The following is a 144179-nucleotide window of genomic DNA, read 5'->3' on the forward strand; positions in this document are numbered from 1 at the left end:
TATGATGGTATTATTTAATGTTGAGGCAGTTTCCTGGTATATCATGATATTGTTATTATTTCAGCAAAAATGTCCTTTTGTTTACAGCGTCTCATTCCTCTGTCAGGAGTACATGGAATAAAATTTGACACAAATGAAAATGAGTACAAAACCAAACCATTCAGTAATCTTCTCTTATGGTTAACAAACTTTTGTTGTTACGTAATGGTATTGTAGTATAGTAGTAGTGTTAAAATACTCATTTAATATTATAATTGCAGTGTCATGGGGGTAGTAGTGTTTTTTTTCTGTGTCCCAGTCAGCTTAGTGTTATAACTGCACAGTTACAGTCTTATTAATGCAGTATTAAATTAGTATTATTGCAGTGTTACATTAGTAGTTTAGCACTGTGTTGGTACCTGCAAATATTAGCATAGTAGTACTTTAGTGCAAGTCAGATGTTAATGTAACATAAAATAAGTATTAATGTAGTATTATGGTGGCAGTATTGTTGTCATTGTAGCCCAATAAACTGAGCATGTTAACTGAAACAGTAAAATGTAATTGGACATTGGCAGAGATGCTCTTTATTTCAGGCGACGTTCAGGATAAAAATGTTGAAGGACTGATTTACACTGTCTTTGTGTCTTTGTTTAGAAGCAGAGCGACACAGATGGATCCAGTTCTCAACCCTGTCATCACTGTGGGAAAGAGTTTCGTTGTGACCTTTGTGGAAAAACTTTCAGCCATAAAAGGAACCTAAAAACACATCAGCGTAGACACACTGGAGACAAAATGAAATACTGCAAAGAATGTGGGGGAAGTTTCACCACATCAGTTGGATTAAAACGCCATGAACTTATTCACAGTGGGGTTAAAAAGCACCTCTGTGATCAGTGTGGGTCATCCTTCACCACTGTAAGTCATCTTAAAACACACAAAGGTGTCCACACGGGAGAGAAACCATACAAGTGCAGACACTGTGACAAAAGCTTCTCACGCCCAGGTCATCGTAACAAGCATGAACGTACACACATGGAAGGAAACTACAGCTGTGACCAGTGTGACAAGAGCTTCAGGAATCTCAGTTCATACTCCGTACACAAACGATCCCACGTTACTAATAAACTGTTTCACTGTTACCAATGTACCAAAACATTCACTAAATTATCTGCTCTGTGCAAACATCAGCGTGATCATTCAGGGCTGAAATCACTCCCATCACAGTGAATCTGAAGAGACAGAAAGATCCTCTTCTGGTTTCAGGGTCTGTTGGATTTAAGTCAACCCTGCTGGTCAAGGCAGAAATCGTTACTGAAAGCAACCACACAGACACTGCACATGGTGGTGACCTCTCAACTACACCTCCGGTCACTTCATTTAGGGCATGACCTTTTAAAGAACCAACATGTACAAAAGCAGAAGTGAGAAGTCCTGCTTTCTTGTGTGCAACAAAAAATTATAGCGAATAGACAGCTTCCTCCATCTTATGCATTGCACAAAGCTGCATTCTAATAAGAAAATATTTTAATCAGCACACATACAACCAATGGAAATTTTCTGAAGCTGAAAATAAATCTTCTAATCATCTAGCTCTTTCTGCAAAATGAAAACCATATTAGGACACAGAAACAATAAAAGCATGTGACTCTGCACAAATGACAATTTCAAAAGCATCAACTCTAACAAGGTCAGACTCAAAACCCTTGAGATCAGGCTCCACAGAGTTCAGATAGAATCTCCTGTAAATATTTGATGAGGCAGCTATGAATGAAAATGTTCTGTTACTTACATTTTAAGCTTTTTAAGAACACTGTTCTGCTTCAGTGTTCGTGTTGAGTGGTTTGCTTTGTTCCAGCAGTTGGATGAAGAAATCTGTTTTCATGTTATCAAGTTTTTATTTAATGTATTTTGATCCATGTGTTCTGCAGATGTTATTTTGTTCACATTGTTTGTGTTATGAAGTCTAGCAAATATAAAATAAACATTTAAAATGTCAAACCAAGAAATAGTTTTAGCCGTTGTTTCATTTCCTGTATTGAGATTGTAAATGAACAACACTGCCAACACCGGAAACATGCTCGTCATCTCCGAGCATGACGTGAGGAGAGCCTTCAAGAGAGTGAACACCAGGAAAGCAGCAGGACCAGACGGCATCCCAGGTCGTATCCTCAGAGACTGCGCATACCAGCTAGCACCTGTGTTCACTGAGATATTCAACATCTCTTTATCTCAGTCGGTGATCCCCACATGCTTCAAGGAGTCCATCATTGTTCCTGTCCCGAAGAAACCACACCCTGCTTCTCTCAATGACTATCGCCCTGTAGCCCTCACCTCAGTAGTGATGAAGTGCTTTGAACACCTGGTCAGAGACTTCATCATTTCTTCACTACCAGACACACTGGACCCACTACAGTTCGCTTACCGTCCAAATCGTTCCACAGACGATGCCATCTCTCATCTCCTCCACACATCACTCACACACATGGACACTAGAAGGGGGAATTATGTTAAAATGCTCTTCATCGACTACGGCTCTGCATTTAATACCATAATTCCCTCCACACTCACCACCAAGCTGGAGCACCTGGGACTCAGCTCATCTATGTGTCAGTGGATCTCCAACTTCCTAACTGGCAGACCACAGGCAGTAAGGATGGGTGGACATGTCTCAGCCTCCATCACTCTCAGCACTGGAGTCCCCCAGGGGTGTGTTCTGAGCCCCCTGCTGTACTCTTTGTACACATATGACTGTGTGGCCACTACCAGCTCCACCACCATCATCAAGTTTGCTGACGACACCGTCGTGGTGGGCCTGATCTCTGACAACAACGAGACGGCCTACTTGAAGGAGGTTAGGAATCTGGAGACCTGGTGCCAGAGGAACAACCTCCTTCTAAACGTCAGTAAAACAAAGGAGTTGATAGTGGACTTCAGTACTAAGCAGGAGAGGAACTACCAGACCCCCGTCATCAACGAGTGCCCAGTGGAGAGAGTGGACAGCTTCAAATACCTCGGACTTCACATCACGCAGGACCTGTCATGGTCCTGTCACATCAACACCGTGTTGAAAAAGGCCCGACAGCGTCTCTACCACCTCAGACACTTGAGAGACTTCCGACTGCCCTCCAAGGTGCTCAGGAACTTTTACTCGTGCACCATAGAGAGCATCCTGACGGGAAACATCTTAACCTGGTTCGGGAACAGCACCATGCAGGACAGATGAGCTCTACAGAGGGTTGTGCGATCAGCTGAGCGCACCATCCGCTCCGAGCTCCCTGACCTGCACTCAATCTACAGCAGGCGGTGCTGGACCAAGGCCAGGAAGATCGTGAAGGATGTAGCACCCTCAAGGATGGACGTACGCACGATGTAGTTATGGAACAGGGTTTATTCTGGTCTTGGCAACCCGTGAGAACTGCTCACGGACAAAACAATAAAAAAAACATCACATAAAAATGCGCTCTTGTACGCAGTATCAATCAATCAAAAATCCTTAATTACAGAAAATAAAACATTTAGACACACAAACCTCGTGAGCTGACATCCAGGAGGTGCTAAATAGTCCTTTATGGCCTTATTGCCTTATCCTCCATCTTCTTTCTCAATTATTTCCACTCTTTAAACGATATTTTCTCCATGTGTGGAGCTAACCGTGAGCTGCAGCATGCAGACACCATGTGCGCTAGCAAAAGCAAAAGTGGCTGGGGTGGAGACCCAAACAGCAAAGCTGTACCCTACACAGTTCACCACCAGAGGGCGCAAAAGAACAAAATCCAGACATACAACTTAACAAACATCAAATGCAACAAACATCAAATGCAACAAACATCACATGCAAAAGACCGTTACAAAGGACCTCAGCCATCCCAACAATGGACTGTTCTCTCTGTTGAGGTCAGGAAAGCGATTCCACTCCCTGAAGACCAACACAGAGAGACTGAGGAGGAGCTTCTTCCCGCAGGCGACACGGTCTCTCAATCACACCACCACATAGAACGGACCCACACATATGGTTCTTACACACACACTGGACATTCTGGACATTGTTTACACTTAATCACTTTAAGCATATTTGCACTGCACAAGACACCTACAATGTGGTTTGCACAACACTGGACATTATATTTCTTCATTTCCATTTAATATTTGTTCAGCTGCTGTTATTGTATATATATTTATATTTCTTCATACATTCTTATATATGTCCATACTGTGTATTTTGTTGTACAGTTACTTTATTTTCAACGTTAATTCATATATATTTTATCTTATTCTTTCCCAGTTAAATTTACCCTTCATTCTAATTTGTGGTGTACAGTTATTTTATTTTCAACTCTAATTCATATATATTTTATTTTATTCATTCCTAGTTAAATTTACCCTTTTTAATTTTCATATTTATTTCCTATCTTATTCCTATCTTATTCATAGCCTTTTTTTTTCTTTAGGTCACGAGCAGTTGTGTAAAGCATAATTTAAGGTTTTTACTATAGCGATTGACAGATCACGTGACTTTCGCGCATTGCATGCCGGGAACTCGAGGCAAAACAATCCAAGACATCAAATGCAAGCATTTGCAGCACCGCAAAACGTTCATTCTCCGGTTCCAATACCTTCTTGGTTTTTCTTTGCCGCACAAAAAAGGAATGTACAAAACTAAGGAGAACAATGCCGGTCCGTACAAAGACAGACTCGACGAAAAGGCAAAGAAAAGTTGCTCAGTCACCAACTCCACCACCATTTTCACCTCAACTTCAGTCGCCCTCAGTTCAGCCTCCTGTTCAGTTGCCTCTAGCTCAGTCTACACCTCCACCACAATCAGCTCTGCTACCTGTAGCTCAGTCTGATTGGGTGAATGTGGCATGTTGTATAGAGCGCTTTGAGTACTCCGAGAAAGTAGAAAAGGGCTATATAAGAATCAGTCCATTTACCATCTCAGCTGACTCTGGACCCCTGGACGCTAAGATGCCAGTTAAGGACTGCACCCGGCTGTCGCTGCCTGCAGGGTCAGTGCTCTGTGCCTGCTGGTTCTGTGACTGTTTTCACTGGGGGGGTCCGAGGAGCCCGTCCGGCCATCACCGTCGCCTGCAACGCCGTCACCTGCAGCGCCACCCTCATCCTCGCCTGCAGCAGCAGCATCAGTCTCGCCTGGTCCAGCATCTGGTGCCTCTACATCGTTGGCCACTTTCCAGGTCGCTGGCTGGACGTTATCACCATCGTGGGCGACCTCCTGAACGTCGCCGCTGCTGTCTGCTGTCCGCACGGCCGGACGCCTGAACTGTTTCATAGCTGCCACGACCCTCTGCGTGGTCGACCTCCTGAACCATTTTACTCTGGGCACCTGTGCTGGCAACCTTCAGGCCGACCACCAGAACTAAGTGAACTGTTGGGCTGTTAGCCCCCAGGCCGGCCACCTGACCTATGTTTAGGACTCTGTTTCGCAAGCCCCAATCTGTGTTTTGTGAACATTTTGTTTGAGACTCTGGGCGCTCTGTCATGATCCTGGGTCACTGACCCAGCGTTTTGTGTTCATTTTGGTATCATCTTATGTTTTGTGTTAATTCTTACTTTGTATTAGTCCTTAGGGTTTTGTTCTTGAGTTTAGTGTTTTATCAGCCCTGTTTTCTCTTTTCTCTCTTCACCACATGACTGCTGCTCCAGCCATGTCATTTCTGTTTTCAGTCTGTGCAATAAGTTACGAGATCTTTTTCTGTAATTTTGCACATTTCTTCCCACTTTGGTTCAGAGTCATGCTGACAGCAGTTTTTCATCATCATGTAGAAAAACTGTTAATTGTTTAACTTCTTTACGCTGATGGGAAGTGGAGCTTCATTATCCACAAATTCAAGCCTGTGAGACTCATTTAGACACTGATGGACAATGAGTTTGACACCCCTGCTTCACACTGTTCATAGGGAGATGCTCTCTGTTTTCACATGTTAGATATACTCATGTACTTCAAAGTTTTCTCACACTTTTCTTGTAACCTGAAGAATGTTTTGGAAACCATGAAAAATCATCAATACAAACGACAAACACAATCTTAAGATGGAATAAATACTGTGTGTAAAATGTATTTTTACCTGATTAGACCAGCCATCCAGCCAAAAGTCACTGATCCACCATGTAATTTGATCATTTAAAGTAATCTGTCTACATGTCCTTGTTGTGTAGAAACATTTCATCCAGTAACTGTATGCAAGACATACGGATCCTCTGTTATTCAGTGCTCATTAAACAATCATTGTTTCTCCTCCTCCAGTTACTACAGTCTTCACCCAGAGATCATGCTTTCTTCCAACTTTGAACAACTTGAGTTATTGCTAATATATATTTGTTTGTTGACTCACCTTTATGTCCCCAAAGATTTTATTTAAAAAAAAAGACACTCCTGCATGATTTAAGTAATAGAATCTTTCATCAGTTTATAAATTGTAACACTGCTCATGTCCTGTCATCAGAGGCATACTGGATTGATGCCCTTAAAGTCACCAGTTATCCTGATCTTAATGAGGACTGATTTAATTTTTTATAGTCAGTATCTTTGTCCGGTATTAGCGTCACTGTTTTTTAAAATACCTGACCTGTAATGCTGTCTGTGAACTGTCAGTGCCGTATGTTTAATATCACTGTGGCTTCAGTGAATCTGTTTTACTGTTCATAAACTTTTACGTCTTCTGTTTACAGTTTTTGGTTAGACAAGCGCTTTTAGCAGCTTATCAGAGGAGAATGTACTTCCTGAACAACAGTGCCCCCTAGGGGCTGAAAATAGTAATGCATATATCATGATATTTTTCGTTTTTGCTCATACATAACAGTAAAAGTTTAGAATGCTGTGGGGATAAAACCAAACATTTCAGTCAACCCACACTTGGACCCTGAAATGTGTGAAGATCTAAATATTTATCAAAGTCAGATTTATAATATGTGATGTATAACTGTGTGTTATAGGGGAAAAACCAAAACAAGTGTTAGTATGGAGAGGAATAAAAAAAATTCACAAACACAAACTCAGGGACATTTGGGGGGCACTGGGGAGGACCTGGGTAGGTATAGAAAACACTAAACAAAAAAACCCCTGAAAACAAGAATTAACCCAAAACACAAGAGGATAACAACATTAAACACAAAACTCTGGGTCTAACGACTCAGGACCATGACAATACCGACGTACAAAACCTAAAATCATCTAATAAAATTTCTCCAGCACAAAAAAAAAAAAAAAAAAAAAAAAAAACCCACTGAAATTGATCAAAAACAGAACTGATGAACTGATAGTTGGGAATTTGTTTCAGTTCAGTGATGGTGGATTATAACGTCTATTCAAATCATTCAGGAGAAGAGGAAACTATAGAACATGTTATATTACACTATGAGAAGGTAACTGATCCAAAACCTCAGTAACATAAAACTGAAACTGGATCTTATTGATTTACTACAAAAAGGACTCAAGAAGTGAAAGTTATCAGTGTTACGTTCTTTGTCTAGGCGTGTATGAACGCAACAAGAAGTACACAAACAACAATGGCCGTTTATCAATGCCCAAGTACGCGAGTACGTACTCGCGTGCTCGGTGAGTACGTACTCGCCGAGAACGCACGGGAGTACGTACCCGCCGAGAACGCCAGCACGGACTCGTGGGCCGTTTCTCAATTCTCAAGTACACGAGCACGGACTGAACACCAGCGTACGTGATGATGTCACAGGTCCGGAGTTTTTACTGCCGTCCCCTCCTAATTTAACTGTGAGTAACATGTTATGAAGCTTAACTGTAATCACAGCCAAACCGGTTTACTCAGGAACAAATAAAACACTGAAATAAACCAAACATTAACATTCAGAAGTGATCTAAGTGACTTGTATATCATTTTTAACCTCAGTAGTGAAACCTCTATTAATAAAAATAGTGTACATGTACATACGTGTACATACCTTAAAACAAGCAGGTGAGATGTTAGAACGCTTTTATTTCTATTCTAGTGGACACTCAATACTATAGACAGCTGCTGGGGTTTCTGTAACCTGAGTAGTGAGAAGTCCGCGAGCGGGGGGGGGGGGAGACGATGTGCCGGGAGTCCGCTGTTGAGTTTTGGACGAAATGCATTCTGGGATATATAGCTGTCCCAAGTCTACACCGATGCATGCTTGATAAAATGGGCGGATCGAGAACACATCCGGGACTTTTTCGCGTTCTCGGCGTGATGCCTACTTCGAATTGGAACAGTACTTGGTCTCCGACTGATGACGTATCACGAGTACACGAGAACGCAAGTACGCACAAGTACGCATATTGATAAACGCCCAATGTCTTCTAAAATGCTAAGCAGCCATTTATTTGCTTCAGCTGTGAGCAGTGCCAAAAATAACAAACAAAACTCCCTACTGGTCCCTATGCTTTCCTACACAAAATAAAACCAACCAAAAGACAATCCACTTACCTAACTTTCTAACCAAAAAACAGGAGAAAACTTAATCAACAAAAATGGCTTCTCACGCCTACTAGGCTGCTGTAGTGAAGAATATGTACAAGGTGAACAAAATACACGATTGCGACTTGACCAGACTATTTACAAAACTAGAATTCTAACACCAGACACACGAGTGGAACATAGTGGATACACAGACAGACCAACCACCACAAAGACAGAAGACGCGACTTAAATACACACAGAGAAACACAGGGAGATTACACACAGGTGGGGAACACAGCTGGGAATAATCAACCAGATGAGACAGAGGTAAAACTGAACACACTCACATGAGACGCAGACCTTCACAATAAAACAGGAAACGAGAACACTACACCAAAACGCAGACCTGACACTGAGAGACAGAATGACACATGGAACCTGAACTAAACTAAACGTGAGATACAACTGAGAACAAATCCTTAAACATGACATAAAACAAAACACTGACAACATTAAATCATAACATCAGGAATTATCCCAGGTTTTAAAAGAGAGTAAATTGTTGCTGGTCGACATTTCAATTCACACTCCACACTAGTTGGTGGGGGTAATGCACTATTTTGGTGTTTGACAACCGCTAATAAACAATGTAAAGAAGAAGAAGCGCGTTCCGAGATGACGGACGAAGCTATTTTTTCATCCAAAGCGAGTAAAATACTGAATTTGGATAATAAAAAAAAAAACAACTAAACCAACGTTTGGATCGATATCTGCATCGATCTGCCCACCCTTGTCTCCTGGATCGTAGCTGAGATCAGCGTGAACCACGTGGGTCTCTGCTCCCTGATCTGTTTCCTGTGTTTGGAAAGAGTTCCAGCTTCATCACGGAGTTTCTCTCGGTTTGTGGGCTCATCTAAAGGTAAGCACCGAGCTAACTTTACTGTGAGTTCAGTTCATGTTGAGTTTAGCTCCTGAATGAGGTCTTCTGCTGCTCTCCTCGGTGTCTGTTCACAGTTTATTGTCAACACGTTGAGAGAAGAGTGAGAGAGTGTTTGGAGAAAAACACCAACTAATCATTAGCTCAACATGCTACTGGTGTCAACCCAGCCGCCAGTTTGAGAATTAAAGTCAAGTCAGCCTCCACCATGTTTTGTGTTTCCTTTGTATTGTAAGTATTACGGCAGGATACGCGGACACCTGATTTCAAACTAAAGACCAGCTTCGACTGAATTAACAGATATGTTAAGAAAATAAAAAATATTATTTAGTCTTTAGTCAGCTGCTGTGGATAAACACATGAGAGGAAGTGAACTCCTGCAAAGTCTCATTTTAATGAGTCTGGCTGCTGTAAAGTGATGCACAGGAAGATGTTAACAAAAACTAATGAAACAGAGATGAAAGTAAACAGTGTTCATATTTGAAAGCACAGAGAATAAAAATATATTGTGCTGGTTAATGTGCAGCTCTTGGTGATTTGGGAGAAAAATGTTTTTAATCATGTTGTGGATTGAATGTTGGGTTTTATTTATTTTGTCTACAGAAGTTTTTCCCACTTGTGATCATTCAGATTGATTTTTTTTGGCTTGACTTGAATCATGTGAAGGTTTAAAGCTGCACTTCCCCCAGAAAGAATAAAGTATAATCGTGAAGAATGTAATAATGTCTTCCTGTGTCAAACACAGCTGCAGTAAAAGCCAGGAAGGAAAGCACTGAAACCACTGATCAATGACCATCAGTACTGTGGGAAATATAAATGTTGCAATATTTCAATAAGTGCCATATTAATCAAAAGGCGATAGAAGGTTTAAACTGGAAGACATTTAAAGTAGTGTTTTGCTTGTAACTGCATACTTGCCTGTGCAGATTAGAACAGGATGGACTCAGGATGTGTCATATACGATCATGGGGCCTCACAACGAGAAACAGGAAACAGATGGAGGTGAGAGAGTGTTGAAACCGTTAGTGAGGAACAAACATCAATACTATAAAAGTAGTTGCAGACAACTGTCACTCACCGTCACTGGCGCATGTTATGTTATCTGCTTACGCGTGAAGGGGCGTGAACCCTGACATATAAAACTGTATATCGAAGTGCTTCCTCTTTGAAATCTACTGGACTACGCTGAGGGTGGTGTCGTGTACATCTCCCACATATGTGCTTAATAAATAATTGTTGTTGACTGGAAAAGGTCTGAGTAATGTTTTTTTGTTCTCAGCCCAACATCAAAGAATCGGGACAGTACCGTTCACAGAGAGTTGGGGAATGGCTGCACAGAGTCCAACTTGTAGGAATGGTGGAGGAGGTGGGACTGGGGGGCTGAAGGTCTTGAAAGTGTGGGGTGGGGGAGTAACAGGTCTGTCCCTGTTTGTGGAAACCACAGGAGGAGCTGTTCAGGCTGAGTGAGAGTGAGAGAGTTACCTCACTTTGCAGCACAACACGTCTCACAAGATTTCTACAACCAATCAGAGTGAAATTTGTACTTTGTGTTGTCAGATGAACATATGAGACACTTTGACTCTTCAGTGCAGTGTGGAGCCTAACAAAGATCTGTTTTGTGTCCCAGCTGATCAGCAGGAGGAGAAGAGTCTGACGGAGCAGCAGAGGAACATTTTCAGCCATCTGGACTCAGCTGAGTCACTACAGAGGAAACAATGAGCTCAACACAGAAGGTGAGGAAAATATCACAGTTTCACCAAATAATCAGTCACGTCTAAAACTCTCATACTCCCAACCTGTTATATGACTGTGTTGTATTTTATTATATATTATGTTGATTTTTTGGACTATTATGTTTACAAACATCAAGACGTCACAAGCAAAGAGAGACCACAGCACATATTTAAATAAGGAAGGTTTATTCATCAAAATTATTAATAATCAAATGTACATAAATTTTTGGGGTCATGAAAAAAATTTTATGGTCAAAGCACCACAACAGTATCCCGATATCAGACAGAACTGTCACATGATATTAAATAGAAGCTCTCAGCTGAGCTCTATAGAGTGGGCAATTATAATGATGCGCTTTATTAGCGTTTGTAGATTCAAGCTGCTCTTCATAATTTTGGCCAGCAGATGTCACCAAAGAGGACTGTGTTGAAAAGCTTTGAGTAATGAACCCTTTTTCAATACAAGCTCAGTCTTGATGCATGTTCAGTCATCCAGGTAAGTAAATCTCCAAAAGTTGATTCTGTTCATCTGGACGTAGCGTTTTGTCGGAGAAACGTTTCGTCACTCATCCAAGTGACTTCGTCAGTCTCAGCTGACTTCAGGTTTCCCCAATCTTATAAACAGTACATTTGCATAATGACTGAAACGAATGGTGAGAACAGTCAGAGTCAACCCACAGACCAGCTCCAAAGACCTACAACATCATCTTGCAGCAGATGGAGTCACTGTGCATCATTCAACCATTTGGCGCACTTTACACAAGGAGATGCTGTATGCGAGAGTGATGCAGAGGAAGCCTTTTCTCCGCCCACAGCACAAACAGAGCCGCTTGAGGTTTGCTAAAGCACATTTGGACAAGCCAGCTTCATTCTGGAATAAGGTGCTTTGGACTGATGAAATTAAAATTGAGTTATTTGGGCACAACAAGGGGCGTTATGCATGGAGGAAAAAGAACACAGCATTCCAAGAAAAACACCTGCTATCTACAGTAACATATGGTGGTGGTTCCATCATGCTTTGGGGCTGTGTGGCCAGTGCAGGGATTGGGAATCTTGTCAAAGTTGAGGGACACATGGATTCCACTCACTATCAGCAGATTCTGGAGACCAATGTCCAGGAATCAATGACAAAGCTGAAGCTGCGCCAGGGCTGGATCTTTCAACAAGACAAAGACCCGAAACACTGCTCAAAATCCACTAAGGCATTCATGCAGAGGAACAAGTACAACGTTCTGGAACGGCAATCTCAGTCCCCAGACCTGAATATTATTGAAAATCTGTGGTGTGAGTTAAAGAGAACTGTCCATGCTCGGAAGCCATCAAACCTGAATGAACTAGAGATGTTCTGTAAAGAGGAATGGTCCAAAATACATTCAACCACAATCCAGACTCTCATTGGAACCTACAGGAAGCGTTTAGAGGCTGTAATTTCTGCAAATGGTGGATCTACTAAATATTGATTTCATTTCTTTGTTTGTGGTGCCCAAACTTGTACACCTGCCTGATGTTGATAAAACAATTATTGCACACTTTCTGGAAATCCAGTAAACTTCATTTCACTTCTCAAATATCACTGTGTGTGTCTCCTATATGATATATTTAACTGACATTTCTTATTGTAACAACCAACGATTTATACAGTAAAATAATGACTATTAACAAGGTTGCCCAAACTTTTGCATCCCTGTGTGTGTGTGTGTGTGTGTGTGTGTGTGTGTGTGTGTGTGTGTAAAACAAAAAAAAAAAACAAAAAAAACAAAAAAAACAAAAAAAAACCAACAACAACAAAAAAACCCAGGAAATATAAAAACTTATTATAAGTTAATAAAAGTTACTATTTTGAGTGTGTTAGCATGCTAGTATTAATATTTCTGTACAAGCAGGATGGGCATGATTTTAGAGTGTTTGAACAGTCATTAATTATTTTTCCTGAATATTGTGTCTTTTCCACGACTACATTTCACTCACTGCCTCTGTTTGTATCTCTGTCACTGCAGGACCAACATGGAGCGAGAAGTCAGCGCTCTCAGGAGGCCGACAAACTTCACAGAAGAAAGAGAGAGAAAAAATACACCTGTGACGAGTGTGGGAAGGATTTTACTGGGAAGGATTCACTAAAACAGCATCAGAACATCCACACTGGAGAGAGACCGTTGAGCTGTGATTTGTGTGAAAAGACCTTTTCTTGGAAGCAATCCCTAAGAAGACACAAACTCATCCACAGTGGAGTTAAAGCGTACAGCTGTGATCAGTGTGGCAGAGCTTTTAGTCGCAGTTGCCACTTAAAGAGTCATCTAGTTATTCACTCTGGAATTAAAGCATACAGCTGTGAGATTTGTGGAAAAACTTTCAGCCTGAAACAGAGCCGAAATATACACCTACGCATTCACACTGGACATGATGTGTACTGCTGTGAACAGTGTGGCAAACATTTTACAACAGACGCAAAGTTACAATACCACATGTTTACCCACACTGAGGAGAGACCTTATAAATGTGACCTGTGTGAGAAGACTTTTAAAGCTCCACATTACCTGAAAGAACACCAACAGATCCACACCAGAAAGAGACTCTACAAGTGCAGTTACTGTGAGGTATGTATTTATTAAGTGTTCCTATGCCAAGAGGCACACTTATTACTATTCGTCGGATTTATTATTAAGTGTGCCTATGCCAAGAGGCACACTTATTACTATTCCTCGGATTTATTAAGTGTGCCTATGCCAAGAGGCACACTTATTACTATTCCTCGGATTTATTATTAAGTGTGCCTATGCCAAGAGGCACACTTATTACTATTCGTCGGATTTATTATTATTAAGTGTGCCTATGCCAAGAGGCACACTTATTACTATTCGTCGGATTTATTATTATTATTATTAAGTGTGCCTATGCCAAGAGGCACACTTATTACTATTCCTCGGATTTATTGTGTGGATGCCTCAAGGCATCCACACTATTGTTTTCCTGTTTCTCTTTATTCTTTATCTTTATTCTTCTAGTTGCTCCGTTCTTTGCCGTTTAACTACTCCCTCAGTTTTCAGCCGATTTTCTCCGTTCAAACTCTAAAAAATTCTGCTCTTTCTGCTAATGTGTGCTATGACTTTTGGTGCTCATAACTTCTATACTTTTTGAGATATTGAATATTTTTTGCAATATTTTGCCCATTGAAATGAATGGAACACATTATCAATGTGGTCACTTATTTCTGCTCGCCGGGCTGAGCTGTGTTTTAGCTCAGTGAGATGAGCAGCCGTTCTAAGACTGGGAGGCCCGGGTTCAAATCCCACTTATGGCAACAATTTATTCAGTTCACAGTTAAACTTTTTTTTAACTGTTTTCAACACAAATTTGAGCATCTTCACCCCCTTTCAGCAAAATTTTCAGTTTTTTCTGCTGTTTTCAGAACAAAAACCCTCTTTTCAGCAGAAATTCTGCTCATTCACCTCTTTTCAGCACAATGTTCTGCTTCTTTCCATCTTTTCTGCAGAAATACTGCTCATTCTTCACCCCTTTTCAGCACAAATCCCATCTTTTTCAGGTGATTTCAGCAGAAACCTCTTCAGCAGAAATTCTGCTGATTCACCTCTTTTCTGCAAAATTTTCAGCCTTTTCTCCTCTTATCAGCACAATTCTCAGCAGCTTCTGCTCATTTTAGCAGAATTGTCCATCTCTCCACCTCTTCTTTTTGAGAGTGACTTTGGCTCAGTGAGATGACAAGCTTCCTTGAGACTGGGAGGGCCAGGTTCGAATCCTGCTCATGGCAACATTTTCTTTTTCACCACCGTACAACTTTTTGCAACTTTTCATCTTTTTCAGCTTTTCAGCAGACAGCTTCAGTGTTAAGGCATCCACACAGCATTTTCGCCTGCTATGACTTTTGGTGCTCATAACTTCTATACTTTTTGAGAGATTGAATTTTTTTTGCAATATTTTTTGCCCATTTCTGCCATATCATCAGTGGCGTCACTGATTTTCCTTGCCGGGATGACCTGTGTTTTAGCTCAGTGAGATGAGCATCCGTTCTCAGACTGGGAGGCCTGGGTTCAAATCCCTCTTATGGCAACATTTCTTTCAGTTAACAGTTAAACTTTTTTAACTCAATTTCAGCGTTTTCACCCCTTTTCAGTAAAATATTTCAGTTTTTTCACCACTTTTCAGCACAAATCCCAGCTTTTTCTGCTGTTTTCAGCAAAAACCTCTTTTCAGCAGAATTCTGAAAAGAGTTCTGCAGAACTCTTTTCAGTAGAAATTCTGCTGATTGAACTCTTTTCAGCAGAATTTTCACTTCTTTTCAGCCCAAATTCTGCTTATTCACCTCTTCTGCAAAATTTTCTGCCTTTTCACCTGTTATTACCACAAATCTCAGCAGCTTCTGCTCATTTCAGCAGAATTGTCAGTCTCTCCACCTCTGCTTCGTGTGAATGTGTTTGGTTCAGTGAGATGAGTAGCTGCCTTTAGACTGGGAGGGCCAGGTTCAAATCCTGCTCAGGGAGACATTTGTTTTTTTCACCACCATACAACTTTTTGCAACTTTTCATCTTTTTCAGCTTTTCAGCAGACAGCTTCAGCGTTAAGGCATCCACACAGCATTTTCGCAGGAAATGCAAATTTTCTAGTTATTCTTATTATTATTGTTTGGATGCCTCAAGGCATCCACACTATTGTTTTCCTGTTTCTCTTCATTCTTTATTGTGTGGATGCCTCATGGCATCCACACTATTGTTTTCCTGTTTCTCTTTATTCTTTATCTTTATTATTCCTCTAGTTGCTCCGTTCTTTGCCGATTAACTACTCCCTCAGTTTTCAGCCGATTTTCACCGTTCGAACTCTAATCTGTTCTGCTATTTCTGCTAATGTGTGCTATGACTTTTGGTGTTTATTACTATTATACTTTTTAAAATATTACACTTTTTTCCTTTAATTTGTCCCATTGAAATGAATGGGAAAACTTCCACAATTCTGCTAAAACTTGCTTGTTTTTGAAACGTAACTACTTCCTCATACTTTCACCCAGAAACTCCATTCAAACTTTAAAATGTTCTCAGATTATTGGGCTATTCCTGTGTGATTCAGCTTTTTCAGATCTTCTACCGTTTTAATTCTATACCTCTTTAAGTTTTCAGTTCCAAAACTGTGATTTTTCAGAAAATACATGCGTTGCTATGGTTGCTATGCAATTAACTCACAGTGAGCGCTGGTCTGTTCTGAATTTTCTCTTCATGTCCGAACAACTTCTCGCTACTCGCTCAATTTCCACTCAACCCCCACAAATTATACATCAAAACGTAGGTATTTTTGCTGGCTTTCAGACAATGTCACTATCTTTATTGTGAGATTTACCATTTTTTCGCAATTTGCCTTGAAGTGACACAAGGTCTGACAACTCCCCATTCAAAGTCTATGGGGAGGTTTTGAAATTCAGAGCTGAAATTCTGTAACGGGAGGCATTTTCAAATCGTCATATCTCTTAAACAAAGCAAAGTTAGGACATGAGGCTTGTGCCAATATATCTTCAGACACTGCTGACACTCAGAGTGGAAGCAGTTTTTACAATTATCTTACCATTGAGCAATGAATTACGTTTGTTTGAGGGGTGGAAATCTGTCCTTCTCTCAGTCTTCAAACTCTGGAAATGAAGCCGTTTCTTCTCTTGTCATATCTCCGCGACGGCGGTACAAAGAGCTATGACAATCGCAGTCAAAGTACACCAAAGTCCGCTGATTCACCCAGTACAAGAATTATGCTGCTAGCCCTCCTAGTTTTTGAGTTACACGACGTTTTGTAACACCAAAAAACGGCGTTTTTCGACTCTCACCGCGATCTAATTCTGACTCCTCAAGTCTCTGTGTTTTGGACGCCTGCCCCCTTTCCAGGTGGCGCAATCAGTAATGACACGGCTCTGCAGCTCAAAGGTCGTGGGTTCAATCCCACCTTGGTCCACATGTTTTTTTTCACTACAAATGAGTAGTGCAAAAACATACTATGTCTGCAACATCACAGTATATCTGTTATGTTATAGTATTACTACTAAGTCACAGTATTTCTGCCAATTCGTAGTATTCGTACTAAATCATACTACTCGTGCCAAATCATAGTATTCAAATCAAAATATAGTATTTATACCAAAGCACTGTATTTGTACAAAGTATAGTATTTCTGCCAAATCATAGAATTACTGCAATTTCATAGTAATTTTGAGGAATCCCTTTTGTTATAGTATTACTTCTAAGTCATAGTATTTCTGCTTTGTCATAGTATTTGTACTGAAACATAGTATATCTGCCAAATCATAGTATTACTGCTATTTCATAGTATTTGAGTGAAATTACAGTGTTTCTGCAAAAACATTGGTTGGTATTGGTTTTAGTTACCTTTAGCGTATGTGCTAGTTAGCGATAGCTATGGCAGCCCAGTTATTTTATTGTTTTGGGCTTGTTCCTGCTTTGTTTGTTCCCCCTGCAAATTTATCTGAATTTGTACACTGTAATATCGCTGTATTACGTAATGGCTAAGTAGGAGGCTGACTGTTACTAAGTGCATCAGTGTACATAGGTCATCTCTTGTGTTGGAGTGCCCTCTTGTGGCGCCTTTTGGGTAGTGCCTTAGTAAACGTGAACACTGCAAAGAAGTGGTATCAGACTAGTTTGTAGTGGAGGAATTTGTTACCAGTTTCTTTCATCTTTAATCCGTATTCATGTTGTAATGTAGTAACTTTTGTGGCACAAATACCACAATATGGCAGAAATACTATGTTTTGGCACAAATACTTTGATTTGGTATACTTTAGCTTCTTCACCCCTTTTCAGCAAAATTGTCATTTTTTTCACCCCATTTTAGCAGTTTTTCTAATATGGACCTCAGATTCTTCTTAACACTCCATGGCAGAAATACAGACAAGTACACAGCCTGATGAAGCAGACAGAGGCAGTACCTCTGATTGGTGAATTTGAGCAGAACCAGGTTGTTCTGCCTCTTTTCAGCAGAAATTCTGCTCATTCACCTCTTTTCTGCAAAATTTTCAGCCCTTTTACCTCTTATTAGCACAATTCTCAGCAGCTTCTGCTCATTCCAACATAATTGTCAGTCTCTCCATCTCTGTCCTTGTGAGAGTGAGTTTAGCACAGTGAGATGAATAGCTGCCTTGAGCCTGGCCAGGCCAGGTTCGAATCCAGCTCAGGGCGACATTTTTTTTTTCACCACCATACAACTTTTCATCTTTTTCAGCTTTTCAGCAGACAGCTTCAGCGTTAAGGCATCCACACAGCATTTTCGCAGGAAATGCAAATTTTTCTAGTTATTCTTCAGTTTCCGCCTGAAATTTTGCAGCGAAACTCGCCCCGCAGTTTTGAGACAAGCTTCATATATGTTACCTCATTTTGTGCGGCTGGATCTGGAATGGTATGCTATGACTTTTGGTGTTTATGACTTTTATAGTTTTTTAAATATTAATATTTTAGTGAAAATTTTCCTGCGCTTCTCTGCCGCACAGTTTTGACAATAGGGTTACATATGTTAGATCATTTTGTGCGGCTGGAGCTGGACTAGTATGGTATGACTTTTGGTGTTTATGACTTTTATAGTTTTTGAAATATTTTGATTTTAGTGCAAATTTGGGCCAATTTCTAGGCTCCTGAGAAAGATTCTACTTTTGGCCCCATAGAAACAGACTTCATTTGTGGTGTGTTGGCTCTCTCTAGTGGTATACCCGGAGTAGTACAGCCGAAAAGATCTATGCTTGGGCGAAAACTCCATATCCCACAATTCATAGCACGCCTCTACAGAGTAAACAATGGCGGACACCACTTCGTTTTATATGTCTTTTATTAGTGTTTCTAGGTCACAAAATCAACTTTTAAGATATTTTCAGGCGAGAATGTAGGTGTGTAAACTTCAAATATCTGCTTGTTTTATCAAGACATCCCATATTAGCAACAGTGCTCTGACGACGTCGGTCCTGCCTGACAGCTAGCCGGCTACCTAGCTAGCTGCCGCACTTGGCTGCAAATGGACAGCGAGGGGACTCTCTCTCTCGTTTCACCTCCCCGGTCTCTCGCAAATGCTCACACAGAATCGGAGTTACAGCTGGATGTGGAAAAAATAACTGAGTTGTTTGGTGGTGCTATAACGCGGAGCTACAATAGAGGGCAGCTATCCACCGGTGTATGACAGAAAGGACATGCCGCGAACGAGACATACGAGGCGGCGAGGCGACCGCCGATCGACCGGTGGTTGCTAACGCGTAGGTCAATTGTGGATCAGGGAAAGGAGTGTGAACTGAATTTCAGGTAAGAAGTTATGAACTGCACTCTATTTGGGTCACATATAAACCGAGTTTAGGTGTAGTTTATTTTCGTTGTGCTGACTTCTTACAATCGTACTGCGTGCTAGCTAGCACGACGGGAGTTTATATACAGCTGTGTCTTGCGCTAAGTTACTGACGTTGGACTTTATTTTATTCATAAGGGTTAGTTCAGTAGAGTTGCCGTACAAAGCGGAATCGTCCCACATTCAGAGAAAATATTATGATTTATTCTGTCGTTCTGAAGCCTCCCTGTCATTCTCTGCCTGTTGCAACTTCAATCATGAAACTGATCAATGATCGGCTTTTAAGCGCTCTTGTTTGTTTATCGCGCTAAACAACAGCAGCACGTTTAAGCTTGATCAGCTGTTGTTAGAATTCATTTGCTTTTAATTTCTAGTATCAGCTGATGTTTGCTGGAGCCACAGCTGTAAAAATGGCTGGTCCAAACCAGATGTCCTTACTGAATCATCAGAGCTGAACAGGTGATGGAGAAACAGGTTTACCCTTTAGGTGACATGAATGAGTTGAAGGGAAGTTATGAACTGTTTCTGAGAGACAAATAAAGACCAAGCTCCTTTTTTGTGTAGCTGACAGCTGGTAACTGTGCAGGGGCGGATCTAGCAAAGCTTTTGCCGGGGGGCCAGGTAGGGCATTAACAGAGAAAGGTGGACACAAAGATATACTTTTCTTTCTTACTCTCATATAAAATATTTAGCTTTTATTAAATAGTCTGAATCTTACAACGAAAGTTTGTATAATAATACACAAGATTGGCTGTAGACCATTGTTCATCATTCAGAACACTGTGTAAAAATAACAAAAACCAAAAAGTGAATGCAAAAGTGCATAAATATTTATTTTACGTGTTTGATGTGTGTGACGGGGCGTGGTCTGCAGTGCCGCTGCAGGGGAGGTGGACCCACCTGAGTGGCATCTGCAATCACGCCTCTCGGGCGTAGTCTGTGCTCTCTCGGCTGTTTTTTGGGTGTGTGTCGGGCTGTGAGTTGAAAAGCTACAGCCGGCTGTGTGGGTAAACCAACCATGTGTGAAAAGTGGTCCATAACGTAATCCTTCAAAGCGTGTTCATGCAAACATTGTCGGGTCTGCCGTGGTACAATGGGACTTCTGCTCATGAACCTGTGTGCACAGCGTCTGCAAATCGGCGCTGTACGAAGTAACTTCATCTTTACACAAAACTGTAACCTGTTATCTGTGAAGCGTGAGCGGTGTTTGTTTTTACCATAGTTCATGGTGGAGAATGGCTGCTCTTCTGAGTTTTGCCCTAAGCAGCCGCATGAATGGCAAACTACACTGATTAGCAGCGGCATAGGCACACTTAAAATTTCTTCTGAAATTTTCGCTTTCTAGTATTTTTATCTTGTCCTTTTAGCCTGACTGTTTGGAACAACTCTGCTCATTAAACTGTGTTAGCATGTTAGCAATTCTACTGCATGGAAAAGCAGCTCTGAGTGATTATTCAGATTTTCATTTCAGTTATGATTTTTGTTTACACGATCATGAAAACTAAGAGTGGTGGAAAATTAATATGATGGTGTTATTTAATGTTCAGGCAGTTTCCTGGTATATCATGATATTGTTATTATTCTGCATAAATGGCCTTTTGTTTGCAGCAGCTCATTCCTCTGTCAGGTGTACATGGAATAAAATAACACGCAAATGAAAATAAGTACAAAACCAAATCATTCAGTAATCTTCTCTTATGGTTAACAAAGTTGTATCATTACGTAATGTTATTGTAGTGTTGTAACTGTAGTATCAATGCATATTTATAGTTTTAGTGCTTATAGACATTAGTTTTAAAAATACTTATTTAATATTATAATTGCAGTGTCATGGGGGTAGTAGTGTTTTTCTTGTCTCAGTCAGCTGAGTGTTATAACTGCACAGTTACAGTGTTCTTAATGCAGTATGATCAGAATAAGAATATTTCATTGATCCCTAGGGGAAATTATGTTGGTTACAGTGCTCCAGTCCAAAGAGTAACAAAAACAGACAATACAAGAAGTAAGAAATAGCACAGTATATACATATATATATATAAGTCACCTACTAATAAATATCCCAATGAGAAAGAAGAGCATGTGCAAAAAAGGTGTCACAATAGCAGTATACAGTTTTTTAGGTGGAAGAGTTGTACAGGGAGATGGCGCTTTTTGGTAATCTCAGTCTCTCACTGAACATTCTCCTGTGGCTAGCCAGCATGTCATGGAGTTGGTGGGAGGAATTATCCAACATTGTCTTTATCCTGGATAACATTCACCTCTCCGACACCACCCTGAGAGAGTCCAGCTCCATCCCCACAACATTGCTGACCTTGCTGCAACTTTAACAGGCTCCATGCTGGTTGGCGCATGCGCACTAATGTTTTTTAGTGTGCATGCATTTTTTAAGTCAGATGTTACTGTAACATGAAATAAGTATAACTGTAGTATTATGGTGGTAGTATTGTAGTTATTGCAGCCCAGTAAACTGAGTGTGTTAACTGAAACGGTAAAATGTAATTGGACGTCTGCAGAGATGCTCTTTATTTCAGGCGACGTTCAGGATAAAAATGTTGAAGGACTGACTTACACTGTCTTTGTGTCTTTGTTTAGAAGCAGAGCGACACAGATGGATCCAGGTCTCAACCCTGTCAACACTGTGGTGGTGGGAAAGAGTTTCATTGTGACCTTTGTGGAAAAACTTTCACTCGAAAACACACCCTAAAAGTACATCAACGTAAACACACTGTAGACGAACGGAAATACTGCAAAGAATGTGGGAGAAGCTTCTCCACATCATGTAACTTAAAACAACATGAACTGATTCACAGTGGGGTCAAAAAGCACGTCTGTGATCAATGTGGGTCATCCTTCACCACTGCACGTCAGCTTAAAAGACACAAACAAGTCCACACACGAGAGAAACCATACAAGTGCAGACACTGTGACAAAAGCTTCTCACATTCAAGTAGTCGTAACAAGCATGAACGTACACACATGGAAGGAAACTACAGCTGTGACCAGTGTGACAAGAGCTTCAGGAATCTCAGTTCATACTCCACACACAAACGATCCCACGTTACTAATAAACTGTTTCACTGTTACCAATGTGCAAAAACATTCACTTCATTATCTGCGCTGTGCAAACATCAGCGTGATCACTCAGGGCTGAAATCACTCCCATCACAGTGAATCTGAAGAGACAGAACGATCCTCTTCTGGTTTCAGGGTCAGACTTCAAACCCTTGAGATCAGGCTCCACAGAGTTCATGTGGAATCTCCTGTAAAGATCTGATGAGGCAGCTATGAATGAAAATGGTTCCCTAGTTCCATTTTAAGGTTTCTAAACTGTTCTGCTTCAGTGTACATGTCGAGTGGTTTGCTTTGTTCCAGCAGTTGGATGAAGAAATCTGTTTTCATGTTATCAAGTTTTTATTTAATGTATTTTCCACGTGTTCCGCAAATGTTATTTTGTTCACGTTGTTTGTGTTATGAACAGTGTTGGTCAGGTCACTTCAAAAAAAGTAATCAGTAACTAATTACTGATTACTTCCCCAAAAAAGTAAACCTGTAACTTTACTGATTACTTATTTTCAAAAGTAATTAATTACTTAGTTTCTTAGTTACTTTTTAAAAACATCATTTACAACCTGAATAGGTAATAAAGCAATAGATCTTTCAGCCCAATTCTACTTTTTCTGTATAATCCGTCATACAAAATCTGCTGCCCTCAGGTGAATGTATGGCTATTCACCCTATGCAGCGAGCTTAATATAAGAGGAGATGGTTCCAGGAACGACAGGACACATCGCTTTGTCTTTTGTCTTTAACTGAAGACCGTTTTTTCATCTTTTAATTTGTAAGACTGTGAAGATACAGTAAAATAATATGTAAGCATCAGTATTTACATATTTTGTAACTAAAAACAAGTTAGCAACATAGCTTTTCTTATGCTTTACATTCACCATAAACATCTTTCTTTACACGTTCAAATAAGCTTTTAAGTAACATGAAAGTAACAAATCTTACAGAAAATAACGCTAGACAGTGCTTACTTACAGATTATGGTTCAACAAACTCCCCAACGACGTAAACTGGGCTCAAAGTTGTGCAGGTTGTTTTCTGCTCCATGCGTTTTCTCCCACTGCCTGTGTGAACTTTTTCTGCTGCTTACAACACATCACCAAAGGGGGCAGTGTAGCGCACACCAAACAACCAAAGAAGAAGCCACAAAACTCAAGGGCTAATACTGCCCACTGGTGGGAAAACTGAGAAATGCCCCAGCCAAAGAAACCCAATAAAACAACAACAGAGGGGCAGAATACAAAATGTAATCAAATGGAAGAGTCTCTTTTAAAAATTTGTTTTATTAGTTTTAATCTTTTAACTTTATGTATCAAGCAAAAATTTAATTATATGCAACATTCTCTGACAGGAAGAAATTTGTTTAACATTTAAACTTATTTTCTGCACATTCCAGCACAACGCTGCACGCTCAAACTCTCTCCCGCACTCGATATATTATCCATTGTTGATCTGCATACAGCTCTTGGCACGAATGTCGCACTCGCTTACGTCACTGTCATGAGACATTCTTGCAAAAAAAATCACGGTTTTAGTAACGCAGTAACGCAGCGTGCATATGGGAAAGTAACAGTAATCTAATTACCGTTTTTGCAATAGTAATCCCTTTACTTCTTACTTGAAAAAAGTAATCAGATTACAATACTGGTTATAACCCATCTCTGGTTATAACCAGTACATAAAATGAAATACAACCCTCTAGTGGTGATAAAGACAGGGACACACCCGCTCTGGCAGACGACATGGCAATTATCGAACTTAAAGGAGCCATAATAAGTCATGGTACATTAATACAATATGCATAAGAGGGCAAACCATGTTTCATCTATACATAATTCTACCAGTGATCTAGTTCATCAGTTTGTAGCTTCACAAAACAAAACAAACATATTTTTGTTACAGGTATTTCAATCACGTTTGGTTTTTTGTGAAGAAAACTACACATACCAGACCTTTCTTATCTGGAAAGGTTTTTATAATTTTTCAGAGTAACCAAGACCCTCGAGGTTTTGTGGAGTCCATAACCATGACAACATCTCCAGGGTCAAAACAATTTTTCCTTTTTATCCATTTCTGTCGTTCTTTTAGCAATAGCAAATATTCTCAAATCCAAAATTTCTAAACAAGTCTGAAATGTATTGGATTGGTTTCCACCTTCTACTGAGGTAAAACTCTTTTTTTGTCAAAAAGTCCTGGATTGAGAGCTGGTTTTCACTTCATGACGAGGAAATGGTTGGGTGTTGTCTGTGAAGGTTCTCAGTCATCCAGGTCATCGTAGACTAAGGAGCTTGGAAAGAAAAGTTGTCTGGACTTCTTGAGTTGCTTGAAGACGTTTCACCTCTCATCCGAGAAGCTTCTTCAGTTCTAAGGATCAGTGGTGGAGAGTCCCAGATTTAAACCTAGTGGGAGTTTCCCCCCCAAAGGGGGACAAAGGACCCCCTGATGATCCTCTACCTAATCACATGAGCCAAGGTGTGAAAGTGGGTGTGGGTCCTAATCAGCCAGGGTTTCGGGTGAGCTCATTGTGAAACCTGGCCCCACCCTATCATGTGATTTCCTGAGGTCAGATGGCCCAGGATGTGAGTGGGCGTTAAGGTGTCTGGGGAGGGAACTCAAAACTGGATTATAGATGGCAGACAATTGGTGTTGTAAACCACCGCCTCTGTTCAAAGATGGTCGCTCACAGTGGACATAGATGGCTTCTTTCACTCCTCTTTCAAACCATCTGTCCTCTCTTGGGTGTTAATGCTTGGAGGGCATTTGTGTCCTGTGATAGCTTTGTGATAGTGTATTAATGCGTGAGTCAGTGTCCAATGTTCCATCTAATTTTTCATGTGTCTGAGCGAACACACAAACTCTCTGAGCGATCCCTTGGACCACTGTGAGCGACATCAGACGTGTGCACTGTGGTCACGCCAGCATCGAATCCATCCAAGTTACATGGTTTATTAAGATAATCAAATTACAGCATTTACATTTATGTTAGACTACTTTTAAACTGGGGGCGGGTTGGTTTTGTTTTTGCTCACAGGCGGAGAGTGCTTTCGAGTGTTTTCCTTATAAAATGCCGTTTTTACCGCATATATATTTTTATCATAACTGGTTTTATGTGGCCTATCAACACAATTTAAAAACTGGTATAAAGTTCACACTTTTTCCGTCAATTGTTCCGTCTGTCCTGCTCACATCTCCAATGGTTGTACACGTTGTCATTAACGTGGCTTCACGCCACATCAGCCACGCCGCTTTGCTAGCTAAAACACCGGTGTTGGCACATAACGACGCTGTCATAGCCTGTCAACCACGTTGATGGGCTGCGTATATACGAATGTGACTGCATTATTGGCTGGACTATGGAATAAGGTGGCATCGTTCTATTCACATACGGGAGCAGCCAGTCACTTACTGAATAACACTACAAAACAGAATTGTTAAAGTATTAATTTTAATTTCAATTCAGGTTAGATTTTTTTTGTGTGCAACGCAGATTTTGTGTGTGCAGAGACCGTGCCAGGAGTGCGCAATTGCACACACGCGCAGCTTAGAGGGAACATTGTCAGTATCTAAAAAGTAATGCCCTTCGAGGTGCATGGCTCTGCTTGTCATGAAAGTGAACGCTACTACATACCGTTTTACAATACTGCGCCCTCTTTTCACATCAAGTGGGACAAATTAATCTACACCAACGTTTCTGAACAGTTGTAGATCTGGAACCACTCTTTCCTCTGGCAGGTCTGCCATGTGTTGTTGGCTGGGTTTTCCTCCATTCAGTTTACTGAATAAACATTTTGAGCAGCTGAAACTCCATTTGTTATCCAAAACTTCTTCCATCTTCATCCGCTTTATCCGAGGCCGGGTCGCGGGGGCAGCAGCCTAAGCAGAGAAGCCCAGACCTCCCTCTCCCCAGCCACCTCCTCCAGCTTATCCGGGGGAATACCAAGGCGTTCCCAGGCCAGCCGAGAGATATAATCTCTCCAGCGTGTCCTGGGTCTGCCCCGGGGCCTCCTCCCGGTGGGAGTTTTCCAAAACTTTCTTTCTAAAACAAAATCTGGGAAACATGCTCTTTGGCATTTTTTCAGGCCCCTCTTCTGTGGAACCAGCTTCCAGTTTGGATTCGGGAGACAGACACTATCTCTACTTTCAAGATTAGGCTTAAAACTTTCCTTTTTGCAAAAGCATATAGTTAGGGCTGGACCAGGTGACCCTGAATCCTCCCTTAGTTATGCTGCAATAGATGTAGGCTGCCGGGGATCTCTGTCTCTCTTCCACAGCATGTCTGTATCCTGTCTTCTTTCTCTCACCCCAACCGGTTGCAGCAGATGGTCCCGCCCCTCCCTGAGCCTGGTTCTGCTGGAGGTTTCTTCCTGCTAAAAGGGAATTGATTGTTGGGTTTTTCTCTATGTCTATTATTGTATGATCTACTGTACAATATAAAGCACCTTGAGGTGACTTTTGTTGTGGTTTGGCGCTATATAAATAAAACTGAATTCAATTCAATTGAATAGATGCCACATTTTTTTTTTAATTGAACCCACAGCGAGCATATAAATTGAAATGAGAACTGGGCCCTGAATGGACCCCTGGGGGTCCCCACAAGAAAGTGAGGTTTTTAGAGGGTGATGATCTACGGTATCAAAGGCAGAACTGAGGCCAAATAGTTTTAAAATGGCAGAATCTCAAAGTCAATAAATGTATAAAGGTCATTATAAACTTTTAAAAGAGCATTTTCAGTGTTGTGGTGCAGACTAAAATGCACTAATGCCATTTTTATCTAAAAAGCTGAAGAACAAAAACAAAAAGTCAATTTAGAAATTGGTCTGTATTTGGATAAAACTGCTGGATCCAGGTTTTGCTTTTTAAGAATAGGTTCCACCACAGAATGTTTGAAGGCAGCAGAGACACACACACAGACTTAAAATGGCCTGTATTTGTATTAGCACTTTACCAGTCCCTAAGGGCCCCAAAGCACTTTACACTACATTCAGTCATCCACCCATTCACACACTGGTGATGGCAAGCTACATTGTAACCACAGCCACCTTGGGGCGCACTGACAGAAGCGAGGCTGCCGAATCCTGGTGCCACTGGGCCCTCTGACCACCACCAGCAGGCAACAGGTGAAGTGTCTTGCCCAAGGACAAAACGACCAAGACTGTCCGAGCCGAGGCTCGAACCGGCAACCTTCCGATTGCAAGACAAACTGCCAACTCTTGAGCCACAATCGCTCTGCTAGACTGCTACTTACAACTGAAGGCAAACACATACCCACAGTGTTAAAACATCCTTCAGTAAATGAGATGGAACAGCATCCAGAGTACATCTTTCAGGTTTCAAGTTGTTGATTACTTCATTCAGTAATGGGGCACAAGTATTATAGTTACAAGTATAGTTACAAGTATTATACTAGTAGTAACATAGCATCCACCATCTCCTGCTTGCATATTTCTGAAAACATCTTAGTGGTGTGGCAGCCGTCGATTGAGCCAGCCCTGCAAACCCTGTGGATGGATGATGCAGTGGACAGTGGGAGGAAGCATCCTAAAGCTCTCTTTGCAGACCACCCTGTGTGATTCTCCACTCGCCGACCAAAAGGGACAAACAAAAAGGGCAGAAGTTTAGGCTCTCCGCATACAGAACGCCGAGAAGGATCGGCGGCTGGCGTACCTGGCGGATCTGGAGCAGTACACCCGGATGAACGATCTTGTGGGCAACAGTGGCGCAGGAGGTTGGGATGCCCATCTGTAACTGGAAGGTCGCTGGTTCGATCCCCGGCCTCTCTGTCCTGGTCGATGGGTAAGACACTTTACCCTACCGCCTACTGGTGTTGGCCAGAGGGGTGGATGGCGTGATATGGCAGCCTCGCTTCTGTCAGTCTGCCCCAGGGCAGGTGTGGCTACAACACCAGTGTGTGAATGTGAGAGTGAATGAATAATGGAATTGTAAATTGCTTTGGGTGCCTTGAAAAGCGCTATATAAATCCAATCCATTATTATCATTATGAACAATGTCATCATCACGGGGCTTCGCATCAAACCCCGGTCATACGCCCGGGCGTTCACAGCTGACAATGTAGAAGGGCCAGGAGAGGAAGATGTCAACTCCATGGAGCTTCAAGCTTCTACGGTCCAAATGTGTGAAGGTGAATTATAACAACATTGAGGCTTGCCACCCTCTAAACCGAAAAAATGACAGTGACAAACCAGCCATCATTGTGAGATTTGCTAACAGAAAACACAAAACAGCACTGTTAAAACAAGGAAAGAAACTCAAAGGAGCCAGGAGAAAAAAGAAATGCGGACATCGCCAGGAAAGCACGCTACTTGAAGAAACAGGGAAAAATTCAGAATTCATGGACCACCAACTGTAAAGTATTCATTAAACTCAATGGAACACCGGAACAAGCCAAAGTGTTGGTCAACAGAAATATGGAGGAGCTGGACAAATAATGAGGTTCAACTTACACTGGAGGTATGAATACACATGTGACGTGACACACAACACAACACATGGCACAGTCTAAAAGAACTTCATCTGCATCCGGCAACAATATCAATATAACTCATTGGAATTCTGTTTATGATAATCTGGAAATAAAATCAATGACATATGTAAGCGGCAATACATGAAAACCACAAGACACACCATACAAGCTAGTTTTTTGGCACTTTTTACAAAGATTACATTAATTTAAAGGTAAACATATGCAGATGCCCAAACCCTAACAACACAAACACTATAAAAATGTATATTAGTACCACCAGAGTTTCATATAATTGCATTTAAAAGTGTACTAAAAATTCTCCTGTATGACTGGAAATGAATCCTGGGATATGGTGGGCCACAAAGGATACACCCGACCAATCTTTCAAATCTGGGGAAAAGTAGGACGCATTTGTTGCCACATTTGGAGGATGAATTTGGAAAGCCTTCATTACGTCGCTGTGACATAATTGCCTACAAATACTGCATTGAAGCATCATTCCCCTGAATTTGGACACAGCCCTCCTCTCCTGGAGCAGCTCACTTTGCTCCGCCCCCTTCTTCTCCATCATCATCTTTTTTGGCGTTTGGCAAACAAGGATGTGGTGCTTTGCTGTTACCAACCATCTGGCTTGGAGTGTGGATCGTTTGAGCTTATCAAATAATTAAAAATGTTAAAAACTGAACCAAACAAAAACGTTATAAATTCCCCTCTTGCTCCTGCGGGTGGTCTATCCTTCAATCTCAGGTCCTCTACCAGAGGCCTGGGAGCTTGAGGGTCCTGCACATCCTAGCTGTCCCTAGGACTGCGCTCCTTGGGCAGAGATCTCCAATGTTGTTCCTGAGATCTGTTGGAGCCAAATCTACTGATGCCACAGTAGATTTCACATTACACGAAAAGAAGAACGGGGATAGGGCATTTAATTTAAACTCACATGAAGTACAGACTTACATTGATCAGCATTATAATTATGTACAAATATACACAGATGCATCAAAGAATACAGCCAGTCAAACCGGGGTAGCATTTGTGGTCCCTGAAAAGGATCAATGATGGACAGTTTACAGTGTAGCCACTGTGAATACAAGAAAACAATTATTACAATATAATGTGTTAAATTTGCTTAGGTGAGAGTGTAGATCACAGCAATAGGAAAGGATTTGTCTGTGTGTTTTAGTTTGGCTTAGCTATAGGCCTGAGAGTGTGTGTAATTTTGTAGAGGGAAAGGAATTTATTGACACTAGGGGTCTGCCTGTCATAAAAGGAGACAGGAAGCTACAGTGGAGGATGCGGATGCTGATGCTTTAACCTGAATCTAATAAACGGTCACAATTGTTATAAACTTAGAAGTAGGTTTGCAGGAGACTCTCCACCTTATCTGTAAATGTAAGACAACAAGAGGCCAATGGCCCAGTGGATGCAGAGTGGGGTTCTCAGTGTTTGTAATATGTTAACTCTGTTTTGTGTGTTGTCTAAAGGAATTTGGTGTAGCTTGGGTGAGGAGATTACTTTTATGACCGGCAGGAAGTCACAGATACAGACACACACACAGTGCTTTGACTGTTACGACGCACCCACACCTACACGGACACTCCCTCACGTGCACTCACACATACACACAGGTACGTGCACACACAGGCACTCACATGCTCATGCATACACAGGTTTTTAAAGGTAAAGGTTTTTTGAAATGACTACTGAGTCCGGTGCCGTCTCTGGATGCCTCGAGGAATAAAAAAGAACCAGGGTGAAACTGTTTCGTAACACCACTCAGAAAGTAGAGCAGATGTACTAACAGAGGTTCAGCAAACATTTTACAAAATACATATGATGGGATTTACAGTTGCCTTTTTATGGATTCCAGCTCACTATGGAGTCAGAGCAAATGAAACGACAGAGTTGTGAAGAAAGCCACAAAACATGGGTTAACTGACCTGACTATTAACTTCTGTCAGACAGAAATGAAGAGTATCATAAGGCAAGAAATAAAGGAAACATGACAAAAACAGTGGGAGGAAGAAAGGAGGGGACGATGGTTGTATAAAAATTTAGGGAGGTTAGGAGAAATGAGAAGCACAGGAAGGAGTAGGAGAGAGGAGGTGGTCATATCTGGAATAAGATTTGGACATACTGGTTTGAACACTACTATTGGTGGCTGTCAAACCTTTGAGTTGCTGAGAAGTTGAATAGGGGGATAGTGTTGACGCACCCGCTGTTCAAAACGTAAGTTTACTGCAAAAGGGTTCAAGAAGTGAACGTTATCAGCAGCAGCGGTTTTTGATACGGGCAACACGGGCGGTTGCCCGGGGCGGCATCGTGGTGGGGGGCGGCAAAAAAAATAAAAATAAAAAATTGCTCGTACTCATGCTGCCCCGACATCAGCCAGCGCATATTGGGAATGGCATAGGCACCGATCGGTTTTCTATCGCCCATTTGCTGGGAGTAAGGGCGCCCTCCGTTTGCGAGGTGCGCCTGCTGCTTGTGGCACAGGGAGAGGGCGGGGCGGCGGGGGATTCTCTGGCTGGCTGGAGCAGCATCTAATAACCAACTCGCAAAATAAAACAAAACAACAAACACGAAAGCACCAGCCATCATGATACAGACTTATAATTTGCACCGATGTTTTTTCGAAATTCTATACGGGAAAACTGAGTGCGAGAGCCCTCGGTGCGCCTGCTCGCTGCTGAAGTCAAAATAAACTTTATTGTCATCTCCGCTACATACAGTCCAGTGTATAGAGAGACGAGACGACGAGGCTCCAGTTACAGCAGTGCAAGTAAACAAAAAATAAATATAAGAAGAGTGAGAAAATAAATATACACTTTAGGACCAGAGGTAAAGGGATCAATAACAATTTATAATATACAGTTTGATGATTTAAAGTCTCACACACAACCCGTCGAAAGGGAAGGGGGGCTGCTTCCAAATAGAGCACATTTCATTCATAATGATGTAAATCCAAGCCCATTATGTATTCATGATTTGAATCCTGGGTTGTGTGAAATCCCAGAAATACACAAAGTGAATCTGTGAACTAAGGTGTAGGTCTATTAGGTTATGTTGTGGCGATCCTCGAGTTGGGGGATTTGTGTTCATACTGGAGTGCAAAATTAAAACCAATGTAAGATGGACAAGAAAAGTTCAAAGCCATCAGGTGCTCAGTTTAGAAAAAATAGAAAAGAAGAGGAGGGGAAACGAGCAAAAGAACAGGTGTGTGTGTGTGTGTGTGTGTGTGTGTGTGTGTGTGTGTGTGTGTGTGTGTGTGTGTTTCTCTGGTGAAATTCAGTATGGTTCCGAAAACAGTTAATGTATAATCCTTAATGTGTTTTGTGTGTGTGTGTGTGTGTGTGTGTGGTGGTGGTGGGGGGGGGGGGGGGAGTATACATTTGGGGAGGATTTGGGTGTCGACGTTCCACTCCACACCAGTTAGTGGCGGTAATGCACCATTTTGTTGTTTGACAACCGCCAATAAACAATACAAAGAAGAAGAAGTCTGTTCCGGGATCATAGGCTGGACACAGTTTACGCAGACGGAGCTACCGTTTCATCCTAAGCGAGTAAAATCGTGAATTTGGATGATAAAACAAACTAAACCAACGTTTGGATCGATATCTGCATCGATCTGCCCACCCTTGTCTCCTGGATCGTAGCTGAGATCAGCGTGAACCACGTGGGTCTCTGCTCCCTGATCTGTTTCCTGTGTTTGGAAAGAGTTCCAGCTTCATCACGGAGTTTCTCTCGGTTTGTGGGCTCATCTAAAGGTAAGCACCGAGCTAACTTTACTGTGAGTTCAGTTCATGTTGAGTTTAGCTCCTGAATGAGGTCTTCTGTTGCTCTCCTCGGTGTCTGTTCACAGTTTATTGTCAACACGTTGAGAGAAGAGTGAGAGAGTGTTTGGAGAAAAACACCAACTAATCATTAGCTCAACATGCTACTGGTGTCAACCCAGCCTCCACCATGTTTTGTGTTTCCTTTGTATTCTAAGTATTACGGTAAGGTACGCGGACACCTGATTTCAAAATAGAGACCAACTTCGACTGAATTAACAGATATGTCAAGAACATAAAAAATATAATTTAGTCTTTAGTCAGCTGCTGTGGATGAACACATGAGAGGAAGTGAACTCCTACAAAGTCTCATTTTAATGAGTCTGGCTGCTGTAAAGTGATGCACAGGAAGATGTTAACAAAAACTAATGAAACAGATGAAAGTAAACAGTGTTCATATTTGAAAGCACAGAGAATAAAAATATATTGTGCTGGTTAATGTGCAGCTCTTGGTGATTTTGGAGAAAAATGTTTTTAATCATGTTGTGGATTGAATGGTGGGTTTTATTTTATTTTATCTACAGTTTTCCCACTTGTGATCGTTCAGACCATCTGGCCTTGAAACCAATTTGCATGTATGGAGAATGTGATAGAAAAAGGAACTTTGTCTGTTTTTAGCTTTTTAATTGACCATTTACTGTAACTGATGCATGTCATATTCTTGTTAACGCATGAAGGGGCAGAACCCTGATGAATTAAAAGCAGTCTGAAGTGTATTTTTGGGTGAAGATCGACGCTTATGTGTTGCAGCAGACATCTTCCCGCGCGTGTGTTTAATAAAAATCATTGTTTGACTGCACTCTTCTGGGCCTCTGTTGGTTTGTTCTACTGCTCAACATTTTGAATTCGGGACAGGCTCTTACAGCCTTACCTGTATCATAACAAAGTGTATAAACCCCAATCCACCTTTAACATGGTCCTTCTCCCAAACCTTCAAACATGACTTTCTGGCCCTGTCATAGTAAAGGGCTGCTTAGAATATTAGAGCCAATGTCACAAAGTTCCTCCTGAAGTATAAGTGAGTGAGAGAGTTCCCTCACTTTGCAGCACAACACGTCTCACAAGATTTCTACAAGCAATCAGAGTGAAATTTGTACTTTGTGTTGTCAGATGAACATATGAGACACTTTGACTCTTCAGTGCAGTGTGGAGCCTAACAAAGATCTGTTTTGTGTCCCAGCTGATCAGCAGGAGAAGAGTCTGACGGAGCAGCAGAGGAACATTTTCGGCCATCTGGACTCAGCTGAGTCACTACAAAGGAAACAATGAGCTCAACACAGAAGGTGAGGAATCTATGGCCCTTTCTCAAATCTCAAGTATGATTTGTACAATTGGAACACCAGCGTACTTGATTAGTTTTTTACTGAGTTTTTACTGCCGTCCCCTATTATTTAACTGTGCTATAATATGTTATGAGTAGGGATGGGTATCGTTTAGGTTTTATCCGATACCGGTGCCAAATCGGTACTTTTGAAACGGTGCCGGTGCTTAAACAGTGCTCGAACCGGTGCTTAAAGAATGGAGAACACAAACTTCGTCCAAAAACCTCTCATGTTTTTATTTTTAGCAGTCTCTTTTTTTCTGCAAAATGATAAGAGCCGTAACAACATATAAACATCATCTGTGCAAAGATTTATGTTTTTAAAGTGAAACAGTGAAAAATTACAGCGCTGTCAATACATGAATATCCAGACATGGTACAAAAATGTCCAATTCTTGCACACAATTGGACACCACGCCAGTTAATTTTTTTAGGTATTTAAGAGCAGTCATTAATTAATTTTATTAACATGCCTAAAAATGCTTTTTTTTTTTTTTTAATGCGTTTTTGAAGAATTAACCATACATTTACATGGTAATGGGCCTTTTCTGCCATGGAGCGCTTAATTGGCCTCTGGCCCTTTAAACTCTGAGGGGCTGTAACTTTGGTTTCTTTTGGTCAATTTGCATGATTGACACCTCTTTTTAATTGTTTGAGCCAATAGAGTCACAGTAACGATGCCACGTTCACGTTACGTCAACCAATCAGACGTTGCAATGCCAAAACCCACGTGGGCCCAAATTTACTGCATGTGACGTCTGTCCAGTCACGTGTCTATAGGTGGGTCTAAAATGGAGGTTGTTGACGGAAAACGACTCTGATGCGGCTAGGTAGGCATGGTAACTGCTGATAATCACATGGCTACTGGCGAAAATAACGGAGGAAATCTGGATGGTAAGCCAATTTCTGTCTTAGCGCATTTGCGCCGCTGTGTGTTTTTGTGGTCTTCTTTTGCGGCTCATTCAGTGAATTTTGGTCAGAGTGTGGTGAAACTTGGTGTTTGGAATTGGTGATAGCTCTAGAAGATAACCAGCTTTTCTTTAGCCGGTTACATGAAGTCTGGAGAATTACTGGTTCGCCATGTTTGTTTAGCGGACTTGTGCGCATTTACATAACTGCTCGTTTAATCATGGCTTGTTTTCGTTGAGTTTGGTGGTTGTAGAAATGGTTTATATGACATTTTCGCTGAGATTCAGAGGTTTCTGTGGATACCACACATGTCTGGACTTATATTTCTCACCCCGTGTTATAACCGATTAAACGTGATCTCCTCCTTTTTGCTCGCGGTACCGGGGGTGTGGGGCTTAAAGCACTTGTTGCAGGCTGCTGAGTTTGCATCTTTTGCTGTGAAGTACAGCCAGACTTTTGACCGCTTCGCCTTGGGCATTTTTAATCTGTAGCTCTGCTCTAAAAGAAGGTACGTACCTGGGCCCGCCTACTATCCTCGGAAACGTAAAATGATTGGCTAGAATCCAAAGTGTATGACAGCTCAAGAAAAAAAAAGCACCGAAATAAAGCACCGAAATGTGCGCTGCTTTTCGGTCTGGTTACTACCGTTTATGTCAGAACCGGTGCCATTACGGCACCGGAAACCGGTACCCATCCCTAGTTATGAGGCTTAACTTTAATCTCAGCCAAACCGATTTACTCAGGAACAAATAAAACAATGAAATAAATCTAAGACACTCATATATTATGTTTAACCTGGGGTTTGAAAATGGTTTGTGGGAGTCCGCTGTTCTCGCCGGGCTCAAATGATCCTCGTCTGCTATCGAGCTGGTGGGTAACAGACGTGTTCGAAAACATCTGAGCACTTTTGGAAATATGTGATGTCTTCTCACCTAAAGAAAACGTATAAGTTTATTTTATGACCCAGAAAGAGTAATAATTAAAAGTTTTTAGCCACACTCCTCCGCCATTGCAGCATTTGTGTTTTGGAACCGTACTTCCTCTCCAACTGATGACGAATCACGAGTATGCATATTGAGAAAGAGGCTATCACAGTTTCACTAAATATTTAGTCACATCTAATACTCTCATACTCCCAACATGTTATATGATTGTGTTTTATATTATTATATATTATGTGTTTTGTTTTTTTAATTATGTTTACAAACATCATTAAGTCACAAGCAAAGCAAGCATGTGACAGAACTGGCTCATGATATTAAACAGAAGCTGTCAGCTGAGCTCTGTAGAGTGGGCAATTATAACTAGAAAGCGAAAATTTCAGAAGAAATTTTATGTGTGCCTATGCCGCTGCTAATCACTGTAGTTTGCCATTCATACGGCTACAGAGAGCAAAACTCAGAAGAGCAGCCATTCTCCACCATGAACTATGGTAAAAACAAACACCGCTCACGCTTCACAGATGACAGCTTACAGTTTTGTGTAAAGATGAAGTTACTTTGTACAGCGCCGATTTGCAGACGCTGTGCACACAGGTTCATGAGCAGAAGTCCCATTGTACCACGGCAGACCCGACAATGTTTGCATGAACACACTTTGAAGCATTACATTATAGACCACTTTTCACACATGCATTCACTTTTTGTTTTTTGTTATTTTTACACAGTGTTCTGAATTATGAACAATGGTCTACAGCAGGGGTGGGCAATTCCAGGCCCCGAGGGCCGGTGTCCTGCAGGTTTTAGATCTCACCTTGGGTCAACACACCTGAATCACATGATTAGTTCGTTATCAGGCCTTTGGAGAACAGGACATGTTGAGGAGCTAATTTAGCCATTTAAATCAGCTGTGTTGGTTCAAGGACACATCTAAAACCTGCAGGGACACCGCCCTCGGGCCTGAATTGCCCACCCCTGGTCTACAGCCAATCCTGTGTATTATTATACAAACTTTGGTTGTGAGATTCAGATAACTATTTAATAAAAGCTAAATATTTTATATGAGAGTAAGAAAGAAAAGTATATCTTTGTGTCCACCTTTCTCTGTTAATGCCCACCCCTAAAAGCTTTGCTAGATCCGCCCCTGCACAGTTACCAGCTGTCAGCTACACAAAAAGGAGCTTGGTCTTTGTCTCTCAGAAACAACTCATAACTTCCTTCAACTCATTCATGTCACCTAAAGTGTAAACCTGTTTCTCCATCACCAGTTCAGCTCTGATGATTCAGTAAGGACATCTCCTGATTTCATCTTCATGCTCCAGCAAACATCAGCTGATACTAGAAATTAAAATCAAAAGAATTCTAACAACAGCTGATCAAGCTTAAACGTGCTGCTGTTGTTTAGCGCGATAAATAAGAGCGAACAGCCGATCATTGATCAGTTTCATGATTGACGTTTCAACACGCGAGAGAATGACAGGGGAGGCTTCGTAACGACAGAATAAATCATAATGTTTTCTCTGAATGTGGGGACGATTCCGTTTGTACAGCACGGCAACTCTATGAACTAACCCTAATGAATAAAATAAAGTCCAACGTCAGTAACTTAGTGCGCACACAGCTGTATATAAACTCCCGTGGCATTACGATTGTAAAGGTCAACGAAAATAAATTACACCTAAACTCGGTTTATATCTGACCCAAATAGAGAGCGACCGGTGCTGACACGAGTTTCACCGCCTCAATATAAGCCAAGCCTGGGTGCTTTTTCACGAAGGGTTGCTAGCGGCGGCGAGCTAACTATGCTAGCGGCGCTAGCTAGCTAGCCGACTATCAGCAACACATAAGAGAACTGCTGCTAAATAAACTACACCTAAACTCGGTTTATATCTGACCCAAATAGAGAGCGACCGGTGCTGACACGAGTTTCACCCGCCTCAATATAAGCCAAGCCTGGGTGCTTTTTCACCAAGGGTTGCTAGCGGCGCTAGCTAACTATGCTAGCGGCGCTAGCTAGCTAAGCCGACTATCAGCAACACATAAGAGAACTGCTGCTAAATAAACTACACCTAAACTCGGTTTATATCTGACCCAAATAGAGTGCAGGTCATAACTTCTTACCTGAAATTCAGTTCACCTCACGCTCCTGCCTTCGCTTTCCCTGATCCACGATTGACCTCGCGTTAGCAAACACCGGTCGATCGGCGGTAGCCTCACCGCCTTTTATGTCTCGTTCGCGGCATGTCCTTTCTGTCACACACCGGTGGATAGCTGCCCTCTGTTGTAGCTCCACCACCAAACAACTCAGTTATTTTTCCACATCGACATCAGCTGATACTAGAAATTAGAAGCAAATGAATTCTAACAACAGCTGATCAAGCTTAAACGTGCAGCTGTTGTTTAGGCGATAAACAAACAAGAGCGAAAAGCCGATCATTGATCAGTTTCATGATTGAAGTTGCAACAGGCAGAGAATGACAGGGAGGCTTCGTAACGACAGAATAAATCGTAATATTTTCTGTGAATGTGGCACGATTCCGTTTGTACGGCAACTCTACGAACTAACCATTATGAATAAAATAAAGTCCAACGTCAGTAACTTAGCGCACACAGCTGTATATAAACTCCCGTCGTGCTAGCTAGCTAGCGAGAGAGAGAGTCCCCTCGCTATCCATTTGCAGCCAGGCGCGGCAGCTAGCTAGGTAGCCGGCTAGCTGTCAGGCAGGACCGACGTCGTCAGAGCACTGTCGCTAAATATGGGATGTCTTGATAAAACAAGCAGATATTTGAAGTTTACACACCTACATTCTCGCCTGAAAATATCTTAAAAGCTTATTTTGTGACCTAGAAACACGAATAAAAGGCATATAAAACGAAGTGGTGGCCGCCATTGTTCACTCTGTAGAGGCGTGCTATGAATTGTGGGATATTGAGTTTTCCACCAAGCATTACCGTAACTTTTGAATGATTTGCGCAACCTTAAAAATTCCAATGGCTCCTGAAAGCAGCGACGCTGTGCGCACCGCTGAAATTGTCATCATTACGGTAATCCAAATAAGGGTAGACAGGCTGTACCACTCCCGGCATACCACTAGAGAGAGCCAACACACCACAAATGAAGTCTGTTTATTTGGCGCCAAAAGATGAATTGGCCCAAATTTGCACTAAAATCTAAATATTTCAAAAACTATAAAAGTTATAAACACCAAAAGTCAGACCATACTAGTCCAGCTTCAGCCGCACAAAATGATGTAACATATGTAACCCTATTGTCAAAGCTGTTTGGCAGAGGAGCGCGGGAAAATTTTCACTAAAATATTAATATTTAAAAACTATAAAATTCATAAACACCAAAAGTCATAGCACACCATTCCAGATCCAGCCGCACAAAATGAGGTAACATATATGAAGCTTGTCTCAAAACTGCGGGTCGAGATACACTGCAAAATTTCAGGCGGAAAAAGGAAAATAATAATAATAATAAGAATAATAAATCCGAGGAATAGTAATATGTGTGCCTCTTGGCATAGGCACACATAACTAGAAAGCGAAAATTTCAGAAGAAATTTTATGTGTGCCTATGCCGCTGCTAATCACTGTAGTTTGCCATTCATACGGCTACAGAGAGCAAAACTCAGAAGAGCAGCCATTCTCCACCATGAACTATGGTAAAACAAACACCGCTCACGTTTCACAGATGACAGCTTACAGTTTTGTGTAAAGATGAAGTTACTTTGTACAGCGCCGATTTGCAGGCGCTGTGCACACAGGTTCATGAGCAGAAGTCCCATTGTACCACGGCAGACCCGACAATGTTTGCATGAACACACTTTGAAGCATTACATTATAGACCACTTTTCACACATGCATTCACTTTTTGTTTTTGTTATTTTTACACAGTGTTCTGAATTATGAACAATGGTCTACAGCCAATCCTGTGTATTATTATACAAACTTTGGTTGTGAGATTCAGATAACTATTTAATAAAAGCTAAATATTTTATATGAGAGTAAGAAAGAAAAGTATATCTTTGTGTCCACCTTTCTCTGTTAATGCCCTAGCTCCCCCCAAAAGCTTTGCTAGATCCGCCCCTGCACAGTTACCAGCTGTCAGCTACACAAAAAAGGAGCTTGGTCTTTGTCTCTCAGAAACAACTCATAACTTCCTTCAACTCATTCATGTCACCTAAAGTGTAAACCTGTTTCTCCATCACCAGTTCAGCTCTGATGATTCAGTAAGGACATCTCCTGATTTCATCTTCATGCTCCAGCAAACATCAGCTGATACTAGAAATTAAAAGCAAATGAATTCTAACAACAGCTGATCAAGCTTAAACGTGCTGCTGTTGTTTAGCGCGATAAACAAACAAGAGAGAAAAGCCGATCATTGATCAGTTTCATGACTGAAGTTTCAACAGGCGAGAGAATGACAGGGGAGGCTGTCATAAAGTTCAACATCGGTAACATCGGTAACTTAGCTCGCACACAGCTGTATACAAACTCCGTAGTGCTAGCTAGCACGCAGTACGAGTTATTGTAAGTGATTGAAAAAGTCAGCACAGCGAAAATAAACTACACCTAAACTCGGTTTATATCTGACCCAAATAGAGTGCAGGTCATAACTTCTTACCTGAAATTCAGTTCACCTCACGCTCCTGCCTTCGCTTTCCCTGATCCACGATTGACCTCGCGTTAGCAAAACACGGTCGATCGGCGGTAGCCTCACCGCCTTGTATGTCTCGTTCGCGGCATGTCCTTTCTGTCACACACACGGTGGATAGCTGCCCTCTGTTGTAGCTCCACCACCAAACAACTCAGTTATTTTTCCACATCGACAAGCATCATCGGCCCATATAAGCGAAAAATAAGTCCAGCTAAGACACAGACCCTTGCCCGGCGATCGGGCGATTAAACAAATTTTAGCCACCTCACTATCAGCCAAGCCTGGGTGGTTTTTCACGAAGGGTTCGCTAGCAGCGCTAAGCTAGCGGCGCTAAGCTAGCGGCGCTAGCTAGCTAGCCAGCCAGCTATCAGCAACACGTGAAGAGAACTGTTGCTAAATAAACTACACCTAAACTCGGTTTATATCTGACCCAAATAGAGTGCAGGTCATAATAACTTACCTGAAATTCAGTTCACCTCACGCTCCTGCCTTCGCTTTTCCTCATCCACGATTGACCTCCGCGTTAGCAAACAGCGGTCGATCCGCGGTAGCCTCACCGCCTTGTATGTCTCGTTCGCGGCATGTCCTTTCTGTCACACACGGTGGATAGCTGCCCTCTGTTGTAGCTCCACCACCAAACAACTCAGTTATTTTTTCCACATCGACCAGCATCATCGGCCCATATAAAGCGAAAAATAAGTCCAGCTAAGACACAGACCCTTGCCCGGCGATCGGGCGATTAAACAAATTTTAGCCACCTCACTATCAGCCAAGCCTGGGTGGTTTTTCACGAAGGCGCTAGCTAGCTAAGCTAGCGGCGCTAGCTAACTAACCGACTATCAGCAACACTTAAGAGAATTGTCGCTAATATGGGATGTCTTGATAAAACGAGCAGATATTTGAAGTTTACACACCTACATTCTCGCCTGAAAATAATAAAAGACATATAAAACGAAGTGGTGTCCGCCATTGTTTGACTCGGTAGAGGCATGCTATGAATTGTGGGATATGTAGTTTTCACCAAGCATGGCACCCTTTAGGCCGTACTACCCGGTATACCACTAGAGAGAGCCAACACACCACAAATGAAGTCTGTTTCTATGGTGCCAAAAGCAGAATCTTTCTCAGGAGCCTAGAAATTGGCCTAAATTTGCACTAAAATCTAAATATTTCAAAAACTATAAAAGTTATAAACACCAAAAGTCACACAATACTAGCCCAGCTCCAGCCGCACAAAATGATGTAACATATGTACCCCTATTGTCAAAACTGTTTGGCAGAGGAGCGTGGGAAAATTTTCACTAAAATATTAATATTTAAAAAACTATAATATTCATAAACACCAAAAGTCATAGCACACCATTCCAGATCCAGCCGCACAAAATGAGGTAACATATGTGAAGCTTGTCTCAAAACTGCGGGTCGAGATACACTGCAAAATTTCAGGCGGAAAAAGGAAAATAATAATAATAATAACTAGAAAGTGAAAATTTCAGAAGAAATTTTATGTGTGCCTATGCCGCTGCTAATCACTGTAGTTGCCATTCATACGGCTACAGAGAGCAAAACTCAGAAGAGCAGCCATTCTCCACCATGAACTATGGTAAAAACAAACACCGCTCACGCTTCACAGATGACAGCTTACAGTTTTGTGTAAAGATGAAGTTACTTTGTACAGCGCCGATTTGCAGATGCTGTGCACACAGGTTCATGAGCAGAAGTCCCATTGTACCACGGCAGACCCGACAATGTTTGCATGAACACGCTTTGAAGCATTACATTATGGACCACTTTTCACACATGCATTCACTTTTTTTTTTGTTATTTTTACACAGTGTTCTGAATTATGAACAATGGTCTACAGCCAATCTTGTGTATTATTATACAAACTTTGGTTGTGAGATTCAGATAACTATTTAATAAAAGCTAAATATTTTATATGAGAGTAAGAAAGAAAAGTATATCTTTGTGTCCACCTTTCTCTGTTAATGCCCTAGCTGCCCCCCGCAAAAGCTTTGCTAGATCCGCCCTGCACAGTTACCAGCTGTCAGCTACACAAAAACAACTCATAACTTCCCTTCAACTCATTCATGTCACCTAAAGTGTAAACCTGTTTCTCCATCACCAGTTCAGCTCTGATGATTCAGTAAGGACATCTCCTGATTTCATCTTCATGCTCCAGCAAACATCAGCTGATACTAGAAATTAAAATCAAAAGAATTCTAACAACAGCTGATCAAGCTTAAACGTGCTGCTGTTGTTTAGCGCGATAAATAAGAGCGAACAGCCGATCATTGATCAGTTTCATGATTGACGTTTCAACACGCGAGAGAATGACAGGGGAGGCTTCGTAACGACAGAATAAATCATAATGTTTTCTCTGAATGTGGGGACGATTCCGTTTGTGCGGCACGGCAACTCTATGAACTAACCCTAATGAATAAAATAAAGTCCAACGTCAGTAACTTAGTGCGCACACAGCTGTATATAAACTCCCGTGGCGATACGATTGTAAAGGTCAACGAAAATAAATTACACCTAAACTCGGTTTATATCTGACCCAAATAGAGTGCAGTTCATAACTTCTTACCTGAAATTCAGTTCACCTCACGCTCCTGCCTTCGGTTTCCAGCATCATCAGCCCATATAAACGAAAAATAAGTCCAGCTAAAACACATACTGTAGGCGGCGACCGGGTGCTGACACGAGTTTCACCCGCCTCAATATAAGCCAAGCCTGGGTGCTTTTTTCACGAAGGGTCGCTAGCGGCACTAGCTAACTATGCTAGCGGCGCTAGCTAGCTAGCCCGGCTATCAGCAACACATAAGAGAACTGCTGCTAAATAAACTACACCTAAACTCGGTTTATATCTGATCCAAATAGAGTGCAGGTCATAACTTCTTACCTGAAATTCAGTTCACCTCACGCTCCTGCCTTCGCTTTCCCTGATCCACGATTGACCTCCGTGTTAGCAAACACCGGTCGATCGGTGGTCATGGCATGTCCTTTCTGTCATACACGGTGGATAGCTGCCCACTGTTGTAGCTCCGCATTATAGCACCACCAAACAACTCAGTTATTTTTTCCACATCCAGCTGTAACTCCGATTCTGTGCGAGCATTTGCGAGAGACCGGGAGGTGAAAGAGAGAGAGAGTCCCTTGCTGTGCATTTGCAGCCAAGTGCGGCAGCTAGCTAGGTAGCCGGCTAGCTGTCAGGCAGGACCGAGGTCGTCAGAGCACTGTCGCTAATATGATAAAACAAGCAGATATTTGAAGTTTACACACCTACATTCTCGCCTGAAAATATCTTAAAAGTTGATTTTGTGACCTAGAAACACTAATAAAAGACATATAAAACGAAGTGGTGGCCGCCATTGTTTAACTCGGCAGAGGGTGCTATGAATTATGGGATATGGAGTTTTGTAACAAGCATACAGATTTTCAGCCGTACTACTCCCGGTATACCACTAGAGAGAGCCAACACACCACAAATAAAGTCTGTTTCTATGGAAATTGGCCTAAATTTGCACTAAAATCTAAATATTTCAAAAACTATAAAAGTTATAAACACCAAAAGTGTATACCATACTAGTCCAGCTCCAGCCGCACAAAATGATCTAACATATGTAACCCTATTTTCAAAACTCTTTGGCAGAGAAGCGCGGGAAAATTTTCACTAAAATATTAATATTTAAAAAACTATAATAGTTATAAACACCAAAAGTCATAGCACACCATTCCTGCTCCAGCCGCACAAAATGAGGTAACATATATGAAGCTTGTCTCAAAACTGCGGGTCGAGATACGCTGCAAAATTTCAGGCGGAAAAAGGAAAATAATAATAAGAATAATAAATCCGAGGAATAGTAATATGTGTGCCTCTTGGCATAGGCACACATAATGAAGCTCTTTATTATAATTTGTAGATTCAAGCTGTTCTTCATATTTGTGGCCAGCAGATGTCACCAAAGAGGACTGTGTTGAAAAGCTTTGAGTAATGAACCTTTTTCAATACAAGCTTCAGTGTTTCAGAAAGCTTCATTTGGCCATCACTGATATAAATAATATTATAGAAACTATCAGAGGAGGCAAAAGTACATTTACTCTATACTTAAGTAAGTGTTAAAAAAAAAGTTTCAGTACTGATTTAACTTCTTTACTCAAGCTAAAGTGAAAAAGTACAGGTTCTGAAATGTAATCAGAAAATGTAAAAGTAGCTCCTTGAAGAACATTTTTACCACCTGTTTTTATCCAAAGCTAACTGATGCAACTTTGAACAGCACATGTTGTGGCCATTTTGTTGAATGTTTATAAAACGCAATTTGTATTCATTTTTGTTTGTTCTTTAAAGTTGTAAGAATATGCTGACCTAGTTTTGTTATGTAAATTCATAATTAATTTTATTTTTGGAAAAGTTTTTGGAAAGTGATTGATTTATTAGCTTACGGACCCTCCCATTAATCAAGGGATTAAGAGCACCCTGGAGGGGTGTGATAAAGATGTTTTTTGTTTGCCAAATGTCAGATGGGATGACGGGACCACCACACCTTGGCCCCCCAGGTGTGGTGGTCTAGGCGCTCAGCTGTGTACTGGCTCACTCCTGGTGGCTGCTCGGTCGTGCCCCTTCCGAAAATTTTCTTTGGCCTTCAGATAGAGCTGGGCGATAAAACGATAACGATATGTATTGCGAAATAACTTTTCCTCGATAGAAAAATTAAACTATTGCGATAGGCCTCATCTCTCTTGTCCTCTTAAAAAAAAAATAGAAAAAAAGAACAGCCAATCCAAATTAAGTAGTGCAGAGCCAAACCAATCACAGCCGCAGAGTCACGTCACGTGACTTGTTACGTACAGCACAAGCGCCAAGGCGCACATGTGTATTTGTTTTTGCAGCCGTGCAGCCCGGGTAATGAAGGAAATGAGTTTGCCGACTAGAGAAAAATCAACCGAGAGCGTGAGCGAAGGTTACCGAAGAAAAAACCGATGATGGTTCCAATGCTGGAGAGCTTGTCGAACGGAAGGGCCACAGAAGTTCCGTAGTGTGAAGGTATTTCGGCTATTTCAAGTCTGACAAAAAACAGAGTAGCGCGCACTGTAAATTGTGCTGAAAGCAAGTCTGGAAATACAATAAAGCGGTGCATGCTCAGTCTCTGACTGAAAGCGCTAATTCGTCATTCGGCTTTTGTCAGACTAAGGCTACGTTCACACTGCAGGTCTTAATGCTCAATTCCAATTTTTTGATCAAATCCGATTTTTTTTGTCTGCTTGTTCACACTACACATAAAATGCGACATCAAACGCTCTCCAGTGTGAACGCTCAAAGTGGCCCGCATGCGCAAAAGAAGATGTCACACACAACTTGCTCTGTGTAGACCCAGGGCAAACAATATTGTTTGACTGATGGCCCTTAATATAAAGACTTCGGACTTTATGTTTCCAGATTTTTGCTTTAAGTTATTTTGTTATTTACATAATAATGTAGATAACCTAATAATGATCCTTATTGGTGTTTTAGAGGAGCGGTGCTTCAAAGGATAGTTGCAGATTTCTGTCAGAATCTGCAGAAAATACAGTAAAAATAAAATGTTCACATTTCTCCAACGTTGTCTTCCTAACAGTTTCACCGGATGGTAGGAAATCGTTCGCGATGTCCTATCGGGCGCTTCTCCGGCGCTGATAATTGGCGTCTGTCTTGTGTCAGTGACGTAAAAGACGGATTTAATGCGACATGACCGTTCAAACAGCAGTCGCTTTCTAAAACATCGGATACGTATCGGATTCAGTACCACATACGAAAGTGACCCAGATCGGATTTGAAAATATCGGATTTGTGCTGTTCACACTGTCATACCAAGATCGGATACAGGTCGCATAGGGGTGAAAAAATCGGATTTGATGCGCTTTCGCCTGCAGTGTGAACGTAGCCTAAAGTAACTGTTAAAACTGTTTGAAAAGCTAAGCTATACAACAAGGAGAGATTGAGAATTTCCTTTTAGTTCTCAGTTTATTTGATATTGACAAAAGTTAGTCAATTTTGTCTGTTCTTCTGTAAAACGACCTAAGATTTATTTTTAGAATTAAAATTTTGTTTCTAAGTGGAATTGACAATTTAGTAGTCTGTTTTGTTTGTTCTATTTTGAAACTTAAACGCTTTAGCGGCTGCCTTTTGTGTAGTTTGCAATATTTGCCTTTATTTATCTGAAACTGAAGTCTCATGTTCCTTAAGTACATCTACCCTGTTGAACTTATTATGGGAAATAAATATTTTAATTAAAACAAGCTGCTAATTATTTCACATTTTACTTGTGAGCAACGGCACATTTAAATCTTACAAATATAGTTATTTGGCTTATATCGTGATATATATCGTTATCGCCTGAAATGAAAAAAACATATCGTGATATGAAAAAATCTTATATCGCCCACCTCTACCTTCAGACAATAATTCTGATTGTTACGGTGCCAAACTGGACTGGCAAAAAAAGATTACTGGGACTCAGAGATGGTGGGTTACCACACCAACTGTCTGCCATCTATAATCCAGTTTTCAATTCAATTCAATTTTATTTATATAGCACCAAATCACAACAAAAGTCACCTCAAGGCGCTTCATAGATACAGAGAAAAACCCAACAATCACATGACCCCCTATGAGCAAGCACTTTGGCGACAGTGGGAAGGAAAAACTCCCTTTTAACAGGAAGAAACCTCCGGCAGAACCAGGCTCAGGGAGGGGCGGGGCCATCTGCTGCGACCGGTTGGGGTGAAAGAAGGAAAACAGGATAAAGACATGCTGTGGAAGAGAGACAGATATTAATAACAGATATGATTCAATGCAGAGAGGTCTATTAACACATAGTGAGTGAGAAAGGTGACTGGAAAGGAAAAACTCAATGCATCATGGGAATCCCCGGCAGCCTACGTCTATTGCAGCATAACTAAGGGAGGATTCAGGGTCACCTGGTTCAGCCCTAACTATATGCTTTAGCAAAAAGGAAAGTTTTAAGCCTAATCTTGAAAGTAGAGATAGTGTCTGTCTCCCGAATCCAAACTGGAAGCTGGTTCCACAGAAGAGGGGCCTGAAAACTGAAGGCTCTCCCTCCCATTCTACTTTTAGATACTCTAGGGACAGCAAGTAAGCCTGCAGAGCGAAGTGCTCTAATAGGGTGATATGGTACTACAAGGTCTTTAAGATAAGATGGGGCCTGATTATTTAAGACCTTGTATGGGAGGAGCAGGTTTTGAGATCCCTTCACAGACACCTTAACACCCACTCACATCCTGGGCCTTTTTTACCTCAGGAAATCACATGATAGGGTGGGGTTAAGTTTCATAATAGGTTTACCTGAAACCTTGGCTGACTGTGACCCACACCTGTTTTTACACCATGGCTGGTGTGATTAGGTAGAGGATCAATAGGGGATCCATGACCCTTTTGGGGGACACTCCCATTAATTTTAAAATCTGGGACTCTCCCCCAATTTACCCTAGAACTGAAGAAGATTCTGGGATGAGAGGTGAAATGTCTTCAAGCAAGCTTGAACAAGTTTGCCTTCCAAGCTCCTTAGAGTACGATGACCTGAATGACTAAGAACCTGTTAACTATTACAATGGATCTGTTATCATTGAACAAACTAATATCAGGAACGGGAAATATAAAAAAGCATAGACCTGTAAACATTTGTTTACAATTATGAGTGTGTTAGCACGTTAGCATTAATATTTGTGTACAGGTAGGAGGGATGGGCATGATTTAAGAGTGTTTAAACAGTCATGAATTATTTTTAACACCAGGTTGGATGTAATGTGCTAGAACTACCAGCAGGTGGGGATAAGAGACCTGTAAGGTGTTTGGTGCCACACTCCACCTTCAGGTTTAAAACTAGTGTTAATGGAGGGAGTTTGAAGGTTGAGTTTGTTCCACGACTGCATTTCACTCACTGCCTCTGTTTGTATCTCTGTCACTGCAGGACAAACATGGAGCAAGAAGTCAGCGCTCTCAGGAGGCCGACAAACCTCACAGAAGAAAGAGAGAGAACAAATACACCTGTGACGAGTGTGGGAAGGGTTTTCCTGCTAAGTCTAAACTAAAACGTCATCAGGTCATCCACACTGGAGAGAAACCGTTCAGCTGTGACTTGTGTGGAAAGACTTTTTCCTGGAAGCGTTCCCTAAAATCACACCAACTCATCCACAGTGGAGTTAAAGCGTACAGCTGTGATCAGTGTGGCAGAGCTTTTACTCACAGTAACCACTTAAAGAGGCATCTAGTTACCCACTCTGGAATTAAGGCATACAGCTGTGACATTTGTGGAAAAACTTTCAGCCGGATAGGGAGCCGAAATATACACCTACGCATTCACACCGGACATGATGTGTACTGCTGTGAACAGTGTGGAAAACGCTGTACTACAGACACACAACTAAAACGTCACATGCTTACCCACACTAAGGAACAACCTCATAAATGTGACCTTTGTGGAAAAAATTTCACTCAGCAAATGGCCCTAAAAACACATCAACATAAACACGCTGGAGACAAACTGAACTACTGCAAAGAATGTGGGAGAAGCTTCACCACATCAAGTGGATTAAAACAGCATGAACTCATTCACAGTGGGGTCAAAAAGCACCTCTGTGATCAGTGTGGGGCATCCTTCATCAGTGCCGGTAGCCTTAAAACACACAAACGAGTCCACACAGGAGAGAAACCATACAAGTGCAGACACTGTGACAAAAGTTTCTCATGTTCAAGTAGTCGTAACAATCATGAACGTACACACATGGAAGGAAACTACAGCTGTGACCAGTGTGACAAGAGCTTCAGGAATCTCAGTTCATACTCCAAACACAAACGATCCCACGTTACTAATAAACTGTTTCACTGTTACCAATGTGCCAAAACATTCACTTCATTTTCTGCTCTGTTCAAACATCAGCGTGATCACTCAGGGCTGAAATCACTCCCATCACAGTGAATCTGAAGAGACAGAAAGATTCTCTTCTGTTTTCAGGGTCTTTTGGGTTTAGGTCAACCCTGCTGGTTAATGCAGAAATGGTTACTGAGCGCAACCACACAGACACTTTGACATGGGAAAATCAAGAGATATCAACCAAAACACCAGGAAAAGAATTTGGCGACCTCCATAAGTGTGGCTCAATTTTGAATACAATTTGGTGCCATTTACAATTAAGAAATACAGATAGTTTCGCTCTTTACTCTTAAAGTTAACAAATATGTTTTTTTATATTTATCAATCTAAAAAAATAAACATTTAGTCTGATTTGATGTTACAATTAAAAAGTGATTGTGTTTTTATCTGAAAGTATGTAAATATCTGGTTTCAACTGTATATTTGATGATGTTGGTGTTTGGCTTGATTGTCAGCACAAAGAGGGAGAGAGAGGAACAGAGAGGGAGATGGAGAATGAGGACAGAACAGAGATGGAACAAATGCAGGTGAGACACACATGTTAGTCAAATGGTTGTTAGTCATCAAAACATGTATCTTGTACCTAGTGTAACTTTTTAGATACCATTTGTTACTTTTCAAGTTATATATTTATTAAGTTTTGCAGGCTTGTTTGCGCAACAAGGCTAAATAATTATATAAACTTTTCTGAATCTAAATAGTGTACTTTGGTAGAATTAAAAAATAAGTGTAGTGCAGGTCTATGATGATTTTTAGTGCTACTATCATCTATTTTTGATTCTGGCTCTGTCTTGGTTAAGTCCTAAGTAGTCCTGATTTTGAACTGTGGTAGTCCTGTTTTAATTCCGGATCAGTTCTGGGTCTGGTTGAATGGGGGTTTAGTCACTGTGTCTTGATACAGCCCTGATTTTGTTCTGCCTTGCTGCTTAATTAAAAACTAGTTTAAGGTGTCCTGCATATGTGATATTTATTTTTTCCTATATGAAGTCATTCTTTTTTGAACAAAACTCACAACAGACCCAATTAATCTTTCAGTCGTTTCTGCCCTCACTTAATTTCCTTTCGCTGCTCAGCTCTCACACAGTGGCTCAGTTATGCTCCAATCCCTCCATATTGTGGCCAATCACATGCGAGGATATAGGATAATATCATTATGTGAAAAGCAGAGAGGGTGAGAGACGCGACAGTCAAGTGGAGCGTGCGTCTGTCCTCTCAGTGAGTGAGACAGTAGACAGCGGTGAGGAGGGCTGTGCAAAAGCAAAAACACATAAATATGCCTGACTAGAGATGAACCGATCCGATATTACGTATCGGTATCGGTCCGATACTGACCTAAATTACTGGATCGGATATCGGAGAGAAATAAAAAATGTAATCCGATCTGAAGTATCACAAAATCACCTCACAAAACGCGCTACTTGGCGTAACCCAGCTCGGCGCATCGGAGCAGTATGTGTCACGTGATAGAGCGGCTGTCTGCCAGACCTGTCGGTGGTCTGTTGGAGCATTTGGAGCCTCGCTACATGCTTCCTAAGGCATTTCATCTCGGCGAAAACTATCCCAGAGAAGTAAAGCAAGTGTGTAAGTTCATCCTTGAATGTTTGCATAGTATTTCCACGTTAAGCTTAACAACTGATATATTGAGCCACAGCTGAACTGGCCTTCGGAGTTCCATATTGAGGTGAAAAGGAAGCGATTTGTCCCGTACTTCAGCTAGAATAAAAAAAAAAAATAGACACAAAGCTGAAATTATTCTGTCTTTGCTGCGCAGTTGCATCTACTTCTCTCATTCACTCCCTCTTCCTCTCGTGTTATTAATTCAAACATGAAACTGATCAACGATCAGCTGATCGGCTTTTCTGCTGCAAGTCCCGTCTTTGTTGTTTGTTTATCGCCCACTTTGCGCTAGAAAGAGGAGACCAGCGGATAAACAACGGCAGCACGTTTAAGCTTGATAAGCTGTTGTTAGAATTTATTTAATATTACTTTCTACACCAGGATCCTTTTCTACGTAGCTGACGGCTGGTAACTGTGCAGGGGCGGATCTAGCAAAGTTTAGCCAGGGGGGCCGATAGGGCATGAACAGGGAAAAGGGGGCACAAAGACATGTTTTTCTTTCTTATTCTCATTTAAAATGTCTAGCTTTTAATAAATAATTATCTGAATCTTACACCCAAAATTTTAATCTGATGTAAAATGTATAGAAGTCCATTACTGTATATAGTAACTGTTAAGTCTAATATACCCTAGTAAGCTATAGTACTTTTTCCTTTGGGAATGTATAATCTGTGCAGTCTGCAATTCTGTTGAAGAAAGATGTTGAATCTATTTAATTATTCTTGAAAAATAATTGATTTCTGTGCATTTTTTTTCACACTGCATCAAATTAAAGTTGATTACGTCGATTAAGCATCATGAGGTGGAGGGTGGGGGGTGGTTCCCTATTTTTTTTAATTTATTTTTTTACTGGGAGTTTTCAACCCTATTAGTTAGGTTGCTTACTCTTTAAAATACCAGAATAGGGAGGATGGAGTAGGTTTAAGTTTATTAGATTGATCAGTGTTGCTGAACTATGAAATATTTTGGGTGCAGTGTATTTTTTGCACACAGGTATAACAGAATAGCTTTAGTGGGGGTTTTTTTAACTTGAGTTTGAATTTATACAAAATGCAGCAAGATATAAAAAAAACAGTTTTATTGATTAAAAAACACACTATATCGGATTAATATCAGTATCGGCCGATATCCAAATTTATGATATCGGTATCGGACATAAAAAAGTGGTATCGTGCCATCTCTATGCCTGACACCCATAAATGAAGCAGCATCTGGCTGCAGTTTAAAGACTTTTTTTTGTCTCTGTCTTGGTCTTGACTACAAGACTAATGTGTAAAAAGGAAATCTATGAGCTGTGATAACTGTTTTTGATAGAATGAAGAATAGACTGATATGTTAAATATTCCTTTATTGGGTGAGAAAATCAGAGCATGTCATAACTGCTTTAAGTTACACAGAATAGATATCAGAGCCTTAAACAGGCCGACTTCTGCTAAATGGGTCAAACTGGGCAGAAAGTATACAAACACATAACATCCTTATAGAATATGATGTAACACTATAGATCAACTTACCTCAGAATATATAAAGCATATAAACAATTACAGCAATATGATGCAACAAACACAGCAGTGCTACTAATCCAAAATACTCAAAGCTTCATAGAACTGAAACAAACATTTATTTTTAGCTCCATTCTGCTGCTGATACTGATTCAGGACAGACAATTAGTTATTTTAAACTTTTCTAGCAGTCCTTCACAAACAGGGAACAGTCTGTCTATTCTCTCCATCTGTCAGCTGCTGCTGGCTCTTCCTCCTCCTCTTCCTCACACACTGCTGAGTTTGTCCTGGTGGATCATCAGGGGTGCAAAGCTTCACAGATGATGTGCAGCAGTGGGTCCCTCAGTCTATCCTCACTCTGGACACTTGCAGTCGTCACACATGGAAATCAAATGTGTGATAAGCTGCAGGATTCAAACACAAGTGTAACTTATAAATACATGTTCATACTTTTATTCCACAATCAGAGAGAAAGAAACAGAGAGAGTGCAGGACAGACAGACAGGTGACAGTCTCAGGTGTACACACTGCTACAAAACAGCACAAGAGAAGGAGGATTTAGTGTTTGTGTTATTACGAGTGCTAAACAAGAAGAGTTCCCAGATGGTACAGTGGACACATGTGTGACTCCTGTGATTAAAGCATCTTTCTTTCAGCTTAACGAGTGAACCGTCAGCTCGTTCAAACACACATTAAAGTCCGTTTGGCTCGACACCACCGAACAGAGGCAGCAATATAACATAGCTAACATTAACAGTGCAGTGAATCCTGCTTGTATTCAGGACTGCAAACCGAGCAGCATCACTGACTTTCAGCTTGTTGTGTTTGTGGATATATGACTGACTTTAATTATCCACAAAATAATCACATCTCTGTAAGATTAAGGTCAACTACTGGACGGCGTATATTTTAAAGTAAAGGCTTTAAAACCAAGTTAGTACAAACATCACTAATGTCACATAACTTTGCTGACATGTGGCCAACAGTAATGTTTTAATGTTCTTCATTATTAAACATTCACACATAAATAAGTGACATAATATTCAGTACTTACTTTTGAAGGTTCACTCTTCGGCCGCTCCGCTTCTGCCGTATTTTTTGGCAAAATTATCCACACCCACCACCGCGCTATGAAGTCTGGGATATATGGGACCACGAAGTGTACACCGGACCACACTTCAAATTTGGGAAAATCGACGGCGCATTTGGAGTACACTTCAGATTGGGACAGCCGTCGTCGCGTCGCTGTGACGTAATATGTCTCAAGATGTGTACTCCGGAGCGTGCGGTCGCTGGATTGGGACACAGCCAGAGTCTTTGCAGACTACTAAGGATCAGACATTCTATCAATCTACAAATGATTATATACCTCTAAACATAAATGATTAAATGTTTCTAAGTACAAATGACAATCCTAAAATCTCACCCAACAAACACCACAATAGTTTTACTTGCGAGGGGAGCGTCAAGGAGAGCAGTGCTGCTCTGTTACTTACATTTTAAGGTTTCTAAACTGTTCTGCTTCAGTGTTCATGTCGAGTGGTTCGCTTTGTTCCAGCAGTTGGATGAAAAAATCTGTTTTCATGTTATCAAGTTTTTATTGAATGTATTTTGATCCATGTGTTCTGCAGATGTTATTTTGTTCACGTTGTTTGTGTTATGAAATCTTGCAAAGGTTAAATAAACATTTAAAATGTTAAAGGAATCGTTTGAGCTGTGATTTCATTTCCTGTATTTCAGAGTAAAGACTGAAGTGACAAATGGAAACATTTTTACAGTCAGAGTCAGATGAACTGTTTTCAGTGGCACAGATGGAGGTTTATCAGAGGAGGAGACTTGGCTGTTCTCCTCTCACACTGAACAGGGTTCCTGCAGCTTATTAAAAATCTGACCTGAAAGTTATGAAATATAAAATCTTTAAAATCTTCTTTTTTTTGGTTTTTATTTAGTTTTAGACTATAGAACAAAGAAAAAAAAGGAATTGCACATACACACCCAACACACACACAACAAAAACTGAGCAAACAAACTTTCAGTAAGTCACATACTTAATCCCTCATATAACAGCTACACACATGTCCTATCTTTGCCTTTGCATTGAACTTTTTCCTCTCAGGATACTCTCTCTCTCAGATCGCAGGGCAAGGACTTCACCAGAGTTCACCATATGTCCATGAAATCATCATCATTGTCCCATAATTTCGCACTGAGTCTTTCAGATAGCAGAAACTTAAACATTTCTTTGTAACACTGAGTTACAGTAGGGGGGCTGCTCTGCTCTCCTGACGTTAAACATAAGCTTATTTAATAACGTGGATCTCTTTTTGTCCAGATTTTTTTCAGAGGCAGCAACCATGGTAAGAATTGATCCGGATCTTTACAGATCTTATAATTTAGTATCGAGTTCATTTCCTTGTTGATGCATAGCCAGAATTTAGACATTTTTGGACAATCCAATAAAAGATACATAAGTGCCATCTGCTGTTTTACGTTTGAAACAAAAGGTTGAAAGCTCTTTAAAGTCTTTTATTTTTTCTTAAACTTGCTGTAGGTGTTAAAACTTCTGATTTTGTGTTTAAGATGTCAAAAGGATTAATTTTGGAAACTCATATTGTAAACTTGTTTCATTTGTGATTTATCAACGTTTCCTGATACAAGGCAGGATGGATCCATGCTTTTATGTTGTGAAGACAAATTCTGACCCAGAAATCTGAAAGTTGTAGAGATTGAGACCCATCAGACCAGGCAACATTTTTCAATCTTCTGTTGTCCTGAACTGCAGCCTCAGTTTCCTGTTCTTCACTAGAAGTTTAACCCAAGTGTGGTCTTCAGCTGTGATCTGGTCCATGGACCCCCCCTGTCCTCCAGGACCAGCACCTGCCTCTTTCTCTGTCCTGTTTGTATGAATGTGAGTGTGAATGGAAACTAGCCAATCTCTTTCAGTGGTTGGCTAGAGACAACTGCCCTGCTGGAAACCATGATCTCCAGCAGGGCAGGTGCTCCTGTTTCCATCTGCAGTCAACGCACTATTTAAACTGGTGAGAGACATTTTTTCTAAACGCTGAGTCTCTTTAGCTTTCAAACCCCAAAACACGCTGTGCCAAAAATTGGTCGACCCCAAGGATCGGGTCCCCCGACACAAACAGAGTAATAAAGTGTACACTGTTAAGTGCCAGGAGGATTGCAATGTTTTATACGTCGGGGGAAAACCAAACAAACTTTGGCTAAGCCGATGGCACAACACAGAAGAGCTACCTCGTCAGGCCAGGACTCCACAGTCTATTTACACCTACAGGCCAGTGGACACTCTTTCAAAGATGACGGTGTACACATCCTGACAGGGAAGGAAAACAAGACAAATGGCTCCTACACACCAGCTCCTGATTGCATGTGGCAGAGGACAAAGCAATTAACATACTTAAAGAAGCCATAATAAGTCATGGTCAAAGGAGTTTGCAAAGAAAAGCGTCTGGACTTCTTTAAGTTGCTTGAAGACGTTTCACCTCTCATCCGAGAAGCTTCTTCACTTCTAAGGTCAAATGGCAGAGAGTCCCAGATTTAAACCCAGTGGGAGTATCCCCCCAAAGAGGGACAAAGGACCCCCTGATGATCCTCTAATCACATGAGCCAAGGTGTGAAAGCGGGTGTGGGACCTAATCAGCCAGGGTTTCGGGTGAGCTCATTGTGAAATCTGACCCCACTCTATCATGTGATTTCCTGAGGTCAGATGGCCCAGGATGTGAGTGGGCGTTAAGGTGTCTGGGGAGGGAACTCAAAACTGGATTATAGATGGCAGACAGTTGGTGTCGTAAACCACCGCCTCTGTTCAAAGATGGTCGCTCACAGTGGACATAGATGGCTTCTTTCACTCCTCTTTCAAACCATCTGTCCTCTCTGTCCAAGATGTGAACATTGGCATCTTCGAAAGAGTGTCCTTTATCCTTAAGATGCAGATGCACTGCTGAGTCTTGTCCTGTGGAGGTGGCTCTTCTATGTTGTGCCATGCGCTTGTGAAGTGGCTGTTTGGTCTCTCCAATGTAGAGGTCTGGGCAGCTGCACAGTTCACACAACACTAATGTTCACCATTAAACCTGCTGGACATCACTGCCTGACAAGTTTAACTGTCTTCAGAACATTGTAGAGGCATTATTGACAGTGTTTGGCTCTACATATCTTTGTGAGCAGATTTTCTTTCACACAAAGAGTGTCCTTAGGTCCTTGGAGACCAGTCTCTCTGAGTGGGAGACAATAGATCACATTAACATGTGTATCTCTGTATTAACAAACATGCCATATTGGCCCAGTTTATTTTTCTTATCATTGTTGTGAGGAGAACATAAATGGCATTTGCATTTTTGTTGTACAGTTCATTTGTCGTATTGATAAAAAGTGCCTTTTTTGTTTCAAAATAGCTGATAACTATTCGCTGATAACTGCCAACATCTGCAAACAAATATAATTGTATAAAGTTGTTCTATATAGTGTGTAACTGTTAATATAGAATGTTATTACATTTTTTGCTAATGCAATCATATGGTACATTGACTTCTGAGGAAATTTTAGATGGCACTCATCATCAGAAAGGTTGCCTACCCCTGCAATATATTCAGTTTATACACACTGTGTTTGGAGAGGGCGGGGGGTGGGGATGAGTGTAGGTCTGTGTCAGTGTACATGCGTGTGTGTGCGTGTGTGTGCGTGTGTGCATGTGTGTGTGTGTGCGTGTTTGTGTGTGTGTTCCACGTTCAGCCGAGAGAAAGTGTCCCTTCACCCTGGCTAGGCAAAAGTCAACAATCTTCGGTCGACGCGGGTGGCCTTGAATGAGGGGGAAGAGTCTCAACATTTTTGTTATCTAAGGGAGAATTTTTTGTGTTTTCTATTATTGTGATTTTGGTTCTGTTCCTCCTGTTTAGTGTTTAGTCTGTTCTGCCCATCTAAGTTCCTGTTTTATTGTGAAGGTCTGCATCTTATGTGAGTGTTTTCAGTTTGCCTCCCTAGTCTCGTCACGTTAATCACTCCCAGCTGTGTCCCCCACCTGTGCGTAATCTCCCTGTGTTCTCTGAGTGTTTTTAAGTCGTGTCTTTTGTCTTAGTCGTTGCTGGTTCGTCTGTGTTGTTTCCCTTCGGTCTCCCTGAGTCTCTCGGTGTGTATTCCCAGGACCTCCCTGCATCTTTGTTTCTGGTTTGTTTTGTTAGTTTTACCCAGTTTAGGTTCCAGTTTCATGTTCCCAGTGTCATTGTTGTTTGTATTTCCTTTCGTTTAATAAATACTCACCTGCACCTGAGCTGCCGCATTTTGGGTCCTAATATATTCCACACGTCTGCCACACCAGACGTGACAATTATATTCAGGTAAAAAAAATTTTTTTTTAATCTACACGCATTTAGGAATTAGCTAGTTTCATGGATAATTTCAGTGACTGAATTATTGCTGGTTCATTTGTACACATTTACTGTATTATATAAAATATATAAACTAAATGTCTATGAAACTTAGAATCTGAAGATGTCTAAAATATTTGAAATGTAAAAGATATAAAATGATTCCATGGAAAGCACAATACCTGACAGTGTACAAGTATGACTAGGTCATTGAATCAGTGTCCCATAAGTGTCTGTTGTGAGTCTCAAGTAAGTTGCCTGCAATGATATTTAAGGTCCAGCAGGTGTCAGTATGGAGCAAAACAGCAACACTGTCGACACAACATCGATACAGTTTGGGGAATGTGCTGAAACGCTTCACGAGGCCTCATCTACCCATCACTAATACACAACATCATGTAAACAGAACCCACCTTCTGGCATTCACACACAGCAATAAACCAAACCCACGAGATGCTGGTGAGAGGACACAAGGAAGAATGCTGGCTATTAGCTGCTACAAAGGCAATCAAGCATTCAACGTTTAAACAGTGGGCTTTCTAACACTGATGATTCAGTAAGGACATCTCCTGGTTTCATCCTCATGTTTCCCTCTCACCACATATCCAAGCCGATATCATGACCAGCAGCTTTTACAGCTGTGGCTCCAGCGAACATCAGCGGATATTAGAAGGTAATATTAAATACATTCTAATAACAGCTGATTAAGCTTATATGTCCTGCTGTTGTTTAACATGACCTCCGCTGGGTTCCTCTTTCTTGCGCAAAGTGGGCGATAAACAAGAGAGACGGGACTTGAGACAGAGAAGCCGATCAGCTGATCATTGATCAGTTTCCTGATTGAAGTAGCAACAGGAGAGGGAGGGGGAGAGAATGAGAGAAGAAGAAACAGAATAACTGCAGCTTTGTGTCTTTTTTTTCATTGTAGCTGAAGTACGGGACAAACTGTGTTCCTTTTCAGCTAAATACCAAACGCGTAATATTTTCTCTGACTGCGAGATGATTCTGTTTTTTACAGGACGGAAATGTTGAGACTCTTCCTCCTCATTCAAGGCCACCCGTGTCAACCGAAGATTGTTGACTTTTGCCTAACCAGGGTGAAGGGACACTTTCTCTCGGCTGAATGTGGAACACACACACGCACACATACGCATGTACACTGACACGGACCTACACTCATCCCCACCCCCTCCAAACACCTTCAAAGCTTATGTCTTCTGTGTTGTGAGCAATGTTCCCTCTAAGCTGCGCACGTGCGCAATTGCGCACTGCTGGCACGGTCTCTGCGCACAGAAAATCTGTGTTGCGCAAAAAAAAAATTAACCTGAATTGAAATTAAAATTAATACTTTAACAATTCTGTTTTGCAGTGTTAGTCAGTGAGTGACTGGCTGCTCCCGTATTGTATTAGAACGATGCTACTTATCCCATAGTCCAGCCAATAATGCCATTCACATTCGTATATACGCAGCTAATCAACGTGGTTGACAGGCTATGACAGCGTCCTTATGTGCCGGCAAAGCGGCGTGGCTGATGTGGAGTGAAGCCACGTACAACCATTGGAGATGTGAGCAGGACAGACGAAACAATTGACGGAAACAGTGTGGACTTTGCACCAGTTTTTTAATTTTGTGTTGATAGGCCACGTAAAAGCAAAGTTATGATTAAAAAAATATGCAATGTTTGGTTTTCTTCCTGAATACTATCGTTGTTTATATTTACTGCGGGAAGAAACGGTAAAAACGGCGTTTTATAAGGAAAACCCTCGAAAGCACTCTCCACCTGTGAGCAAAAACAAACTCCACCCCCCTCTCTTTCCTATTCGTCCAAAAAAGTACCATGTCGACCAATCAAAAAATGGTATAGGAACGCGGCATCATGTTGTTTCAGAAACGGGGGGAAGCTTTAGGAGTGACGTCGGTGCTTTGAGATGTGAGAGATTTGAGACGTTTAGCGCAAATCTTGTGTAGTGTAGTCAATAGTTTTGTTGTGTGTGTCAGAACAATGAGGCGACTGCTGAATGTTACAGGTGTTGCAGGAGTGATACATCTCCTGTTGTCAGGCCTGCAGGTATCAGGATGTTGTTCTCCTTTATCTCATAGTGGACAGAAATTATTTGTTGGAGTGGCGCAAATAATTTGTGTGGCATCAGATTTGATGCAGAACAGCTGATTGTTCTGTAAATAGTTTGAAATGTTTATTTAAAAAACGCCTTGGCTGCATTAAAAAAATAAATAGCTGCAAAAAACTTTGTTTGCCAAACTGAGTTACTTTTTTGAAGAAGTAACTATATAAGTTATTGCCCAACATTGGTCATTATATACTGTATTTGGCAGACAGAGTTACAGACTCTCTCCCAGACCACAGACTCATACAAGTCAGAGCTTTATATAAAATAAAAGGGGAAAAAAAGAAAGAAAGAAAGTTGTGTTTTCAAAATTGGAGTTCAAGTTATTTTTTCTTCCAATAGTGTTAACATACTACACAGATCATGAACAATATTTTTTTTTAAGTTTTTATTGTAAGTGGGCTAAAGCAGTTAATTAAAAGTAGTCTAACATAAATGTAAATGCTGTAATTTGATTATTTTAATGTAACTTGGATGGATTAGATGCTGGCGTGACCACAGTGCACACGTCTGATGTTGCTCACAGTGGTCCAAGGGGTCGCTCAGGGAGTTTGTGTGTTCGCTCAGACATGTGAAAAATTAGAGGGAACATTGGTTGTGAGATGTGATGGTTCATGTGCTATGTGCTGAGTTGGGTTTTTTTGGGTTCTCAAACTGATCTTCCTGTTGGAGCTCCGTCTGGGCGGAGTTCTTATTTTCTCCTCATTTTTCCTCATGTTGTGCATTTTCCATTGTAGTTCGGTTTGGGTCGCTGCCTGTGCGGAGGCAACAGTTTTAATCCCTAAACCTGTTCAGGGGCCGGGATAGCTCAGTAGGTAGAGTGGTGGCCCCATGATCGGAAGGTCGGGGGTTCGGTTCCCCTGAAAAGCTACCCTGAGGTACCCCTGAGCAAGGTATATGGGCAGAAATCTGTGCCATCAGAAACTGAATTTGAATAAGTTAAATTTGAATTTGAATTACTCGGATTGAATCTGAATTGTAACTTGAATGAAAGCTTTTGAAAACTGAATTTGAATTAGTCTAATTTGAAATTGAATTTATGGTTTGAAACTGCATTTTATCCTTTAAAAATTCAGCTCTCGAATAATTTCAGATTCACTTCTCACCATTCAGTTTCAGTTCTACAATTCAATTTCAGTTCCAAAATTCAGTTTTTGGGACTTACATCCGGTTCGGTTCAAGCGCAGATTAATAGAACTACAGACTGATAGCGTTACTGACGGAATCTACAGCGTCTTGAGCTGAATTAAGACTTCAGAAGTCATTCGTCATGTCGAATGACCAGCGGATAAACTCTCAGGTTGGTAATAAATGTATTACATGTATAAGAACAAGCGTCATGTTAACAAATGATAGCCGTACAACCTTTATGCTTATTGTAGCTGCTAGCTAAAAACGCTAATTTAGCCTAGTTTGCCCTGGATTCAGCTTTGACAAACAAATATGATCGTCTGTTTCTAGTAGAATTCCAAAGTTGTCATCTTGTACCCTCTCAGAGCCCTGTATGCTTGCAGAGACCCCTACAGTAAGGAAACATGCAAAACGCTGTCCAAACCTTTGTATTTTAGCTTTATTTATGTCTCACACAGCATCCCAACTCTTTAGCGAACTTAATAACTTTAGCTAAAGTGAATAGTTAGTCTTATTCATTAGTGCAGCGTTACTGGATCACCTCTGTTTGAAGTGATATAATATGATATACAACTATCACTGAAACAGCAAACTTTGTAAATACACAACACTTCTCATTCTCTAAACGTTTGGCCACAGATGTAAATTACACTATCAGTGCTTGTTCACTCTTGACAATAATTACATTTCTAAATTCTCTTTGTGCATTTACAGGTAAACAATATCTAATATTTTATCTAAATGACTGCTTTGTCTTTGAAAAGGTGAAGAGCCTGAGGCCGGTGACAGTCCAGTTCTACTCTAAGTACATCCTTACGGTGGTTCACAGGACAAGGCGACATTCCTGTCCTGCCAGAAGAGAAGAGAAACTTCAGAGTCTTCATGAAGTTCAACCACACCTGTCATATGGAATATGACAGGGGTCTCAAACTCCAGTCCTCGAAGGCCGGTGTCATGCAACTTTTCCATGCGCCTCGAGGACTGGAGTTTGAGACCCCGCCGTATGGTGTTCATGCAGTTTTCTACCCACAGTTACAGCATGTCTGACTGCCTGTTCAGCATATGCAAAAATATATGAGTTTAAGCATGTGATGACTAAGGCCTTCCATTATGGTGTTTGTCATCACATGTCACAGACATCTGGATGATCATTTGGAATAAACAAAAAACAAAAACTTGTTACTTCATCTTTTATCTTTATTATTATTATTATTGTTCTTATTTTACATTTTTCATTGTTAGGCATTGGGTTTATTTGTAGTAGTCCTTTCCAGCTTCTTTTCCTCTTCCATGTTACTGTGTCAGCTTGTCAGCATCTATTTGGGGTTGGGAGTGGAACAGGAAGTAAGGAACAGAAAGTGCCATTTAAACCAGGAGAGGTTCTTATATTTCAGAAGAAGGGATTAATTCAAAAGAAATGACCTCAATGCCATATTTTATTTAGGAACCCTAGAGAGCACTTAGCAAAATAACACATTCTTATAATTTCACCCTCAGATGAGCCAAGCTACGACTGTCAGGGAAGGTGATGTAGGTACAGAGCATGTGAGAGTGGTTAAGTTAATGTCTCTTGTCTAGATGAAGGCACAGGAGGGATCAATGGCACGGCGTAGAGATTCAGTATCTTCAGTCTTCAGTGGACACTCCATTTCTGGCACAAAACACCTGTAAAAGATGGTCGATTTAGGAGGTGACCCGACAACTTCAGCCTGTCAAACATAGCAATGGAGCAGTATGTTTTAAAAAAAAATCTAATTAAGCATGCACTCAGTACCCTAAGAATTATTATGATAGTTAAACACAGTGATAGTTGTATATCATATTATATCACTTCAAACAGAGGTGATCCAGTAACGCTGCACTAATGAATAAGACTAACTATTCACTTTAGCTAAAGTTATTAAGTTCGCTAAAGAGTTGGGATGCTGTGTAAGATATAAATAAAGCTAAAATACAAAGGTTTGGACAGCGTTTTGCATGTTTCCTTACTGTAGGGGTCTCTGCAAGCATACAGGGCTCTGAGAGGGTACAAGATGACAACTTTGGAATTCTACTAGAAACAGTCGATCATATTTGTTTGTCAAAGCTGAATCCAGGGCAAACTAGGCTAAATTAGCGTTTTTAGCTAGCAGCTACAATAAGCATAAAGGTTGTACGGCTATCATTTGTTAACATGACGCTTGTTCTTATACATGTAATACATTTATTACCAACCTGAGAGTTTATCCGCTGGTCATTCGACATGACGAATGACTTCTGAAGTCTTAATTCAGCTCAAGACGCTGTAGATTCCGTCAGTAACGCTATCAGTCTGTAGTTCTATTAATCTGCGCTTGAACCGGAACGGATGTAAGTCCCAAAAACTGAATTTTGGAACTGAAATTGAATTGTAGAACTGAAACTGAATGGTGAGAAGTGAATCTGAAATTATTCGAGAGCTGAATTTTTAAAGGATAAAATGCAGTTTCAAACCATAAATTCAATTTCAAATTAGACTAATTCAAATTCAGTTTTCAAAAGCTTTCATTCAAGTTACAATTCAGATTCAATCCGAGTAATTCAAATTCAAATTTAACTTATTCAAATTCAGTTTCTGATGGCACAGATTTCTGCCCATAAAGGTACCATCTCTATCCATCTCTACACATTGCTCCCCGGGTGCCCAATGGCTGCCCACTGCTTCACTGAGTGAATGGGTTAAATGCAGAGAGGAATTTCCCCACGGGGATCAGTAAAGTACGCTTTCTTTCTTTCTAAATCCATCTACAATCTGGACATTCACACTCCACACCAGTTGGTGGCGGTAATGCACCATTTTGGTGTTTGACAACCGCCAATAAACGATATAAAAAAGACCACGCGCCTTCCGGGATGACGGACAGAGCTATTTTTTCATCCAAAGCGAGTAAAATTTGGATTTGGATGATTAAAACAAACTAAACCAACGTTTGGATCGATATCTGCATCGATCTGCCCACCCTTGTCTCCTGGATCGTAGCTGAGATCAGCGTGAACCACGTGGGTCTCTGCTTCCTGATCTGTTTCCTGTGTTTGGAAAGAGTTCCAGCTTCATCACGGAGTTTCTCTCGGTTTGTGGGCTCATCTAAAGGTAAGCACCGAGCTAACTTTACTGTGAGTTCAGTTCATGTTGAGTTTAGCTCCTGAATGAGGTCTTCTGCTGCTCTCCTCGGTGTCTGTTCACAGTTTATTGTGAACACGTTGAGAGAAGAGTGAGAGAGTGTTTGGAGAAAAACACCAACTAATCATTAGCTCAGCATGCTGGGAGAAGTTGGAGCAGAAAAGTCTTTTCATTGTCCCTGCAGCTGTTTCTCTGCCTGCACCAAACCTCTACAGCCTCATTTCTATTTGAAGTGATAACAGGAAATGGATGAGAGCGATCTGCTGCAGTATCAGGGTCACAATAAACTTTATTGTCCAGCTGCTGTGGATGAACACATGAGAGGAAGTGAACTCCTACAAAGTCTCATTTTAATGAGTGTGGCTGCTGTAAAGTGATGCACAGGAAGATGTTAACAAAAACTAATGAAACAGAGATGAAAGTAAACAGTGTTCATATTTGAAAGCACAGAGAATAGAAATATATTGTGCTGGTTAATGTGCAGCTCTTGGTGATTTGGGAGAATCATGTTTTTGATCATGTTGTGGATTGAATGTTGGGTTTTATTTTGTCTACAGATGTTTTCTCACTTGTGATCGTTCAGATTGATTTGTTGGGTTGACTTGAATCATGTGAAGGTTTAAAGCTGCACTTCCCCCAAAAAGAATAAAGTATAATCGTGAAGAATGTAATAAAGTCTTCCTGTGTCAAACACAGCTGCAGTCAAAGCAGGAAGGAAAGCACTGAAACCACTGATCAAAGACCATCAGTACTGTGGGAAATATAAATGTTGCAATATTAAATAAGTGCCATATTAATCAAGAGGCAATAGAAGGTTTAAACTGGGAGACATTTAAAGTAGTGTTTTGCTTGAAACTGCATATTTGCCTGCGCAGATTAGAACAGGATGGACTCAGGATGTGTCATATACGATCATGGGGCCTCACAACGAGAAACAGGAAACAGATGGGGGTGAGAGAGTGTTGAAACCGTTAGTGAGGAACAAACATCAATACTATAAAAGTAGTTTTAGACAGCTGTCACTCACCGTCACTGGTGCATGTTATGTTATCTGCTTACGCATGAAGGGGCGTGAACCCTGACATATAAAACTGTATATCAAATTGCTTCCTCTTTGAGATCTACTGGACTACGCTGAGGGTGGTGTCGTGTACATCTCCCACATATGTGCTTAATAAATAATTGTTGTTGACTGGACAAGATCTGAGTAATGTTTTTTTGTTCTCAGCCCAACATCAAAGAATCAGGACAGTACCGTTCACAGAGAGTTGGGGAATGGCTGCACAGAACCAAACTTTTAGGAATGGTGGAGGTGGTGGGACTGGGGGGCTGAAGGTCTTGAAAGTGTGGGGTGGGGGAGTAACAGGTCTGTCCCTGTTTGTGGAAACCACAGGAGGAGCTGTTCAGGCTGTTGGCTGGGTGTGAATTGTTGATGGAGCCTTTAAACTTGTAGTTGTTGTTTTCCAGACTGAAGCAGAGTCGTTAGCTGAAAACTGGTTTTAGAGGTTCATTCAGGACACCTTCTCAGGCTCTTACAGCCTTACCTGTATCATAACAAAGTGTATAAACCCCAATCCACCTTTAACATGGTCCTTCTCCCAAACCTTCAAATATGACTTTCTGGCCCTGTCATAGTAAAGGGCTGCTTAGAATATTAGAGCCAATGTCACAAAGTTCCTCCTGAAGTATAAGTGAGTGAGAGAGTTCCCTCACTTTGCAGCACAACACGTCTCACAAGATTTCTACAAGCAATCAGAGTGAAATTTGTACTTTGTGTTGTCAGATGAACATATGAGACACTTTGACTCTTCAGTGCAGTGTGGAGCCTAACAAAGATCTGTTTTGTGTCCCAGCTGATCAGCAGGAGGAGAAGAGTCTGACGGAGCAGCAGAGGAACATTTTCAGCCATCTGGACTCAGCTGAGTCACTACAGAGGAAACAATGAGCTCAACACAGAAGGTGAGGAAAATATCACAGTTTCACCAAATAATCAGTCACGTCTAAAACTCTCATACTCCCAACCTGTTATATGACTGTGTTATATATTATGTTGTTTTTTAGAGACCACAGCACATGTTTAAATAATGAAGGTTTATTCATCAAAATTATTAATAATCAAATAGACAAAACATTTTTTTCATCATCCCCAAAAAATACACGTTCAAATCACCACAACAGCAGCCCGATATCAGACAGAACTGTCACATTATATTAAACAGAAGCTGTCAGCTGAGCTCTGTAGAGTGGGCAATTATAATGAAGCTCTTTATTATAATTTGTAGATTCAAGCTGCTCTTCATATTTGTGGCCAGCAGATGTCACCAAAGAGGACTGTGTTGAAAAGCTTTGAGTAATGAACCTTTTTCAATACAAGCTTCAGTGTTTCAGAAAGCTTCATTTGGCCATGACTGATACAAATATTATAGAAATTATCAGAGGAGGCAAAAGTACATTTACTCTATACTTAAGTAGAAGTACAGATATTAGTGTTAAAAAATACATCAGTCAAAATAGTCATTCACCTTCTTTACTCAAGCTAAAGTGAAAAAGTACAGGCTCGTAAATGTAATCACAGTAAGAAAGTAAAAGTAGCTCTTTGATGAACTTTTTAACCACATGTTTTTATCCAAAGTTAACTGAACCTTGTGCTTTATTAATATAATATCAAAATAAGATTAGTAAATGAAATACAAACTATTTATTTCTAATGAAGGTACTCTGTTTGAATCAGTTAAGTAGAAAATGAAGGAAAATAAAACATATGTGTATTTTCTGTTGCCTACACTGTAGAGGGCGACTTTGCCTCTAAACAGGAACATGAGCAGGGAAGAGGTTAAAGTGGGATTGAGCAGGTGGGAACCCTAAAATCAGCTGTAGTGGCTCAGCGTGGGGAAAAGAATCACAGCTCACAATAATTTCTATTGAGAGCTCCAGTAGATTTTCTTAAAGTACAGGCTGTGATCAGCTGACCTGCTGCTCTCTGTGGATGTACACAACTGAATTCAACCAGATGTCAGCAGATGTTTCATGAGCTGTCCTGGCTGATTTCCATCCTCTACACTGACAGTACACTGTCTTTATATTAGACACTATACTGTTGGTATGAAGGTGGAACTCAGTGAATGAATGTCAGCATCATGAGCTTCAGTTTAAATGAATCTCTGCTCCACTTGATGTAATCTAACTCTGACATGAGCACCACAGTCACTGTGCACCAGTCACACACTGTTCTTTACTTTAAATCCATCACAGTTCAGCAAACTAACCTGTTTATCCTGCACTAACCTGCAGAGGATCTTCATGCAGTCTTTAAATCACAGTTAGTCTGTCTCAGATTGTTTTGGAGCAAGTTTCACAATCTGAAAAAACATGATGTTACATGTACAGACCCAATATCTGATTTCAACACATGAGGACTTACATGTAAGCTTTAATCTGCAGTTGATCAAATCCCACTGAGCAGTCCTTCCCTTTAAATCTAACCTCTCTTCTTCCTCTCCTGTCCTGTGTGTCTTATCTTTCTCCATCTCTGAGTGAAGTTAGCTCTCTTTCTTTTCTCTCCCTGTGATGTACAGCAGCTGGACCTTTAGCCGTCAACACACTGTGAGACAAACTGCACACAAACAGTTTGTGTGTTTGCTGATGTTTGTTGATAGAAACGCTGCATTTGAAATTACCTGTTTGTTCAGGTGCTGTGCAAAAAAGAAAGAAGAACAATGTCTCACTTTAACTCCTGACTATGACTCACAGTTTTGCCTCTTTCATCTCTTTTTATGTTTCATACCCTGGTGATTAGTACACGATCAGGATTGTCTTTCATGTGTTACTTTTCAGGCTCAAATCAGTTTGATGCCCTTAGTGATGAAATAACTCCCCTCAAATTCCTCAAACCAAAAGTAAAAACACTGTTTTGTAAATATAATGAGTAGAAAGTCATTTTTTTTAATGTGGGGAGTAAAAGTAAGGAAAATAAAGAGTTAAGCAGGTGGGGTTAAGAATCCTGCAAGGTGTTTGGTGCCACACTCCACCTTCAGGTTTAAAACTAGTGTTAATGGAGGGAGTTTGAAGGTTCAGTTTGTTCCACGACTGCATTTCACTCACTGCCTCTGTTTGTATCTCTGTCACTGCAGGACCAACATGGAGCGAGAAGTCAGCGCTCTCAGGAGGCCGACAAACCTCACAGAAGAAAGAGAGAGAAAACATACACCTGTGACGAGTGTGGGAAGGATTTTATTGGGAAGGCTGAACTAAAACGTCATCAGGTCATCCACACTGGAGAGAGACCGTTCAGCTGTGACTTGTGTGGAAAGACTTTTTCCAGGAAGAGTCACCTAAAACAACACCAACTCATCCACAGTGGAGTTAAAGCATACAGCTGTGATCAGTGTGGCAGAGCTTTTACTCGCAGTAGCTACTTACAGAGTCATCTAGTTACCCACTCTGGAATTAAGGCATACAGCTGTGACGAGTGTGGGAAGGGTTTTACTGTGAAATCTTCACTAAAACATCATCAGGTCATCCACACTGGAGAGAGACCGTTCAGCTGTGACTTGTGTGGAAAGACTTTTTCCAGGAAGAGTCACCTAAAACAACACCAACTCATCCACAGTGGAGTTAAAGCGTACAGCTGTGATCAGTGTGGCAGAGGTTTTACTAACAGTAGCGGCTTACGGAGTCATCTAGTGACCCACTCTGGAATTAAGGCGTACATCTGTGATCAGTGTGGCAGAGCTTTTACTCACAGTAGCGGCTTACGGAGTCATCTAGTTACCCACTCTGAATTTAATGCATACAGCTGTGACATTTGTGGAAAAACTTTCAGTCGGTTTGGGAACAGAAATATACACCTACGCATTCACACCGGGCATAATGTGTACTGCTGTGATCAGTGTGGCAAACAGTTTACAACAGACGCACAGTTACAATACCACATGTTTACCCACACTGAGGAGAGACCTTATAAATGTGACTTGTGTGAGAAGACTTTTAAAGCTCCAGGTATCCTGAGAAGACACCAACAGATCCACACCAGAAAGAGACTCTACAAGCGCAGTTACTGTGAGGTATGTATTTATATTTGTATCTTGTCATTTTAGCCTGACTGTTTGGAACAACTCTCCTCGTTAAACTGTGTTAGCATGTTAGCAATTCTACTGCATGGAAAAGGCTGCATCTGCGGCACAGTTAATCTGCCTCAGATTGTTTTGAACCAAGTTTCAGAATCTGAAATAACATAATGTTACATGTACAGACCCAATATCTGATTCCAACACATGAGGACTTGCATGTAAGCTTTAATCTGTGCAAAAAAGAAAGAAGAACAACGTCTCACTTTAACTTCTGACTATCACTCACAGTTTTGCCTCTTTCATCTCTTCATATGTTTCATACCCTGGTGATTAGTACACGATCAGGATTGTCTTTCATGAGGGGTTTTTAGGCTCAAATTGGTTTGATGTTTGATGCCCTTAGTGATGAAATAACTCCCCTCAAATTCCTCCAACCAAAAGTAAAAAGACTGTTTTGAAAATGTAATGAGTAGAAAGCGCAATATTTTTATGTGTGTGTGTGTGTGTGTGTTTGGGGGAGGGGGGGAGTGTAAGGAAAAATGATTTTTAGAGTGTTTAAACAGTCATGAATTGTTTTTAACACCAGGTTGGATGTAATGTGTTTGTACTACCAGCAGGTGGGGATAAGAGACCTGTAAGGTGTTTGGTGCCACGCTCCACCTTCAGGTTTAAAACTAGTGTTAATGGAGGGAGTTTAAAGGTTCAGTTTGTTCCACGACTGCATTTCACTCACTGCCTCTGTTTGTATCTCTGTCACTGCAGGACCAACATGGAGCGAGAAGTCAGCGCTCTCAGGAGGCTGACAAACCTCACAGAAGAAAGGGAGAGAAAACATACACCTGTGACGAGTGTGGGAAGGATTTTACTGAGAAGTATAATCTAAAACATCATCAGGTCATCCACACTGGAGAGAGACCGTTCAGCTGTGACTTGTGTGGAAAGACTTTTTCCTGGAAGGTTTCTCTGAAACAGCACCAACTCATCCACAGTGGAGTTAAAGCGTACAGCTGTGATCAGTGTGGCAGAGCTTTTACTCAAAGTGGCAGCTTACAGAAGCATCTAGTTTCCCACTCTGGAATTAAGGCATACAGCTGTGACATCTGTGGAAAAACTTTCAGCCGGATAGGGCACCGAAATACACACCTACGCATTCACACCAGACATGATGTGTACTGCTGTGATCAGTGTGGCAAATACTTTGCTACAGACGCACAGTTACAAGACCACATGTTTACCCACACTGAGGAGAGACCTTATAAATGTGACCAGTGTGAGAAGACTTTTAAATCTCCACGTATCCTGAGACAACACCAACAGATCCACACCAGAAAGAGACTCTACAAGTGCAGTTACTGTGAGGTATGTATTTATATTGTTATCTTGTCCTTTTAGCCTGACTGTTTGGAACAACTCTGCTCGTTAAACTGTGTTAGCATGTTAGCAATTTTACTGCATGGAAAAGCAGCTCTGAGTGATTATTCAGATTTTCATTTCAGTTATGATTTTTGTTTACACGATCATGAAAAACTAAAAGGGGTGAAAATTAATATGATAGTGTTATTTAATGTTCAGGCAGTTTCCTGGTATATCATGGTATTGTTAATATTTCAGCATAAATGGCCTTTTGTTTACAGCGGCTCATTCCTCTGTCAGGAGTACATGGAATAAAATAAAACACAAATGAAAATGAGTACAAAACCAAACCATTCAGTAATCTTCTCTTATGGTTAACACAGTTGTATCGTTATGTAATTGTATTGTAGTATTGTAGCAGTAGTAACATTGCTTATTTATAGCTTCAGTACTTGTAGACATTAGTGTTAAAATATTAATTTATTATATTTTAATAATTTAATTAATAATTTAATATTATAATTGCAGTGTCATGGGGGTAGTAGTGTTTTTCTTGTGTCCTAGTCAGCTGAGTGTTATAACTGCACAGTTACAGTGTTATTAATGCAGTATTAAATTAGTATTACTGCAGTGTTACATGCAGTGTGCAGCACAGTGGCATGGTGGTTAGCACTGGTTTTTTTTTTTTTCTTCTTTTTTTTTTCAGTTGTTAGGTGGTTAGGGTTAGCAAGGTGGTCCTGAGTAGGAATGGGTATCGTTTAGGTTTTATCCGATACCAGTACCAAACCAGTACTTTTGAAACGGTGCTGGTGCTTAAACGGTGCTTGAAGAATAGAGAACACAAACTTTGTCCAAAAACCTCTCATGTTTAACTGTTTTCCACTTTTTCTTTGGTCATTTTAGCCTTTTTGGCCAGGGTGCAGGAAGTATCTGCCATCAAACAAGAAGACAGCCGCATGTAACTACGACGGTGTTTGCTAGTTCACCTTACATGCATTAATGTAATAACGAGGTTAGCGTACTCAATGCAAATTACACATGAACAACATTAAGCTACTCGCCCAGAGAAGAACGGCTGCTGCTGCCATCATCATCCTCATCATTTCTGCTACACTGGCAGGGCTAGGGGCCAGGACTCTACTCTTTGGGTTTTTGGGGGATGTTGCTTTTCCGGGACCGATAACAGGCACCACATCCGCAGTAGATGTGCTCGATGTGAGGTCTCGCAGTAAGCTATCAAATATGGTGCATTTCTCTGCTTTTAACAAAACTCTATGCGTCGCCAGGTGTTTCATCAGATTCGAGGTGTTACCTCCTTTGACAGTATCACAGTATCAGCTTAAAGCACTTGTTGCAGACTGCTGAGTTTGCATCTTTTGCTGTGAAGTACAGTCAGACTTTTGACCGCTTCGCCTTGGGCATTTTTAATCTGTAGCTCTGCTCTAAAAGAACGTACGTACCTGGGCCCACCTACTACGCTTGCAAAGGTAAAATGAATGGCTGGAATCCATCTCAGGACATCTCCTGACATCTCAGGAAAACAAGCACCGAAATAAAGCACCAAAATGTGGGCTTCTTTCCGGTCTGGTTACTACCATTTATGTCAGAACCGGTGCCATGATACCAGTACCCATCCCTAGTCCTGAGTTCAATTCCACCATCAGGCCGGGTTCTTTCTGTGTGGAGTTTGCATGTTCTCCCTGTGTTTGTGTGGGTTCCCTCCGGGTACTCCGGCTTCCTCTCACCGTCCAAAGACATGCAGTTTGTGGGGATAGGTTAACTGATTAATCCAAATTGCCCATAGGTGTGAATGTGGGAGTGAATGTGAGCGTGAATGGTTGTTTGTCTCTGTGTGTTAGCCCTGCGACAGACTGGCGACCTGTCCAGCGTGTAACCCGCCTCTTGCCCTATGACTACTGGGATAGGCTGCAGTGCCCCCTGCGACCCTGAAAAGGATAAGTGGAAGCGAATGGATGGCCAGTGTCACAGTAGTAGTTTTGCACTGTGTTGGTACCCTGCAAATATTAGCACAGGAGTACTTCAGTGTAACTCAGATGTTACTGTAATACTAAATAAGTATTACTGTACTATTATGGTGGTAGTATTGTAGTGATTGCAGCGCAGTTAACTGAGTGTGTTAACTGAAACAGTAAAATGTAATTGGACGTCTGCAGAGATGCTCTTTATTTCAGGCGACGTTCAGGATAAAAGTGTTGAAGGACTGACTTACACTGTCTTTGTGTCTTTGTTTAGAAGCAGAGAGACACAGATGGATCCAGTTCTCAACCCTGTCATCGCTGTGGGAAAGAGTTTCGTTGTGACCTTTGTGGGAAAACTTTCAGTCGGCAAGAAACTCTAAAAGTACATCAACGTAAACACACTGGAGAAAACATGAAATACTGCAAAGAATGTGGGAGAAGCTTCACCACATCAAGTAGATTAAAACAACATGAACTCATTCACAGTAGGGTCAAAATGCACGTCTGTGATCAGTGTGGGTCATCTTTCATTTCTGCAAGTCACCTTAAAACACACAAACGAGTCCACACAGGAGAGAAACCATAAAAGTGCAGACACTGTGACAAAAGCTTCTCACGATCAGATCCTCGGAGGCGTCATGAACGTACACACATTGAAGGAAACTACAGCTGTGACCAGTGTGACAAGAGCTTCAGGAAAGTTCATACCCCAAACACAAACGATCCCACGTTACTAATAAACTGTTTCACTGTTACCAATGTGCCAAAACATTCACTTCATTGTCTGCTCTGTGCAAACATCAGTGTGATCACTCAGGGCTGAAATCACTCCCATCACTGTGAATCTGAAGAGACAGAAAGATCCTCTTCTGTTTTCAGGGTCAGACTTAAAACCCTTGAGATCAGGCTCCACAGAGTTCAGATTGAATCTCCTGTAAAGATCTGATGAGGCAGCTGTGAATGAAAATGGTTCTCTAGTCTCATTTTAAGCTTTCTAAACTGTTCTGCTTCAGAGCTCATGTCGAGTGGTTGACTTCGTTCCAGCAGTTGGATGAAGAAATGTTTTCATATTATCAAGATTTTATTTAATATATTTTTATCCATGTGTTCTGCAGATGTTATTTTGTTCACGTTGTTTGTGTTATGAAATCTTGCAAAGGTTAAATAAACATTTAAAATGTTAAAGGAATCGTTTGAGCTGTGATTTCATTTCCTGTATTTCAGAGTAAAGACTGAAGTGACAAATGGAAACATGTTTACAGTCAGAGTCAGATGAACTGTGTTCAGTTGTGCAGATGGAGGTTTATCAGAGGAGGAGACTTGGCTGTTCTCCTCTGAGAGGAATAGAAATATTTTCCTGCTATTATTTGCTGCTATTTTTATAATCATCATTAACATTTCAGTATTAATAGTGATGCTGCATTTAGATGCATTCAGATGTTCCAATATATTGGTATTATATTAGTCTTTATTACAGGTTCACTTATAATCAGTTGAATCTATAATTTAAAGGTTTTTGAATGTTTTTATATTCTTACACATAGTCTTCAGTGGGTGAGAAAACTGAGTTGCAGGCTGACAGGAAACGGCGTGCTTTTGCAGAAGTGAAACCGAAAGCAGAGCGAGCGCAACCCAAAGAGTAGGGTGTTTATTCAGTAGATTAAATATATAGTTCCAGTAAGGTTATTATAGGGAGGGATGAGCCTCTGTTCTGGTGGAAGGTCAGAAGTGTAACGGGTGAGATGTGAGAGCATTTAAGGCGAGACATATACGTACAGACAGACAGACAAATAGTGAGAGGTCATGACACGCACACGCAGTACACAGCATGCACGCCCCGCACGTGTACGCACACACACATACACACCATGGTAGATCTATTTTGGTAGGGCAAATGCAGAAGTGTGCCGAAGTACTTAGAGGAAGTGCAACAGATGTCCCAGAGGGAAGCGACAGCGAAGACGAGCTGAGGGGAAGCACCAACCTGAAGACAATGTTCTTTAAAACTATGTTAAAGGTTGTTGACAGAACATTTGTGGTTTGGATTGACGTAAGCTGTACTATTGTCTGTTTTGCAAAAGAGGGGGCTGTACTATCTTAACCCTATAAAACAGTTGTCTGAATATGATAAAGACAGTTCAACACTGATTGGGTTGTTGAACTCACACATGTGTTCATTAAAATGCCGTCTAAATTGCACACGCCTGGATCTGTGGTTATTTATGGATTCTTCTCTCAACATTGAACCCTAACATTTGGGGGCTCGGTCCGGTGAGAGAGGGAATTTTGGTGTAGATGGAGAGATCCAGGGTCTGTGGTGATTAGATGGGCAGATAGGAGTCAGTGGTCTGAAGTGAGAGACAAGCCGGCTTAAACAAAGGTAAGGCACATACCTGTTGAATTTTCCAAAATGTGCTAGATTGGACATGTCAAATTAAAGTCTACTCACTGAAAATTACTGGTGAAAGTCTGTTTTGATTTTGGTGATAATGAAAGTAATAAAGTACAGTACTGAGAAAGTTAAAAGCGGTTGGAGCCGCTGAGAGAATTAAGAACGGTTGGAGCCGTTGAGAGAATTAAAGCAGTGGGAGCTGCTAATTTAGTGTGCTAGGGAATTTGGTTGTTTTGTGGGTTGGAGCCCTATGGGTCATGGACTCTATTTTGTGATGGTCATTTTGTGGGTTGGAGCCCCTATGTCCACAAGGATAGGTCTGCCTGATTCTTACTCCTGTGTGGGAGTGTAGATTGTTGGTTCAAATTATTCTAAATCTTTGTAGAACGACAGCGGCATCTGTTAAGAAGCGCATAGCCCGGACGTTGCGATCCCTCCTCGATGTGGACGCGCATTGTTGACCTATCACAGAGTAGGGTTAGCTCGGTTTGGCTTGACCGTGGGGTACAGGGCATCCTGAGATAAGCCAGTGGTTGGACCACTTTACCGTTTGGAACGGTATTTGCGCTTTTTTGGCTACGATAAATTTGGTTAGGGCATTAGCAATCGGGCCACCGTCAGGGACGGAATACTGGCTAAAATTGGTCGCAAAAAAGTCAGGGACTTTATCGGTCGGACCGTTATGGATAAATTTGTCTAAACTTCGTAGGATTTAAGAGGCCTAAAATCTGTGCAGTTGTAATTAAAGACGTCTGTAATATAAAATATGAGATCTATGAGTAAGATCAGTCTCTGTGCCAGTAATGCACAGCCGGATGTGCACTGATGGTGTGTGTAAATGCAAATGAGCAGCGGGGACGCGCAGAGAGGGTGGTTTCAGTTTCGACAGTATTGAGCGTTTTGCTAAATGCCTGTATATAAGAGGTTGGTTTTGCTTATTATGAGAGTGTAAATACAGTTTGAATATATTAGTGTGGATGTATAGTAAATGACTGAATTTTGATAGATGTATATTTCGTGAGCCATAAATGTTGGTGTGTTTTATTTTTTCAGTTATGTGTGTGTGGGGAGAAGCGGGTGTGTGAGGCGATGAGAGGTTTCAGTTTTTTTTTTTTCTTTTGACTTGCTCTTTCTGATTATGGAAGGCATGTCCAAAATACTCGTATGAAAGCGTATTTTGTGTGATTTTAACTGTGTGAATGCTGTCAGTATTTGATTTGAGTGACTCTGCGTGATTTGTCTGAGTAAGTGAAAAGGGGGGAGGTTGAAAGAAAAGGCAGTGTGTGAGACGATTACTGAATGACAAAAGAGGTTAGAACATTTAAAAAGTGTGTATGAAATAAAGGAGTGTGAAATATATTTCTTGTGTGATGAAAAGTAGGATGTGCTAAAGTTTGAAAGTGCTTTTAATTCAAGAAATGCATGAGTGATGGTATGAGAGGTTGAGTTTCTTTTCTCTCAGTTCAAAAACACATAAGCATATACACTTGGTTAATGGTTTGGATGTGTGAAAGAGCTCGGTTTAAATGTGTGTGAGTGAAATGAAGGTGTATTGTTTTTAGACTAAGATTTAGTAGAATAAAAGTGGGCCTGTAGACTATAAATACAAAGAAAAAACAAAGGAGTTAGATTAGTTTGAAGAACAGGAAATATGGCTCTGTGTACCGGGGCTGCAGCGACAGGAAATAGTGAACAGGAACTTTGCATGCCCATATATGGGAACTGAGTGTGTACAGGAAGAACACAGAGAGACAGATGAGGCCCATGAAGCAAATGAAGCCTTTAAGAAAAAATGAATATAATACTAATTATATGGTTTAGTGTGTCAATACAGGTGGGCGTCTTTCAACTTTGCAACCTTGAGTTCAGCAGCAGAAGAGCAGATTAACAGAATTGGGAGAAAATAAGCCAGTTTTTGGCTCGAAATTGTGCAGCTTGATCTCACTTTGTCCCTGAAACTGAGAAGAAACTCAAGGGACAGTCAAGGACAGTTAATCGCCTGATGAAGACCGACAGAACATCGTGGACTTGAATACAGCAGGCAAACGACAGTGCCACTGATCCATTAACACTGATGACGACTGACGACCAGCAGCAGCATGTAAGAGTAATGCAACATGTACTGTGAAAATACAGGCTGGACAGTTGAACAGTGGGATAAAGAATTGTGGAAGAGCACTGGACATTGAGTGATATTTTGCCATGCTGGGACTTAATCTAAAAGAAAGACTGTAAAGAAACAGAGAAGAAGACAACAGCTGAGTTGAGACTGTGTTTGCTGGAGCTTTGAAGCACGAACAGGACACTGTGAATGAAAAAGAGACCGGTGAGAGATGAAGCTGGACGAGTTTGACTGAGAGAATATAGGATATAATTGGATTGAAAATTGAAACCTGAACTCATGAATTGTTTAGGGATGTCCACCACAGCATAACAAAGAGGTAAACATTAGAAAAGGTGAGAATAATGAACGAAAATAATTGTCATTACCTTAATGAATAGAAAACACACATACAAATTGTTACATGTGAGATTATTTTTGAAATGAATCAGAAGTGAGATAGTTTGAATCTAAAGCTCAGTGGTGAAATGCATAAATTAAATATGAATATATAGGATGCAATGAAGAAACAGCTGACACGTAGTGTACATTAACATGAATACATCGCAAGGCAACGAAGAACTCAATGAATTAATTTAATGAAGAAGCAGTTTACACCCAATTAACATAAAATGCAAGGAAGAACACGCTTACATACATGGCATAATTGGTATTTTTGACGAGAGAAAAGAGAAATGGGTGGTTTAGTGGGTCGTTTAGGCACCCGTGATAATAATGAAAATGTTTTAGTTTGTTATTTTCAGGAGTAAAGCAGACCCGGACCAATTCTCCAGATGCAGGAGTCTGAAGAAATTACAGGTTAACATGAATGGATATGTTAAGGCAAGTTTCTGGTTGAATTGTTTACAGTGTCCAGGAACCTGACAGCAAGCCCTAATTGGTGGCGGAAGATCAGGAGGGCTGTGATTTAAGGTGGGGAAGTAAAATTTGGGTTAGTGATTGGGGGACGGAGAAAACTGACTCTTTAACTGGAGAATGGGAAAGTGTCTGTGAGACTGTGAAGCCATATATGCAAAATAGCACACACAAACATACGCAATGAAGATCGGCTTGCTACTTGTATGAGTGATAGAATGGTGTGAATGTTGAATAAAGTAGTTTAAAAGGGTGACTTAGGAGTGCTCCTGCACTGATTGATCACAACAAGTGATTAGTATAGGAAGAAAATGAAAATAATTGAATAATGTGATAAAGTTTAAACATGTATTTCTTTTGCCAAGTTAAATTGTTGAGATATGGCTGAGTATGGAAAAAGTTTGAGAGCTCATGTGAATGTGGACAGAGGAGCTTGCTGTGTGTGTGTGATTGAGGCCTTAAAGGAGGGGTAGATTGTTCAGAGGTGCAAATTTGATTAGGAGGTTTATAAATTAGTGTTGACCAGTGTTGGTCAAGTTACTTGAAAAAAGTAATCAGTTACTAATTACTGATTACTTCCCCCAAAAAGTAATCCCGTTACTTTACTGATTACTTATTTTCAAAAGTAATCAATTACTTAGTTACTTAGTTACTTAGTTACTTTTTAAAAACACGATTTACAACCTGAATAGGTGATAAAGCGATAGATCTTTCAGCCCAATTCTACTTTTTCTGCATAATCCATCATACAAAATGTAATCAAATGGAAAAGTCTCTTTTTAAAACTTGTTTTATTAGTTTTAATCTTTTAACTTTATGCATCAAGCAAAAATTAAATTATATGCAACATTCTCTGACTGGAAGAAATTTGTTTAACATTTAAACCTATTTTCTGCACATTCCAGCACATAAAATATTTTTTGTGTTTACACTCACTCTTTCAAATAGATGCAAGTAAAACACAGCAGAAAATAAATAAAATCAAAGACTAGCGGTCCTGTTGCTCTATTTTCACCTGTAAAGCAGGACTGGGGTAGGCGGAGGAGGTTTACCCTGGTGCAGGTGTGCTGCAGCGGTCAGTGGAAGAATCCGCGAGTTTCTCTGTGAATTTCACATTACGTCGTAGTACACTCGGTGCTTGCTTGGAAGTTTAGGGGTTTTTTCGCTGTAAAAAGAAGTTTTCTTCCCACGCACAACGGACACTAATGTTTTTGTCACTTTTATGGACTCAAACTCAAAATAAGGTCAGTACTTCCACGCTTTAAACGCTGCATGCTACACTCTGTCCCTTTTCGATATATTATGATCTGCAGACAGCTGTTGTCACGAACGTCGCACTCGCCACGTCACTGTCATGAGACGTTCTCGCAAAAAATCACGGTTTTAGTAACGCAGTAACGCAGCGTTCCTACGTGAAAGTAACGGTAATCTAATTACCGTTTTTGCAATAGTAATCCCTTACATTACTCGTTACTTGAAAAAAGTAATCAGATTACAGTAACGCGTTACAAGTAACGCGTTACTGCCCATCTCTGGTGTTGACACATTGTTGTAAGGTGTTAGGCTGAATCTGAGTATGGTAATGTGCTTAACCGGGGTTATTGTTGTGTACGAAACGGTGTAGCTTTTGGCAAGGTTTTTAGTGCGTTGAACGGGTGAAATTTAAGATTGTTTCAGATTTTTGAGGCTGTTGTTTTATTTCCAGAGAGGGTGTTTGAATAAGACATGGATATGTCTGAGAGGGGCCCCAAAAATTTTTGTAGTAGTAGTGCACTCGGGAAAACCTGTCAGGTGATTTTGTTTTGTACTTTGATGAGCTAATAATCAGCTCTCTTTTTTCATTTTTGTTCTAAGCAGGCCTGGAAGACAGTGAACGGACGGCGTTGACAAAATTACCAAGTACGAAAATCAGGTGGGCTTTACAGAATTATAATTGATTACAATCAGAGACTGATTGGCGGTGAGTCTCTGTCTAAAAATGATTGCAGCGTGTCAATCCAGTCAAAATATAGAGAACTATTTTCCTAAAAAGGAAAACGAAATAAAACAAATGATTGAGCTCATTTTGCTGATGTGGAGCATCTGATGACGTGCGCGGAAGGCTGCAGATCAGCAAAAAATATTATGTGTGAATGCATTTGAGTGAATGTGAGTGACTAGACTAAGGTGGGGATGAATAAATGTGGACAAATTTACTATGTGAGGAAAAGAAAGGGGATGCTGATTTTGGGTTGCTGATGTATGTTTGGAGAAAATTTCTTTTTTACCGGGGTTGGATTATGTTATTACATTATAGAATGCTGAATGCTAAAAGGGAAACATTGATGTAACTCAAGTTACCGTGAACTGGGGTGACACATGATTAATAACTGTTCTGTGTAAGTTTATTTTGTGTTATAACACAGGTTGGATCATAAGTGGGGAAATTGAGTATGAAATGTGAAGTTCTGGTTAACACACAGGTTTTGTTTCCAGGAAATTCCAAGGATCCAGACTTTCCATGGAGCAACGATTTTGAGGAGATTTGACATGATGATTAAATTGATTTTGTTCCTTAAACACAGGTTTTCAGGGCTGGAGCAAAATACCGAAGAGGAGGATGGCTGAGCTGTTCTGAGAAATGAAATGACTAACCTTTTTTCCTTTTAATTGGTTAAGCTTTGGTGGAGCATTTTGAGGTTTTTGCCACATGAGATGTGTCAAAAAAGAGAGGGATTTAAGATTTAATTTGTTTAATTTAAAATGGGTTTTAGTATGAGTTTATAACGATTGGGGTTGTTTGATAATCTAGATATAGTAAAACTGAGGACTTGTTAAAAGAAAGGATTAAAATGAACTGAATTAGGTTTAGAAGATAAATTGCTGGTGTTAATAAGAAGTTGTACACCAAACTTAGAGGGGAACCGTGGGAATAAAGGATATGCTTTGGGGAAAATAGTGAACATTTTATGAGTAGAAAATGTGGGATTTCTTTTTGATGTTTAGGATAAGTTGTCACAGTGACATAAGGTTAGAATGTTGTTATAATGTAGGCTTTAGAAACAGATAGTAAATAGATTTATTTCTAGGGTAGAGGAGAGCTTTTTATGAGGATGTTAAAAGTGTTATGGACTCAAATGAATAATATTGGAGATTATATATGTAGAAATGATTTTTTCTTACACATTGCAATCGTGCTCATTAACAGAGTTGATGTTCGGTCCATTTAAAGGTCATAAGCTTCGATGAGCGTTATGTCTCAGTCGATATATTGTAGGGGACTTGGAGCAACAGAAGGATAAACAGCATTCACGCTTACAAACACATATGGTTTAAACATAGGTGAGGCCTAGGGCCTGAAATTATAACACAGGAAATGTGAGTTTTAAAATGAAGTTAGTGTCAACACACAGAAGTTGTTCTTAGGGAGCTTTTAGCTATGATAAAATTAATTAACTATGTGCTTACACTGAGTGATTAAAGTGGTTGTTTTCCTTTGATCCTTTAGGAGAATAAGCGTTTATGATGATTTTGCTTGTAATAGGTGACTTTAGATGAGAGGAACTTGCAGCAGCGACAGTTTTGTGCACAGGATGTTGATGATCAGATAAGGAGCAACAGGAAGCACATGCAGAGACGTGCTTCCTTTGATCCTCTTAAAGACAACGCTTTCAGAGGTTCACAAATGCTGAGTAATGTTGAATAAGATATAAAAATAAATGTCGAAAAACCAAATACGTAATTAGGTTGAGTAACATTAGGTTTGAATAAAGAAGACAACTGAGGGACATAAGGCAGGGAAGCCGTACTAGGGAGAAAGTGTTTTGTTTCCTTTGCAGGTGGCCAGATTTCCACTAGAGTGGGACCCAGAAGAGGAGCAGAGACCACTTAAGCATGAAGTGTTCTCAAGTGGGAGTGGGCCTTTTATTATTAAGACCATCTAGATGACATGGGGTTGTCTGGTTCGCTAAATCACAGAATGCCGAGAGAGGGTCAGAGAGGGTCAGTGATCCTAAAGTCCACGACGTCAGGGGTGGACAGGGAAGCAGCTGAATGGGCCAAGGAGTGACCCAACATAATATATGGCGACCTCTGGTGGTCCAGAGGTCGAGAGAGGGGATTGAGAGGAATAGAAATATTTTCCTGCTATTATTTGCTGCTATTTTTATAATCATCATTAACATTTCAGTATTAATAGTGATGCTGCATTTAGATGCATTCAGATGTTCCAATATATTGGTATTATATTAGTCTTTATTACAGGTTCAGTTAGAATCAGTTGAATCTATAATTTAAAGGTTTTTGAATGTTTTTATATTCTTACACATAGTCTTCAGTGGGTGAGAAAACTGAGTTGCAGGCTGACAGGAAACGGCGTGCTTTTGCAGAAGTGAAACCGAAAGCAGAGCGAGCGCAACCCAAAGAGTAGGGTGTTTATTCAGTAGATTAAATATATAGTTCCAGTAAGGTTATTATAGGGAGGGATGAGCCTCTGTTCTGGTGGAAGGTCAGAAGTGTAACGGGTGAGATGTGAGAGCATTTAAGGGCGAGACATATACGTACAGACAGACAAATAGTGAGAGGTCATGACACGTACGCAGTACACAGCATGCACGCGCCCTCGCACGTGTACGCACACACACATACACACCATGGTAGATCTATTTTGGTAGGGCAAATGCAGAAGTGTGCCGAAGTACTTAGAGGAAGTGCAACAGATGTCCCAGAGGGAAGCGACAGCGAAGACGAGCTGAGGGGAAGCACCGACCCGAAGACAATGTTCTTTAAAACTATGTTAAAGGTTGTTGACAGAACATTTGTGGTTTGGATTGACGTAAGCTGTACTATTGTCTGTTTTGCAAAAGAGGGGGCTGTACTATCTTAACCCTATAAAACAGTTGTCTGAATATGATAAAGACAGTTCAACACTGATTGGGTTGTTGAACTCACACATGTGTTCATTAAAATGCCGTCTAAATTGCACACGCCTGGATCTGTGGTTATTTATGGATTCTTCTCTCAACATTGAACCCTAACACCTCTCACACTGAACAGGGTTCCTGCAGCTTATTAACCTTCTCAGGCTCAAATTAAGTTTTAGTTGCTAATGCACAACCAAGTCCTGCAGTGGTGCTTCTGAGTAAAAAAAAACCTCAGAAGCAAACTAAAATATGTATGTTGGGTAATCAGGTTGTTAGTTTTTAACTGTTGCAAATCGGAAACGCCTGCCTCGAGAGAGTTAAAAAATCTGACCTGAAAACTTTATGAAAACTTTCCTTGTAACACTGAGTTACAGTAGGGGGGCTGCTCTTTTAATCCAGTTCAATAGCACATCTCCTGACATTAAACATAAGCTTATTTAATAAAATGGATCTCTTTTTATTTAGATTTTTTTATTTAGAGGCAGCAACCGTGGTAAGAATTGACCCGGATCTTTACAGATCTTACAATTTAGTATCCAGTTCATTTCCTTTTTTTATACATAGCCAGAATTTAGACATTTTTGGAAAATCCCATAAAAGATACATATAAGTGCCATCTGCTGTTTCATAGTTGAGAAAAGGTTGAAAGATCTTTAATATCTTTTATTTTTCCTTAAATTTGCTGTAGGTATTAAAACTTATGATTTTGTGTTTAAGATGTCAAATTAATTAAAAGTTGTGGTTTCATTTGCTCAGAGTTCATCAACGTTTTCCTCATACAAGGTGGGATGGATATATGCTTTTATGCTGTTTAAGTCAAGTTCTGAACGCTGTACATTGCAGAGATTGAGACCCATTAGACCAGGCAGCATTTTTCAATCTTCTACTGTCCTGAGCTGTGGCCTCAGTTTCACTAGAAGTTGCACCCAAGTACGGTCTTCAGCTGTGGTCTGGTCCACAGCTCCACATGTCAGTCCAGAAGGAGTGCACTGATTCACAGTAGAAAAAACAAGTGATCCAGACTTTCAGTATCATTTTCACAAAATGTGCAGGCGTTCACATCTAAGTTAAATTTCCGTCTTAAGAATTCATTGGTTGGATAAACCTCATTAATGATTTTAAAGTGAACCTCTTTTACTTTAGGGGGAAAAGGAAGTGAAATATACTTTTTTCTTATCGCCTTAACCTCCATGGACTCAAATTCTTTAAGGATATAATTTCTTTCAACCGGATTAGGGCAAATTTCATTTATCAAAATATTCCTGATCACCTTGTTTGTAAACCTGCTGTCATCAAATTCAACTCCAGCTATGCAGAGCTGCCTCAGTCCAGGAGAAATTTTAGAGTGCACAAGATCTTCTTTTATCATTTATCTCAAAGGGACTGGGATGGCTTTTATTAAGGATTTATATCTCTTAGCAGTACATCTTACATCAAATTTCTCACAAAACGTCTAATGTTTTAATAAGACCCCATTCTCATCCATAAAATGTACATGTGGAGTCCAGGAGAATTCAGTTACCACAATACTTGCTGAGAATGCAGATTTTGACCTGTTGATTACGACGCTTTTGTTAATGGGAAAATTTTTTATTCATAAATGTAGATATTTTAAAGCTAAACCATGTCTAAACAGATGGCTGAATGACTTTAAACTCTGGGCTAAATCGCTGAAACTTGTTAATAATAAGAAAGCTCATAAACTTGTTGTTTTATTTAACGAGTTTGATCTATGTTAAAAAAAAGAAAAAAGAAATCTCCCTATGTTATAATCATGACGGCCCTTTTTTGCTCATGGTATTTTTTGCCTTTGGTTCAAATCCTTCATTGATTGTTCTCTCTTTTTGTAGCTTTGTGTTTATTGTTTTTTTTTTTTCTTGCTATGATGCTCAACCGAGGATGTTACATATTGAGATTAATGATTGTCCCTTGTATGTTATACCATCTGTAAATAAAGTTCCTTAAAAAAAAAAAAAAGTAGTCCATGGCAACTTACACCAGTTAGTGGCGGTAATGCACCATTTTGGTGTTTGACAACCGCCAATAAACAATACAAAGAAGAAGAAATCCGTTCCGGTATCATATGCTGGACTAAACCAACGTCTGGATCGATATCTGCATCGATCTGCCCACCCTTGTCTCCTGGATCGTAGCTGAGATCAGCGTGAACCACGTGGGTCTCTGCTCCCTGATCTGTTTCCTGTGTTTGGAAAGAGTTCCAGCTTCATCACGGAGTTTCTCTCGGTTTGTGGGCTCATCTAAAGGTAAGCACCGAGCTAACTTTACTGTGAGTTCAGTTCATGTTGAGTTTAGCTCCTGAATGAGGTCTTCTGCTGCTCTCCTCGGTGTCTGTTCACAGTTTATTGTCAACACGTTGAGAGAAGAGTGAGAGAGTGTTTGGAGAAAAACACCAACTAATCATTAGCTCAGCATGCTGGGAGAAGTTGAGCGTTTGCAAGTATTACGGCAGGATACGCGGACACCTGATTTCAAACTAAAGACCAGCTTCGACTGAATTAACAGATATGTTAAGAACATAAAAAATATTATTTAGTCTTTAGTCAGCTGCTGTGGATGAACAGATGAGAGGAAGTGAACTCCTACAAAGTCTCATTTTAATGAGTCTGGCTGCTGTAAAGTGATGCACAGGAAGATGTTAACAAAAACTAATGAAACAGAGATGAAAGTAAACAGTGTTCATATTTGAAAGCACAGAGAATAAAAATATATTGTGCTGGTTAATGTGCAGCTCTTGTGATTTGGGAGAATCATGTTTTTGATCATGTTGTGGATTGAATGGTGGGTTTTATTTTGTCTACAGAAGTTTTTCCCACTTGTGATCATTCAGATTGATTTTTTTTGGCTTGACTTGAATCATGTGAAGGTTTAAAGCTGCACTTCCCCCAGAAAGAATAAAGTATAATCATGAAGAATGTAATAATGTCTTCCTGTGTCAAACACAGCTGCAGTCAAAGCAGGAAGGAAAGCACTGAAACCACTGATCAATGACCATCAGTACTGTGGGAAATATAAATGTTGCAATATTTCAATAAGTGCCGTATTAATCAAGAGGCAATAGAAGGTTTAAACTGGGAGACATTTAAAGTAGTGTTTTGCTTGTAACTGCATACGTGCCTGTGCAGATTAGAACAGGATGGACTCAGGATGTGTCATATACGATCATGGGGCCTCACAACGAGAAACAGGAAACAGATGGGGGTGAGAGAGTGTTGAAACCGTTAGTGAGGAACAAACATCAATACTATAAAAGTAGTTGCAGACAGCTGTCACTCACTGTCACTGGCGCATGTTATGTTATCTGCTTACGCATGAAGGGGCGTGAACCCTGACATATAAAACTGTGTATCGAAGTGCTTCCTCTTTGAGATCTACTGGACTACGCTGAGGGTGGTGTCGTGTACATCTCCCACATATGTGCTTAATAAATAATTGTTGTTGACTGGACAAGATCTGAGTAATGTTTTTTTGTTCTCAGCCCAACATCAAAGAATCGGGACAGTACCGTTCACAGAGAGTTGGGGAATGGCTGCACAGAACCAAACTTTTAGGAATGGTGGAGGTGGTGGGACTGGGGGGCTGAAGGTGTGGAAAGTGTGGGGTGGGGGAGTAACAGGTCTGTCCCTGTTTGTGGAAACCACAGGAGGAGCTGTTCAGGCCGTTCGCTGGGTGTGAATTGTTGATGGAGTCTTTAAACTTGTAGTTGCTGTTTTCCAGACTGAAGCAGAGTCGTTAGCTGAAAACTGGTTTTAGAGCTTCATTCAGGACACCTTCTCAGGCTCTTACAGCCTTACCTGTATCATAACAAAGTGTATAAACCCCAATCCACCTTTAACATGGTCCTTCTCCCAAACCTTCAAATATGACTTTCTGGCCCTGTCATAGTAAAGGGCTGCTTAGAATATTAGAGCCAATGTCACAAAGTTCCTCCTGAAGTATAAGTGAGTGAGAGAGTTCCCTCACTTTGCAGCACAACACGTCTCACAAGATTTCTACAAGCAATCAGAGTGAAATTTGTACTTTGTGTTGTCAGATGAACATATGAGACACTTTGACTCTTCAGTGCAGTGTGGAGCCTAACAAAGATCTGTTTTGTGTCCCAGCTGATCAGCAGGAGGAGAAGAGTCTGACGGAGCAGCAGAGGAACATTTTCAGCTACTTGGACTCAGCTCAGCCACTACAGAGGAAACAATGAGCTCAACACAGAAGGTGAGGAAAATATCACAGTTTCACCAAATAATCAGTCACGTCTAAAACTCTCATACTCCCAACCTGTTATATGACTGTGTTGTATATTATGTTGGTTTTTAGAGACCACAGCACATGTTAAAATAAGGACGGTTTATTCATCAAAATTATTAATAATCAAATGGACATAACAGTTTTACCCCTGATGCTGCTGGATAAACAGAAACTCGCTCAGGAACAAGGTCACACAGAGCTCAAGTTTTCACTCGCGAGGGGGAAGCAGTTGTCTCCAACCCACTTCAACTTGCTTTCCCCCTGCAGGTTGTTTTTATTGGTTACACACATGAATATTCATAAAGCCTGTTGCTGTATTACCTATGAGAAACTACTGTAACTGGTTACAAAGTGATTGTACTGTGCAAGCTTGATTGTGCTGTGCAAGCGTGATTATACATTGTGTGTGGTTATCTGATGGGAGTGCAGCTCTCCCAGATTGTTGTTGGTAGAATCTGTTCTTCTCAAAGCTGCTTGTTCCCCTTGTCAACGTCATGCACGTAGTCATATGCGTAGGTTACCTAGATAGCAAACAGAAGCATTCTAGCTTTCTAAATGGCAACCTGTAACACATACATTAAACAGTTTCTTCATCACCCCAAAAAATACACGTTCAAAGCACCACAACAGCAGCCTGATATTAAACAGAAGCTGCCAGCTGAGCTCTGTAGAGTGGGCAATTATAATGAAGCTCTTTATTATAATTTGTAGATTCAAGCTGTTCTTCATATTTTTGGCCAGCAGATGTCACCAAAGAGGACTGTGTTGAAAAGCTTTGAGTAATGAACCTTTTTCAATACAAGCTTCAGTGTTTCACAAAGCTTCATTTGGTCATCACTGATATAAATAATATTATAGAAATTATCAGATGAGGCAAAAGTACATTTACTCTCTACTTAAGTAGAAGTACAGATATTAGTGTTAAAAATACTTCAGTAAAAGTATTCATTCACCTTCTTTACTCAAGCTAAAGTAAAAAAGTACAGGCTCGTAAATGTCCTCTGAGTAAAAAAAGTAAAAGTAGCTCCTTGATGAACATTTTTACCACCTATTTTTATCCAAAACTAACTGAACCTTGTGCTTTATTAATGTAATGTCAAAATAAGATTAGTAAATGAAGTACAAACTATTTATTTCTATAAAGGTACTCTGTTTGACACAGTTAAGTAGAAAATGAAGGAAAATAAAACATGTGTATTTTCTGTTGCCTACACTGTAGAGGGTGACTTTGCCTCTAAACAGGAACATGAGCAGGGAAGAGGTTAAAGTGGGATTGAGCAGGTGGGAACCCTAAAATCAGCTGTAGTGGCTCAGCGTGGGGAAAAGAATCACAGCTCACAATAATTTCTATTGAGAGCTCCAGTAGATTTTCTTAAAGTACAGGCTGTGATCAGCTGACCTGCTGCTCTCTGTGGATGTACACAACTGAATTCAACCAGATGTCAGCAGATGTTTCCTGAGCTGTCCTGGCTGATTTCCATCCTCTACGCTGACAGTACACTGTCTTTATATTAGACACTATACTGTTGGTATGAAGGTGGAACTCAGTGAATGAATGTCAGCATCATGAGCTTCAGTTTAAATGAATCTCTGCTACACTTGATGTAATCTGACTCTGACATGAGCACCACAGTCACTGTGCACCAGTCACACACTGTTCTTTACTTTAAATCCATCACAGTTCAGCAAACTAACCTGTTTATCCTGCACTAACCTGCAGAGGATCTTCATGCAGTCTTTAAATCACAGTTAGTCTGTCTCAGATTGTTTTGCAGCATCTTTCAGTTTATGAAACAAACATAATGTTACATGTACAGACCCAATATCTGATTTCAACACATGAGGACTTACATGTAAGCTTTAATCTCCAGTTTATCAAATCCCACTGAGCAGTCCTTCCCTTTAAATCTAACCTCTCTTCTTCCTCTCCTGTCCTGTGTGTCTTATCTTTCTCCATCTCTGAGTGAAGTTAGCTCTCTTTCTTTTCTCTCCCTGTGATGTACAGCAGCTGGACCTTTAGCCAGCAACACACTGTGAGACAAACTGCACACAAACAGTTTGTGTGTTTGCTGATGTTTGTTGATAGAAACGCTGCATTTGAAATTACCTGTTTGTTCAGGTGCTGTGCAAAAAAGAAAGAAAAACAACGTCTCACTTTAACTCCTGACTATGACTCACAGTTTTGCCTCTTTCATCTCTTTTTTATGTTTCATACCCTGGTGATTAGTACACGATCAGGATTGTCTTTCATGTGTTATTTTTCAGGCTCAAATTGGTATGATGTAGGGCTGGGCCATATCATACCGTTCACGGTAATACCGGTGTAATGTTGGGCAACGATAAGAAAATGAAATATCGCGATAGAATATGGGTAAAACGCGCATGCGCAGTGCCTATGTTTACATACGCACATGGTGGCGACGCAGAATGAGAAGAGTGAAAGTGGATCGTTGAATGAAACAGATGAACCAGAATTGGTTTGTAAAAATGCTGCAACTTCAGTGGTGTGGGACTGGTTTAGCTTTCGTCTGTCAGATACACAACAAAGCACTATTTTTGGTAGAGCATGCTAGCGGGCCGTCGTTATTACCGTGTTTTTTGGAAAATACGTCACACTTACAATCAAACCTTTGATTTTTCTGAAAATCGACAGCACCCCTTAAATTCCAATGGGCCTTATATATGAATTCTGGTTGTGTTTACTGACCTCGAAACGATTTTATGTGGTACACAGCGCTCGAAAATCTGTCAAATGTTTTAGTACTACTTTGCTAAGCTACGAACCCGGCCTGCTTGATGGATTGTTGGAGCATTACGGCTATCGTAGACAGGAGCCTCGCGGAGTGATACGTACTGTGCTTCAACATAATATTACCGTATTGTGTGTGTATAACCTCTTTTTAAGTTTTGTGGATATTATACATGGTTATGCTGAGGATATGTTGGCCAGTTTCCACCTGAAATGCCTTTTGGTTAAACTGTCCGCAAGGAATTTGCATTTGCACTGTTAAATTTTTATATAATTTTAATGCACATAAAACAGCTGCTTGTTTAAGTGAAAATACATTGATGTTTTGGGGTTTTTTTGCACTAATAAAGTTGTGGAGTTGTAAAGTATTTTGTCTAGTGTCAATTATATCGTCAGTTATATCGTTATCGCAAATTTTCAAATGTATATCTTGATAAATATTTTTGGTCATATCGCCCTGCTCTACTATGATGTTTGATCCCCTTAGTGATGAAATAACTCTCCTCAAATTCCTCAAACCAAAAGTAAAAAGTCTGTTTTGAAAATGTAATAAGTAGAAAGTCCTTTTTTTAATGTGGGGAGTCGGGCTGTTCGATATAACGATATATATCGGATGACGATATAAAAACCTCTATCGTTTCCTATTATGCTATCGTTTGTTTCGTGGTGTCGTAAAATAAACTGTTTACAGCAAAATTTTTCATCGTTTTGACGGTCACTGTAGTGGCTATATTAATTTCTTAAAGTTCTCTCTTTCTCTTATATTTAATATAACCACACTATGGGCGGACAAGTGCCTGATTTTACGTGTTTTCGTTAGCAACAATAACGGTAAAACCATCGCGTGGCTCTGCTGTCCACTTGTTTGTTTTCCACGTAAACCTTTCACAATAAAGCTCAAGATCCTGTTGAGACTTTTCAAAATAAACTGAATCACATGAAAGAGTATGCAGAGAGTTTACGGATGAGAAGCAAAAAAAGAGCCATCAGGTGCTAAAAAAAATAAACCTTAAACTCAAACTTTGAGAGAAAACGGCGGCCGTTACAACTTATGTCTAAAAATGTATAGTTTCATACATCGGTTAAAACACTCGAATCCAGGTAAAGGGCCCAGCTGGAAAAACTAAAGCATAAGTCGAGTTGCCGAGATTCACAGAATTTACAGAAAATATTACATTTTATGATTTATATCGTTGTCAGGACGATAAATGTCTTATATCGGGATATGAGATTTTTGTCATATCGCACAGCCCTAGTGGGGAGTAAAAGTAAGGAAAACAAGGAAAACTGATTTTAGAGTGTTTGAACAGTCATGAATTATTTTTAACACCAGGTTGGATGTAATGTGTTTCTACTACCAGTAGGTGGGGATAAGAGACCTTTAAGGTGTTTGGTGCCACACTCTACCTTCAGGTTTAAAACTAGTGTTAATGGAGGGAGTTTGAAGGTTGAGTTTGTTCCACGACTGCATTTCACTCACTGCCTCTGTTTGTATCTCTGTCACTGCAGGACCAACATGGAGCGAGAAGTCAGCACTCTCAGGAGGCCGACAAACCTCACAGAAGAAAGGGAGAGAAAACATACACCTGTGACGAGTGTGGGAAGGAGTTTACTCTGAAGGCTAATCTAAAACATCATCAGGTCATCCACACTGGAGAGAGACCGTTCAGCTGTGACTTGTGTGGAAAGACATTTTCCTGGAAGAGTGGTCTAAAAAAACACCAACTCATCCACAGTGGAGTTAAAGCGTACAGCTGTGATCAGTGTGGCAGAGCTTTTACTCGCAGTGGCCACTTACAGAGGCATCTAGTTACCCACTCTGGGATTAAGGCATACAGCTGTGACATCTGTGGGAAAACTTTCAGCCGGATTGAGAGCAGAAATATACACCTACGCATTCACACCGGACATGATGTGTACAGCTGTGATCAGTGTGGCAAACAGTTTACAACAGACGCACATTTACAATACCACATGTTTACCCACACTGAGGAGAGACCTTATAAATGTGCCCTGTGTGAGAAGACTTTTAAATCTCCACATTGCCTGAGACTACACCAAAAGATCCACACCAGAAAGAGACTCTACAAGTGCAGTTACTGTGAGGTATGTATTTATATTTGTATCTTGTCATTTTAGCCTGACTGTTTGGAACAACTCTGCTCATTAAACTGTGTTAGCTAGGGCTGGGTTTTGAGAATCGATTTACCGATTAACATCGATTCTGGCTTGGATAACGTGATATCGATTCATTAAAATCCTGAATCGATTTTTTACTATAATTTTATTTTGCCCGAAACGCCAGAATCTCAGGTCAAACCTCACAAAATTTCGAACAACCACCAAACAGCTCAAACAGTAAATGAAAGCAGGTACACGGATTCTGCTCAAAGACGTAAACACAAAGCGCCGACCCGCAGATCAGAATCAGTCAGATGTCGCCTTTCTCACCCAACGGCAAGGACACGGTCAGGGCTGAAAGCTGGCAGCTCACTGATTCTGATGTTTCGGCAATTTTACTGCATGAAAAAGCAGCTCTAAGTGATTATTCGGATTTTCATTTCAGTTATGATTTTTGTTTGTTTTTTATTTGCTCTTTATTTCAGGCGACGTTCAGGATAAAAGTGTTGAAGGACTGACTTACACTGTCTTTGTGTCTTTGTTTAGAAGCAGAGCGACACAGATGAATCCAGTTCTCAACCCTGTCACCACTGTGGTGGTGGGAAAGTATTTCACTGTGACCTTTGTGGAAAAACTTTCAGTCAGCAAAAGAACCTAAAAGTACATCAACGTAAACACACTGGAGACAAACTGAAATACTGCAAAGAATGTGGGAGAAGCTTCACCACATCAAGTAGATTAAAACAGCATGAACTAATTCACAGTGGGGTCAAAAAGCACGTCTGTGATCAGTGTGGGTCATCTTTCATTTCTGCAAGTCACCTTAAAACACACAAACGAGTCCACACAGGAGAGAAACCATACAAGTGCAGACACTGTGACAGAAGCTTCTCACAATCATATGGTCGTAGTCGTCATGAACGTGCACACATGGAAGAAAACTACAGCTGTGACCAGTGTGACAAGAGCTTCAGGAATCTCAGTTCATACTCCAAACACAAACAATCCCACGTTACTAATAAACTGTTTCACTGTTACCAATGTGCCAAAACATTCACTTCATTGTCTGCTCTGTGCAAACATCAGCGTGATCACTCAGGGCTGAAATCACTCCCATCACTGGATCACAGTGAATCTGAAGAGACAGAAAGATCCTCTTCTGGTTTCAGTGTCAAACTCAAAACCCTTGAGATCAGGCTCCACAGACTTCAGATTGAATCTCCTGTAAAGATCTGATGAGGCAACTATGAATGAAAATGGTTCTCTAGTCTCATTTTAAGGTTTCTAAACTGTTCTGCTTCAGTGTTCATGTCGAGTGGTTTGCTTTGTTCCAGCAGTTGGATGAAGAAGTTTGAGCTGTGATTTCATTTCCTGTATTTCAGAGTAAAGACTGAAGTGACAAATGGAAACATGTTTACAGTCAGAGTCAGACGAACTGTTTTCAGTGGCACAGATGGAGGTTTATCAGAGGAGACTTGGCTGTTCTCCACTCACACTGAACAGGGTTCCTGCAGCTTATTAAAAATCTGACCTGAAATGTATGAAAAATTTCCTTGTAACACTGAGTTACAGTAGGTGGGCTGCTCTGTAATCCAGTTCAATCACACATCTCCTGACATTAAACATAAGCTTATTTAATAACGTGGATCTCTTTTTGTCCAGATTTTTATTCAGATGCAGCAACTGTGGTAAGAATTGACCCAGATCTTTACAGATCTTACAGTTTAGTGTCAAGTTCATTTTCTTGTTGATGCAGAGCCAGAATTTAGATATTTTTAGACAATCCCATAAAAGATGCATGTAAGTGTCATCTGCTGTTTTATATTTGAGAAAAAACGTTGGAAGATCTTTAAAATCTTTTATTTTTTCTTAAACTTGCTGTAGGTATTAAAACTTATTGTTTTGTGTTTAAGATGTCGAAACAATTAATTTTGGGAATTCATTTTTTAAAGTTGTGGTTTCATTTGCTCAGATTTCATCAACGTTTTCATCATACAAGGTGGGATGGATCCATGCTTTTATGCTGTTTAAGACAAATTCTGAAAGCTGAATGTTGCAGAGATTGAGACCCATTAGACCAGGCAGCATTTTTCAATCTTCTATTGTCCTGAGCTGTGGCCTCAGTTTCACTGAAAGTTGAACCCAAGTACGGTGTTCAGCTGTGGACTGGTCCATGGACTGGTCCATGGGCCCGCCTGTCCTCCAGGAACACAGGTACACTTCCTGGACAGGGAGGAACGCTGGTTTGAGACCAGAGTCAAGGAGACCATTTACGTGAAAAGGGAAAGACTCTGAATCAAGGAAAGGTGCATTTATTTCCTTTGCAACGTCCATTTAAATTTCCATTTAAACACAGACAACAAGTAAGTAGACTAAGCACAGTAGAAAATGGTTTGCCCCTCCTCATCAGCAACACCTGGACAGAATTCCCTTGACCTTAAATAACCCCATACCCACCTCTGCCATAACCAGTACATAAAATGAAATACAACCCTCTAGTGGTGATAAAGACAGGGAAATAAGAAAAATGGCTCCTGAACACCAGCTCCTAATTACATGAGGCAGAGGACATAGCAATTATTGAACTTAAAGGAGCCATAATAGGTCATGATTAGTGATATGTGGATCTATACTGAAATATTGATTCCTCAAATACATTGACTGTTTCAGGTAAATCACTCCATGCGCCTCAGCCAAAAGCCTCTTCAGCCCTGGGTAATTCTGCAATCTAATGGGGACGTTGAAAGTGCACATTGCATATGCATGGCTGGTGTGGCAGAGAAGTGTGTGCATGTGGCGGCTCTCCTTTACAAAGTTGACACTACTGTGCGTCTACGAGGTAATATCAGATGTCCAAGCTTACTGGATAATGCCCTCCAACATCAAGAGAGTGCAAGGAGTACCAGGCCACGCGATTGACTACACCACCAGTGTAGCAAGAAAAAGGGCACTCGACCAATCCTTTAGTGCTGGACAAAGTGACTGTTCTCCAAATCCCAAAATTCAGACTCGCACTGGTGGCAGTTCACTACAAGTGCGTACACTGGCCGATTTAAAGCCTCTCACAGATCTCATGCATGAAAACCGGTCAGGCCTATGCGCTGTTATGGAGGACTTCTGCCACCTATATGCTGACCCTGTCCAGCCTCGTGTCCTCCCCAAATCACTGCTACGTATCTATGACCCACAGATGAAGGGCTGTCAGCTATCTGTCCTTCTGCAGTACTGTGATCGTCTGAAGCACTGTGTCGTTGTCTCAAAGGCTGAGGCAGAGGCACTGGAAGAGAAAACCAGGGAGCAGCACAAATGTGACCTTTGGCACACAAGCACGAGCAGGAAGAATCACTTCAGGCCCAGATCTGTGTTACAAAGTCACACTTTTGTGACTTTGTTGTGTGGACAACAAAAGCTAGTGTTGTTACACGTGTGACACACACCTGCTCCCCTCAGGCAGGAGGCTCCGGTCCATTCGCACCAGAACCTCTCGCCATAAGAACAGTTTCTTCCCCTCATGAACAATAACCATATGACTGTTCCCACCACCAACACATGACCCTACACTGTGTTCACTGCATCATTCCATGTTTGGCACTGATCACCACCTGCACCCATGTATATATCTATCTACTTAGCACTTTTAATTCTTTAATTCTTATTTTTACGTCTATTTAAGCGTTATATGACAGTATGTTTGCACTAAGTACCGCAGCAATTTCCTAATGTTGTAAACCTGCTCAACATTTGGCAATAAAACCACTTCTGACTTTCTGATGCCAGATGTAGACTTGTGGACTAAAATGTTGCCTGTCGCTCAGGATTTCTTCTACAAAGTTGTAATGCCTGAGCTCTTGGCCAATCACTACAGTGATCCAGAAACCAGTGTTTCACAAGGGCCACATTCCATGGATGTTACCGTGACAAAAAAAAAAACGAAAGAAAAAAGCTTGCATAGAAAACTAACCAGAAAGTATTTCAGTTACACCCGTTCAGAGACAACTCTTATATTGAAGGACTTTCTTGTGAATTCATGTTTAGTGTCACATTACGGTGGACCCATCTTCCTGTACTCTGCACTTTATGGTTTGTTACCTGTTGTTCTGTTACTCACAGTGAATTATTAGAACGTGTTTAAATTGCTATAAATGTCTGTCTTTACTAATATACAGTGTCAGAACCAATACAAATAAAGTAAGTGTTGCACAAGTCTTTCATCAGGACTGTCTTTATTTATAACTGACAACAGTGTTACATGTTACTATTGAAGCTTACAGGACAAAGGCAAAAATAGTATACTGTTGTGCATTATTAGTTGATTTGTTTAAAAACACAGCTGCACAACAAAACAAGAGCAAATTGGAAAACAGTTATTCATCACTTGCTTGCTTCACAACAACACTTGGGCACATATTTGTGAGCGCACGTGATACAGCGACTATCTTATCCAGCAAAGTCATGTTCTCACCTTCACATGGCACCACAAAACCTAATTTCTCTTCCACGCCGGAATCTGATGAAAACCAATCGCATTTCCCGTCGACTTCACGCGGCTGTCATTCGCCCGGCTTGTGCAGTTAATAATACAACAGCTTCTTGCCATTTTTTGTTTCTTTTTATCGCTGTGTAACTGATTTCAGTTGAAAGCCTGTGCCCGCTAGTACCTCTTGCCACTACTTCCCAGAATCCTTTGCGGTTTGGAATGGAAGAAAGCAGTCTTACATATTTGTTTAATATGTACGTTGAAGTATATATCCTGGTCAAAAATGACTCCAAGGTTCCTCACAGCATTACTGGAGGCCAAGGTAATGCCATCCAGAGTAAGAATCTGCTTAGATATCATATTTCTAAGATTTTCAGGGCCGAGTACAACAACCTCAGTTTTATCTGAATTAAGAAGCAGAAAGTTAGCAGCCATCCAGGTCTCTATATCTTTAAGACATTCCTGCAGTTTAACTAAGATCAATGATGGGCTGTCAGTATACGCTGGAGAAATGCTTCCAATACTGTTAGTTGTTCAGTGGGTAGAAGACATGTGACCTGTCTGTGAAGGTTCTCAGTCATCCAGGTAATCGTAGACTAAGGAGCTTGTAAAGAAAAGCATCTGGACTTCATGAAGTTGCTTGAAGACGTTTCACCTGTCATCCGAGAAGCTTCTTCAGTTTTAAGGGTCAATTGGTGGAGAGTCCCAGATTTAAACCCAGTGGGAGTTTCCCCCCAAAGAAGACATGTGACCATTACAATCAGACATTTTTTCAGACTGAAGCTCTTCATTGGACAGTTTACAATGTAGCCACCCAGGAAGTAGAGCAGATGTGCTAACAGAGGTTCAGCAAACACTTTACAAAATACACATGATAGGACTTATAGTTGCCTTTTTATGGATTCCAGCTCACTATAGAGTCAGAGCAAATGAAATGACAGAGCTGTGAAGAAAGCCACAAAACATGGGTTAACTGAACTGGCTATTCTGTCAGAGAGAGATGAAGAGTATCATAAGGCAAGAAATAAAGGAAACATGGTAAAAACAGTGGGAGGGGGAAAGAAATTTAAGGAGGGTAGGAGAAATGAGAAGCACAGGAAGGAGTGGGAGAGAGGAGGTTGTCATAAATAGAATAAGATTTGGACATGCTGGCTTGAACACTACTATTGGTGACTGTCAAACCGTTGAGTTGCCGAGAAGCTGAAAAGGGGGATAATGTTGACGCTGTTCAAAACGTAAGTTTACTGCAAAAGGGTTCAAGAAGTGAAAGTTTTCAGGCCTTATTCCAGTTTTGGGTGTCGACGTTCCACTCCACACCAGTTGGTGGCGGTAAGGCACCATTTTGTTTTTTGACAACCGCCAAACAACAAAATGGTGCAAATAATAAAAAGAAGAAGAAGCCTGTTTCCCCGTACACAGTGCAAACTGTACGGCGTGCACAGTTTGCACAGACGGAGCCACCGTTTTATCCAAAGCGAGTAAAGTAGTGAACTTAAGGACAGAAATAAACTAAAGTATCGATCATATACCACTACCAACGTTTGTATCGATATCTGCATCGATCTGCCCACCCTTGTCTCCTGGATCGTAGCTGAGATCAGCGTGAACCACGTGGGTCTCTGCTCCCTGATCTGTTTCCTGTGTTTGGAAAGAGTTCCAGCTTCATCACGGAGTTTCTCTCGGTTTGTGGGCTCATCTAAAGGTAAGCACCGAGCTAACTTTACTGTGAGTTCAGTTCATGTTGAGTTTAGCTCCTGAATGAGGTCTTCTGAAATGGCTTCTGTTCAACCTTTCCAGTTTGAACCAGAGCAAATCGAGAGAGAGAGGATGACAATAGTCAACAAGTACTTAGTTTAGATGAAGATGAAAACAATCCATCAAACGTGGACGCGAGACTGAGGGAAACCTACTGGTGTCTATGCGGCTACTGCTTGCCAATGGCAACAGCGACTGAGAGCGTTTGTTGTTAAGAGCTCAATTTTATGGCAGCGGCTATTAGGGCAGGGCGATATGACCAAAAATATTCATCACGATATACATTTGAAAATTTGCGATAACGATATAACTTTACGATATAATTGACACTATACAAAATACTTTACAACTCCACAACTTTATTAGTGCATAAAAAACATCAATGTATTTTAACTTAAACAAGCAGCTGTTTTTTATGTGCGTTAAAGTTATATAAAAATGTAACAGTGCAAATTCCTTGCTGACAGTTTAACCAAAAGGCATTTCCAGTGGAAATTGGCCGACATATCCTCAGCATAACCATGTATAATATCCACAAAACTTAAAAAGAGGTTATACACACACAATACGTAATATTATGTTGAAGCACAGCACGTATCACTCCGCGAGGCTCCTGCGTATCATAGCCTTAATGCTCCGACAGTCCATCAAGCGGTGATGGTTCGTAGCTTAGCAAAGTCCTAAAACATTTCACAGATTTCACAGAGAGTGTCGTGTACCACATAAAATCGTTTGGAGGTCAGTAAACACAACCAGAATCAGTGATGGGAATAACGGCGTTACAAGTAACTGCGTTCCTTTTTTCAGTAACGAGTAATCTAACTAATTACTATTCCTATCCTATTCCTATCGTTACGACCCGTTACAGAAAACGTGGTCCGTTACTATTTTTCAACAAACAGACGGTTGAAGCTGTGTTCAGCTTACCGCATCTTATATCAGTCACACAGAAGTAGCTGTCTACTTAAGTAATCTGGATGCTACAGCTTTAAGCAGCTGCGCGCTCCCGCGGACGGTAATCACGATCACTGTCTAGCACAACACCTGGAGCTCAGGGGGCAAAATAATCACATGAGTGCTGCTGTTTGACTGAGGAAGAATAAAGGAGTTGTGGTAAGCTAATCACATGACCACTTAAAGACAAAGCAACAAGGTGATATATACCAGTTTATAAATTGTGTTGATAGGCCACCTAAAACCAGAGTCATGATAAACAATATATATACGCGGCGTTTTTTCCTCAATAGTTTCGCCACGTTAGCGCTAGCAAGCACTCTCTGCTTATGAGCAACAAAACAAAACAAAACAGGGGAAGTTTTAGGAGTGACGGCGAGAGAGAGAGAGAGAGAGAGAAAAAGAGAGAGCGAGTTTTGAGATGTGAGATTTGTGACGTTTAGCGTGTTTGGAGTGTGTAGTTAATGTGTTGTCTTGTGTAGTTAGTGTGTAGTGTTGTGGATAGTTTTGTGTTGTGTGTCAGAACAATGAGGCGACTGCTGTCTCCAGGTAGAAACAGGAGTGACACACCTGCTGCTGTCAGACCTGCAGGTATCAGGCTGTGATGTTCTCCTTTATAGTGGACAGAAATTATTTTTTTGGAGTGGCACAAATAATTTGCGTGGCATCTTAACAGCTGATTGTTCTGTAAATAGTTTGAAATGGTTATTTTACAAAAGGGTAATGGTGTAAATGGTGAATGACTGAATGTAGTGTAAAGTACTTAGAGACTAAGTAAAGCACTATACAAATACAGGCCATTTACCATTTAAAAAAATTTATATAATTCTAATTTTTATTATACAGTGAAATTACAATATCATTATTTTTACAGATTCTCCATGCAACACAGTGCACCAAAACTTTGAAGCCGTATATAACACAAAGTGTATAAACCCCAATCCACCTTTAACATGGTCCGTCTCCCAAACCTTCAAATAGGACTTTCTGGCCCTGTCATAGTAAAGGGCTGCTTAGAATATTAGAGCCAATGTCACAAAGTTCCTCCTGAAGTATAAGTGAGTGAGAGAGTTACCTCACTTTGCACAACACGACTCACAAGATTTCTACAAGCAATCAGAGTGAAATTTGTACTTTGTGTTGTCAGATGAACATATGAGACACTTTGACTCTTCAGTGCAGTGTGGAGCCTAACAAAGATCTGTTTTGTGTCCCAGCTGATCAGCAGGAGGAGAAGAGTCTGACGGAGCAGCAGAGGAACATTTTCAGCCATCTGGACTCAGCTGAGTCACTACAGAGGAAACAATGAGCTCAACACAGAAGGTGAGGAATCTATGGCCCTTTCTCAAATCTCAAGTATGATTTGTACAATTGGAACAGCAGCATACTTGATGAGTTTTTGCTGCCATCCCCTATTATTCAACTGTGCTATAATATGTTATGAGGCTTAACTTTAATCTCAGCTAAACCGATTTACTCAGGAACAATAAAACAATTAAATAAATCTAAGACACTTATATATTATGTTTAACCTGTGGGGGGGTTGAAAATGGTTTATGGGAGTCCGCTGTTCTCGGCAGTTGTGTTTGTCTCCACTTTGAGCGAGTGCTGTGTATTTTTATGGGTGTGCATGAAGGTGGGGATGCATGATTGTGCCTGTTTGTCTATGCTTATATGTCAAGTCGGGTCTTAACTCCACCTCTCTGGGAACATCTCAGGCCCCCCCAGGTGTGGTGGTCTAGGCGCTTAGCTGTGTACTGGCTCACTCCTGGTGACTGCTTGGTGGTGCCTGGCACCCGTGGCTCGGTCGGGCCCCTTCCGAAAATTTTCTTTGGCCTTCAGACAATAATTCTGATTGTTACGGTGCCAAACTGGACAGGCAAGAAAAATTACTAGGACTCAGAGACGGTGGGTTACGACACCAACTGTCTGCCATCTGTAATCCAGTTTTGAGATGCCTTCACATACGCTTTAACACCCACTCACATCCTGGGCATTTTGACCTCAGGAAATCACATGATAGGGTGGAGTTAAGTTTCATAATGGGTTCACCTGAAACCTTGGCTGACTGTGACCCACACCTGTTTTTACACCATGGCTGGTGTGATTAGGTAGAGGATCAATAGGGGGTCCATGACCCTTTTGGGGGACACTCCCATTAAGTTTAAAATCTGGGACTCTCCACCATTTGACCCTAGAACTGAATAAGATTCTCGGATGAGAGGTGAAACATCTTCAAGCAAGCTTAAACATGTTTGCCTTCCAAGCTCCTTAGAGTACGATGACTAAGAACCTGTTAACGATTACAATGGATCTGTTATCATTGAACAAACTAATATCAGGAACGGGAAATATAAAAAAGCATAGACCTGTAAACATTTTTTGCTATTATGAGTGTGTTAGCATGTTAGTATTAATATTTGTGTACAAGTAGGCAGGTGGGGCATGATTTTAGTGTTTGAACAGTCATGAATTATTTTTAACACCAAGTTGGATGTAATGTGTTACTACTACCAGCAGGTGAGGATAAGAGACCTTTAAGGTGTTTGGTGCCACGTAGGGGTGGGTATCGTTTAGGTTTTATCTGATAACGGTGCCAAACCGGTACTTTTGAAAAGGTGCTGGTGCGTAAACGGTGCTCGAACCGGTGCTTGAAGAATAGAGAACACAAACTTTGTCCAAAAACCTCTCATGTTCAGCTGTGTTCCACTTTTTCTTTGGTCATTTTAGCCTTTTTGGCCAGGGTGCAGGAAGTATCTGCCATCAAACAAGAAGACAGCCGCATGTAACTATGACGGTGTTTGCTAGTTCACCTTGCATGCATTAATTTAATAACGTGGTTAGCGTACTCGACGCAAATTACACATGAACAACATTAAGCTACTCGCCCAGAAAAGAACGGCTGCTGCATCCGTCATCATTTCTGCTACACTGACAGGGCTAGGGGCCAGGACTCTCCTCTTCGGGTTCTTGGGGGATGTTGCTAACTCCGGGTCTGATAACAGGCACCACACCCGTAGTACGTAAGGTGAATTTCTTGGCTTTAAAAGAAAAAACGCTATGCGTTGCCAGGTGTTTCATCATATACGAGGCGTTACCTCCTTTGCACAGTATCACCTTGAAGCACTTGTTGCAGGCCGCTGAGTTTGCATCTTTTGCTGTGAAGTACAGCCAGACTTTTGACCACTTCACCTTGGGTATTTTTAATCTGTAGCTCTGCTCTAAAAGAACGTGCTCACCTGGGCCCGCCTACTATCCTTGGAAGCGTAAAATGATTGGCTAGAATCTGAAGTGTATCACATCTCAGGGGAAAAAAAGCACCGAAATAAATCACCAAAATGTGCGCTGCTTTTCGGTCTGGTTACTACCGTTCAGTAACGGTACTGAAAACCGGTGCCATTATGGCATCGGATACCGGTACCCATTTCTAATGCCACGCTCCACCTTCAGGTTTAAAACTAGTGTTAATGGAGGGAGTTTGAAGGTTCAGGTTGTTCCACAACTGCTTTTCACTCACTGCCTCTATTTGTTTCTCTGTCACTGCAGGACCAACATGGAGCGAGAAGTCAGCGCTCTCAGGAGGCCGACAAACCTCACAGAAGAAAGAGAGAGAAAACATACACCTGTGACGAGTGTGGGAAGGATTTTATTGGGAAGGCTAAACTAAAACGTCATCAGGTCATCAACACTGGAGAGAAACCATTCAGCTGTGACATGTGTGAAAAGACTTTTTCCTGGAAGCGTTCCCTAAAAGCACACCAAGCCATCCACAGTGGAGTTAAAGCGTACAGCTGTGATCAGTGTGGCAGAGCTTTTACTCACAGTTGCAACTTAAAGGCTCATCTAGTTACCCACTCTGGAATTAAGGCATACAGCTGTGACATTTGTGGGAAAACTTTTGGCCGGATTGAGAGCAGAAATATACACCTACGCATTCACACCAGACATGATGTGTACTGCTGTGATCAGTGTGGCAAACGCTGTACTACAGACACACACCTAAAACGCCACATGTTTACCCACACTGAGGAACAACCTCATAAATGTGACCTGTGTGAGAAGACTTTTAAATCTATACATTACCTGAGACGACACCAACAGATCCACAACAGAAAGAGACTCTACAAGTGCAGTTACTGTGAGGTATGTATTTTTATTTTTATCTTGTCATTTTAGCCTGACTGTTTGGAACAACTCTGCTCATTAAACTCTGTTAGCTAGGGGTGGGTTTTGATAATCGATTTATCGATTAAAATCGATTCTGGCTTGGATAACGTGATATCGATTCATTAAAATCCTGAATCCAGTTTTTTAATATGAATGTATTTTGCCTGAAACGCCAGAATCTCAGTAAATGAGAGCACGGATTCTGCACAAAAACGTAAACAGAAAGCGCAGACCCGCGGATCATGGAATAAAATGAAACACAAATGAAAATAAGTACAAAACCAAACCATTCAGTAATCTTCTCTTATGGTTAACATGCTTATATCGTTATGGAATGGTATTGTAGTATTGTAGCAGTAGTAACATTGCTTATTTATAGCTTTAGTACTTTTAGACATTTGTGTTAAAATACTAATTTAATGTTATAATTGCAGTGTCATGGGGGTAGTAGTGTTTTTATTCTCTCGGTCAGCTGAGTGTTATAACTGCACAGTTACAGTGTTATAAATGCAGTATTAAATTAGTATTATTGCAGTGTTACATTAGTAGTTTAGCACTTTGTTGATAGCCTTTAAACATAAGCATAGTAGTACTTCAGTGTAACTCAGATGTTACTGTAAACATAAATAAGCATTACTGTAGTATTGTAGTTATTGCAGGCCAGTAAACTGAGTGTGTTAACTGAAACAGTAACATGTAATTGGACGTCTGCAGAGATTCTTTATTTCAGGCGACGTTCAGGATAAAAATGTTGAAGGACTGACGTACACTGTCTTTGTGTCTTTGTTTAGGAGCAGAGCGACACAGATGGATCCAGTTCTCAACCCTGTCATCACTGTGGTGGTGGGAAAGAGTTTCAGTTGGCAAGCTGACCTAAAAAGACATCAACATAAAGACACTGGAGATAAACTCACCTAGTGCAAAAATAGTGGGTGAAGCTTCTCGAGTACATTAAAACGCCATGAAGTCATTCACAGTGGGGTTAAAAAGCACCTCTGTGACCAATGTGGGTCATCGTTCACTACTACTGGTCAATTTTAACAAACAAACAAACAAACATGTGCACAGTTGAGAAACCATACAAGTGCAGACACTGTGACAAAAGCTTCTCACTCCCAGGTAGTCATAACTTTCATGAACGTACGCACATGAAAGGAAACTACAGCTGTGACCAGTGTGACAAGAGCTTCAGGAATCTCAGTTCATACTCTGGTTCTCTTGGCTCTTGACAGAGGCGGTCGCACTTTCTCCTTCACCCTCTCCTTCTCGCTTATCTTTCCTGTTTGGCTCATCATGTCCTTTGTATAGTCTCGCTTATTCTCTAACCCTAAGAGAGTCTCCTAGACTTGTTCTCTAAAAACGGAAAGAACAATTATGGATTTGATCAACTGGTCCCTTAATGGAATTGACACCCTCCTGGGCTTGGGAGAGCTCGACTGTCCTGCGGAGATATTTGCTGCCAGTCGGTTGCGTCGTGAGTCTGGTGACACTCTCGATGGAGAACATTGAATGACATCTACCAATTCGGAACCACAATAACAGAGTTCTGGCTGATTGGAGCTGGCCCGGACCTGGCTTATGGAAGAACAAGAAGTGGCAACAGCTGTTCAAAATCCCACAAGGCTGGCCGACATGATAGACCATGGGCACGGCTGTGAGTACTCGGACTGTTGGATTGGATGCAGGTCATCTGTTTTTTTGGGGGTTTTTTTTTGGTTGTTTTGGTTCTGCTATATGGATAACATCTTGAAGAAGATAAACTGGAATATAGAGACCTGGTGACCAGTGACGGACTTTAGACCAACTGTAAAGTTGGATGCAGTTTGTTCGCAGTAACCAAAATAACTACCATCTTCATCTCATGCGGCACCCCTGGCACCAGCTACATGCTCAAGGCAAAGGAATAATAATTCTTCATTAGATAATAAGACTGTTTGTTATGACTCTCTCCCTCGTCATTCAAGGTCACATGCGTCAAACGAAGATTGTTGACTTTTGCTTAACCGGGTGAAGGGACACGTTCTCTTGGTTGAACACTGAACAGACACTCACGCAAACACATACGCATGTACTCAAAATGATCTTCCTGTTGGAGCTCAGTCTGGGGGAGTTCTTTTTTTCTCCTCATCTTTCCTCATGTTGTGTATAACACTAATGTGTTTCTAATACTCTAAGACCAAAAGGTACTTCACCCAAATTTGATGCAAAAGAGCTCACTGCTTTGGACCAGTGGGTTCGGCTATGTACAGGAGAGGCAAACTGAATGAGACTCAGGCAACTGTGAGTTTTGAAAATGCCGGCTTTGTATTTTTTGTCATCCAGAAACAAAAGAAAGAAAATTACAAACATACAAAATATTATAAATAAAAGCCTCTGTTTTTGGTACCAGTATTTTCCTCAGTGACAACCCTGTGGCACAATCACAGTAATCACAAAAAAGAAACCTTACCTGGGTGCACCCTTCTAAATGTACGAAGTTCACTTCCAAAATGAACCACAATATCACTTAGCAAAATCCAAATAACAACACTTGGTTATATCTTCATAGACTTTGTGAACCAATTGCAACAATTATTCAGCTGGAGAAATAGATCCAACCGCCCACACCCACTTCCCTTCCTGTTCGTGGGATGTATAGAGTCCGTAAAAAGTCCTTAAAATAAACCGTCCGTAAGTCCAGGGGGATGTGTGTGAAGAAGGGGAACAGTAAGTTCAAAGTGGCGCGGTGTGTTTTTGTTTTGTTGCAACTGGCCTACCACACTCTGCTGTGCAGCACAGAACAAAGTCAATTGGTCCTTCAACGGGGTTGGCTCGCCATCGATTACAGGATCCGTTGCAATGCATCAAAAGGAAGATACAAAGGGAAACAAAAAAACCTGACCTGTCAACGACAGTGTCATAGGACATATTAAGTTCTCATATAATCACAGTTCAGTATCAAATAAAATATATTATTTGCAACGTTAGCCATGTTACAAATTGAAAATAAACAGTAAAACACACACTCAGCATTTGCTTCAAATGCTGTTTTTTCAGTAAATTGAATAAAGTTTTCCACAAAATATTTTTAAACAATTATCAAATAAACACTGGAACATTCTGCTTACAAAGAACTAATGAAAAGTGCAGATAAACAATGAACTATTAAAATACTTTGCTCACCGATCTCAGAAAAGAAAGGCGGAGCAGCGCGAGATGGCGCAGGAATGATGAAATGGCGTCGTCTCTAACTCCCGATCTTCGTCGACCAAACAATGTAAAAGGAACCAGCTAGTTACTTGTCTTAGCAGTACACATACAATAAAAGGTCTTTCATAAGCGGCAAGTGCTAACTCTCCCGTTTATATTATTTTTTTCATACCTCGTTTCAGTGAATCGCTGTGTCTTTTTCCTTGCTAGCGTGCTCATGGAGGATTCGCGAGAGAGAGAAGGAAAAGCCTGTGCTCTCTCAGACGGAGATGGCAGGCGGGACCCTGCACCACGTTTCAGCAGCTCATTGGCTTAGAGCAACTCACGCCTACACCAGAGCAGTTAACTCTTTAACTGCTGCACCTATGGCTTATTCACTATAAACAGAGTGTACTGCTAAGATTAATGGTCCCTTTTTTTCATTTTGGTATATTTTATCCAAGCCATCCTTAAATATGGGTTACATGTGCATTTTCCATTGTTGTTTGGTTCTGGGTCGCTGCTCGTACGGCTGACAGCCCAGCTACCTAGCCTGACCCGTCTCCCCAATGTGATGTTTGTGTATTGTATGTACGGTCGGCAAGGTCAGTCTCTTAATTGATCCTTGGGGATAAATAAATGCTTCTGAATCTGAACACAAACGATACTACGTTACTAATAAACTGTTTCACTGTTACCAATGTGCCAAAGCATTCACTTCATTGTCTGCGCAAACATCAGTGTGATCAGTCCTGGCTGAAATCACTCCCATCACAGTGAATCTGAAGAGACAGAACGATCCTCTTCTGGTTTCAGGGTCAGACTTCAAACCCTTGAGATCAGCCTCACCAGAGTTCAGATGGAATCTCCTGTAAAGATCTGATGAGGCAGCTATGAATGAAAATGGTTCCCTAGTTCCATTTTAAGGTTTCTAAACTGTTCTGCTTTAGTGTTCATATTGAGTGGTTAGCTTTGTTTTAGCAGTTGGATGAAGAAATATGTTTCATGTTATCAATTTTTTTATTGAATGTATTTTGATCCATGTGTTCTGCAGATGTTTTCTTATTCTGGCTGTTTGTTTTGTTGAAATTCTACAATGTTTAAATAACATTTAAACTGTTAAAGAAATAGTTTGAGCTGTGATTTCATTTCCTGTATTTCAGAGTAAAGGCTGAAGTGACAAATAGAAACATGTTTACAGTCAGAGTCAGATGAACTGTTTTCAGTGGCGCAGATTTATCAGAGGAGACTCGGCCGTTTTCCACTCACACTAATCAGGGTTCCTGCAGCTTATTAAGATTCTTACCTGAAAGTTATGAAATAAATGACCCATAAAATCCTTTTTAAAGTTTTTAATTAGTTTTAGACAATAAAACACACACACACACACACACACACACAGAAAAAGCAACCAACAAAAAACTAAAGCAGTATGAGTAAACTAAGTAAGTAACATAATGAATCCCTCATATAACGGCAACATACACACGTCCTGTCTTTGCCTTTGATTTGAACACTTTCCTCGAAGGATACTCTCTCTCTTTCTGATTGCAGGGGAAGTGTACTCCACCACAGGTCGTCATATGTCCATGAAATCTTCATCATTGTCATTTAATTTCGTACTGAACCTTTCAGATGGTAGAATCTTAAAAACTTCTTTGCAACACTGAGTTACAGTAGGGAGGCTGCTCCTTAATCCAGTTCAATAACACAAATCTCCTGACATTAAATATAAGCTTATTTAATAACGTGGATCTCTTTTTGTCCAAATTTTTATTCAGATGCAGCAACCGTGGTAAGAATTGATCTGGATCTTTACAGATCTTATAATTTAATATTGAGTTCATGTCCTTGTTTATGCAGAGCCAGAATTTTTTGGACAATCCCATATACGATGCATATAAGTGCAGTCTGCTGTTTTATATTTGAGACAATAGGTTAAAAGTTCTTTAAAATATATTATTTTTCCTTAAACTTGCATTAAAACTTCTGATTTTGTGTTTAAGATGTCAAAATGATTAATTTTTGAAACTAATTTTTTAAAGTTGTGTTTTCATTTGTGGTTTATCAACGTTTCCTGATACAAAGCAGGATGGATCTGTAAAGGGCTACTAGTTGTGCACAGGCTGCCTTGAACGACCATGAGGTAGTGGGATCTGGGTCCATGAACCCTAGTACATTTGACCCAAATGCTTACTGTAGCAGCCCTTGGCATCAAGAATGACAGAAGAGTCTAACAGGTGCAGACATTTATTTCCTCACCACACACGGCTCATTCTCTGGCCATGATTAAGCACCGTGAAAACTATAAAATAAGAAAAGATGGGTGCTGCTAGCTTGCATGACACACATGCCTAAGCTAAAAAATATACATAGACGTAAGTAACGTAAGTACAGAACACAAAGTTGACTGATCAAACCAAAAAGCTTTAATGAGCAGCTGGATTTGTCTCGCACTAACTGGCTGAGTTAATGACAGTGGTGTGAAAAATTTAACAATAACCTGCAACACACCCAGTGAGCTGGATTTGAAGTGGGTTTAATAAACACATTACAATGTGGAGAGAGCATCGCAGTGAAACACCAGGACCATCTCTGAATTGTGGCCACCGCCCTTACATCTTATATACAGACACACAGACAAAGAACATTCCCCAAACTCTTACATGTTGGCCCCTCTCACAGGGGGCTCTACCTTCTCCCTCACAGAGAGAATTATGACCTTGTTTTCTGCTTGGCCGTCACCTAAAGATTTAAATCCCTGATAAGCAGAAGGAGTCTCACTATCTGTTTAACGTCTCCCATCACATTGGCCTCACTGTGTTAACATTCCACATGCATGTACACTAGTGACAGGAGTGCTCTTACTATAGTAAAGGGAGAAAGTTATATTACTATTACTAATGTGATATGATTAAATATGTGATGAATACATGAGAAAAGAAATCTGCCACCACTTTCCACCCTTTGTGATACCACAATTAAGAATTTAAAATAATTAATTAAGAATCACATAAAAACACATGGAGATTTCTTTTCTAACTACTGAACATCAGCACCATTGTGTACTCAAAGAATTCACAATGTGCATCCTCCCTAAAGTCAGGCGGAAAAAACAAATTCACATTTTATGGTCATCTTCTATCCATCTGGGTCTCCACCCTTTGTTCGACGGATGGCAGTTATATCATAAAAGAAAACACAATATGAGATCATATACAGAAATGAAACAGCATTTGTTTTTCATCTGCAAAGAAAACGTCAACCTTGGGTTACATCAAAAGGAGGAGAGATGCTTTTGAAATGGATTGAATCGCTACAATCATAAACACAGGACTTACAATCTAATATGGTCAGGGTCCTAGGTAGGTGAATTTCCTCAGAAGCCCATTGTAATCTAGAGAAGCTCACCTTATATTTGCTCTCAATTAAATTTATAGCGCTTTTACTCCCAATCTTGCAGCCTGCTTTTGAATCATCAACACATAAAATATCACCCGCAGAGGGATGATACCTGGCAGGGTTTTTTTCTAAGTGCACTGGTACAAAAACATATTGGGCATAGTTCCAGACATGTCTAAGTGTAACCCCAAAAAAAAAAAAAACAGTCTTTCTGTTAGAAACAGAAAAACAACCTAAACCTAACTGGAAGAATCAGCCAGTGCTGCAGTCACTCTTCTGGCTTTAATTAATAACTGATGCTTACATGGTTTGAAATGTGACTTAAGAGTCACTACCTTTGTTCATTTTCCCCACATCATATTTACTGGTTGCCCACAAGTGCTTCAGAATATCAAACAATTCTGGAAAGTCTGGGGCCAACCAGCATACTTCCACCTGCTAAATACACAGAGAAATTTCCCCCCTTTTTTTATTAGCAGCTGCACAATTCACACAACACAAATGTTCACCATTTAAAGCTTCCTAAACACTTCATATCAATGTTTCATCACTGGAATGTGAATTTCTTCCCCAGGTCTGTGCTTTTTCACTCATTTTTCATTTTCACAGACCCAATCATTTCATTTAGCTTTTCTCCTTTTTTTTCTCTCCAAAAGTAAATGTGTAACATGTTGCCGTGTATTTCACGACACAAGTTTGTTCTTATGTATTTAGAGTGTATATCTGGGTGCAAGCTTCACTCATACATCAGAAACAGGAAACTCAACCCTCTGCTACATCTTATTCACTTGTTTTATAATCCAGTCATCCTTCCCTGATCTAGTAACAATCAACTAATTTGCATATCAGCTATTAACCCACTAAATTAACAGGATGACAGAAATGCATGTTCAAAATATTAACACAAAAGAGAATTTCCTTCATACAATAAATTACTTGTGCTGCACCAATGTCTATTTGAGATGTCTATGTGAGTGCATGTGAGTGCACATGAGTGCCTGTGTGTGCGCGTACCTGTGTGTATGTGTAAGTGCACGTGAGTGAGTGTGCATGTGGGTGTGGGTACGTCGTAACAGTCAAAGCACTGTGTGTGTCTCTGTGTAAGTGACTTCCTGCCTGTGATAAAAGTAATCTCTTTACCCAAGTTACCCCAAATTCTTCTACACAACATAGAAAATAGAGTTAATATATTACAAACACTGAGAACCCCACTCTGCATCCACTGCATCCACATCATTGGCCTCTTGTTGTCTTACATTTACAGATAAGGTGGAGAGTCTCCTGCAAACCTACTTCTAAGTTATAACAATTATGAGTTTCTCAGGTACAAGCATCAGCATCAGCAATCCCCAACTGCAGCTTCCTGTCTCCTTTTATGACAGCAGACCCCCAGTGTCCATAAATTCCTTTCCCTCTAAACAATTACACACACTCTCGGGCTTACAGCTAAGCCAAACTAAAACACACAGACAAATCCTTCCCTATTCCTCTCATCTACTACTGGACCCTCTTATCTAAGTAATTAAGGTGGGACGCTACAGCTTTAAGCAGCTTGCGCGCTCCTGCGGACGGCAATCACTTCTTGGCACAACACCTGGAGCTAAGGGGGCAAAACAATCGCATGAGTGCTGCTGTTTGCTGTCAATCACATGACCACTTAAAGACAAAGCAACAAGTTGATATCTACCAGTTTTTAAATTGTGTTGATAGGCCACGTAAAACCAGAGTCATGATGGTAAATGGTAAATGGCCTGTATTTATATAGCGCTTTTCTAGTCACAAAGGACCCCAAAGCGCTTTACATATCCAGTCATTCACCCATTCACACACACATTCACACATGAACAATATATACGCGGTGTTCTTTTCCTCAATAGTTTTGTCATGTTTACTGTCTAAGGAGAGCGCAGCAAGACCTCTCTGCTTATGAGAGAAACAAAACAGAAGTTTTAGGAGTGACGGAGAGAGAGACAGATAGAGAGAAAAAGAGAGAGAGTGAGTTTTGAGATGTGAGAAATTTGTCACGTTTAGCGTGTTTGGAGTGTGTAGTTAATGTGTTGTTTTGTGTAGTTGTGTGTAGTGTTGTGGATAGTTTTGTGTTGTGTGTGAGAACAATGAGGCGACTGCTGTCTCCAGGTAGAAACAGGAGTGATACACCTGCTGCTGTCAGACCTGCAGGTACTAGATTTTGAAATTTTGATTTTGAAATTGACAATTTATATTTGCATTTAAAGTTATGAAATATGATTCATTAAACATGTTTGTGGTTGTTAAAGTAAAAAAAATCACTTTATCTACTCGTATTTTATGTTTTTTGTCTGATTTTAGATCAATTGTGTTAATACAGTATGTCAAAATGAAAACATAACTGTAAATTCAGACACGTGAGGTTGTGCTGAAAAGAATGATACCAAACAAAGCAAAGTAAATCGTTTTTAAAGGTAAAATGTGGAGGGAAAATAAAAGTAGTTAAAAATGGCCAATTATACCCTGGACCCCAGAGGGTTAAACTTTTTTTTTAAAGTAACAAAATAGTTACTTTTCAAGTAATTAATTACTTTTAGAATATTGTAACTCAGTTAATAACTCAGTTACTTTTTTGAAGAAGTAACTACTAACTATAATTAATTACTTTTTCTAATTAACTTGCCCAACACTATTCATGATAAGGAAACTTAATACAGAGAAATGTGATTCCTGTGGAGAAGAGGAAACTCTAGAACATGTTATATTACAATGATTCAAAACCTCAGTAACATAAAAGGGCGCAGTGTGGCGCTGTCACTTGGTGTTCGCTCGCTCTGTGGTATAGTATCACTTCCTGTTCCTGCTCAAACACAGTGGTGTTTCTGAGTAGCTTTTCTGCTTAGCAATTTAATTTAAATCTTTTGATACATCCCTTTTTCATAGTATAATCTTAACGTGCTTCATCTGAATCACCCTTTCTGTGTACTCACTACCTAATTTATAGCCAAAGTATTCACTCACTGTCTCTTTACTGTTTCGCTAGCTTAGCTTAGCTCGTAGCCGACTCGTTAGCACCATGGCTACTTCACCTGTCCCTCCTGCACTTTCCTGCTCATTGTGTCAGATGTTTAGTTACTCCTCGGCCTCCTTTAGCAGTAATGATACCTGTAATAAATGTAGCATATTTGCAGCTCTGGAGGCCAGGATTACTGAATTGGAGACTCGGCTTCGCACCCTTCATTCACCCGTAGCTAGCCAGGCCCCTGTAGCTGGTGCAGCCGAAGATAGCGTAGGCCCCGCTAGCTGTTCCCCGGCAGACCCCAAGCAGCTGGGGAAAGAGGGCGGCTGGGTGACGGTGAGGAGGAAGCATAGTCTTAAACTGAAGCCCCAGGTACACCACCAACCTGTTCATGTGTCTCAACCGTTTTTCCCCACTCGGCGACACACCCGCCGGGGTCAAACTCTGGTAATTGGTGATTCTGTTCTCAGACATGTGAAGCTAGAGACACCGGCAACCATAGTCAATTGTCTTCCAGGGGCCAGAGCAGGCGACATTGAAGGAAATTTAAAACTACTGGCTAAGGGTAAACGTAAATACAGTAAGATCATAATTCACGTCGGCAGTAATGACACCAGTTACGCCAATCGGAGGTCACTAAAATCAATATTGAATCGGTGTGTAACTTTGCAAAAACAATGTCGGACTCTGTAGTTTTCTCTGGTCCCTCCCAATCAGACCAGGAGTGACATGTTTAGCCGCATGTTCTCCTTAAATTGCTGGCTGTCTGAGTGGTGTCCCAGAAACGATGTGGGCTTCATAGATAATTGGCAAACCTTCTGGAGGAAACCTGGTCTTGTTAGGAGAGACGGCATCCATCCCACTTTGGATGGAGCAGCTCTCATTTCTAGAAATATGGACCAATTTATTAAACCCCCCAAAATATGACTATCCAGAGTTGGGACCAGGAAGCAGAGTTGCAGTCTTACACGCCTCTCTGCAGCTTCTCTCCTCCTGCTACACTCTCAGAAATAGAGGTACGAGAGAAGAACATTTTTGTACCTATAGGTACATTTTTTGTAAATGTTCCCTTAAAAGTACAATACTGGTCTTTAAAAGTCCAGAAATGCCCCTTTAAAGGTTCAATTTGAAATAAAGTACAAATCTGTACCATTTTGACCTGTACTGCAGTGACAGTGGCAGAATGTGGTAATGGGTCAGCATGGGAAAATCTGGATGGGCCTGGTTAATTGTAAAATTCATATGAGATGTGAGTGTGCTCATAAAAGCTACATGTTATAATCAAATCTGTTGGTCCTCTCCTCTGTACGTAAATTATCCTATGATGCAAAGAATATCTGTAACCTACCTTTGTGTAAGTTATGTTAAATTATATTAAAAAAAACACACACACAATGACATGCAGGCACAACCAAATGATGTTAAAAAAACTGGTCCATTTCCATTTTATTAAGTTCCAGTTATAATTTTTAATGTTTTAAATCTTGGTTGTAGCCTTCAAAAACGTGAAATCATTTTACTGTTATGTTTGGCCATTTACTTTTTTCGCTTTTACTACATCCTAGAATTGTTCATTAATTGTGAGGTTTTTATGGAATTTGCAACATCAAGTTAAACCGAGGTTCTTTGGAAGTTAAAATGTCAAGCAGATTTTTATGTTACGGTGACTACATTTTGTAAGTTACAAATATAGTTCGCCAAGACAGCATAACGGTTTCTAAACAACTGCGCATTAATACCACAATGTTGTATTTTCATGTGTCAAGTTCGCAACGCGCATTAATCCCAAAGGCTGAAAAGCCAGCAGCGATGAGTGCTCCGCCTCCGCGCTGACTAGCGTTGACACAGAAAATGACTCTCAGGGGTTATTGATGGAGGAGCTCCTTAAAAGTTGATGGAAGAAGGCATTGATGTGTCAGACGACGAGGCGCAAAGGTTTAGAGGTAAGTCGGGTGTGATTTTGTGTTTTATAAAAATTACAACGTGTAATTTTACAGTAGAGTTAGCAAAAGTCCGAAGAGCTAGATTTAACATGGGTGAAAGCTAGCAGTTAGCTAAGTTTTAAACAAAGAAAGATACAAATGTGGACTATTTAGACTGTTGGTGGAATGTTCAACGTCTGTCTGCCCGCCGTATTCGAGTGTTTTATCAATAAATAGTGACTAACCGTGTACAACAATGTAGAAAAATCAATAATTTCTCAAAACGTGCTAGTATGTAAATATAGCTATTAACAAAATCGTTTTCTAAGCAAAATTTATCGCATCTAACTTGTTTCCCGCTCAAAGGGATTTTAAACAATGGAAGGTACACATTTGTACCATTCCACCTACTTAGTGGGATTTTCGAATATGAGAGCTGTAAGCTCTGCGCAGGGACACTGTCTGCAAACACCTGTGATGCCAGCTAGCTGCTCGATCAGGGATCGATTTATAATTTCAAATAAACCAAAATCAAGGAGGCAAATTGTGGGCAGCAAAAACAGACAAGATAGCCTAGGATTCTATTCTATCCACAACTCGGGTTATTGTTTTGGTTGCAATGAATAATGCCTACAGCCAACAGGCAATCGGCGCAAGGATTCCCCCAAAAGAAATTTGAAAATGGTTTTATTTTTATTTCATACTGTACTTTATATTTCAGATAACGATGTACAACATTGAAGGTACAGTTGAAGGTCCAGTGTCCCAAGCAAACCAGAGGTAGGTTGTGATAAATGTCTAAATTTGCATATGCATTTAAGTGCTTGCAAAATGGCTAGTTAATGCTGTTTTCCTACTGTATTGCAGTTCTATACCTTCTTGCCTGCAGTTATTTCCATTCCAAAATTCCCACAAGATGTCCAGAGTCGCTTGGATCTCAAAGAACCAGTCCAGAAAGAACAGAAGTACCGAAACAAAATAATTGGGACTCTTTATGAAATGCTGTCACAGTACACAATGTAAGGGTTCCTTTCTGAATAATTACATTAATTTCTTAATATTAATATTGCTGTTGTACGAGAGGCAGAGAACAAATGGTTAGCCCATCTGCCTCCCAATCTGGAGACCAGCGTTCGAGTCTGGCGTGACACACGGTTCCAATGAACTGGCAATAGTGGTAAAACCATACATCCTGTGTCTCCAGACCTTGTCTGGACTATGATATCCAAAGTGTTCATTTTCGAATTTGCTCAAGAGTAAATTAATAATTCAGGACTGCAGTCAATTAATTAATGAAGTTTGGGAGAGGTGTGGCTGTTTGTCCGCGCCCATTTTTAAAAAATTAAAATCAACTTTAGCTACATTGATTTGACATTGGTCTATAACATACTATTTACGGTAATAACAATATGAGTAGAAGAATTGAAGAACAGAAAAGCCCCAGAAAAGGATAAGAGTAATCAGTGTACTGTGTGTTGTTTTTCTTATGTTTGAAACAGGTACCCAACCCACTCAGACTACATCCAGGTCATCAAAGCCCTGATTGCTTGTGAAGTATCCTTTCTTAAGAGATGTACACGGAAATGGTTATGTGAGTACCTCTCCTTTTTGTTTCTTTTATAGATTATATTAATATAAAGTAAGCATAATTAACTACTTATATACATTTGAAACAACTAGGACACCTGGCACAGCCAACTCAAGAGAAAGTTCAAAGCAGAACGGGCTCCCCTAATCAGCAACGAAGAAGTGAACCGGGTTAAAGAAAAGTTTGGGACGCACGCAGAAACATCGGACCACAGAGGAATCCAGCAGCTCCTGTCTGAAGAGACTGAAGCCCTCTCTCGTAAATCCTCACACCCTCAGCCTCTAAGAGCTAAGGTAACATATGTAGTCTTATTATGTTCACTGTAAAGCTAAAAGTAAACATTAATTGAAAGAAACATGTTAACAGATAACATTAACATAGAAAAAGGAACTTCACAGTTGATTTAACAAAAGTCAGCTCAACTTGCAATTCCTATTCAACATTTTTGCATTTTTTTCAAAGCATTTGGTGCACAAATTACTGCATTTCGAGTAACATTAACTTATCAGATTTTACTTATGATAATACTGATATCTGCTTTGACAAAGGATTCGTTCTTTTGTGGGGAAGATGCAGCCTCCGTTGATGCTCATATCAAGGTGCTAAATGATCAGCACAGGACGCTACATCCTGACACAGCACTGGTGAAAGACCGCATGACAAAAACCTTTGCATGGAGACGTCAAGAGGTAGCTGAAGGAATGTGTACTGTGGACCTATTAAAGAGATATCCATTCCTGGGGACATCTGCAGGGGTAAGAATTGTTAAGATGATTGGGCAAACAGCTAATGATTTTTTTTTGTCTGTAAATCTGATTATTATTTTCTGTACTAACTGATTAATCAATCTGTTTATTATCTTTAGAATTTTTGTTCAAGGGTTAAAGCACTTTACATTTATCTCCAGTCTGTGTCTTTAAACATGTCAAAAGTTTAAATCCTCAATGTAAAATGTCATTCTTTGTGTCTATTCTGCTCTTTTCATTTCCAGTTGTGTGATGAGGTTGATTTAATGCATCCCTGCCAAGACAACATCTGTTGCCGCTTTAGCGAGAACTTCACTGCTGTTCTTCAAAATGTTCTTCAAATGACCAAGGATTTGCCACTGAAGAAGGTCTACATGGAGGCAAGAGAGAATGCACTGGCTGAAGACATTACAGGTACTAATTTGACCTCATACAAATAGTAAATTTTGTGACAATTCATTTGCGCTCTCTTCCAAAGATAATTGATGTACCATAGTGCCATGTCAAGAGCATGTTAATGGGAATTTGCATGCTATCAAAATCTAATGAAGTGCATTTGCATCTGTATGACCTAGGAATTGACTTCAAGGGGCACTTCTCCTCTTGCCATCCATCTTCAAGGAGAAGATAGAAGATTTCATCATCCTTGAGAGGTAAATGCATGATGCAATGCATAGCCTTTGGCCACAAGTTTCATTCTCGGTGTTTTGTTGGCATGGAGCTGAATTCAGCTGCGGTTCAGCATCACAGCTAAGCTAATGTAGGGGAAACACTGCTGTTAATCCACAGACTTACAGAATGCTCTGAAATGAACAAAAGTTTTACAGATGTGCATTTTCAGGATAAAGTGCTTCAGCGTGTGTCTGCTATATCTGTCAGCAGTGTCAAATATGAACTTGAGGATGTTTTTGTAGTTGGCCATGTACACACTGAAGCCATACCTATATTCTTTAAAATCAAGTATATTTTGAATGTTGATACTTGTTGGGTATTGTGTGGGAAACTGTTACTTCCTTGCACTTATGAATGTCATTTCCATGCTTACCAAGTGGCAGTTGACAACGACTGGATCCTGTTCAATCCAGGAAATGAATTAGACTTTCAAGCTCTAGACACCTATTTAGTTGATGATAGGCTGTTTGTGTCCTTGAGGTATTCTGTGTGACGTTGCAAGCACATTTTCCACTTTGTCTATATATATGACATATATATATTCTGGCTTGTTGAAGTAGAGCAAAACATTTGTGTGGACAGTTTTTAAATACATGCCATCTCTGTGATCCGTCAAAAACATTGTGTTCAGGTGTTTAATGTCTTTATGTGATTGTTTACTTTTTTTAAATGAATGTATTTTTCTTGACATGTCCTATGGCAATATACGAATGTAATCAAGGATGTATTCCTGTGGTTGTTTAAATGCTTTGATGTGATTCTATTATCGAAAATAAATGGTTAAATAACCAAATATTTTGGACTATTGGGGTACATTTTGTCTCTTTAGGTGCGAAATAGGTTGTCGCTGGGGGTACCCTCATAGGTACCCTATTGTACCCTTTTCAAGGGAACATTTCTGTACTATAGTTTGAAGGTACATTTATGTCTTAGGAAAGTACATGATTGTACTTCAGATGGTACAACTTCATAAGGTACAAAAATGTACCACGCCTAAAGGGTACAGAAATGTCCTTCAAAAAGGAACACCCCCAGCGACAAGCATTTGTACCCTTTTTGGTACACTTTGGTACCCCTATTTCTGAGAGTGTACCCCCCCAAAAACCCATCTCCATTGAGACTGTGTCAGCTCCCAAAAAGACAAAAAACAAACTAAAAACCAGCAATAAACAACTTAAACATAAAAAATCACAAAGAAAGAACAATACAGTATCCACATCTGAACCAAAGAGTAAAACAGTGAAATGTGGATTATTAAATATTAGGTCTCTCTCCTCCAAGTCTCTGTTAGTACATGACTTAATAATTGATCAACAAATCGATTTACTCTGCCTTACAGAAACCTGGTTGCAGCAGGATGAGTATGTTAGTTTAAATGAATCAACACCCCCGAGTCATTCTAACTACCAGAAATCTCGAAGCACAGGCCGAGGGGGCGGTGTGGCAGCAATTTTTCACACCAGCCTATTAATTAACGAAAGACCAAGACAGACTTTTAATTCATTTGAAAGCCTGATGCTTAGCCTCGTCCACCCCAGCTGTAAAACTCAGAAACCAGTCTTACTTGTTATCATCTATCGTCCACCTGGGCCTTACACAGAGTTTCTCTCTGATTTCTCAGACTTTTATCTGATTTAGTGCTCAGCTCAGATAAAATAATTATTGTGGGTGATTTTAACATCCATGTAGATGCTAAAAATGACAGCCTCAACATCGCATTTAATCTGTTACTAGACTCAATTGGCTTCTCTCAAAATGTAAAAGAACCCACCCACCACTTTAATCACACTCTAGATCTTGTTTTAACATATGGCATAGAAACTGAATATTTAACAGTGTTTCCTGAAAACCCTCTGCTGTCTGATCATTTCCTGATAACATTTACATTTACAATAATTGATTACACAGCAGTGGAGAGTAGACTTTATCAAAGTAGATGTCTTTCTGAAAGTGCTGTAACTAAGTTTAAGAATATAATCCACCCACTGTTATCATCTTCAATGCCCTGTACCAACATAGAGCAGAGCAGCTATCTGAACGCTACTCCAACAGAGGTCGATTATCTTGTTAATAATTTTACCTCCTCACTACGTGCGACTCTGGATACTGTAGCTCCTGTGAAAACTAAGGCCTCAAATCCAAAGTCCCTGACTCCGTGGTATAATTCTCAAACACGTAGCCTAAAGCAGATAACTCGTAAGCTGGAGAGGAAATGGCGTGTCACAAATTTAGAGGATCATCATTTAGCCTGGAGAAATAGTTTGCTGCTTTATAAGAAAGCCCTCCATAAAGCCAGAACATCTTACTATTCGTCACTGATTGAAGAAAATAAGAACAACCCCAGGTTTCTCTTCAGCACTGTAGCCAGGCTGACAAAAGTCAGAGCTCTACTGAGCCAACCATCCCTTTAACGTTAACTAGTAATGACTTCATGAACTTCTTCACAAATAAAATTTTTATCATTAGAAAAAATTACCAATAATCATCCGACAGATGTAATATTATCTACAGCTACTCTTAGTACCATCGATGTTAAGTTAGACTCTTTTCTCCAATTGATCTTTCTGAGTTAACTTCAATAATTAATTCCTCCAAACCATCAACGTGTCTTTTAGACCCCATTCCTACAAAACTGCTCAAAGAAGTCCTGCCATTAATTAATTCTTGATCTTAAATATGATCAACCTATCTCTAATAATCGGCTATGTACCACAGGCCTTCAAGCTGGCTGTAGTTAAACCTTTACTTAAAAAGCCATCTCTAGACCCAGCTGTCTTAGCTAATTATAGGCCAATCTCCAACCTTCCTTTCATATCAAAAATCCTTGAAAGAGTAGTTGTCAAACAGCTAACTGATCATCTGCAGAGGAATGGCTTATTTGAAGCGTTTCAGTCAGGTTTCAGAGCTCATCACAGCACAGAAACAGCTTTAGTGAAGGTTACAAATGATCTTCTTATGGCCTCTGACAGTGGACTCATCTCTGTGCTTGTCCTGCTAGACCTCAGTGCTGCGTTCGATACTGTTGACCATAATATCCTATTAGAGCGATTAGAACATGCTGTAGGTATTACAGGTACTGCACTGCAGTGGTTTGTATCATATCTATCTAATAGACTCCAGTTTGTACATGTAAATGGAGAGTCCTCTTCAGACACTAAGGTCAATTATGGTGTTCCACAGGGTTCAGTGCTAGGACCAATTCTATTTACATTATACATGCTTCCCTAGGCAACATCATTAGAAGACATAGCATAAATTTTCACTGCTATGCAGATGACACGCAGCTCTATCTATCCATGAAGCCAGGTATCACACACCAATTAGTTAAACTGCAGGAATGTCTTAAAGACATAAAGACCTGGATGGCCGCTAACTTTCTGCTTCTTAATTCAGATAAAACTGAGGTTATTGTACTCGGCCCTGAAAATCTTAGAAATATGGTATCTAAGCAGATTCTTACTCTGGATGGCATTACCTTGGCCTCCAGTAACACTGTGAGAAACCTTGAGTCATTTTTGACCAGGACATGTCCTTCAATGCACATATTAAACAAATATGTAAGACTGCTTTCTTCCATTTGCGCAACATCTCTAAAATTAGAAATATCCTGTCTCAGAGTGATGCTGAAAAACTAGTTCATGCATTTATTACTTCCAGGCTGGACTACTGTAATTCACTATTATCAGGAAGTCCTAAAAACTCGCTGAGAAGCCTTCAGCTAATCCAAAATGCTGCAGCAAGAGTACTGACAGGGACTAGAAAGAGAGAGCATATTTCTCCTGTTTTGGCTTCCCTTCATTGGCTTCCTGTTAAATCCAGAATTGATTTCAAAATCCTGCTCCTCACATACAAGGTCTTAAATAATCAGGCCCCATCTTATCTTAATGACCTTGTAGTACCATATCACCCTATTAGAGCACTTCGCTCTTGCACTGCAGGCCTACTTGTTGTTCCTAGAGTATTTAAAAGTAGAATGGGAGGCAGAGCCTTCAGTTTTCAGGCCCCTCTTCTGTGGAACCAACTTCCAGTTTGGATTCGGGAGACAGACACTATCTCTACTTTCAAGATTAGGCTTAAAACTTTCCTTTTGCTAAAGCATATAGTTAGGGCTGGACCAGGTGACCCTGAATCCTCCCTTAGTTATGCTGCAATAGACGTAGGCTGCCGGGATTCCCATGATGCATTGAGTTTTCCTTCCAGTCACCTTTCTCACTCACTATGTGCTAATAGACCTCTCTGCATCGAATCATATCTGTTATTAATCTCTGTCTCTCTTCCACAGCATGTCTTTCATCCTGTTTTCCTTCTTTCACCCCAACCGGTCGCAGCAGATGGCCGCCCCTCCCTGAGCCTGGTTCTGCTGGAGGTTTCTTCCTGTTAAAAGGAGTTTTCCTTCCCACTGTCGCCAAAGTGCTTGCTCATAGGGGTCATATGATTGTTGGGTTTTCTCTGTATTTATTATTGTGCTATCTACTGTACAATATAAAGCGCCTTGAGGCGACTTTTGTTGTGATTTGGCGCTATATAAATAAAATTGAATTGAATTGAATTGAATAAAAATGAAACTGGATCTTATTGATTTACTGCAAAAAGACTCAAGAAGTGGAAGTGATCAGGCCTTATTCTAGTTTTTAAAAGAGAGTAAATTGTTGCTGGTCGACGTTTCAATTCACACTCCACACCAGTTGGTGGCGGTAATGCATCATTTTGGTGTTTGACAACCGCAAATAAATCCTGTACAGAAGAAGAAGAAAATAGTGAATTTGGATGATAAAATAAACTACACCAACGTTTGGATCGATATTTGCATCGATCTGCCCACCCTTGTCTCCTGGATCGTAGCTGAGATCAGCGTGAACCACGTGGGTCTCTGCTCCCTGATCTGTTTCCTGTGTTTGGAAAGAGTTCCAGCTTCATCACGGAGTTTCTCTCGGTTTGTGGGCTCATCTAAAGGTAAGCACCGAGCTAACTTTACTGTGAGTTCAGTTCATGTTGAGTTTAGCTCCTGAATGAGGTCTTCTGCTGCTCTCCTCGGTGTCTGTTCACAGTTTATTGTCAACACGTTGAGAGAAGAGTGAGAGTGTTTGGAGAAAAACACCAACTAATCATTAGCTCAGTGGTTCCCAAACTTTTTTTTGCTGGGCCCCCCTTTGTTTTACAAGAAAAATGTTCGCCCCCCCCCCCCTCCTTCTCGCGCTTACGCACGCACACACACACACACACACCCATATTTTACTCCATTTTCTTTAACACCTCAAACATTTAGTAAGCAATTAAGCAAATAGAAGTAATCTGCAATAAATTACAGGTAGTAAGAAAATAAACTACTAAGTCTTTTACGATTGAATGTCGTCAGCACGTAAACGGTGTTTCGAATCACCGAAAACGGAGATTTTTTTTAAACTCCTTTTTTCCGCTTAGGTGTGGAGGAATACAGAGTTCGTCAACCAACGTCAAAGGTATGTGCCTTTTTTCACGTCACGCTGTGAGCACGTTATTGTTTACATGAGATGAATTGCAGAATGGGAGATAGTCAGATTAACAGTATTTTGTCTCTATCTTCAGGTTTTACATGCTTACGTGTTTCTGGATACACTGCTGCTTTTTCAGCATTCAAAGATTGATGGCACCGTGTCAGAGCTGGCTATGAATTTCAGATCAGGCCTTAACTTGACAAAAAAGTTATCAATCATTCTTTTCATCCTTTCTTATTACCCACAGCTACATCCACTTCTGTCGGGCCTAGGCTGCTCACTAGGGCCGGGTATCATCACTGATTTCTATAATCGATTCAATTCCAGTTCTCAAAGTCCTGATTCGATTCAACTTAGCCTCAGACAGTCAGAAATATTATCATTCTGATCATTTATCAGACTTCATCAGAATTGTGAACATCACAGCAGGTGCCTTTGTGTGTAAGTAACTGAGAATAAAACACAGAAAAACATGAAGGAGATTTTCCTGGTCTGGCTTTTTATAGCAGATAACCTTAAAAATATTCTGCAATGTTCTGCAATTTTGCATAATTTTAAGAAGTTTAAATTTCTTCAGTATTGAACAGCAGAAATTAGGCTTTCTTGTCCGAGGTCATTTAAGTGAAAAAAGAAAAAGACAGCGCTGTAAACAACTGTAGACTGGTGGGTAATAAGCGAATGAATAATGCATAAAGAAGCGATTTGAGACGGGAAACCTTTCTTGAAGTACAGAGAGAGAGTGAGAGAGAGAGAGAGCTGTGTATGAAGTGTGATTTTTATCGTGGTGGAAGCAAAACAGCAAAAGTCAGAGGGAATTCATTACGACATTGATCAAATGTGAAGCGTAGTTTGCTGCTTCTTCTGCTGCTGGCTCGGCAAATTTTGGTTGTAGAGACAAAACCTGCAGCTTAGAATCAGCGCAAAAAAGGCGGAAACAGAGCGGTCCCGACGCATCAGAATCGCTAAGCTCCGACAGCGTGTCCGTGTTCGGGCCGTGGGGTGAGAAAGCCAAGAAAGACAAAGCTGATTCTGATGCGTCGGGTCCGCGCTGTGTTTACGTCTTTGTGTGGAATCCGTTAATGAATCGATATCGCTTTATTCAAGCTACTCACCTCTCTCTTCCACCTGCACTTTCAACTGGACCAGGGCCAATCAGAGAGGTCCAGCCCCTGACTATCTCTGATTGGTTTAGTCAACGATAAGGGCATAATGTGTGTCTGTTGTTGACCACACAGAGAGTTGCAGAGATTTTTTTTTTTTTTTTTTGTTACCCGAAAATATTTGGTCACACCTGTGACCATATTTTCTAGTCTCTGGCTTAGAATGAAGTTGGTTTGCAAACATATTCAGTGATGCTTCATCTCCTGCTTTGCGTTTATGTGGGAGCCCCGTGCTGGCAGTGTCCAAGCATTTTTTCTCCCCCCCCCCCCCCCTTTAGTCAGCTGCTGTGGATGAACACATGAGAGGAAGTGAACTCCTACAAAGTCTCATTTTAATGAGTCTGGCTGCTGTAAAGTGATGCACAGGAAGATGTTAACAAAAACTAATGAAACAGAGATGAAAGTAAACAGTGTTCATATTTGAAAGCACAGAGAATAAAAATATATTGTGGTGGTTAATGTGCAGCTCTTGGTGATTTGGGAGAATCATGTTTTTAATCATGTTGTGGATTGAATGTTGGGTTTTATTTTATTTTATCTTCAGAAATTTTTCCTACTTGTGATCTTTCAGATTGATTTGTTGGGTTGACTTGAATTATGTGAAGGTTTAAAGTAGGGGTGGGCAATATAAACGATATACAATAGGAACGATATAAATTTGGCCAACGATAGAGATTTTGACTAGGCAAGGCAAGGCAAATTTATTTATATAGCACAATTCAACAACAAGGTGATTCAAAGTGCTTTACAGAGACATTAAAAACAAAATAGATAAAAAGCATGATTTAAAATTGATTAAGACAAGCAAGCAAACAAACAAACAAACAAAACAGTATATAAAATCAGTAGTTAAAATGTAAGTTTTGGAATTTAAGCTTAAAAGTGTGGATTTATATATATGCTCTATCGCGATAGCGCATGTTGAAGATGTCATCAAGCTGCGCCTGTTTTGGTCAAAAGCATCGCAGCGGCTACAACCACTGGTCGTGTCCAAATTCATGGGCTGCATCCTCCTGAGCCGCATTTGTAGACCGATTACGTCACAGCGACGCGCCGAAGGCTGTCCAAATTCATAGGCTGCTCCGAATGCAGCCGACAAATGGGTCCTCATTTTCTCCGAGTTTGAGGATGGGTCTGATGTATCCTTCTTTGCCCAGCATATCCCAGAATTCATAGCGCGGCCCAGCCAAACTCTAGTTTCCGGTAATGGCGGCCGGTACTACGTTTTAAAATTACTCTTATTAATTTTTCTGGGTCACAAAATAAGCTTTTAACATATTTTCAGGCGAGAAAGTAGCTGTGTAAACATCAAATATCTGCTCGGTTTATCAAGTGGTGACGTTAATCAGAAGGCTAGACCGTCCAATTTCACTGCCGTTTACTTCCGGCCTACCCAACCGTCTGAGGACCCGGCCCACTTAGATTGCGAAGGCCCGGTCCTCAGGAGGATGCAGCCCATGAATTTGGACACGACCATTATCATCTGCAAATTATGCCGGGCGACAGTCATAGCAAAGAAATGAAGCACTTTTGAAATAGTGGGAAAGCCAAAAACTGCGCTTCCTCCACTTCCGTAACATTGATTCATTAATGTTGAATTCTCTCACAGCTGTTCTGTTCCCATGTTGTGGCAGTATATTAATAACTAGCCTCGTATTGTGCATGGATTATCTCAGTTGTTCTCCGGACTGAAGTTTGGCCCGTGTATAGCATCCTGCTATGCGGTTGTATTTGTCCCTAACCACCAGAATCACTCACCTTAACTTTTATTGAGTGGAAAAAAAGTTGGCGTTCATTCTCCAGCTTCACTGTGCTAATGTTATGCTAACATAGCTGTGTCGCTAGCAATCACGTAGCACAACATTATATAGGCTACCAGGTAGTCCAACTTCAGTAACCCTGCAAACGCCACTGCTGTTTAGTTTTCTGTCTTCATTTATGTTAGAAGTGATAGCAGAGTTGTACATTTGAATTAGTTTCAAAAATCTCTCAGTCAGAACATGGTATGTCATGTTTGGGTGGAAACTAGCGAGCTGACTTCCTGTTAACATCTAACTCTGTTAAATTGAATAAATTCTGTTTTCATGGATGTTAAACTTAATTGTTACACCTGATAAAGCAGCAACACTGATGATTTAATTAAAGATGAAAGAATTTAGACCGTTTTTAACTCTTAGTGTTCGTTTGACTTTGGGACCTGAAGCGGATGGAGTTTTGGACCCAGATTACTCCGCGAAGCTTCTCACTACGGCAGCCGTAATGCTCTGACAATCCATCAAGCAGTGCGGCTTACCAAAGTTGTACTAAAACATTTTTTTAACAGATTTCTGCACGCCAAAATCGGTTCGAGGTCAGTAAGCACAACCAGAATTCATACATAAGGTACACTCTCGATTTTTGAGAAAATTAAAGGATTTTAAGTGTGCCTTTATAGTGTGGAAAATACGTTATACAGAAGAAAATTATATATCGCGATATATATTGTTACTGCATGTGCTTCAAATTATATCGTGATATCAATTTTAGGCCATATCGCCCAGCCCTAGTTTAAAGCTGCACTTCCCCCAAAAAGAATAAACTATAATATTGAAGAATGTAATAAAGTCTTCCTGTGTCAAACACGGCTGCAGTCAAAGCCAGGAAGGAAAGCACTGAAACCACTGATCAAAGCTCGTTAATCAAAGACCGCTGATCAATGGCCATGAGTACCATTCACAAAGAGTTGGAGGGTCGCTGCAATCACAGCATTTGATCAATGAGCTTTGATCAGTGGTTGTTGATCAATGGTCATGAGAATATGCATATTAATGTTCAATAACTGACCTCCCAGCCCATTGTTCCTTCAGTGGTGCTAGTTTCAGTCATTATGCAAATGTACTGTTGAAGACTGCAGGGAAACCTGCAGTCAGCTGAGACTGAAGAAGTCACTTGGATGAGTGATGAAATGTTTCTCCTACTGCAAAAGCTACGTCCAGATTAGCAGAATCAAACTTTTAGGAATGGTGGAGGTGGTGGGACTGGGGGTCTGAAGGTCTTGAAAGTGTGGGGTGGGGGAGTAACAGGTCTGTCCCTGTTTGTGGAAACCACAGGAGGAGCTGTTCAGGCTGTTGCTGGGTGTGAATTGTTGATGGAGTCTTTAAACTTGTAGTTGCTGTTTTCCAGACTGAAGCAGAGTCGTTAGCTGAAAACTGGTTTTAGAGGTTCATTCAGGACACCTTCTCAGGCTCTTACAGCCTTACCTGTATCATAACAAAGTGTATAAACCCCAATCCACCTTTAACATGGTCCTTCTCTCAAACCTTCAAATAGGACTTTCTGGCCCTGTCATAGAGCCAATGTCACCTGAAGTTCCTCCTGAAGTATAAGTGAGTGAGAGAGTTCCCTCACTTTGCAGCACAACACGTCTCACAAGATTTCTACAAGCAATCAGAGTGAAATTTGTACTTTGTATTGTCAGATGAACATATGAGACACTTTGACTCTTCAGTGCAGTGTGGAGCCTAACAAAGATCTGTTTTGTGTCCCAGCTGATCAGCAGGAGGAGAAGAGTCTGACGGAGCAGCAGAGGAACATTTTCAGCCATCTGGACTCAGCTGAGTCACTACAGAGGAAACAATGAGCTCAACACAGAAGGTGAGGAAAATATCACAGTTTCACCAAATAATCAGTCACGTCTAAAACTCTCATACTCCCAACCTGTTATATGACTGTGTTGTATTTTATTATATATTATGTTTTTTTAGACTATTATGTTTACAAACAAGTCACAAGCAAAGAGAGACCACAGCACTTGTTGAAATAAGGACGGTTTATTCATAAAAATTAAATAGACAAAACATCTTTTTCATCACCCCAAAAAATACACATTCAAAGCACCACAACAGCAGCCTGATATTAAACAGAAGCTGTCAGCTGAGCTCTGTAGAGTGGGCAATTATAATGAAGCTCTTTATTATAATTTGTAGATTCAAGCCGTTCTTCATATTTTTGGCCAGAAGATGTCACCAAAGAGGACTGTGTTGAAAAGCTTTGAGTAATGAACCTTTTTCAATACAAGCTTCAGTGTTTCAGAAAGCTTCATTTGGTCATCACTGATATAAATAATATTATAGAAATTATCAGATGAGGCAAAAGTACATTTACTCTATACTTGGTAGAAGTACAGATACTAGTTTTAAAAATACTTCAGTAAAAGTATTCATTCAACTTCTTTACTTAAGTAACAGTGAAAAAGTACAGGCTCTGAAATGTAATCATTATAAAAAAGTAAAAGTACATTTTGAGGGTAAAATGATGGCTGTAGAGCAAACACTGTGGACACAGCAGCAGTTGAAAGAGAAGTGTTTAAGATGAATCTTGGCAGAGTGAGAGAGAGCTCGTTAGGCAGGCAGGTGTGAGCCTGGTTGCTATAGTGACCAATGGCTCCATACACACGCACACAGACATGCACCTCACTTTTGCTGCTTAAAATGAACAGAAAAGTCAGCCCGAAACAAATAGTTCCCAAATGAAAAGTACAGGTCGTATTGACAAGATTCTTTCTCCGTGAGTGGCAGCAACGTCTACTCTACTGAATTATCAGTTTTCATGCCTGTGGAGTTTATTATATATTTTTTTTTTTTTTTTTTTTTTTTAACCTGTCCCGTTTGGTTCTTTTGCCATCAGAATTATTGTCTAAAGGCGAAGAAAGATGCCCAACGGATTTACTTTTACCAAATGGACCATCCCAGCCTTGCCGTAATGGTCCATTTGATTCACCTTTATTGTTTATTTTATTTTCACTTGCTGAATACGGGACAGACTTGACTGGTGGAAGGAAAGGGAGAAAGAAAGAGGAATGGAAAAAAAAACCCTGAGAAGAGGGACGGGGAAAAGGGCAAAAACAAAACCAACAGAATAAGCAGACAAAAATACATATATCGATCACCTGGATCACCTGTTGAGAAAGAAAAAAAAAGCAAGCAGAAGAAAACGAGAGTAATAAACAAGATCACAATGATATATGGGAATATGACAGTAAATACTAAATATTAAACATTATGGTGCAGCACGTGAGATCGACAGCGCACAGTGTGCTTTGAGGTAGGAGCCAAAAAGGGTGTAGTTTGTGTGTGTGATCACCTGTGTGTACACCTGTGAGCATGAACGCGCTTGTTTTTAAAGGTTCCTTCATGTAATGATCTGCTAGAGGGTGTGGGGGCCACTGCCCCGACCTCCAGGGCATGAAGCAGGTATGGAGGAGATCAAAACTCCAGACATCCAGAGGCCCCCAGAACACAAGAGACCAAGGAAGACCAACAGAGGGCAGCAGCGCCACTATCCCAGAAAGAGCTGAGGAGAGTCCCAGATGAGGGGTCACTCAGCAGCCGCGGAGCAGAAGCCGGGGGCTGCAGTGGCGTGCCCGTGAGCTCCGCCGGCAGCCAGCTGTGCCTGAGTGACCGAGCCCGGGCCGAGAGGCCAAGGGCACCCCATCCCAAGTGGCCCGGCGAGCCCCAGGCTCCATGCCCGATAAGCAGCCGCCAAGGAGTGAGCGGTGGGTACCTGGGCGCCCATCCCGGACACAAAACCACCAACGCACCGATGTCTGAGGGCGTCTGCCACCGGCAGGGGAAGTGGTGGGGAGATGGGCCTCAAACCTTGAGGGCCTGAGATGTCCCCAGAGAGGTGGCGTCTGATACCCAACCTGACATATAGACACAGACAAACAGGCACACACAGATACAAACATCTATTCCCACCCTCATGCTCTCATATACAATTACTCAACACTCACCCAACGTGGAGACAGACATAGAGAGACACTGTACACACAATCACACTCCCCAAGCGTACTCTAAGCCCCGGGTCTAGGTACTGTTAGGGTTCAATGTTGAGAGAAGAATCCATAAATAACCACAGATCCAGGCGTGTGCAATTAGACAGCATTTTAATGAACACATGTGTGAGTTCAACAACCCAATCAGTGTTGAACTGTCTTTATCATATTCAGACAACTGTTTTATGGGGTTAAGAATTGTACAGCCCCCTTTTCTGTTACTAGGCAGATTTACGTCACACCAAAACCACAATGACTTTTAACATAGAACATCATCTTCGTGTCGACGGCTGATGCTTCCTGTTAGCCCGCCTTCGCTGTCGCTTATCTCCCTGGAACATCAGGTGCACTTCCTGTAGAAAATGTCACTCATACAGGCACAACTTTGCAGTCTAAAACTCATTTAGTAGGTAAGAGTTTATATCTGTGTGTGTGTGTGCACGTGGGGCGCGTGCATGCTGTGTACTGCGTCACGTGTCTGGATGTGTATGTCTCGCCTTAAATGCTCTCACATCAGCCCGTTACACTTCTGACCTTTCACCAGAACAGAGGCTCATCCCTCCCTATAATAACCTAACTGGAACTATATATTTAATCTGCTGAATAAACACCCTACTCTTTTGGGTTGCGCTCGCTCTGCTTTCGGTTTCACTTCTGCAAAAGCACGCCGTTTCCTGTCAGCCTGCAACTCAGTTTTCTCACCCACTGAAGACTATGTGTAAGAATATAAAAACATTCAAAAACCTTTAAATTATAGATTCAACTGATTCTAACTGAACCTGTAATAAAGACTAATATAATACCAATATATTTGAACATCTGAATGCATCTGAATGCAACATCACATGAAATGGTAATGATGATTATAAAATAGCAGCAAATAATAGCAGTAAAATATTTCTCCCCTTCACACTCCCACTCTCGCCCTCTGGCATACCAGAGGTCGCCATACATTATGTTGGGTCACTCCTTGGCCCATTCAACTGCTTCCCTGTCCACCCCTGACGTCATGGACATTAGGATCACTGTTCTTAGCTCTGACCCTCTCTTGGCATCCTGTGACTTAACAAATCAGACAACCTCATGTCATCTAGGTGGTCTTAGTTATAAAATGCCCGCTCCCACTTGAGAACACTTCATGCTTAAGTGGTCTCTGCTCCTCTTCTGGGTCCCACTCTAGTGGAAATCTGGCCACCTGCAAAGGAAACAAAACACTTTCTCCCTAGTACGGCTTCCCTGCCTTATGTCCCTCAGTTGTCTTCTTTATTCAAACCTAATGTTACTCAACCTAATGTTACTCAAAACATGAACCTAATTACGTATTTGGTTTTTCAACATTTATTTTTATATCTTATTCAACATTACTCAGCATTTGTGAACCTCTGAAAGCGTTGTCTTTAAGAGGATCAAAGGAAAACAACCACTTTAATCACTCAGTGTAAGCACATAGTTAATTGCTCCTAGATAAACTTCATCATAGCTAAAAGCTGAACTCTAACTGTATTCTGAACTCCCATTTCCTGGGTGATAACCTGTTTGAATATATCATTTTATTTCATTTTACTACTCTTAATGTAATGGTACATTCTAATTATATTTTATCAGTCATTATATTTTATCAGTTTTAACCAAAATACATAAGCTTTTCCCCCCTTGGACCTGGTTTAAAGCAAAAACTTGATCCCTTCAACAAGTATTTGTTATCCTGTAGCTGCACTTTATATAATAAGACTCATTTTGGAGCTGCATGTGTTATCTCCATATTTTACATGTCACCCAATTTAGTTACAACCGAAACTCCTATTCAGTTCCTCTTTTCTGTCACTTGTTACCGGGCCAGCTCAAATTCAGTTAAAAACTAAAGGAATTTCAGGCCCTAGGCCTCAAATCAATACTGTCCTGTGTGTTGATGAACTCTATATGTCTGTAAGCGTGTGCAATCCTTCAATAACTCAGGTCATTCTCACACTAGATTGGCTAATCATAACGTTAACCAAAAGTTTGTGACCCTCAAGAGACGACTCTCTGAGCCACAACTCCGTTAAAGACACAAAAATGCAATGTGTATGAAAAAATCATTTCCACATATATAATCTCCAATATTATTCATTTGAGTCAGCGAGACTTTTAACATCCTCATAAAAGCTCTCCTCTACCCTAGAAATAAATCTATTTACTCCCTGTTTCTAAAGCCTACATTATAACAACATTCTAACATTATGTCACTGTGACATCTTATCCTAAACATCAAAAAGAAATCCCACATTTTCTACTCATAAAATCTTCCCTATTTTCCCCCAAAGCATATCCTTTATTCCCACAGTTTCCCCTTTAAGTTTGGTACACCTCTTCTTATTAACACCAGCAATTCATCTTCTAAACCTAATTCAGTTCATTTTAATCCTCTCTTTAAAGAATTTAAAGAATTTTACCATATTTAAATTATCAAAAAACCCCAATCGTCATAAAATCATACTAAAACCCATTTCAAATTAAACAAATTAAACCTTAAATCCCTCTCTTTTTTGACACATCTCATGTGGCAAAAAACTCAACATGCTTCACCCAAGCTTAGGAAATTAAAAGGGAAAAAAAGGTTAGTCATTTCATTTCTCAGAACCGCTCAGCAATTCTCCTCTCCGGTGTTTTGCTCCAGCCCTGAAAACCTGTTTAAGGAACAAAATCAATTTAATCATCATGTCAAATCTCCTCAAAATCGTTGCTCCATTGAACTCTGGATCCTTGGAACTTCCTGGAAACAAAACCTGTGTGTTAACCAGAACTTCACATTTCATACTCAATTTCCCCACTTATGATCCAACCTGTGTTATAACCCAAAATAAACTTACCCAGAACAGTTATTAATCATGTGTCACCTCAGTTCATGGTAACTTGAGTTACATCAAACAATGTTTCCCTTCTAGCATTTTGCATTCTCCCGACCATATAATGTAATAACATAATCCAACCCCAGTAAATAATTTTCTCAAAGCACACATCAATATCCCAAAATCAGCATCCCCAGATTTAAGTCTCCCACTTGTCCTGTTTGTCAACCTTTTATTTATTTCCCCTCTTGGTCCCATCACTCACATTCACTCAAATGCGTTCACACATGATATTTTTTGCTGATACTGCAGCCTTCTGCGCACGTCATCAGATGCTCCACATCAGCAAAATGAGCTCAATCATTTGTTTTATTTCGTTTTCCTTTTTAGGAAAATAGTTCTCTATACTTTTGACTGGATTGACACGCTGCAATCATTTTTAGACAGAGACTTGCCGCCAATCAGTCTCTGATTGTAATCAATTATAATTCTGTAAAGCCCACCTGATTTTCGTACTTGGTAATTTTGTCAGCGCCGTCCGTTCACTCTCTTCCAGGCCTGCTTAGAACAAAAATGAAAAAAGAGAGCTGATTATTAGCTCATCAAAGTACAAAACAAAATCACCTGACAGGTTTTTTTTTTAAGTGCACTGTTACAAAAACTATGGGCCCTTTTAGACATGTCCATGTTTATCAAAACTCCCTCTCTTGAAATAGAAACAACAGCCTCAAAAATCTAAAACAATCTCAAAGTTCACCCGTTCAATGCACTGAAACCTCGTCAAAAGCTGCACCGTTTTACACACAACCATGTCTCCTTTGACACTTCACCATACTTAGATTCAGCCTAAAATATAAACGCGTTATAACAATGTGTCCACACTAAATTATAAATTTCTTGTCCAAATCTGCACCTCTGAACTGTCTACTTTGCTTCCTTTCCTCAAGGCCTCAATCACACACACAGGAAGCTCCTCTGTCGTCACTCACTCGAGCTAATTTGTATACTGTTTCATCTCAACAAGTCAACGTGACAAAAGAAATACATGTTTAAACCTTATCACCTTATTCAATTATTTTCATTTTCTTTCTATACTAATCACTTACTTTTATCAATCAGTGCAAGAGCACTCCTAAGTCACCTTTTGTTTTTTGTTTTTTTTCCATAACTCACTCCCTTGTCATACAGCTTCGTTTGAGTTATTCCACAACAACTCTATTTTATCCACGTGTGTTTTAAGTGTATTTTCTTCAACATTCACACCATTTTAACCCTTATGAACTTAACAGGCTGATTTAATTACATATGTTTGTGTTCTTAGCCAAGTTTTAATCACTATCTATGCATTACTCTTCATGAGCTTATCTCTGTAAGGTTAGTGCATTTTCTGTTTGTATGTGTGATTTTTATAAATGTTTCTTTTGCAGTGTTTCAAACTCCTTTGACAGGGTGTGTTTTCTCTCTTTGGCTCATCACTGGTCATTGTTAATGACATTTCCCCTCCGCCTGTGCCCAGTGGCCTTACCTGTTAAATCCCGTCTCCTCCAGTGACTCCAAGGTCACTCCGGGACTTAGGTTCAAGCAATCGTGACTGCGCCTTGCCTTAGGTTGTCCCAGGGTTTCGAGGTGGGATCTTACCCGTCATGGGCTGTCCAGCCTTCCATGCCCGCCTACTACAGGGGCCGACTGGGCAAGAGTGTTATCAGATCTAGGGGACACACTGGTTCTGGAAATTAAAGGAGTGTAAACTGCTTTCTTTATTAAACTTTCCAACAATAATTTCACATGTAACAGTTTGTGTACGTGCATTTTCAATTCATTAATGTAATTGTTAGTTCCTGTATTTATTTCTCTCAGTCTGTCTCTTTTCTAAAACCTGTAATTAATATAATTTTATTACTTTATTACTTTTTCTTAAAACATGCATTCGCTTCATCTTCTTAGAATTTAACTCTGTCTATTTCTCTGGGTGCTCCCCTGACATCATCAGTCACACACACACACCTTCCTCTCACACACACTTTTAAATAGAGCTCTTCCAAACATCAGGACAACTAACACTTCTCCACGCACAGGACCATTCTTTAGGTCAGTTTTATAGCATCAGTCACCCAATAATCTCTTAACTGGGTTTCCCAAGTATATATACTTATGTGTTTTCAATCAGAAAAAATAAACTCAACCTGTCATAACATCTCTCATGGATTTCTTGAATTAAAAGCACTTTCAAACTTTAAAACATCCTACTTTTCATCACAAAAGAAATATATTTCCCACTCCTTTATTTCATACACACGTTTAAAAGTTCTAACCTCTTTAGTCATTCAGTAATCGTCTCACACACTGCCTTTTCTCTCTCAAACTTCCATTTTCCACTCACTCAGACAAATCATGCAGAGTCACTCAAATCAAATACTGACAGCATTCACACAGTTAAAATCACACAAAATACGCTTTCATACGAGTATTTTGGACATGCCTTCCATGATCAGAAAGAGCAAGTCAAAAGAAAAAAGAAAAAGAAAACTGAAACCTCTCATCGTCTCACACCCCGCTTCTCCCCACACACACATAACTGAAAAATAAAACACACCAACATTTATGGCTCACAAAATATACATCTATCAAAATTCAGTCATTTTCTAATCATTTTCTATACATCCACACTAATATATTCAAACTGTATTCATACTCTCATCATAAGCAAAACCAACCTCTTATATACAGGCATTTAGCAAAAAGCTCTGTCCTCTCGAAATTGAAACCACCCTCTCTGCGCGTCACTGCTGCTCATTTGCATTTACACACCATCAGTGCACATCCGGCTGTGCATCCCTGACACAGAGACTGATCCTACTCATAGATCTCATATTTTATATTACAGACGTCTTTAATTACAACTGCACAGATTTTAGGCCTCTTAAATCCTATAAATTTTCGACAAATTTATCCATAACGGTCCGACCGATAAAGTCCCTGACTTTTTTGCGACCAATTTTAGCCAGTATTCCGTCCCTGACGGTGGCCCGATTGCTAATACCCTAACCAAATTTATCGTAGCCAAAAAGCGCAAATAGGGATTCGATCGATCCCCTAGCAATTTCGGAGTTTCCCAACCTCTCCCCGTTGTCGACGGTACTATCCCTACTGTCCTAGTAGGTCTAAGGTCAGCGTCCTGCCTTAGCGCAAGCGTTACCAAGGAGAAAATGCGCTTCTTACGGGTCCCAGACTCCTCGTCCTCAAGTAATTTTAGAATAATTTGAAACAACAATCTACACCCAAAACAGGATTAAGATTAAGGACAACCCTCAACAGTTTTGGAGATTCCCGAGTCCTCCTCGAATGTTGCCCGAAACTATCCCTAGTCATCGCTAGGTGAAGGATAGATTTCTCTATCCAGCAGGGAGCGTCACCTCCGAGAAAGTTCTTAAAGGTTGCATAACCAATGGGACTTGAACCCACAAAATGACCAAATTCCCTATCATTCTAAAAGTTCACTTAGCAATCCAACTGCTTTAATTCTCTTTTCATTCCTTTATTCTCATTACTCAGTACTGTCACTTATACTTCATTATCATTACTTCAACCGGTAAACTTCATGAAAACTTCACCAAAATTAAAAAACAGACATTCACCAGTAATTACAGTGACCAGGCTTTTAATTTGACATGCCCAATGTGACACCTTTTGGAAATATATTTCAACAGGCAGTGTCTTACCTTTAAATGCCCCGGGGAATGCCTGCTCACTTTCACCACTGATTACCGTCTGCCCGTCCAATTACCACGGACCCCGGATCTCACCAAAACCCCAACATTCCCTCTCTACATTCCCTCTCTCTCATCGGAACGAGCCCCCAAATGTTAGGGTTCAATGTTGAGAGAAGAATCCATAAATAACCACAGATCCAGGCGTGTGCAATTAGACAGCATTTTAATGAACACATGTGTGAGTTCAACAACCCAATCAGTGTTGAACTGTCTTTATCATATTCAGACAACTGTTTTATGGGGTTAAGAATTGTACAGCCCCCTTTTCTGTTACTAGGCAGATTTACGTCACACCAAAACCACAATGACTTTTAACATAGAACATCATCTTCGTGTCGACGGCTGATGCTTCCTGTTAGCCCGCCTTCGCTGTCGCTTATCTCCCTGGAACATCAGGTGCACTTCCTGTAGAAAATGTCACTCATACAGGCACAACTTTGCAGTCTAAAACTCATTTAGTAGGTAAGAGTTTATATCTGTGTGTGTGTGCACGCGCGGGGCGGCAGCGTGCATGCTGTGTACTGCGTGCGTGTCTGGATGTGTATGTCTCGCCCTTAAATGCTCTCACATCAGCCCGTTACACTTCTGACCTTTCACCAGAACAGAGGCTCATCCCTCCCTATAATAACCTAACTGGAACTATATATTTAATCTGCTGAATAAACACCCTACTCTTTTGGGTTGCGCTCGCTCTGCTTTCGGTTTCACTTCTGCAAAAGCACGCCGTTTCCTGTCAGCCTGCAACTCAGTTTTCTCACCCACTGAAGACTATGTGTAAGAATATAAAAACATTCAAAAACCTTTAAATTATAGATTCAACTGATTCTAACTGAACCTGTAATAAAGACTAATATAATACCAATATATTTGAACATCTGAATGCATCTGAATGCAACATCACATGAAATGGTAATGATGATTATAAAATAGCAGCAAATAATAGCAGTAAAATATTTCTCCCCTTCACAGTACCCTTGCCCCTGGAGGGGGAAACTGCGCCCAGACCCAGGTGGTGTTACCCTTTTCCCTGCGGTGGGGAGAAGCAGACTGCCCGACTCCGCAGCAGCAGGGAGGCCCACATTCCAGACCCCAGTCGGACGGCCAACTCCTCCTCCTAGCCCCCCGCTCCAGCAGGCTGCAGAGAACGGGGTGTGGGAAGACTCAAACCTCCCTCCACCCGCTCATATGTAGTGTTGATGTATGTGTGTTCTAAGGTGCATTTAAAACCCAGGAGGGCATGGAGCTACCTGCCAGAGCAGCAGGTAAGCGTATAGCCCCTCCTGCTAGCCCTCAATGTCTACGTGTATTTAAAATTGAGAGGTGGGCAGCAGCGCCAGGGGTGAAGTGTACACCCTGATGGTAATTTGGAATCCGTGTAGCGTGCCCACCCCAAGATCCTATATGTATGTGTAATGAGAGTGTGAGTAATGTGAATGTCTAAGTTGTGGGATAAAATTGAGGCAGAGGCAGCCAGAAGGGGACAGAGGGGGGGGATGTCTCCTCTGCACCCTGGTGACACACCCCTACCCCAAGGCCCTGCATGTGTGGGTGATTGTGGTGGAGCGGGAAGAGGGAGGCAGCTGGAGATGGGGAGGGAAGGAAGGGAGGGGCAAGTGACCCCTCCTTGGGGCCAGCTCCCCCACTGACCCCAGTAGGCACCCCCATACTCTGCAACCCGCCAGGGAAGGGGCCCAGGCCCATCCGGACGGGGCCCAGTGCAGCAACGCCGCCCGGCCCCACAGAGCCGGGACAGTCCACCTGACCCCACCACAGAGAAAACTGCACCCACCCATCATCCACTCATCTTCCAGACTACACAAGACAATAGACGCCCAGGCTGAGATCTTCCTCCACCTCTCCTGTATCTCCCCTCCTGTAGAGAGAGTTCCTGAAGAGAGGAAATCTCCTGCAGGATTTGACAACCTCCCCCACCAGTTGAAGAGCCCCCAGGTGGTTCGATGCACAGGCGGCACCCTGCGCCAGGACTGGGCCCCCATACACCCACCCGCCCACAACCCCGGCAACACACCAACCAGGACCCAAGCCCCTGAGGCTTGGCCAGGGCCCCAGCCCAGAGGCGGAGTGCCCCAGAACCTCACGCCCATCCCGGACCCACCCAGGGGCAGCCAGGCTACCAGGTCAGTAACCCACGTCCGTCAGCACAGACCCTCCCCTAGCCCTGCTGCACGCAGCCACGAGGAAACCGTCACCTAAGAGCCAACAGAGCCCCTAATTGGCCATGACCGCTACCCCGGGTTGAGCCCCCCAAGGAAGATGCTCCCGGGGAACCCCCTGATGCCCTAAGCCCGTCCCTACCCCCACACCAATCACAACAGTGAAGGTGGGACCAAACTAAGACCCCCCACCCCCACTAGGTGATGGAGCTGATCAAAGGAGCCCAGAGAAATTGATCTGATGTGGTGGCAGAGGCTGTATCAAGACTAATGTAATCTAATAGATAATTTCTATATTGGTTAGAATTAAGATTATTTTTATTTTTCCAGTTCATGAGGACTGTTTTCTTGGCTATGCATAGGGCAGTGAAAACCATATGGGCTATATTCTTTTCGGAGTGACATTATCTAAGCTGCCCAACAAACACACTAAAGGGAAGTTGGAATGTTACATTTCAGACACTTTGATAAGTCTTCACATATCTCGCGCCAAAACTTCTGAACTGGTGGACAGAACCAAAGAGCGTGGATATAATTGTCCGGTGAATTGGTTTGGCAGTGTGAGCAGTTGTTGGTGAGCGTAAAGCCCATCTTGAACATCCGATGGCCTGTATAGTGCACTCTATGTAGTATTTTGTATTGAATTAATTGAAGACTGGGATTTCTAATTAGATGAAAGGTTTTTAAGCAAATCTGAGACCAGAAGTTTTGGTCAAAGTTAACTGATAAATCCGCTTCCCATTTTGCAATAGGAAGTGATATTGATTATTATTATATAGACGTTGTGACAGTGTAAAGACAGCCTGTACTTCTGATTTTCAAACGAATCTTCTGAGCCATTTTAACATTAGTCTATGGAAGAGTTGGAGGGAGGAGGCTGTGCATTGGTGACATTTATGAAAGAACCATAACACCTAGTATAATAGTAAACACAGTGGATGTTAGTTAAGTAGAAAATGAAGGAGAATAAAACATAAGTGTATTTTCTGTTGCCTATATTGTAGAGGGTGACTTTGTCTCTAAACAGGAACATGAGCAGGGAAGAGGTTAAAGTGGGATTGAGCAGGTGGGAACCCTAAAATCAGCTGTAGTGGCTCAGCGTGGGGAAAAGAATCACAGCTCACAATAATTTCTATTGAGAGCTCCAGTAGATTTTCTTAAAGTACAGGCTGTGATCAGCTGACCTGCTGCTCTCTGTGGATGTACACAACTGAATTCAACCAGATGTCAGCAGATGTTTCATGAGCTGTCCTGGCTGGTTTCCATCCTCTACACTGACAGTACACTGTCTTTATATTAGACACTATACTGTTGGTATGAAGGTGGAACTCAGTGAATGAATGTCAGCATCATGAGCTTCAGTTTAAATGAATCTCTGCTACACTTGATGTAATCTAACTGTGACATGAGCACCACAGTCACTGTGCACCAGTCACACACTGTTTGTAGAGGCTAAGCCTATGCTTGAAGCCACTGAGGTGGTCGTTAACGGGGGTGACGCGATGTCACTGGTATGTATGAATTAATTAAACAGTCCAATAACTCCAGTTGTACTTATCTTGTCCTTTTTGTTCTTTATTCCAATATCATCTTGACATAACAGCGCAGCGGTCAGATTGTTTTGCAGCAAGTTTCACAATCTAAAAAAACCCATAATGTCTCATGTACAGACCCAATATCTGATTTCAACACATGAGGACTTGCATGTAAGTTTTAATCTGCAATTGATCAAATCCCACTGAGCAGTCCTTCCCTTTAAATCTAACCTCTCTTCTTCCTCTCCTGTCCTGTGTGTCTTATCTTTCTCCATCTCTGAGTGACGTTAGCACTCTTTCTTTTCTCTCCCCGTGATGTACAGCAGCTGGACCTTTAGCCAGCAACACACTGTGAGACAAACTGCACACAAACAGTTTGTGTATTTGTTGATGTTTGTGATAGAAATTACCTGTTTGTTCAGGTGCTGTGCAAAAAAGAAAGAAGAACATCGTCTCACTTTAACTCCTGACTATGACTCACAGTTTTGCCTCTTTCATCTCTTTTTATGTTTCATACCCTGGTGATTAGTACACGATCAGGATTGTCTTTCATGTGTTACTTTTCAGGCTCAGGGGCCTGTTCTTCGTACCTCGCTTACTACATCCAAGATCAAATGACACATCCAAGATCAAATCATCGCGCTAACTTTGAGCTCGCTAATCCGGTTCTCCGAACACACCTGTTGTTGACGATTAGTATAGCTGGATGAAGTAATCTGAGATCACTGGGTGGCTTAAAAGGGGCTACGCATCGATAGTAGAAACATTGATCGGCAACCCTGTGATTGGTCGGCGAAGATGTCGAAGGAGTGCGCACAGTATTTCACGGCAGCAGAGCAAGAACTCTTGATTGAGGGATATCAGGAGTTTCAGAGTTTAATTAAAACGCAGGGGAACACTGCAAAGGCTGCAAAAGCAAGGAGAGAGGGCTGGCAGAAAGTTGCTGACAAATTAAACTCGTAAGTGATCCATGATATTACATTATATCATGTGATATTATATTATACCACATTATATTATATTACATCATCCTCTTTCACATTAGAGCCACAACAGGACCCACTAGAACATGGGAAAAAGTAAAAGTGAAATATAAAAATATTCCACAGAATGGTAATATTTATCACTTATATTGCTTTTAGTCTATGACAAGAGACCCTGAAATAATCTGTTTGTTTGTTTATAACAGCAACCAAGAAAAGAGCAGAGCAAATAAAGACAGGTGGTGGTCCTGCACCCCCTCGTCACACCCCTTTTTGTACTGTGACATTTATTGACATTGTGGGGTTTTTTGTGTGTAGTTTGACATAACACTCCATCACTTTTACCTGTTCCCATGCAAGGGGTGACTGAAGCATGCACAGTAAGTCGGGAGTAAGTACAGTTAAGCCCATAATTATTCATACCCCTGCCAAATATTGACTTAAAGTTACTTTTGTTCAATATGCAAGTTCTTTTTTGAGCAGAAATGACACAGGTGTCTCCCCAAAGATAATAAGACGATGTACAAGAGGCATCATTGTGGAAAAAAATATTTCTCAGGTTTTATTTATATTTTAGCAAAAAGTATCATGTCCAGAATTATTCATACCCTTCTCAATAATCAATAGAAAAAAAGCCTTTATGGCTATTACAGCAATCAAACGCTTCCTATAATTGCAGACCAGCTTTTGCATGTCTCCACAGGCATTTTGCCCATTCATCTTTAGCAATGAGCTCCAAATCTTTCAGGTTGGAGGGTCTTCTTGCCATCACCCTGATCTTTAGCTCCCTCCACAGATTCTCAATTGGATTCAAGTCAGGACTCTGGCTAGAGCCACTGCAAAACGTTACTGGTGTTGTCTGCTAACCATTTCTTCACCACGTTTGCTGTATGTTTTGGGTCATTGTCGTGCTAAAATGTCCACTGGTTCCCAAGGCCAAGTTTTTCTGCAGACTGCCTGATGTTGTTGTTGAGAATCTTCATGTATTGCTCTTTTTCATGGTGCTGTTTACTGTGATTAGGTTCCCTGGTCCATTGGCTAAAAAAAACACCCCAAAGCATTAGGTTCCCACCACCATGTTTGACAGTGGGGATGGTGTTCTTTGGGTTGAAGGCTTCTCCATTTTTATGCCAAATGAAGGCAACATCATTGTGACCAAATAATTCAATTTTGTTTCATCTGACCATAACACTGAAGACCAGAAACCTTCTTCTTTGTCCAGATGAGCATTTGCAAAGGCCAAATGAGCTTTTGCATGCCTTAGAAGTGCCTGGAGAAGTGGCGTTTTCCTTGGTCTGCATCCGTGGAACCCAACAGTGTCCGTTGGACTGTCTGCCTTGAGACATTGCCACCAGCAGAGCCCAGATTCACCAGAATGGCCTTGGTGGTGATCCTTGGATTCTTTTTCACCTCTCTCACTATTCTCCTGGCCAGCACAGGTTTCACTTTTGGCTTCCGACAACGTCCTCTGAGATTTTCCACAGTGCGGAACATCTTGTATTTTTAATAATACTTTGCACTGTAGCCACTGGAACTTGAAAACATTTGGATATGGCCTTGTAGCCCATTCCTCACTTGTGAGCAGCCACAATGCACAGCTGCAGGTCCTCACTGAGTTCCTTTGTCTTAGCCATGAATGTCCACAGACCACCTGCAGAGAGCTGCTGTTTTTCACCTGTTGAGTTGATCAAAACAGCTATTTCCAATTAATCAGGGTAATTAGGATGCTTTAGAACAACTTTGACTATTTGGAATGGTATGGAACTTTGGATTTTCCCAGAGACTGTGACAGTTTGTAAAGGGTATGAATAATTCTGGACATGATACTTTTTGCTCAAATGTAAATAAAAGCTGAGAAATATTTTTTTTCCACAATGATGCGTCTTGTACATCATCTTATTATCTTTTGTGAGATGCCTGTGTCATTTCCAGTCAAAAAATAACTTGCTAGTTGAATAAAAGTAACTTTAAGTCAAAATTTGCCAGGGGTATGAATAATTTTGGGCTTAACTGTATATACAGTACAGTAAGTATATATATGTAGAGAGAGAGAGTGAGTGAGAGAGAGAGAGAGAGAGAGAAAGTAAATAATACCCTCACGGGAGAATCGATATCTCTCTATGAGCACACCGTCGCGCCGAGCTAAAGGATCCCGTCTATCCCGCAATATACGCTAAATTCTGTAAACTCTCCTTATCAATCTTGCACCTTCCTTGCTCGCGTACAAACGGACAGGACATGGCTGCGACAGACTTCCCAAATCCACCTTCGCTTTTTTAGCCGTGGTCTGTCATCTTGATTGCACGTAGTAATTTACTATTACTACTCTAAAATATGAATTACATCTGACATGATCTACTACATGTAATAGAATGATTA

The 144179-nt window shown here is 40.8% G+C and overlaps 3 protein-coding genes and 1 long non-coding RNA gene across 8 annotated transcripts in view; all 4 read left to right on the plus strand.

Annotated features, from left to right (window-relative positions):
* LOC120442029 (zinc finger protein 525-like) overlaps positions 1–1982 on the plus strand; it is a 6496-nt gene extending 4514 nt beyond the window's left edge. Inside the window, exon 3 of one of the 2 annotated variants that reach the window (XM_039617739.1) lies at positions 640–1982. In XM_039617739.1, coding sequence (XP_039473673.1) covers positions 640–1209 — 570 coding nt within the window. In that variant the 3' untranslated portion in view covers positions 1210–1982. Of the gene's footprint in view, positions 1–636 lie in introns of both variants that reach the window. The other variant, XM_039617738.1, reaches the window with a different exon arrangement.
* A 30652-nt stretch (positions 1983–32634) lies between these two features.
* Positions 32635–49786, plus strand: LOC120442028 (gastrula zinc finger protein XlCGF8.2DB-like). Its single transcript, XM_039617737.1, has 3 exons — positions 32635–32696; positions 33943–34045; positions 48564–49786. The coding sequence occupies exons 2-3, from the start codon at positions 34028–34030 to the stop codon at positions 49569–49571; spliced, it is 1026 nt and encodes a 341-aa protein (XP_039473671.1). The 5' UTR covers positions 32635–32696; positions 33943–34027; the 3' UTR covers positions 49572–49786.
* Positions 49787–68610: 18824 nt separating this feature from the next.
* Positions 68611–106745, plus strand: LOC116329651 (zinc finger protein 431-like). Of its 4 annotated transcripts, none has more exons than XM_039617734.1 (3): positions 68611–69486; positions 70255–70851; positions 104369–106745. In XM_039617734.1, exons 1-3 carry the CDS (start codon positions 69355–69357, stop codon positions 104447–104449), a joined length of 810 nt encoding a protein of 269 aa, XP_039473668.1. In that variant the 5' UTR covers positions 68611–69354; the 3' UTR covers positions 104450–106745. The 4 variants fall into 4 exon arrangements, with proteins under 4 accessions (XP_039473668.1, XP_039473666.1, XP_039473667.1 ...); XM_039617732.1 differs by lacking the exon at positions 104369–106745 and adding an exon at positions 73099–73583; XM_039617733.1 differs by lacking the exon at positions 104369–106745 and adding an exon at positions 73102–73583.
* Positions 106746–115028: 8283 nt separating this feature from the next.
* Positions 115029–116599, plus strand: LOC120442030. Its single transcript, XR_005614478.1, has 4 exons — positions 115029–115076; positions 115777–115835; positions 115923–116074; positions 116555–116599. It is a non-coding gene; the product is annotated as an uncharacterized LOC120442030 (long non-coding RNA).
* Positions 116600–144179: the final 27580 nt, after the last annotated feature.

The sequence above is a fragment of the Oreochromis aureus genome, linkage group 9 (genome assembly GCF_013358895.1).
Source record: "Oreochromis aureus strain Israel breed Guangdong linkage group 9, ZZ_aureus, whole genome shotgun sequence".
Taxonomy (NCBI): domain Eukaryota; kingdom Metazoa; phylum Chordata; class Actinopteri; order Cichliformes; family Cichlidae; genus Oreochromis; species Oreochromis aureus.

Coding starts and splice junctions, on each gene's coding strand:
- LOC116329651 (XM_039617732.1), top strand. CDS start 69,355: ATGTTTACCCACACTGAGGAGAGACCTTATAAATGTGACTTGTGTGAG. Junction 69,487..70,254: donor ACAAGCGCAGTTACTGTGAG/GTATGTATTTAT, acceptor CTGTCACTGCAG/GACCAACATGGAGCGAGAAG. Junction 70,852..73,098: donor ACAAGTGCAGTTACTGTGAG/GTATGTATTTAT, acceptor GTCTTTGTTTAG/AAGCAGAGAGACACAGATGG.